This window comes from Thermobia domestica, chromosome 11, assembly GCF_964235325.1.
Source record: "Thermobia domestica chromosome 11, izTheDome1.hap1.1, whole genome shotgun sequence".
NCBI lineage: Eukaryota > Metazoa > Arthropoda > Insecta > Zygentoma > Lepismatidae > Thermobia > Thermobia domestica.
In genome coordinates this window covers 188,542,766-188,686,944 of record NC_137464.1, presented here as the reverse complement: position 1 = coordinate 188,686,944, position 144,179 = coordinate 188,542,766, and positions in this window count along the sequence as shown.

Sequence of the window (144,179 nt, the reverse complement as noted above, 5' to 3'; positions counted from 1 at the left end):
TCTCTATAATTCGAAGTTTAATTCATTCACTATATATAATTCGAAGTTTTATTCGTCCACTCTCTATAATTCGAAGTTTAATTTATTCACTATTTATAATTCGAAGTTTAATTCATTCACTCTCTATAATTCGAAGTTTAATTCATTCACTATCTATAATTCGAAGTTTTATTCGTTCCCTCTCTATAATTCGAAGTTTAATTCATTCACTATCTATAATTCGAAGTTTTATTCGTTCACTCTCTATAATTCGAAGTTGTGAAAGTTCCAAGGAAGAAAAAATAGTTATTGATCTTGAAATAAGTGGGAGAGTCTTTCATGTCTAAACAATTACGTAAGAGCTTAGAATTATAGATTCGAGTAATCGAGGTCACATCATGAAAAATTCGGCTTATAGAGGTAAACTTAGACTTGTAGAGGTTTGCAGGTACAAAAATTAGAGTTAGCAAATTTTTTAAGTAGGATTATGGAACCCTTAAAACTCAACTTATCAACTTCGTAATTTTTAAACATTCGACTTACAGAGGGTATTTTAACATTGAGTGTTATGGAGACTTCAAGGGAATGCGATGCTATAGAGAATCCTCAGTAGAATAACTTTACTGTGGATTTATCAGGTCGCATTAACAAATGGTATTTATGAAACTACATAAAAATTAGATCTACAGTTTAACGCGTGATCCGAATTATCCGTAATTTCACCGGAAATTAAATGATTTTTCCATTGTATCTTGGTGATGACCTGAGAACCATAGAAAATCATTCGTACTTCTGATAGTCCAATAACAAAGAATTTTTCTTCAATTGGGAGGAGTAAGAATGAGACCAACACACTGAAACAGCCACAAATACACACATATACTTTGATATACGCGTGTATACAATATTTTGCGTAAAACGACCATTATTATCAAATAAGTATAACTTAATTAACCACAGTAAATATATTATAATATTTAATATAAATGCATTTTGTACTATAGTGTTTGATTAGGTAAATTCTAACATAGTTTAACTAGTATGTCGAAGAGAGGAACCCTCTTTCAATATTCAGAAGTAGACAATTCCTCCCACCCCCTTGGTTCACCTTAGGACAGCCTTTTAACCCGGTATTATTTTGTCACTTATAGAAAAAAACCAAATATATAGTTGATATTATACATGTATTTTCAGTAGAATTAGCATGTTGAAATATACAAAAGAAATGATTTCCAAAACCTCTTATTTCTTTACTGAGAAGTATATGGGAGCTACCATCAAAGCAATGCGACTCTTCTTTTGTAATTCTCATCACCTTGTCATTCTCTAAACGTGACATGACAGCGAAATAGAAAATTGCATGACATGAATATTAACCCAAATTCAGATGTCAGAGTTACATCTCGTTTTTCTATAATAAACATGACTTCTTCCAGAGAGATATACACATTCGCACACACACAAAGGGGAAAAAAATGAACTTTGATCTCTGCACCACGCAAGAATAGCTATTTCAGAAGGGAGGCGAACTCACGTCGAGAACAAAATAACACTTGCAGCATTAACCAATGAATATTTTAGGCGTTTTCATAGTTGTCTCTACTCAAAAACCTCACATTGTACTGTACACTTGAGGTTTAATACGCTCTGGAAATTAACATAAAACACATGTATTACAAAGGCTTACTGAATTCAAGGTTCTCATTTGTCAGAAAAAGTACGCAAGGAAAGAGGATCATACTCATAAAGGACAGTATTTTATTATGTCAGAACGAAATGTAACTTAACTACAGATGGTGATCAGAAAAATGGAAACACCTGTAGTGGCGACACGTCAGATGTATGGGTTGGCAGTGGTGTCGTGGCACCCGCAGCGCCGGACCGCTGGTGGTGGTATGTTAGGTCGGTCTCCATACTACATCAGGCGCAGTGGAACAGCAGTGTCTAGTGGCTGCAGCAGACGGAGGTAGTGTAAAATGGGAGACCTCTCAGATTTTCAAAGAGGGCAAATTGTTGGTGCGCGCTTATGTGGAGTGAGTGTGACGGCAGTGGCTACTGTGTTAGGTATGTCGCGTGGGAATGTGTCGAAGGTGATGACGGCCTACACAACACACGGGAAAACCACATAGGGGAAGCGGAACAGTGAGCGGAAGAAAATCATGAGTGACAGGTCACGCCGGGTATTAAAGCGCATTGTCACGCAGAACCGTCGTGGCACTGCGGAGCAAGCGACGGAGGAACTCAATCAGCACCTCCGGCACCCTATTCCGACAATCACAGTCCGCCGCGAATTACATGACATGAACTTACGGGGTCGTGTTGCACGGGCCAAACCGCTCATCAGGGACCATAACGCTGGTGCCGCGACCATGCAACTTGGACCGTTGAGGACTGGAAACGTATGATATGGTCGGATGAGTCATCCTTCACCCTATTCCCAATTACGGGCCGTGTTTATGTGTGGAGAACGCCCAAAGAAGCTTATGATCTGCAGTGTCTCCGCCCAACTGTGAAACATGGCGGCGGCTCGGTGATGCTGTGGGCCGCCATATCATGGTTTTCTTTGGGTCCTGTGGTCACACTTAGCGGACGAATCACTGCCAACGATTATGTCGCAATTTTAGGAGACCACTTGCATCCTATTGGACGGATGTTGTTCCCGGACAATGACGCCATATTCCAGGATGACAATGCACCCATTCACACAGCTGGCGTTGTCGCAGCGTGGTTTGAGGAACATCGGAATGAAGTTCAACACCTCCCCTGGCCCGCCCAATCCCCAGATCTCAAGATAATTGAACATCTGTGGTCCGTCTTGGAAACACGACTCCGGCGACGATTTTCACCTCCATCCTTTCTCACAGAACTGGCCGATGCCCTGCACGAGGAAGAGTGTAAAATTCCACTTGCTACCATTCACGACCTCTATGCCTCCATCCCACGTCGCATCAGGGCTGTTCTGAAGGCGAAAGGTGGCCCGACACCATATTAATCTGGTAAGTAGCAATTTCGTTCAGGTGTTTCCATTTTTCTGATCACCATCTGTACATGGCTTAAGGAACCGTAAAGTTCACTGCGCTCAGATAAATTATCTACACATATGTTTGGATCCATCTTGGGAAAAGCCAACAGACTCCATATTACTATTACCTTTACTAATATCTTCTAAACTTCTTGATGGGTTTTATCCTCGGCGGAAATTCACGTGGTTCAGATAGCACATTAAGCTGTATGTCCACGCCTCATATAGCCTCGCTACTGGGCAATTTAGCCAAATTTTTGGTCTAAAGGAAAATATTTTCGAATGACATCCCTCTTACCACTCGATACATCTCGTATAGACCAAATTTCTCTTCAAATCAAGAACTTGACCTCAGTGTTGAATTCAGACATTTTCTCCCAGGGGAGAGGGAATATGAACTCCGCGGGGGAGAAGAGTTTTTCCGTATTTTTGCAAGAAAGCAGCATATTTAACAATTCCAGCACATTTAATATTGAGACTAATGGCGGATAAATATTAAATGTAAGATTATACTTTAAAAAACAGTCGTTTAATTTTATGTAAAAAACATTAAATAATTATAAAGACTGACAAAAATATTTTTAGACTAAACTTTAATTGATATTTACAGTAGTTATTTTTGTTATTATTTCCTGTTTATAGTAGTTACTGTTTGTTATTAATGTAGAAGTTTGGTAAAAGAAGACAAAATAAATATTTTAATTTTCCTAAAACAAACATACAGAGAAATATTTTAACAAAAAGTTTATTCTCACACTTCTGATTCTAAATCAAGCATATTCGCCTTGACTCCTTCGCTGCTCACACATCAATAACTTTGTTAACGAAAACTCCAGTAAGATTTTAGTCACCTTCAATAGCAATCTTTCACTGATATACCACTATTCTATTGATTAAATCTACATAAATCTCAAACCCAGAGGGGACAACTGTTCCTCTCTGATTTCTCTAAATGTCGCCCTCTGAATGTTACCCTCTAACTGACTTTGTTTACTTTAACATTCGTAAAACACACGTCTGTTATTTCCGATTTTGAGATTTAAGTCGCTCTATTTCAAATAATGCAAGAACTGTTAATTTTCAAGAACTGAAGTCTACTGACATTAGAAATCACATGGAATGATCGAAGGATCTTCCTTATCTTTCCTTTCCTAACTCAATCTGTGCTAGTGCTATCTACTAATACATAATATAGGGCGAGAGTATAGTACCTACTAAAATGCAAACCTTTCATCAACAGTTGAAAATTTCAGGTTGTGCTAAATTAGCTGATACCGTTAAGAAACACAGGTTTTATTGACTATTTGGTATTCTATCTTTCATGTTACAGTGTTTGATATTTATATAGAATGGGTCTGCGTCATTTATATGTATATTCAGAGATCGGATTTCGTCTGCGCGTGCGCGGAAAGGAAAGCAGGTAATTGGGTGAAGTAATTTCTACATTTTGTGATTGAAATCTTGAGTTTCTCCGGTGGTGAATGGATTTTCGTCGGGGGCAGATTCCCCCGCACTATCCCCTGAATGGTATAAGCATGAAACAAAGCTAGTGAATAAATGAAATTCGTTAATCTTAAACTTCCAATGTGAAGGGTGAAGTTGCAAGTATTTTTTTTTCATCATACCAGAAGTCGCGGAACAAAGGTGGGTGTCAAGTACTAAAATAAATTAAATTTGGTGAATATAATTTCTTTAATAATTACTAATAATTATGATAGAGAAACAGTGGTGGATCTTCATAGAAGTTACCTCGGTCAGTAGAGACAAAAAAATAAATTCAGTCACTAGAGAAGCCAGGGTAGGAAGCTTACGTACGGCACTAATTCTTATATTCACCTTTCTGAAGTTATGTGAAGGTTTCTACTCTTAGCCAATAAATTTAAATTTTATTAACATGATTTCCCTCAAGAGGCAACACTGAACTGGAATTATAGTTAAAGAGATATATACTAGGCATAATAATATACTGAGCAAGGCTGTGATAAAATGTATCAAAACACACAATCACGTAACAGTTTCGACACAATAACTGTGTCTTCATCAGACTTCCACTCCTTCTGGCTGTTTAGGAGTTGGTCACCTCTTATATACTCTCCGGAGATCAACTTTTAATTACGCTCCGCCCCTTCATTAACAAGTAACACTTGAGTGGTTTTCACTTTCACTTTTTAGCTGCAGACGTGTTGAATTAAAGGTTTACATTTTTCACTGGATACATTCTGCCTTTAATTATCCTTATTTTCTTATTAGTTTGTTCTCTTTCTTTCTTGTTCCTTTTCACTTTTTCTTCTGTAAGCAGAATCTTCTCCCATTCTTTATTTATCGAGAATCATGCATTCCAATGGATCACCTTGTCTCCTGCCTTCATAATCTCCCTAGCTTCTTAGCATTTTCTCACCAAAGTTCTCTTCTCTATTTCTATGACCTCTGCTCCTTCCTACCCTATTCTATGGTTTGTCTCTTTCTGATGTTTATGTATAACATTGTTATCCCTTTTCAATCTTACCTCATCCCTGTGCTGTTTTGTCCTTTCTTCCATCTTCTTCTTTGTTTCTCCTATGCAAATTTTGTTACACTCCGCGCATTCTACTCTATAAATTATCCCCTTTTCGTCTTTGTCCGCTATTGCTTTTCTCTTGGTTTTTCTGACCAGTTGAATTATTCTGCTTCCTCCTTTCCTCTACGTCCTTATTTCTGCTTTAAGAAGCATTCTCTTTATCTTCTCTGTTTCTATTCCAAACTAGACTTTCTATTCCAAACCATTGTTTGTTCTTATCTTGTCTCTCTCTTTCTTCCTCTCTCTTGTTTTGTTTCTTGTCACCCTATCCTCTTCGTTGTATCCATTTCTCCTTAGTTGTGTCTAGAACTTCTTTAAATCCCTTTTCCTATGTTTTTCATTTGTGTCTAGGTCTTTTATTCTTTCCACCATGCTTTTTATGAAATTCTTCTTTGTATCCTCATCCACATCACTTCGTTTGTGGCAATACACTCCTGATGCACACTCTTTTTGGTACCAGCATGTAATAAACTCCCCTCCTTCTGACTTCTTTACTTTCATATCTAAATAGTTTATCTCCTTATCTACTCCTATTTCATTCTCTAGTCTAATTCCTTTCTTTTCATCTTCCACGTCTCTTATGAATTTCTCCAGCTACCTTTTTGTTCCCTTCCATACTCCTAAACAGTCATCTACATAACGGCAAAAGAAAAGCAGGCTTTCTCCTCCTCTTTCTATCGTCTCCTTCTCTCATCGATTCATTATTATATCGGATAATACTGGACTCAAACAAGATCCTATATTAAGTCCATCCTTCATTTTAACAATCGTGTATATGATTATACAGTATCAATTTTCCCATAATGCCTTTAATCCTTTCCTTACCTTCCTACTGCCCCAGTTTTCTATTCTATTTTCACTGATTTCCTCTTCTATTATTCTCAATATTTCTTTTCTCTTATGGCTAGGGTATATACTCTTAACATCCAAGCTAAATAACACTGTGCTCTCATTTCTTCTTTCTAATGTATGTATCCTCCTCTTAACCTCTTGTGCATTCTCTACTTTCCTACTTTCCTGTTCTTCCCTCACTGCCTCGGCTATCCTCTTAAGCTTTTTCTCCAACAGTTATAACATATTATGCCTGCAGTTCAGCACTGGCCTCAACTTCGCAACTTCTTTGTGGATTTTTGGAAATCCTTTCATCATAGGCAACTTTCCTTCTTCTCTCACTAACTCCTTGAACCCTTTCTTTTTGCAGTCCTCTATAATCATTTTCTTTATCTCTTCTTCTTATCCTCTCTCCGCCACATCTTCGTATGTTTCACAGGAGATATTGAGATTACTGAAGAAGAGAAGCAGGTTTTAAGTCTAGGATATACATTCAGAGTACCCAAAGAAGAGGAGGATAAACAAGAAGCGGGTTATGGGATAGAAGAAGCACTTCAGGAAATAAAAGATGAAGAAGATAGGAACAGAATTCGGAGGAAGCTAGTAAATATAGTAAATAACTAATCAAGAAGACAAAAAGGCAATCTGAGTGACAAAGTGAAAATAGGAGTAGTTTTTTTTTTTTTTTACATATTTTCACAGCCTTGTTCAGTGTGTTATTGCGTATTAGTACAAATGGAAACAAGGCCTGATAGAATAGTTAGAAAATAGGGATGAAAAAGATAAGAACGAGAAAGGACATAGTAGTGGAAAAGGCAGACAAAGGGAGTGCTATAGTTGTGATGGATAAAGAACGGTATGAAGAAAAACTTGGAGATCTGAAAGATGAAACATAAGAAGATGTGGCGGATAGAGGACAAGAAGAAGAGATAAAGAAATTGATTATATAGGACTGCAAAAAGAAAAGGTTCAAGAAGTTAGTGAGAGAAGAAAGAAAGTTGCCCCGAGCCTTAAGAGAAAAGAAATATTGAGAATAATAGAAGAGGAAATCAGTGAAAATGGAGTAGAAAACTTTGACAGTAGGAAGGTAAGAAAAGGATTAGAGGCATCGTGGGAGATTGGATACTATATAATCAGATACATGATTGTTAAAATGAAGGATGGACTTAATATAGGATCTTGTTTGAGTCCAGTATTATCCGATATAATAATGAATCGATGAGAGAAGGAGACGATAGAAAGAGGAGGAGAAAGCCTGCTTCTCTTTTACCGTTATGTAGATGACTGTTTAGGAGTATGGGAGGGAACGAAAAGGTAGCTGGAGAAATTCATAAGAGACGTGGAAGATGAAAAGAAAGGGATTAGACTAGAGAATGAAATAGAAGTAGATAAGGAGATAAATTATTTAGATATGAAAATAAAGAAGTCAGAAGGAGGGGAGTTTATTACATGCTGGTACCAAAAATTGTTGGAATCGGAAGTGTATTGCCACAAACGAAGTGATGTGGATGAGGGTACAAAGAAGAATTTCATAAAAAGCATGGTGAAAAGAATAAGAGACCTAAGCACAAATGAAAAACATAGGAAAAGGAATTTAAAGAAGTTCTGGACACAACTAAGGAGAAATGGATACAACGAAGAGCATAGAGTGACAAGAAACAAAACAAGAGAGAGGAAGAAAGAGGAAGAAGACAAGAACAAACGATGGTGTGGAATAGAAAGTCTAGGCAAAGAAACAGAGAAGATAAAGAGAATGCTTCGAAAGCAGGAATAAGGACGTAGAGGAAAGGAGGAAGCAGAATAATTCAACTGGTCAGGAAAACCAAGAGAAAAGCAATAGCGGACAAAGGCGAAAAGGGGATTATATATATATATATATATATATATATATATATATATATATATATATATATATATATATATATATATATATATATATATATATATATAGAGAGAGAGAGAGAGAGAGAGAGAGAGAGAGAGAGAGAGAGAGAGAGAGAGTATAATGCGCGGAATGTAACAACATTTACATAGGAGAAACAAAGAAGAAGATGGAAGAAAGGACGAAACAGCACAAGGATGATGTAAGATTGAAAAAGGATAACAATGTGATGTATAAACATCAGAAAGAGACAAACCACAGAATAGGGTGGGAAGGAGCAGAGGTCATAGAAATAGAGAAGAGAACTTTGGTGAGAAAATGCTAAGAAGCTAGGGAGATTATGAAGGCAGGAGACAAGGGATCCATTGGAATGCAGGATTCTCGATACATAAAGAGTAGAAGAAGATTCTGCTTACAGAAGAAAAAGTGAAAAGGAACAAGAAAGAAAGAGAACAAACTAATAAGAAAATAAGGATAATTAAAGGCAGAATGTATCCAGTGAAAAATGTAAACCTTTAATTCAACACGTGTACAGCTAAAAAGTGAAAGTGAAAACCACACAAGTGTTACGTTATAATGAAGGGGCGGAGCGTAATTAAAAGGTGATCTCCGGAGAGTATGTAAGAGGTGACAAACTCCCAAACAGCCAGAAGGAGTGGAAGTCTGATGAAGATACAGTTATTGTGTCGAAACTGTTACGTGATTGTGTGTCTTGTTACATTTTATCACATAGCCTTGCTTAATGTATTATTGTGTTTTAGTACAAAATAGAAACGAGGCATGATAGAATAGTTATACTAGGCATGTTTTAAAGAGACATTACTTTCGCTCGTTTTGCTTTATTTTTCATTATATGAACTTTCAACCACTATCTCCTTCAAAGTAATCCCCTCTACTATTAATACACTGTTGACATTTTTTCTTCAATTTTGGAACACCTGCTGAAAATCAGTTTCTTCGATAGCGTACAGTACTTTTGTCGTCGAGTTTTCCTGACAAGGAACGGTCATGAACCTGTCATCTGGACATCCGAATCAAACTTACTCCATTCATAAATATAACAAAGATATGCTCATGCACATAAAAAAATAGGCTCCATGGACAACAGACTAAGTCCCTCTGGCCCATAAACCATGTTAATGTAAAGAAAATCGTAGATTCGCGGTGAAATAGCTATTGCATCAACACTGTTCATTGGAAAGTCACAGTTTATACTTCAGTCTCTTCAGCATGAAACAAGCTTTCTAGAGGTGCTATGAATTGTGTCGCATATCGTACTTGAACTGGGAAAATTGGGAGAAGGACGTGAAAGTTCCCTCCAGAAATTGCTCCCATGAACTTTAGATACCTATGGAGTGGCCCCGGGTAAAAACACACAATTCAAATGTATTTCGAAAAACAGTATACAGAATAACAAATATGTGTACCAAGTTTTGTGTTGATAGACAGAATAGGGAGGGCTTTTCCATCATATCTATTCCGTCTATCAATACAAACCTTGGTATTCTCGTTTCTTAACCTGTATAATATTTTTTAGAGTGTTTCGAAAAAATGCAAATGTTTGACTCCGATCAGAATTATCAAATGTAAACGAGAAAGAAAAAAAAACGAAAGCAAGTGTGTGGGCAGGTGGAACTCGATTTGCAGCCACCTGATCGTGGTGGGTTCTGGGAAGTTTTTCGGAGTGTATGTGCCGAAATGACCTAAGAGCAGCAAATGAAAGTTTTCATATTCATAATATCAATACAATTTCTTAGTCTAATTGATTACAACTTTTGACTACATAGGGACAATATCGCATGTCACTTTTCTCTTGTGTTTCATTTTCAAGTTTAGAATGCTTCTGTGTGAAAAAGAACAAAAGGTTATAGCTATGCAGCACAATTTTCTTCGTAGTGTCGTGCGGGATGAATAGCCGCAAATATAAAAATATTCAAGTCCCATGAGACAAAGGAAGGAATTGACTAAAACATCTAAATTCTCTGTGTAGACTACCACTAACATGAGGCAATTTTCCCGCAACCCGGCCAATAGAAATTCAAAACAAAAATAGCTGTGCAGCAGAATTTTCTTCGTAGTATTGTGCGGGTTGCATAGCAGCAGCTTTTAAAATATTCAAGTACAGTGCGCGAGAGATAGCATGAGCCATGAGAAGCGGGAGGTAGGAAGAACGCTATTCGCTGCGAGGGTGACAGTGGAGAGAGGAGGAAAATTTTTTGGTAGTGTTTCTAACCCATGCTGATACTAACCTCCAACATAAGTGAAAACAACACAGAACTATACACAAAGAACCACACTTCACTGAACACAAGAACACTGTGTCCGGTTCGGCTTCTTCATGGTCTCTGAAGACGCCCCCATCTGTGTCATAAATAACTACCCGGGGAGGGAGAGTACTAATAGGACCACTTTGTTTTACCAGCGAAAATGATAAACTGGGTTTACACTAACTGTAAGAATAAATAATTCTATCTTAAATTATCATTTTAGTGCATTTGGGAATGTTAATTTTTCTCTTCCTTGGTGTTGTGGTTTTCATGTTCAGCATTTTATACATTCAGTGTTTGAAGGTTATTATTAAAAGATTTATTTTCTATGATTTTGAAGGTACCATGATGAGTGAAAACGTGAGTAATTATTATATTTTATTATACAGCTTCTGCTGGGAAACTACTTCACAAAATTCACTTAAAATTTTGCAAAGAATACTTTAAAAATGGAGAAAGAAAAATAGTGTTTGGTTTAGAACTTTTGGAAGATAAGCTGGATTCGGTTACATTTTGTGACAATATCAGTTCGATAATAAACAGTTACAATGAAATATACTTACTGTGAGATTATCGTAAACATGAAGGTTGCCTTCGAAGACTGCATAGTTCCAATTTTCTTTTAGTGAGGCCTTTACAAAAGCAATGTTACAATGGAAAATTTGCACCACTATGGTTTGAAAGCTTGAATTACCTGATCTAGCCCCACCTGACTACCACCTCTTCCTAAATCTAATCTAAAGGGACAAAAATGTAGCAACATTTCTGAAGTGATTGTAGTTCTCAGCAGGCCCGTATCCAGGGAAGTCTAGAGGGGCCGCCCCCCTAAATTTTTGCTGGTCCCCTCTAAAGTTTTCACGTAGGCTTGCAAATGAAATATAATATGGTGATGAACTATAATATTGTTGGATCGGGCCCCCCTACCTTCATCCGCCCCCCCCTCCTAAATTTTGGGGCTGGCTACCGGCCTGGTTCTCATTGCTTGATTTGACACCCAACCAAATTGTGTTTTTGGAGGTATTAAATAAACTGCAGGACCAAAGCAAAAAATATACTGTAACAATTAAACAAGGAGTATGTTGAATAAATTCATCATGAAATTTAAACTTGTTTTTCTTAGAAAAGCTAAATACATTCTCAGTACCCTCTCGTGTACCAAAAGTGTAGTAAGTACATTAAAGTTCTTGCATTTAAAAGTTTCCATTTTTCTAATAAGAGGATAATAAGCAGTCAAGAAGAGAAAAAAAACACTTTTTGATTGGTTTACATAAGAGAATGCACTTCTAGAACGAAACTCATGCACGTTTTACTTAGAGATGGTTCTCGTTTGAATTGCAGTCACAGAATTCCTGTAGAAGAAAGCAAAGTGAAAATTATTCGTATCACGTTTCCTTGTGTTGCTTTTCTAAATTGACTTCTGAATAAAGGTTGTCAACGAAAAATACCACTTGTAACAGTATGGTACTTTCACTAGGGAATTCTTGAAGCACGTACAGATGGTTGGCTTCGATTTTTTAAAGTCATGATTTAAAGGCTTTATATGTTCATTTATTGATTTATATTTTTTTCTTGTTTGGGACTCTGTATTTCAAAGCATGTTCCTCTTAAAGTTAGTAACGAGTATAGTTATAACTAGAGACATTGAGAATATGAATTTTTATATTCATATTCTGGATATAGGACATTGGACATTGGGAACAAGGATTATCATGTCTTGTAATATGTTGAATCGAAATAACTAGGAACTTTGATAATATTTCTTCGTATTTCTTTATGTTCTATATATGTCTCATGCATTGGCTGATCATTGACTTCGTTAAGCCCAGTGACATTTGTTTCATCTTCAAAGTTAAGCGCAATTTCTCTCTCACATGTACTACAGTGGAAGGATACTTTGTTATTAGATCAACAGTGATAATCTGAAGCCAATCTCTTAATTATAGGATATATATATATATATATATATATATATATATATATATATATATATATATATATATATATATATATATATATATATATATATATATTGAGTTGAGTTGATTTTGAGTTTATCGTCCCGTTCAGCAGCGAGGCTATTGAGACGTGTACCTACTGATTAAAGTGGAATCCGAACGACATGAGTGTAACGGTGACGGTAACGATGGATGTTATTAGTGGTTTAAAAATGGAACAAGTTTTTAACAACCACCAGTTAGTCGGAATCTCTTTAGCAGGAGCGCAAGCTTCGAAAACAAAGTGTGTCTATAAATAGTGAACTTAAATTGATTAAGAATACCAATATCAATACTAGAACACTCTTGGATCGTAATCGAAAACTTACCATTCAAGGCTTCAATATAAATCTCCACACCGATGATAATCACGACGTTGTCAGTCATAGCGTAGGCTGTTCACTGAGATGACGTAAGCAACGTAGACTCAGAACTTTCAATATTTGCTTGACAAATATATGCATCAATGTATTGTTTGAGAAAATATGCTGTTAATGAATTTATATGTATTTATTTACAATATTTGTTCGTATAATACAAAATATACCAAAAATTGTATTAATATACACCACTGGTAACACTCATCACAAAGGATGATGTTTTGACATAAAAAGTCACTTCAATAATAATATGAGAATGTCATAGACTTTCGTTAGTGTTACCGTTCAGCACAAAACTGCATTAATATTAATTCACCTTTTAACTGATATTGACAAGTATTCAAACGAGACAAGATACATAGAACAATGAAACATACAAAAATACTGTATACAACAAAAGTAGACAGTTCTATTGGCTTTTGGTTCAAAAAATGCAAGTGCCTGTTTTCTTGGTGTATTTTTTGGGTGAAATGCTCTGGTCCTATGAGTTTATAAACGCTTGTCTCGTGTTACGAGCTCTAGTCCTAGTTGTTTCTGTCACCTCACGAAGTATTTTTGCTGCATCATCTTGTCCTGATGATCGAAGACTCATTTTGGGAGCAAAGACCAGCTCATATGTACATGCAGATGTGTATAAGTCTTCTTTTTTCCTCCGTTTGGTTCTGTCGCTAAATTCTTTGAAGTTCTTCGGTGATGACCACAAGGATTTAATCGACGTTCCGTCTGTCTCTGGACTGTAAACGTAAGTTTTCCATCAAGCCATTCTGTATGTAAACAATTTGGTCCAATGTCTTCACCAACGTGGGTTGGGTGATCACCAAGGTACAATTGCGTCAAAACCCAGGTCTGGACATACCGTGTGTGCTCCCTCTGACAATGTCTTCATTTCTCTTATTTTTTCATAAAGCTACGTCTCAGATTCATAATGAATTATAGCTCTCCTGCAAGTATAAAGTAACTATTAATTTCTGTGCCCTGTCACTACACACAAACACAAAGAAACATGGATATTACAAACTCGCACAAATTCGCACCTAAACTTAATGGAAACCAATTATCATGGATTAATCTTCAGACTATTTCAACAACTCGGCTGGGGAACGCTGGTCCCTACACTAAACCTCTACAGCTTTTTGGACCTTCTTACAAAACAAATAATATTTTGTCACATTAACGTACTTTGATCAAGAAAGTGTACATATGGAAGATACTACATAGCCACTTTGGACAGTTGCTGTGCTTGAGAGGTACTTGGTGCCACACACAACAAATGTTTCTTGTAACCACTTATTCTTAGATACCAAGCCATGAACTTGAATGACAAATACTCTATTTGGCAACTATTTCACAGACATGTTCACAATGGTTAACTTCCACCCTTTCTAACTTACACATTACATACTACTTGTGTTCGTTGTTTATATATAGTAAACTATGGGTATTTCGTAACTCATCCACTAAACCAGTGTCCTTCTAACGCAATTTTCAAAAATTGGGTTTTGGCCAGATTTTGCCCGTCCTGAACCACTGTGTGCCAGAAGGTTAGAATCAGAATGACTTGCTTCAGTTGGTTTCTTGTGAGAAGACATGAAGGTTTTCCTTAAAAAAAAAATAAATAAAAAATAATAAATAAATAAATAAATAAATAAATAAAAAATCCTTGCCTGGGAACACGTCTTTGCTCTTTTCCTCCCTTTAGACATCTTTTACTGATTCCGAAACAGCAAGCGGTCTATTGTTTCGATACGCACCAGATACGCTTGAGTCGGCGTATTCTGCGTGTTTTTATTGCTTTCACGTTAGCAGAGCATTGTGATTAGCCATCCACATTTAAATACATGGTCGGTGTATTCCATGTGTAAGAGCCATAAGCCATGCGCCATAAGAAAGCATTGCAAACGGATAGAGTAGCAGTGCACTAAAGAAAACTAAGATGAATGAGAAGGGTTTGTTATCTCCTGTCTCCCCTGTAATTCAGCTACCCTTTATACTGAAATAAAATACTTAACGTGGTGTTGCAAGAGTAAATAAATAAAAAAAAAAAATTAAATGAAATCTTTGAGTTTAATGTCCCACAATTATGCCGGATAGGCTAAAGCAGACGGTGATAATGAGAAATGAATGAAATGGTGGAATGAAGAAAGTGGGAGGAAACGGGAGAACCCCGAGGAAACTCACGCACACGGTGTTTGTCCACCACAAAGTACACTTGGCGGGAGCAGAGTTTGAACCCGGGACCCCATGCAACAGAGGTAAGCGCTCTACCACTTAGCCACCGCGGCCCCGCAAAATTAATGAGTCTGTCCGTCCAGTCATGCGGCGAACGTTCCAGCCAGTACCACATGGTCACGGAATCGGCTTCCTGCGCTTCTTTGGCATGGCAGTTTATTAGCCCCATGATCCTTTACTGACTCCAACACTGTTGTAAACATATTGCATTAATGCTTATCTAATACTACTTTATGTTCTTCGAGTTCTATTTTCATATGGGAAAATTATGTTCACAACCATCTACATGATTCAGTATTCCATCCCTTGTTAAATGGTTTTATGTATTCAGCGCATGACTTACAATATATACACGATTGATTCAATTACATTTGACTTGATTCAGGATATATTTTCGATTTTCTTGAAAAACTGCATACGAAAGAAATCTCAAGTAGTAATTACCTGTGGCCAACGGCGCCGACTTTCCGAAATTTATGTGGGTACATATCAATGGCGGGACGGATTAGCCTATATGTTTTAAGGGAAGTCTCGATATTTGATTGATTTTAGTTAAAATCTTTTATGAACACTGTCAGAAAGGGTTGTGATGTCATAAAGTGAAATACATCGGTACTATAAGGATAAGTTGGGGCTGCTCTAGCTCAGTCGGTAATACGGCTGACTTAAACGCAAGAGATACGAGTTCAACCCCGGGTCCAATCGAAATCTTGTGGGTGCAGAGATTATTTGTGTGGGTGCCGGGGCCCCGGAGCATCCACGTAGTCGGTGCGCATGCCTTTGACAACCCTACCATGCAAGTGAAGTCACTTGGAGAAAAAAAAAATAGTTTCCAACTTTGCCGCAGGCACAGATACATAAAACGAGATATATCAGCTGTATTTCATTAGGGTGCATGGCTATCGCAAAACAACAATTCTTTGGCTCGGGAGAGACAGGTTCGTTTCCCATTAGAAGCTCATGTGATTTGGATCCCACATCAAATTGTAGGTCCACGTCTCATATAGCCTTGGTGCTGAACGGGAGCCTAAACTACAAACCAATCATCAATCAGACAAAACAATTTTTGTGATTTAAAAAAAGTTTTTTCGATTATCTCGAAAACTGCGCTTTAGCGCTTACATTTACCCATATCATTTCCTTCAGCCCAATACGATCTATTGATTGGTAGACGTTTTATCATTCAATGAAATTATTGCAAATTAAATAATAATATTGTAGAAAATTTTCATTCTTACCTGTACATTCCTATTAAGTATCTTAGAAACCAGTGTAATAAAATATTGTTGTTTCTATAAACTTATCAACTCTTGTGGATAGAAAAGGCCACAATTAAGAGTGCAAATTTTGAAGAACATATCCGGAAATAAATTCTTTAGAGACGAAAACTATCAAGAAAATTATTAGGAAAGTGAAGTGTAAGCCTATACTATGCGCTACGAACGAAACCATAAAAAAGCAGGTTTTGTTTAAAGGTAACTTCCTTGGCTTTCTTGTTTCACATTTTAGATTATTTTACCAATGATAAATGCCTTTATACAATTTTTGAACATCTAAGACTATGATTCAATGTAATAACGTACTGCAGCTACCAAAACCTTATGATTTTTTTTCATTCTTTGTAAAAATGTAATATTCTCGATTTTGAGTGTATCTCAGGTTCGAATCCTTGATTGTTGAAATTTTCATGGTTTTTCGTATCTGTGACTGGTTTCTTCCAAAAATTACCTAATGTTAATTATTATTATTATTATTATTATTATTATTATTATTATTATTATTATTATTATTATTATTATTTCCAGTACAAGAGGTTTCAAGTATATTTTTGAAACTATACTATGTAATATAAGGCAGAATAATAAATAATAGAGTGGAACAAAGTGAATTTAGGCGTCCGTACGTTTCTCAAGCATAAACGAAATTTCAAGCCATTGGAAATGGAACACTTATGCAAAGAGATTCTCATCGCTCGGTCCTAAAACATCTCTAAATTTTAGATTTTTATCCAGGTTACATCGAAGGAGGAATTTGGTTAGTTTGCAACTTGTAGTACTCTCGAGAAACTACATACCAAAGGCTGAACGAAAAAAAGTGAAGAAACTGCGACCAAATGCTTTACACATATGAAAGGAATAGTGCTAGAGAAATGGATAATATGCCCACGGCTAGATTCGTCATTAAGTGGTTGTCGCTCAATTGTCAAATAGGCAATGTTGCAAAGTTTCGGGATGAAGGTCGGGCTGAAACCCTCGTTAAGACTTAAAGAGTCTAATTATTCTCTTCTTACACTCAAAAGCCTTCAGCCAATCACACGGGTCAAGTACATTACATTAAGTTCAGCAACTGGTCTCTGTCTATCCTTTTAGTTTTGAGTTCATTATATATACTTTAATTTTTGTCGGTTTTTTTTTTGCTTTTTTTTGTTTCCGTGCAAACTAACCGACTAAATACTCAATCATTATACGGATGTTATTTTATGCTTGAATACAAAATTAGTTTATTGTTTATGTACAAGTTTTCTTTTATTTCTATTTTACAGGAGCAAAGATTCCCCAAATATAGTCAGTCAGACGAAAGACTGAACTAAGAACAAACCGAATAGGTCAAAATAATTTATTTGACAGTTAAAGAAGAACCGCTAGGAACCACTGAAGAACATAAGACATTACATTATGTTTGATTGTCCTAGGTAAGAGCACATGTCTACTTAAACACGGGAATATTCCGAAAGTATTTTACAATTTTTTTTCTAGTTGTATTTATTTGAGATTTCCCTTATTTTACGGCTTGCGATTCGTAATCTTATAACCTCTTTTTATAATATGAATTCTCGTCCGAGCGAATTCCAACCAAAGAGTTAAAGAAACTGTTTACATTGGGCTTAAGTTTATTTGAAATTTTCAGATTGTCCTCCCAGAGCAAGAAATGTAACGTGGCACTTTATTATCACCAGAGAGAAATTTGATATTGCATCGTACTACAGTGGTAACTAACGAAAAATTCATGGGTTTAGTGAATTACAAAGAATTTTGCGCAACAAGTTTGTGTATTAATCATATACTTGAAGGAAATGTTTCAGGGTATCCTTATTCGGAAACGGATTCATTTGAAAATGTCATTTTAATAGATTCATTGTGCCAAAAATTGTTAATTAGTTCTGTCGTTTTTGGTTTCTAAATCATTGATTTATATGCGCGAATATTTTTGTTTTCTTTGAAATGAGCTGGAAGCTTACTAGTGTGACTTTAATTTAATCTTCAAATTTAGTTAATCATCTTTTGCTTCTTCAAAATGAATTTCCTTTACATGAAAATTCCATATTACTTAAATTACTTAAAACCCGGCCTTCGCCTGGTGGGAGTAAAGAAAACTAGGGAAAAGTTAGTCAAATCAATGACAGAGTGCCAACACCAAAGGAAGTCCGTGTTCAACGCTGAGCGACCAAAATGATGATCTCGTTTATTTGGGATCAGCGATGTGTATTACTACTTGTTTTCTAGGCAGAGAGTACCACAGTTACCAGGATATTCTATGCCTCACTGTTGCGTGCGTTGTGGGATTCTGTGCAATCCAAGGGCGTAGCATGCTGATAAAAGGAGTCTGCTTAATGAAAAACAACGCACCCGTTCACTCGAGGGTCAGACAGAAGCACAATTCTAGGAGTGAAATCCCTCATAGTTCGCGTTTTCTCTTGACAGTACACCATCTTCGTTCCATTTTTTCCCAACCATGTAGTCATTTCCTAGGGGCAAGTACTTCTGCGATGTTCGCACGCTGCTTTCTGAGGTGCAGTAATGGATATTGAATCTTCACCTTGCTTTACGTTCGGATCTATGACACAGCAACGGTGCAGAGTTACGAGTTGTATACACGACTCCAAAAGTGCATTACCACCTGCAATTCTCGTTTTCCTGCAATAGCAGGCAACCCAAAAGGCTCGGCGGTTGGGTTGGTTGTGAATTCGAAAGGCGCTGGACCAAACCTCAATTTTGTAATAAATATATCACTGTGGCAGACTGCAAATAAGGGAATAAAACAAATTGTTAAAAATGACAATAATATCAGGACGGATCAAAAATTACAAAATGATCTTACTTAAGCAGTTCAAAAAAGATGAATGGCAAAAGACACATATCAGAGGAAAACATTTCTCTCCTCACCTCCCAAAAAAAGAATCTCATAAAAAAGAAAAAGTTACATAAAGTTAAGTAAGTTTTAATATAAAAGCCCCACTCTATATTGTGAAAGTTGACACCCGAAAGGCAAGAACAACTGAACCAAAGTCAATAAAATTGTGCACAGATATTGTAGACGTAAAAGGAGGGAATACGAGTTTCGTATTTTCCTGGAAAAAACGGTTGGGTGGGGCACGGACCCCTCCAAACCTTTTATGACGAAATATCAAAACTGCTAGTAACAGTATGTCAGAAGTGTGTAAAAGACATGAATAATTGCAACGGAACATTTTTTTTTTGAAAATACGCAAAAACTAAAGGAATACGGCCTTTTTAAATTTTCTGCGGAAAAACGGAATTAGGGGCAAAAGCTCGCACCCAAAAGTTTGAAACTTGATGTTTGAAAGGCAAGAAGTGAACCGAAGTGAACGAAATTATGCGCGGATATTGCAAACGTAACATGAGGATACGAGTTTCGTATTTTCCTCGAAAAAACGGTTAGGTGGGGCACGGAACGTGGCACGGAAAATCAAATGTGCTGGTAACAGCATGTCAGATGTGTGTAAAAGACATGAAGAATTTAATCAAACTGCGTCTATGGACAATACGCAAAAAATAAAGGAAAACATTTATTTAAATTTTCTGTGAAAAAAACAGTTTTACGGGAAAAAAGCTCAAACCCAAAATTTTGAAAGTTGATGCCCGAAAGGCAAAAGGAAGTGAACCGAAGTGAATGAAATTGTGCACAGATATTGTAGATATAAAATGGGGGGATACGGTTTTAGTATTTTTCTGGAAGTAACGGTTCGGGGGGCACTAACCCCTCCAAACCTTTGATCACGAAATATCAAAAGTGCTAGTAACCGTATCTGAGATGTGTGTAAAGGACATGAAGAATTGCAACGAAACTTTATGTGTGGACAAAAAAATAAATGAATATTGTTTTTTTATTTTCCGCGGAAAAACGGTTTTAGAGGGAAAAATTCCCACACAAAATTTTGGAAGTTGACGCCCGAAAGGCAGAAGAAAAATTAAATCTTTGAGTTTTACGTCTCACGGTTATGCCGGTTAGGCAAAAGGAGACAGACGTTGATGATGAGTAATGAATGAAATGGTGGAATGAAGAAAGTGGGAGGAAACGGAGAACCCCTAGAAAACCCACGCACACGGTGTTTGTCCACCACAAAGTTCACTTGGCGGGGGCTGGGATCGAACCCGGGACCCCAAGCACCAGAGGTGAATGCTCTACCACTGAGCCACGGCGGCCCCTGAAAAGCAGAAGTAAACCGAAGTGAATAAAAAATTTCACAGATATTGAATACGTAAAATGAGGATACGAATGTCGTATTTCCCTGGAAAAAAAAAGCCGCGTGGGGCACGGACCCCTGCAAACATTTGACCACGAAAAATAAAAGGTCTTGTAACAATATGTCAAATGTGTGTATAGGACATGAAGAATTGCAACGAAACTTTGTGTATGAACAATAGGCAAAAAAAAATTAAAGAATACGTTTTCTTAATGTTCTGCAGGAAAACGGTTTTAGGGGGGCAAATGAACCCACCTCAAAAGTTTGAAATTTGACGCCGAAAAAGCAAGAAGAAGTGAACCGAAGTGAATGAAATTTTGCACACATATTGTGAAAATAAAATGTGGGAATTCTAGTTCCGTATTTCCTGAAAAAACTGTTAGGTGGGGCACGGACCACTCCAAACATTTGCTCAGGAAATATCAAAAGTGCTAGTAACAGTATATCAGATTTGTGTAAAGGACATGAAGAATTCCAAACTTTATGTACGGGCAATACGAAAAAAAAATGGAGAAGGGTTTTTCTGCGGAAAAACGGTTTTAGGGGCAAAAGCTCTCACACAAAATTATGAAAGTTGACGCCGGGAAGGCAAAAAGAAGTGAACCGAAGTGAATCAAATTGTGCACGGACATTGTAGACATAAAATGAGGGAATATGGGTTTGCTATTTTCCTGAAAAAAAAAAGGAGTGGGTGCGGCACGGACCCTCCCTAACGTTTGATCACAAAATATCAAAAGTGCTAGTATGTCAGATGTGTGTCAAGGACATGAAAAATTGCAACATAACTTTGTGTATGGACAATACGCAAAAAATAAACGAATACGGGTTTTTCTAAGTTCTGCGGGAAAACGGTTTTAGGGGGCAAAAGCTCCCACCCTAAATTTTGAAAGTTGAACTCGAAAGGCAAACAGAAGTGAATCGAAGTGAGTGCAAATGTGAACATATATTGTAGACATAAAATAAGGATACGGGTTTCATATTTTCCTGGAGAAAATAGTCGTGTGGGGCACGGACCCCTCCAAACCTTTGATCACAAAAAATTAAAATTCTAATAACAGGATGTAGAAAGTGTATAAGGGACATGAAGAATTGCGATGAAACTTTTTGTATGGATAATACGCCAGAAATAAAGCAATACGGGTTCTTTTATGTTCTGTTGAAAAATGGTATTAGGGGGCAAAAGCTCCCACACAAAATTTTGAAAATTGACTTCCGAAAGGCAAAAAGAAGTGAACCGAAGTGAATGAATTTCTACACAGATATTGTAGACGTAAAATGAGGGAATACGGTTTTCTATTTTCCTGGAAAACAGGGTTGGGTGCTGCATGGACCCCTCCAAACCTGTCATCACGACATATTAAAAGTACTACCAACAATATGTCAGATGTGTGCAAACAACTTGAAGAATTCCAACATAACTTTGTGTATTAACAATACGCAGAAAAATGAATACTTTTTTTTTGTTCTGCGGAAAAACTGTTTCAGGGGCAAAAGCCACCACCCGAAATTTTGAAAGTTGACGTCCGAAAGGCAAGAAGAAGTGAACCGAAGTGAATGAAATTGTGCACAGATATTGCAGACGTGAAATGAGGGTACGAGTTTCGTACTTTCCTGAGAAAAACTGTAGGGTGGTGCACAGACCCCTCCAAACCTTTGATCGCGAAAAATCAAAAGTAATAATAACAGTATGTCAGATGTGTGTAAAGGAAATAAAGAATTGCAACATAACTTTGTGTATGGACAATACGCAGAAAGTAAATGAATACGGTTTTTTTTATGTTCTGCGGGAAAACGGTTTTTGGGGGGCAAAACCTCCCAAACAAAATTTTGAATGTTGACTCCCGAAAGGCAAAAAGAAGTGAACCGAAGGGAGTGAATTTGTGCACAGATATTGTAGACATAAAGTGAGTGAATACGGGTTTCGTATTTTCCTTTAGAAATCGTTGGGTGGGGCACCGACCCCTCCAAAGCTTTGATCACAAAAAATGAAAAATGCTAGTAACAATATGTTAGATGTGTGTAAAAGATATGAAGAATTGCAACAAAACTTTCTGTGTGGACAAAAAAATAAAGAATATGTTTTTCTTTTTTGCGGAAAGACGGTTTTAGGGGCAAAAGAACCCAAAACCAAAATTTTGAAAGTTAACGCGCGAAAGGTAAGAGGAAGTGAACTGAAGTGAATGAAATTTGGACAGATATTGTAGACACAAAATTAGGGAATAAGTTTCCTTTTTTCCTCGAAAAAACGGCCAGGTGGAGTATGGACCCCTCCAAACCATTCATCACGAAATATCAAAATATCTAGTAACAGTATATCAGATGTGTGTAACGGACATGAAGAATTGCATCAAACTGCGTGTATGGGTTGAGTTGAGTTGAATTTAGTTTAGCGTCCCTTTCAGCAGCGAGGCTATATGAGACGTTGACCTACTGATTAACGTGGAATCCGAACCACATGAGCTCCCGCCGGGAATCGAACCCGGGTCTCCCACGCCAAAGGCGCGTACTCTAACCGCTTAGCCACGGATGAGCTCTGCGTGTATGGGCAATACGCAAAAAATAAACGAATACATTTTTTAATTTTGGTTAAAAACGGTTTTGGTTGGCAAAAGCCCCCGTCTACAATTTTGGAATTTGACCCCAAAAGACAAGAAGAAGTGGACCGAAGTGAATGAAATGTCCACTAATATTGTAGAGGTAAGGTGAGGGAATACGTGTTTCGTATTTTCCTGAAAGAAAAAAAATTGTGAGTGAACCGAGGCGTTGAGTTGCGGGAGAAGTGGACCGAAGCAAAAGCAATTGTATGTAGATATTGGATATGTAAAATATGGCCTCTCTTGTTTCACAAGTGTCGTGTCTCCATCCGATTTCTTCAAATTTGGCAGATCAAGTAACAGCAAACACAAACAGTATAGCGTATTTTATAGTATTTCAGGAGGCACCTTTAACCCTTGCAATGTTTTTTCAGCATAAAGAAAAACACGTGTCGATTTATTTCCAGTTTGCTATTGGTATGCCAAATTTGAAGCAAAACGGATAGGAACACTTGAGAAACACGAGAGCCCTTATTTTACATATAATGTCTACACACAATTTGATTTGCTTGGGTCCACTCCTTTCTGAGCTATTACGGTAATATTTCCTTTTTTTTTTGGATGGGACCTAGGCCCCAACACTGTTTTTCCGCAAAAATTAAAACACGTTTCATATACTGTTTTGCAAATAGTCCCTTTACGAAGTTTCGTTCCAATTCTCCATATTCTTTAGGAACTTTTGCGTATGCTTATTTGCACTCTTGATATTACGTAATCAATTGTTTAGAAGGTCCGTGCCTCACTCAACCGTTTTCCTAGGAAAATACGAAACCCAATTATCTCGTTTTTCGTCTACAATATCTGCGCACAATTTCATTTAATTCGGTGCACTTCTTCTTGCATTTTGGGCCTCAAATTTCAAAATTTGGGATGGGGGCTTTTGCCCCCTAAAACCGTTTTTCCGCAGAAAATAAAAGAAAAACCGTATTCGTTTATTTTTTGCGTATTGTCCCTACACAATGTGTCGTTCCAATTCGTCATGTCCTTCAAACACTTCTGTTATTAGCAGTTTTGATATTTCATGATCAAAGTTCTGGAGGCGTGTGTGTCCCACCTAAACGGTTTTCTTTTTTTTCTCAGGAAAATGAGAAAAACGTATTCCCTCATTTTATTTCGACAATATCTGTGCACAATTTCATTCAGTTCGGTTCACTTCCTCTGGCCTTCCGGGCCTTAACTTTCAAAATTTTGGGTGATAGCTTTTGCTCCCTGAAATCGTTTCTCAGCACAAAATAAAAAAAAACGTGTGCCTTTATTTTTTGGTATGTTGTTCATACACAAAGTTTCGTTGCAATTCTTTTTGTCCTTTACACACATTTGCCATATTGCTACTATCACTTTCGATATTTCGTGATTAAAGTTTTGGAGGGATCCGGTCCCCACCTAACCGTTTTTTCCAGGAAAATACGAAACACGTGTTCCCTCATTTTATATCTGCAATATGTGTGTAAAATTTCGTTTACTTCGGTTTCCTTGGTTTTTGCCTTTGGGGCGTCAACTTTCAAAATTATGGGTGGGGTCTCTTGCCCCTTAAAACCGTTTTCTCCGCAGAAAATAAGAAACACGTATTCGTTTATTTCATGTATAGTATCTACCTTCCAAATTTTATCAAGATCGGAGTGTTACACTTCAGAAGTGTTGCTTGTTAATAATAATATTTCTCTAAAATTTTATCAACAAATAGAGGGAATTAAAGCGAAAAATTGGGATCAATTGGAACTTCGGCTCCTACCAACATTGAAAGAAATGACAGCACAAGTATTTAGATGCAAGGTAGACATAAAATTTAGAACTGAGATTTAACTATATTTCTGTCATGATTTTAATGCAGACTTCGAAGTTCTTAAATGCTAATTAAGTCAGGATTTCACATCCAAATTAAGTTGCAACATAATAATTCTTGTTAGAAAACCCGAATCGGAAATGCGAATTTAAGATGAGCCGATACTTTAGATAGCATGGGAAAAACGTGAAGAGTGTAACCTAAGTGTGCTGCCAAGTGAGTTGCGAGGCGGTTTAATAAATTGGATGTCTTCTACTCGGCAGAGTCCACTTCAACCGTTTAATTTTGTTTTAAAACAAAACATTTTTGTCATGAGTTACATTTAGGGATGCGCACGAGACGAATCGAGACAGGATTTTCCTGACAAAATTCGAGTCGAGACATGGCACTTCCAATAGAGAAATATACATTTTTCGAGTCGAGACATCACTTTTACAGCACATTTTCGAGACGAGACAGCCACAAATCTTGTCTCGTGCGCATCCCTAGTTATATTAGCACACACTACATGAGTGACAATTTATATTATGATAGAATATACTATGAGCTTTAATAGAAAAAGTGTAGACACTCGATAATTATTTTATGTAGTAAGATTTCAATAGATTGAGTGCTTGATCGTGCCGTGTATGAAGTTATGAAATATGAATTGGTTTCAACAGGCGTGGATCCAAGAGGAATTTTATAGGGGATAGGGATACAGCCCCCCCCCATGACGCTCAGGTGTACACTGGATAGAGTGGGTTTCAATCCTACTTTATTTACACTGGGTAAAGTTGGAAACTATGGTTTAGTCCAGCGTTTCCCAACCTTTTTCAACTTGTGACACACTTCAGGGTAACTTGAATTCTCGCGGCACACATATTATTATTATTATTATTATTATTATTATTATTATTATTATTATTTGAAAATATAAAATACTGTAGTATTTTTTTCTGATTACTGACATCCTTCTCACAGAGAAGAAAGCTAGACCACTGTTTTTTCCCCGTGGTAAATCATTATGCTTATTTTTCATTTTAATTTAAAAATAGAAAACAATTACAATCAGAGATAGGGCTCAAGTTGTTAAAAATACACTTTTTTTTCGAAAACTGTATCCAACCTTTCATTAAGAAGGAGGATCACTAAATAACGAACGAACAAACGAATCTCTTTTACTTTTAAAACACAAATATAGGTAATTCGTATGCATGTTTACTTTGCCGGAAGGATTGAATAATATTTTAAAATTTCAAGTTACGAAATAGTCCGCAACAATAAAGAAGCAATAATGGTCATAACAATGATAACAAATACTTTTTTTCATAATTAGAAATGTATAGAAAAATGTTCTACAGAAAAGTAACACAGTATGAAACTTTAAATTTTAGATTCATAGTAGTAATTTGAAATACAAATATACCTTTTTCTGTATGTCTTGCAATTTGATTGCTATAGAATTAATAATTTTGTTCCGATTTCCTCGCGGCACACCAGCGACCCATTCGCGGCACACCACTGTGCCGCGGCACGCCGGTTGGGAAACGCTGGTTTAGTCCATCCCTTGATCATATTCTGGTTCTGCGGTGTTAATATCTGGTCAGAACTTGCTGTTCTAGAAGCCTTAAGTTCATACGCGATAAAATAGTATTTCCGCATTATGCACCTTTTTAAACTATTTTCAATATTTGTATGTATCTTCAGATAAACCCTCCGTGAAAAGTTTTATTTATTGGATACTGTATTTCTGACGATGCTTCCATTATCAAATAGTGTATGTAGTTTTATTTAACATAGAATTGCATACGACAAAACAGTAGAAAACATTCTCATTGTTTTAACTTTTCTTGAGTTGATTTTGAGCTTAACGTCCCTTTCAGCAGCGAAGCTATATAAAACGTGGACTTACTAATTAACGTCGAATCCGAATCACATGAACTCCCACCGGGAATCGAACCTGGGTCTTCCATGCGTTAACTTTACTTGAATTTGGACTCGAACGCTCTGCAGCGGATTTAAAACGGTGGACTTGCCACCCCTGAGTTTTTCAATGAATGTATATCTTAGTAATTATTTTAATTTTACTTTTGAAAAGGTGTAAGCATTTTGTTTTTTTTTTTAAAAATCCTTCAATTATACGTAGTCAGTGTTGAATACAGGTTTCATTTTTGTAAGTGGCAATAGTAACTTCCATGGTCCCCTCTCTTCTACCTCTAGACACAGAAATATTGTTTTTAGTAACGCCAAATTACGATTTTTATCAATAAAGAGTGGCTGTCCTACTAACTCTTGTTTCGATTTCCTGCTAAGCAAAGATAAAGTGAATCTGAAAAGGTAGGGGAACGGTAGGTAGCGGCATGACATCACGCCGTCCCCCATGCCTATCTTTGCCCATTGTAATTTCTTAGGAACTGGGGGGACGCCGTACACATTTTTGGGAGGTGGGGGACGGCGTCCCCTGCATTCCCAAGCACTTTTACCTTTGCTGCTAAGTATTAATTGCTGTAAGGACTAACGAAAAATATTATGTGGTAATTCTACTACTACTACTACTACTACTACTACTACTACTACTACTACTACTACTACTACTAATAATAATAATAATAATAATAATAATAATAATAATAAATGATCTGAATGATAAAGATATTTTTTTAACTTTCTAATACAATCTCTGTGGGCTTTCGCGAATCTGGATATATTGTTTTTATGAGGAATAAAGAGGCTTCAAACAACGACGATTTGTATAAAAGTCTTATCAGGTGTCTGACAGCTGACCTTGAGTCTGTTTTTGTTTTAACACAATGTTACAAGGCACAGAAGCGTGCGGGCATTTTGCTTTTTTTTTGCCTGAGTGTAGTTTCAGTACCAAAATCAAGACTTTCGTTCTGTCGTTGGCACGTGTCGAAGCAGCTTGTTTGCTGTGCGATGTTTTGCCTTCAGGCGATCGACTAGATCGAAGAGTCAAGAAAGAAAGAAATAAACAAAACGATATGCTTGTTTCATGGAGATATGCTTGCTTCTTGGCATTAGTGTTTGAAAACCAAAACTGTTCTGAGTATCCATTTTGTTATGTCCATAATAAGTATAAAGGGAAATGTTAATTCTCATATAGAGTAGGGGTAAAACTGAGGGGGAACGCGAGGGTAACGTTATATATATTAGGGATGGCCGGATCCGGATCTGGTCGGATTCGAAGATCCGGATCTCGGATCTGGGTCCGGATCTCGAATCTCGGATCTGGATTCGAAATTCGGATCTCAGATCTTGATTCTTATATAAACCCACATCCCACCCAAATTGTGATAACTTGAATATCAAAAATTCGCCGAAAGAAATTTCACGAAGTCCTGACAGTGAAGAAGAAAACAGAAAATTAAGAAGAATACTGGGAAGTCTATTTGTCTCCTTCAATCTACACTAAAGATTAAATGCTTGCCTAACTAAAAAATAATCTGATTTGATCCGGATGAGAGTTCGAATGTCGAATCTAGGTCCACCCGGTTGCAGGACCGAGATGAAATACATACATATTTATTTTGAAACCGGAGTACAAAACACGAATATTTAAAATTCCTCAATACACCTATTTCATTGACAGTTAAGAAAACATAAACAGTTAAGATAAGTATTGACTAGTTTTTACGTATATTTATCTTGCTCAGTCTGCTCAAAATATCAAATGTATAACTTACAATTAGATTTAATAATTACTTAATAAATCACAATATGAGCACCAAGAATAAACTATGAATTTTGGTGCCCCTTATCTAGATTTGAAATTTCGGATTCATACATAGAATCAGGCTGAAAGATAAATATTTGAGATCTGGAAACCGAAACAAGTGCTAGTACCAAGATCGTAGCCGTTTGTACCTAGGTAGTGCGAGCGGAAGGCACTTGCACTAAGTCCGGGTGTACTTTGGGGAACACGAGAAACTAAAAACAGATATATATTTTTTTTCAGGGGCAAGTCGCGCTTTAACATGACTTTTCATGAGTGTTGTGTTTAAATACGAAAACTGTAATAACAACTTGTTTGAAATAAATGCCATTTTTTAGCAATAAAGTTAGGTACTTTCACATTGAATAAAAATTAGCAAAGCATATTTCACTGATTAGAGTGCTGATTCTTATGAAAGCTTTCACACTGAACCGAAGATTTCCTCATGTGGGTATCGGATTGACACAATTCACCTTTCTGAAAGACGTGGTTTATCAGGAGGTCGGCCAAGATTCTTTTGGACTTAGCGTGTAGAATGCTTCTGGTCTCAATTATTCAAATATAGTAAGACTAACCGTATATAAAGTTGGTTCGAAATGATTTAAAATGAAGGGTGCGGTGGCTCCGTGGTAGAGCGTTCACCTCCGGTGATTGGGGTCCCTGGTTCGATCACAGCACGCGCCGTGTGGACTTTGTGGTGGACAAACATCGTGCTCGTGGGTATTCTCGGGGTTCTCCCGTTTCCTCCCACTTCCTTCATTCCACCATTTCACTCATTTCTCATTATCACCGTCTCCTTTAGCCTAACCGGCATAACCGCGGGACGTTAAACTTAAAGATTTCATTTCATTTCATGATTTAAAATATCACTAATTGACCTTAAGGGTATAATTGCGATTTAAATATTCGTAAATTAGAAGAGATGTAAAAAATAAGCGTTAAAATAAATCCGATAATTCCTAATGCAACCTAATAATAGCAATAAAACTCCTTATGTAACATTTTCAAAGCTAAGATTAACAGTTATGTTCTTGAAGAGGGTTTATGGCAACATAGATTATAAATCCAATTATCATAAATAGTACCTCTGACAGCCCCGCATTTCACATCACCATCGCCCTTCATCCTGACAATTCCGGACATCCGGGGCAATTCACTTACCCACAATGACTTTTCAGGCGTTCCAGTGACATCAATATCTCAGTTTGGGTTTGGGTTCATGCTTCAGTGAACCCTGACTATCACCATCAGCAGCTATTAGAGAATCAGAACTTATTTCTGTATTAGATAATGTGGGTAACTATAGCTTTTCGTCTATAGAAGACTGAAAGCCTGCCTTCGGTGCCCGTGGTCATGGGTTCAATTTCCGGAGAGGCACTCAACAATTTCGATGTTGACCCAGCATCGTGGGGGAGTTATCTTAAGTAAGAGGTAGCGGACTGCAGTCTAGAAAGCCGGCATAAGGACTTCGGGTGTCGATGCGTTGACTACACATCCCCACTTTGAACGTAACGCCGCTGGTAGGAACCAAAGGACTTTCGTGCCAAGAATTTAATTTGTTTTAATTATCATAAATGCCTTCTTTATTATTAAATTTTATCCAATATTTTCTTTTCAACTAGTTTGCGAAACTCGTAGCTAGCTACTTGTTTTCTTTTTAATTCATGTTCATAGTTAGAAGAACTAATCACTAAGGAAAAACAATCTTTTCAATAAAATTCGTCTCGCGTCTTTCGTAGCTCTAAGTTTAGTTATTTTTAGTTTTTTTTTTTAAAGTTGAAAGGCGGTTTATCATTTCCCCTCGCTTTCCCTATTTTTTTCCTAGTTTTACCTATATTTCTTTGCACGGACATTGCACCTATACCCACGTGCTTAGTGTGTTCGTTTACAAAAGCGGGCCATTTTCCTGCCACTATAGAAAGTAAGAGTGCACTGTATCAGAGAAATATTAATTGACGTATGTAAGTGAATATATCTGTGACGAAGTCATAATTACTCAGTTTTTGCATTGTACATAGTTTCCTCATCCTCATTAATCTCTTTACCCCCGCTTCCTGAATTCCAGTTCTAGTATTCTTTCTTGATAGCGGACTGATGTCTCATGTAGACTTATTAACTATAACATCAGCAATAAATAAAGTACGGTTTAATTTGCACTAATTTTAAAACATTACATTAATTAAATAATAATAATAATAATAATAATACGGAGCGAGCTCAGGCTACTTGTTATGATTCTTGCTTCGCAATTGGATAATACCGGATTCGAATTCGGAGACCAGCCATCCTGACTGAGGATATTCCAGGGTTGTTTCTCAGTTATACTGGGCAAATGCTAGGTTAGTACCTTGATCTAAGGCTCTGGAGACCTTCCTTCCATTCCTTTTCCAATGTTTTCATCTGTTGATTACTACAGTGTAAAGTAGCCTCTGAGAATGTATCTGGTAGCTTATAGTGAAAAAAACAATAACGACGTAATATATCTTCACGAAACGTGTGGGTTAATTTAACTACAGCCTTACAGTCCCAATATATAGCTAAAGTTTTAATATCAATTGCCTGACTTTTAAATACTATTTTCATATTGTTTCAGCTTTCAATTTTCTCATGTATGTTCCCACCGAGAATTGAACCTGAGATCACATGAACAAATGCGAATATGTTAAATATTTTTGAACACTTTAATATACAAAACACAAAACGCTCCAATGATACGACGCATGGATGTGTTTTGGTTACCTCCTGCAATGTATGTTTAAAGAAACATGGAGGGTGAAGAAAAAATAATAGAAATCTCTTTTATATTTACTCCTTCAACAAACGACCGACCTCAGAAGGGCAAGCCATAAGTTATGTAATAAAGTCATACAACGAACACAACCATATCGCTCTCCTGAAATTCTCACGCCAACCAGTCTATATTTTTTGTTGTATATACCTTCGAAGTGAAAGATATTCATTATTACATTTGTTGATGGTTGGATTCTAGTGAGTCAGAAACTACTATTAATAAAGAGTTTGTTTTGTCTAGTATTCCTGCGATTAAAAGGGCCTTATCTAAAAGATATTTCATTTGTATATGAGAAAAGGAGCTAAATATTATCAATGTGAAGCTAACATTAAGTTTCGAAGAGGAGCTAAACAGAAGAATTTGTTACCATTTACATCAGTTTTCAGACAGTTCACTATACTCTGAAATGGGAAGAAATCAAACTTGGAAACATTTTACTAAAGCGACTTCGACAGAAAGTGCAACATGTAAATATTGCAAGGTTAAAATAAAATAAAGAACAAAGGTAGCACAAACGTGTTACGGAAACATTTAAAAGCACAGCAACCTACTATATCAGTGAATCCGAAAAAAGTTTTAACGAATTTTAGATATTCAATTTTATAAGATCACAATTTCAGATGTAGGTTTGGATACGAATCAAGATCTGAGATTCGAATTTCGGATCCAGATCCGAGATCCGGACCCAGATCCGAGATCCGGATCTGAGATTCGGATCCGAGATCCGGATCCGGATCTCACTGGATCCGGGATATCCGGATCCGAAAATTTTTGGCCATCCCTAATATATATAATAACATAGCATATTTGTTTCCAAAATTTTATAAAAACTATTTATTTTATAGAGTTCAAAATTCGGCCAAATGTTTATTAGTATTAATATTGCATGTTCACTTTTACTTTTTCTTGCTAAGGTAATATTATAGCGCGCTAATTAAAAATTAATTTTCTTCCATTTAAAAGCTGTTTAAGATATTGGCTGCATTTTGCAACAGTGCAGAACAGCAGATAGGAATCTAACCTGGTAGATTTCTTTCTCTCTCTTCCCTCGCTAGGTCACGTGCGTGAACTTAGGATTGTCCGCGGAGAAAAAGAAACCGCAGATTGACAGCAAATAAGAACAAAGTCTGTTTTCTTTCTCTTCATAGATCATAAAGATTTCCTTGATTCTATGTAAACATCTCCGCGAATAATTACCTGTACAGGAATATTGCAGCTAACAACGTACGAAAGTTTCAGAAAATCTGTCTATGTTGTTTTCAAGTGTGGGGAGTCTGTTCAACTTATAAAATCAGTTTCGAAATGTAGAGCGTAGAACAAACTCACTTATTTTTTGCATCAACTGACAAAAGTTTACATACAGATCAAAGAGAAGTCTTAGTGCGTTTGCACACGGCAACGATAATATCGGTGGAAGCATCGATAATGTCGGCGGTGAAATCGACTTCAATGTACTCAAATCGTAGCTTACACACGCCACCGATATTATCGGCCGATCCTCCGACACGCAGATGCTGTCGGCCAAACCCCAGATAATGTCGGCGGTATCGCCGACACCGATTTTGTCGGTGGGAATGTTTTCTTATGATTGGATGCACATGTGGCCGATAATGTCGGCCGGCCAGTGGATTAGATGAAGAGAGTGAGTGACAAGGCGCTGTATATTTTTGTTTCGTTTCTTGTCTTTGGAATTTGTTGTTTCCATTTTTTTCTATTATAATTGTATAATAATATTATTATCTTGTCCTATAAACAACTTCGGAACAGCTTATTTTTTTTACAGTCTCTGTTTTGGAGTAGCTAATTCCCTTTATTAAATAAGTATAAAATGTGGAAAGTTTGAAGAGTACTGGTTTCCCTCTAAATAACTATTACCAAATAGAATATAGAAAATTTAGATAACCAAGTTCTTGATTATTTTCCACTAATTTTTAATTTTTGTTCTTTCTCTCTCTGTTCTCTCTCTCTCTCACACGCACTCTTTGATGGTATATTTTTTAATCTATTAATGCATTTAAATTTCAATACATTCTGGAAATTAATTTAAGCGTAATTTTCAAATTTTGATAGATTGTGAACATAAGCATATGGAAAAAATCCTGATTATTATTACTTCATTTTATTTTCATTAGAATTGTGTGCAGATCACTTTTCCCGGTTCCACTCAATAAGCAGTGGTTGAATACAATATTTTTTGACAAGTCAAAGTAGAATTATTATTTTGAAACGAAACCAACACAATCAAACACTCTTTCCCAAGCTCCAAGGACAAGTTACTCACTTGGCATTTTCTTGATTGTGATCTCAACAATAGGGATGTGACTTCATGCTTCACTTGTTACAGATTTTTTCTCTCACTTCCAAAACTATCCCAAATCTCCCATTTTAAAAAATAATGTGTAGAATGGCAATTGAAAACAAAGACCAAAGCTATGTATCCAAGTTTTCCCTCTCCTCTTTGTACCGGGATCGACCCCCTGATAGAGTTCTGCATTTTAGCTACAGTGACTGGATCAAAAGGTTGTGTATTATTGCATTCTTACCTTTCTAGTTTTCCTTAGATTTTTAGAGATGGCAGGAATTTTTCCATTCGATATTTTAACCGTTATTGAACTTGTGGAATGTATACTTTGCATATGGGATAAGATAACAGACTCTTTCAAGGACAGGATTGAAAAGCAAAAAGCACGGCGAGAAATTTATGCAAGCCTTGTCCAGGATTTTGAGTTCATGGACAAAAAGAAACGAGAAACGACAGGTATGTATGCAACAGCGCAAATCTGTCTTCAACATTAGGGGAAGGGGGACGGGTAAGATCGTTCCCATATTATATATATATATATATATATATATATATATATATATATATATATATATATATATATATATACATATATAGCGATGTTCAAAATATTTCTGTAGCCGAGAAACAATGCTGTAGAGGATCAGGGGAGCAGAATTGTCTTCAACATTGGGAGGCGAGCAGATTTGAGGCTTATTCTGAGTGGACATTAATTTCATCTCACTTTCCTTTCTAGTGATCGGACACAAATAATCAAATTTCTCTCCCAAAAAACACATTTCAAATCGGATTATTGGGGAGGACAACCTCCCCAGTTCCAAGATTGGAGGGGACATGTCCCCTTCATCTCCCCGGGATTTGCTCCAGTGTATGTATGGAGCAATGGAAAACAGAATTACTAATTCGAATTTTATCATTTAATCTACTATGACATTAATGTTAACTACATGGAAAACAAAATCATATATATACATGTGTTTTCATTGGGAAGGCCGATGGGGGCTGAATTTGAACGTAAACACTATCGGGGTTGTCACTATACATCTGAGCAATCCCGATAAATATGGATTCGACACAAATATTGGTCATTTTCTACTACTTTTACATGTCCCGGTAAACGCCCCCTGAGACCCCCTTGGTTCGAATTGTGAAAAAATCGCCTCTGGCCTCCAGCGCGAAAACTATGAATGTGACACTAAAATCTGCCATTTTCTACTACTTTTACATATTCCGATAAAAACCCCTATGATCCTCTGGTTCCAATTTTGAAAAAAAAAAAAACATGCCTCTGGCCAGCAGCCGATGGGGGCAGTATTTGGAAGTCAACGCCTGTGTGAGTATCACCATTCATCTCAGCGACAGTGAAAACTATTGATTTGAGACTAATATCGGTCATTTTCCATTATTTTTACATGTCTCGCAATTCTCCACCCCGGTGACTCCCGGCCCACATACAATGGTGGCTGAATTAGAAAATCGTCGCTAATGAAAGTATCACCATTGATCTCAGCGACCGCGAAAACTATGAAATCGACACTAATATCGGTCATTTTCTACTACTTTTACATGTCTGGGTTAACGCCCTCCTCAGACCCCCTGGTTCGAATTTAGTCAAAAACGCTTCACCTTGGTCTGGGACCTGAACCAAGGTATCCGTGTCCAAAATTTGGTAACTCTCGGCCAACTTGTCTGGTTTCCAGGCCGGACCCGGTTGGAAAAAAAAAAAACTCTTCGTCTTGATCTGTGGCCTAGACCAAGCTACCCGCGACCAAATTTTGAAAACTTTCGTCCACTCGTCTGGTCCACGGGCCGCACACAGATAGAGAGACAGACACTCAAGCAAACTCTATTTTATTTATATTAGAAAGGTCAGATCCACCGTTATTGTAATAGAGCGGTGCTTGAGTGATTGATCGTAGAAATTCAAAATCCAATGAGTGATAATTTCATAGCCTTGTTTTATTACAAGTTTAAACTCTTTAGTCAGTAGAGAAGAGGGCATGATTCATGGGTCAGAGTTGATGACAATGGGTTTCGGTGGGTCTTGGGTCACAGTGTGTGACAGTGGTTCATGGTGGGTGGTGGGACAGAGTGGGTCACGGTGGGTCATGGGTCACGATGGGTGGTGGGTCAGTTGGTCGTGGCTAAAGTTTTCATTGCCCCACACTCTCTCTGAACTACAGTGTTGAAAATTAATCAGTGAAAATCAATTGCAATTGATCAATCAATTGAAAGTAATTGCTGTGGAAATCAAAAATTGCAATTCAATTAATTGCTAATTAATTTCAATTGCAATTGAATGACTGAATTCAATTGCAATTACTTTCCACTGCAATTACTTTCAATCGATTGATTAATTGCAATTGATTCTCCTTTATTAATGGGCAACTGCAATTAACAATTAACCATTACTTCCGTTGTCAATTGCAATTAACAATTAAATTTACAGATTAATTTATTGTTAATTGTCAATTCAATTGAAATTTGCCCAACACTGCCACTCTTCTCTTCACTGTCCCGATCCGGCTCTTCAAACTTTTTTTCCTTCTATCGAAGCCAGTACTGCCTATTTGGGAAAAGTCTCAATGTAGAGTGGTAGTGGTAAAAACGATGCATATTCGCCGTTCTGTTGGAAGGGGGGCTGGTGGAATGTGCCGTAAAATTTTACGTTGCCCCCATAGGAAAAAATCTAGATTCGACACTACTAATATATATATATATATATAATTGAGAAACACTATGTTTGTGACTATAAATCTCCCGAACCGGCCCACTGATCTTAATCAAATTTGAAACATGGATGAGTTTTACGGCTGGGCTGGTTTTAGGCTATTCACTTTGATGGTACAACTTAGGGGGGGGTGTTAAAATAAATAAAATTTAATAATTCCTGAACCACTCGGCCAATCTTGATCAAATTTTCAACATAGATGAGACTCAGGCCTGGGATCGTGTTATTTAAATTTGACGAAGTAACGTGGGGGCGGAGAAGGAGGATATATATATATATATATATATATATATATATATATATATATATATATATATATATATATATATATATATATATAAATCAATTTATATAAGACTGAAAGCCACTATTTTTGTAACTTAATAACTCTTGAACTATATCTTGAATATCCGACCGATCGCAATCAAATTTTCAAGATGTATGAGGTTTGGATCTGGAAACATTTTTGTAATTTTACTTTAACGGTACATCCTAGGGGGGAGGGGGGAACGTATAAATAGAAACTAATAAAACCTAATAACTTTTGAACCACCCAACCAATCTCGATCTAATTTTCAACAAATATGAGGGTCGGGCCTTGGGTGTTTTTTTATCATTTCACTTTGACGAGCCAACGTAGGGGAGGGAGAGGGGGCAGATATATGTAAAAAAATAAAAATAAAAATGTCTGTCTCTGTGACTTCATCACTCTTGAACCACCCGACCGATCTAAATCAAATTTTCAATATACATGAGTATAGAGGCAGGGATTACTTTAGGCTATTTACTTTGACGTAACAACGTAGGGGAGGGCGAGAGGGAGAGAAATTTAAAAATGATCAAAAATGACCGATATTAATGTTGAATCCATAGTTTTCGGGCCCGATGAGACAAACAGTAACACTTCTGATGCTGTTTCAATCCAAGTTCAGCCCTAATAGTTGGGAAGGTGGAGGGTACAATGGAGGAGAGGGGGATAAACGTTTAAAAATGATCAAAACTGAGTAATATTAGTGTCGAATCAATAGTTTTAGGAGTAGCTGAGATTAACAGTGACAATTCTGATTTCGTGTGCCGCAGCACGGGGGCGGGGGAGCTATATATAATAATAATAATCGAAAATAACCAATATTAGTGCCTAATCCATAGTTTTCGGGATCATTCTGATGAACTGTAACATCTTCGATCCGGTTTAAATGCAAAATCAGCTCCGCCACTTGCGGGAAGGGGAGAAAGTGATATATAAAATGATCGATAATGGCCACTATCAGTGTCAAATTTATAGTTTTCTGGGTCGCTTAGATGAGCAGTGGTACTTTCGATCATGCTTAAATTCAAATTCAACCCCAGGGGCCGCGGTGGCTCACTGGTAGAGCGTTCACCTCTGGTGCTAGGGGTCTCGGGTTCAAACACTGCTCCCGCCAAGTGAACTTTGTGGTGGACAAACACCGTGTGCGTGGGTTTTCTCGGGGTTCTCCCGTTTCCTCTCACTTTCTTCATTCCACCATTTCATTCATTACTCATTATCACCGTCTCCTTTAGCCTAACCGGCATAACCGTGGGACGTAAAACTCAAAATTTCATTTCATTTCATTTCATTTTCAAATTCAACCCCACAACTTGGGGGAAAGGGAGGAAGAGATATTTAAAGATAATGGAAAATGACCGTTAATTAGTGCTGAATCCACATTTGTGGGGGGTCGCTGAGATGAACAGTGACACTTTCGTTGCCATGGCCCGCAACATAGGGGAGGAGGAAATATATATATAAATGACCGAAAATGACCATTATTGGTGTCGAATCCATGATTTTTGGGGTCGCCGAGATGATCAATGATCTTTCCGATGTTGTTTAAATCGATGCCATTAAAAACGAAAACAGCATATTTCACGGGTACTAAACACTTGAAATACGGAGTTGTGCTTTAAAATTTTCATTTTAACTTAGCAAAGCGGGTAATATATGCTAGTAATACTAATAAAGCTCAGGTGCTGTCCTTTCTCTATTTCAAAACCACCTATTTTTTAAATCTCTTTGCTATAATATCTATTACTGGAGCTATCAGTATATTTTTGTTTTTCGTCTTTATAGAACACCAAGGTTATAAAGGAAGGTCTTTTATATGTGGGTTCGGAACTTGAATCTGATAGGTCGTTCCCAACCATACTATCTTGCCTCCAGAAAAACTGGATTACAGGGCAGAGTCTAAAGCAAGAAATTCCTTTCTCTTTTGCTAAAAAAAACTTTAGTTCGCATACTAGTCATAGCACATGTTTAGAGGTTTTTCAACGAAATTGTATGAGACGAGACCTGCAAATGACACAATACTGAAAGTTGAGCTTACACCAGGAGTCGAATCTGGTATCATCCTAAAACAAAAAAAATCCTAATGGCCGACTACTTTAATGCTCATAAATCATTCTAATGTAAAACAATTTGGTGAGCCCGGCCCCCTAGACTCCCCGTGGATACGAGCCTGTGTGACCCCCGACCCTCGAACACAATTTTCTGGAAGAAAGCCTCTATTCTTCCTTTTGTCTGTCTAGTTTACTGAAAACATGAAAAGCAAACTAGATCACAGACCATAGAGTTGGAAATGATGGACATGTTGCATTGCAGACATATTTCGTACCGTTGATGATTTTGGGAGGTTTTCCAGGGACAAAATTCACCTCGGAGTTATATCTCCTATGGTGCTCAATATGAGTTGAGTTGATTTTGTCGTCCCTTTCAGCAGCGAGGCTATATAAGACGGGACCTGCTGATTAATTGACAAACCCGAACTACATGAGCTCTCACCGGAATCGAACCCGGGTCTCTCACGCCAAAGGCACGTACGCTAACCACTTAGCCACGAAGAAGCTCGGAGCTCATATTAGAAAAGAAGAAAGCACATTATGGGAATTTCAGTGCAGATAACTAAGTACGACGACTGTTAAAAGAATATTTTTCATCTTGAATATATTGTAATAATAGTCAATCTTATTCGATAATGTCATTTTTTAAAAAATAGCATTCTCTTTTCTGTAACTTACTACAGTATACAAGTTAAATTTCACACAGTGTGCAAAAGAGGGAAAAGGATTACAACGTACGATGGGCTTCGTTCGCTTCCTATCCGATGGACAAAACCTTTCTTGTAAAATTCAGCGTTTCAAAGAACCTGTGTGGTTGCTGATAGCTACACATAAATTGACAGAATTTTAGTACTGTCTGCCTGAAGCAAAGTCTTAACTTTAGTACTGAAGCTGCCTGAGGCAAAAAAGCAAGCACACCGCAGTCGTGGTGGCTTCTGTGCCTCGTAACATTGTGTTTAAAAAAACAGACACAAGACCACTTGTCAGTTCTTGCAACTGATAAGGCTTTTTTTATACAAATCATATTGTTGTTTGAAGCCTCTTTATTCCTTACAAAAACAATATAACCAGATTCATGGGAACCCACAGCAATTGTAATAAAAGTTGAAAAAATATCTGTATCATTCAGATACTTTATTATTATTATTATTATTATTATTATTATTATTATTATTATTATTATTATTATTATTACATAATATTTTTCGTTAGTCCTCACAGCAATTAATACTTAGCAGCAGGGGTTAAAGTGCGTGGGAACGCGGGGGACCCTATCCCCACCTCCAAAAAACTGTGTACGGCGTCCTCCCACTTCTAAGCAATTACAATGGGCAAAGATAGGCATGGGGGATGGCGTGACGTCATGCCGCTACCTACCGTACCCCTACATTTTCAGATGATTCCATCCCATCTAGCCTAATCCCACCTCGCCTAACGATTTATCAGCCACTTATATCTCCAAAATAAGAACGTCTACCATTTTAGGCGAGATGGGAATTTCTATCTTACTTAATCCCATCTCGCCTAAAATGGCGGTAGGATGCAAGGAGGGAATTTCTGTACTGAAGAGGGAATTCCTCTAATAGAATTTTAACCAGATATTTCAATCAATATTGGCAATCTCTGTCAATTACAATATAAATAATAAGTATTATACAAGAAGAAAGCATAGGGGGAAGGCGATTTAGTGAATTTAGTTCACTTTTGGTTTATTTTGGGAATATTGGAAATTGATTGGCAAAGAGAAGCTAATCAGAAACAGGATAGAAATATAGAGCGTGTTTCAAAACAACACTTACAACGTTTGAGAGCTCATTCCTGACACCATGATAAGACAACCTGGGTGCATAATGCTTCCTTTTGGCGCTATGACCAGCCAAAAACCAGTCGGAAAAATGCCCAAAACAGCCGTAACTCGAGAACAAAATGTCGGATCGAAGTCGGGGGAAAGGAAATGTATATTATTTTTAGTCATGGCTTCCATTAATGCACAACCCGATATGGTACAGAGGCAGCACAAAGGTCACCTCAAATAAATTGAAGAATTATGCGGATATTTTATGAAAGGGGGTTATAGCCCCACACGAGTTACTGACACATGCAAGGAGCATTAGAATATTAATTCTGTGACATTTGTGAAAAATCTGACGCTCACTGGCATTTCCGGAACAAAATTTTGAGTTTTTATAAAGGTACATCATTTAATGCTTCGTCTCCTGTGCCCCCCTAAGGCGGTGCGTTACCAAAATAGCATTCCATATTTCAAAAATGCGTACTCTTTTGCTACAATGACGCCAAATTTCACACTAATTAACAAAAACACCTTCTTCTCGTATGTCCCTACTAAGGATATTTCTGGTGATTTTCTTACTTTTGAAAGGGGGCTGTAGCCCCATTATCAGTCACTCTTACATGTAAGGAGCATTGTAGCATTAATTATGTGACATTCGTGATTAATCTGACGTTTACTGGCACTCCGAAAATAAATTTTGGGATTTGGTAACACATCACCCACCAGCTTTTTACGGCCCTTGCCCCCCGAATGTGGGCCTTCCCAAAATAATGTTTGAGACGGCTTTACTAGCTTTGTGAATGAGTGTTTTTGCATTTCGTAACAAATACAACTCATTTGCCCCAAAATCTTTACGAATAATTATTGGAGAAAACTGCTTCCAAAATTTAACATTGAACCTCCCATAAGGAAAATGAACTTCTGTGTTTACACTTCCAAAAGGGGGCTAAACATTAATTTTCTTCTATTTCCTTTAAAAATTCGAAAAATTCAGATATTTCTCAATAAGAGTGCCAAATTTTATATTAATGGTGTGAAAACTTCATCTTCTCCCAGTGCTGCAGAAAATTACACGAATTGTATAACAGTCTGTATATATATATATATATATATATATATATATATATATATATATATATATATATATATATATATATATATATATATATATATATATATATATATATTAATTCAAAATCACGTTTTCAGTCAAAAGAAAAAAAACATTTCATTTGTTTACCTTTGGAATACCAATATCTAATTTAAATGATCTAGACCCTCAAAAGTATTGTAATATTTATTTATTTATTTTGTATATTACTGTTACGCACACGCCTAAAATGCCATGATTGTTCTTTCATTTTAGTAGATATTTCTTTTAAAGTTATGTTTTTTAAGTAACATTCCGTATTTTGGAATGCAAAATATTGATGATAATGCTTCTACAATAACTTTGTTTTCCTTCTGTCGTATCTTCCTTTCTCACCTCGCAAAAGTCGATTTATGGTCAAAAATGGTTGGAAAATGAAAATAGGGATATTTCACCCTGTTTGACAAGTCTTGTTATAAAATACTGTACTTAGAAGGTAAATTCTGTACCACCAGACATGTCAACTCTGACGCGAAATCGTAGCAGTTATAGTAGTATTAACTGTGGTCGTAGTAGTAATAATAGAAGTAGTAGTAATATTAGTAGTATTACAGTACTTTGCAGTCTTGAATAAAGAAAAATGAAATGAAATCTCTTTGAGTTTTACGTCGCACGGTTATGCCGGTTAGGCTAAAGGAGACGGTGATTATGAGTAATGAATGAAATGGTGGAATGAAGAAAGTGGGAGGAAACGGGAGTACCCCGAGAAAACCCACGCACACGGTGTTTCTTGAATAAAGAGTCAGTTTCCCAAACACACTACGATTAACATAGGCTGACAGTGAGACCGTACGAACACGGCAAAGGCAGGGGTAGTGGAGGACATTTAAGGGAAAAAATGACAACATTAGTTTCCAATCCGTCCTTGAGTGCCCGGTTCCAACCCGGAAATACGTGCGCCCGGTTCGGCCCTATAGCATTTGTGTCCGGGCCGAACAGGACACGCCCAGCCCGTGCAGGGCTCTGATTCATATCCACTGCAAACGCTGTTTTTGTTCCATTTTGACTTTTATTTTAGTACTCAGACGAGAATTGTGTTCTATGTCTTACTTTTCTGCCTTCTTTCACATATGGAAAGATTCGTTTACGTATCTAAATGTTTCATTACGTATGGAGAGCTAAATGACAAACAGGCATGTGTTGATATTAATACAAAGTTTCGAAATATTGAATTATTAAGTATTTCAATCAATGTTGCTTTTTTATACAATTAATAACAAGTCTTATTATATTTAAAAGAAGAAAAACACATCTGCAAAATTTCTCCCGATTGCAAAGGTTGACTTCGAGGTTCGAACCTGGTTTACTTTTTCCCGAAGATACCCGAAGCTGGACTTAGAAATTTTTTTCCTTAAAATAGCAATAATGAATGCCCTCGACCTTTGAGACAACATGTACACCTTGTCTCAAAAAGGTTGAGCGCATTCTTTATTGCTGTTTCGAGGCAAAAATTTTCTAAGTCCAACTTCGGGTATCTTCGGGAAAAAGTAAACCAGGTTCGAACCTCGAAGCCAACCTTTGCAATCGGGAAAAATCTTGCAGATGTGTTTTTCTTCTTTTAAATATAATAAGACTTGTTACCAATTATATATAAAAAAGCAACATTGATTGAAATACTTAATGATACAATATTTCGAAACTGTATTAATGCCAGCACATGCTTGTTTGTCATTTTGCTCTCCATACTTAATGGAATATTTAGATACGTAAACGAATCTTTCCATTTGTAAAAGAATGGTGAAAGTTAAGACATAAAACATTATTCTCTCCTGAGTACTAAAATAAGAGTCAAAGTAGAACAAAAACAGCGTTTGCAGTGGATATGAATGTAATTATTATCTTAAATACCGTTATATATCGCTAGAAGTACTATTCGTGGAGCGCTTGTGTTAGCTCAGTGGTACGCCGTTGGATTTCAAATCGTAAGGTCGAGGGTTCGCTTCCGATCTGAGTCAATGTTTTTTTTTATGAAATTCTTTTTTCCGCAATGCATGAAAAATTATATAAAATAATTTCATTAAAATACGTCAGCTGTATATATATAACATACAATCATTGCAGAACAAAGTGATTATTATGTTTAAAATATAACAGGTGATCACAGTACGTTGGTATTCTATGATATATGTGAATGTTAAATACAAATTAAGAAAATAATATCATTGCAATGAATAAATTATGTAGTGTATTTATTTGGAGCTATTTGTCATCGGAAGTTACTTCTGAATTTTCTCATTACAGCAAGTGATTTACGCTTTCTGAAGGGTAAAGAGACCATTCAGGTATAAACATAAATTATTATACAAACTCCAATCTTCGTTACAGACACAAAACTCCCGATCCCCAAAACTATGTAAACAGGAAATTTACGAACACGAAGTCATGTCTAAGAGACTTATTTATACTCGAGAAAGAAAGCAGAATAGGATTTCTTTCCAAAGGATTTCAGTTCAATAATCTGCAAGGCTTTTGTATATGGATGTGGTCCCTTTCTCTCCGCCAATATATATAAAGTAAAAGCGATCGATATTAGTGTCGAATCCATAGTTCTCGTTGTTGCAGAAATTAATAATTACAACTCCGAAAGCGTTAAAGTCCAAATTTAACTCTCATCGTAAAGCTCCTTTGTGGTTAAGCGTATAGCGTACACGCTTTCGGTGTGGGAGACCCAGATTCGGCCCCCAGCGAGAGCTCATGTAGTTCGCGTTATTAGTAGGTCTACGTCTCATATAGCCTCACTGCTGACGGGACGTTAAACTCAAAATCAATTCAATTGGTTCAAAACCCATTATTATGGCGGGCGATAAAGGATGAAAAATAAAATGTCTCAAGTGATTGAGATTAGTGTGAAATCCATAGTTTGAGTTCGTGACACTGTTACAAACACAATATCATTTAATGCCACGTTTTGGTATGAGCGACTATGCCTCCTGGATTTTGAATTTACAGGAGCAACATCAAAAGCATTGCTCACACAGCTCTAAATGTTTTGATGTATGTATACGTGTATATTCCAGCGAAACTCCGGAATGTCTGGAGCAACTTTTACCTAACATGGGAGACATATTACTTTCAATCTAAGGAAAAAAATATTGTGGAATTCAGATACCTCAAGGGATTGAAGTTGGGAAGAGTGGCATGTAAAAATAGTGTAAAATGACTGATTGTAGAGTGTTATCCATTGTTTTCTCGGTCGTTGAGATGAGTAGTGAGGCACTCAATGGCATTATATCCAAATTCATCCTCATCTTTACAGGATGAGGGGCTTGGAGATATGATTAATAAAATGAAAACACATGAAAATTTTCATTCACAACATGAAAATTTTAGATGTCATGTTAGCAGTTATTACAGCAACATACTTCACACTACAACCTTTCCCTCACTCCTGTTGTTCGGCCATGTTGTTTTCAGGCGTTTACGTTTTTCTGAATATCTCAGCATTATTTGTTCTATCAAAATGAAAATTGCGGAATAAATCTCTATTTCAAATTTCCTTTAGAAATAAGAAGCTACTGAGTCATAATGTTATATGAATCACTTTTACTCTTCTAATAGAAACAAACCCTTGACCCCCAAGCGTTACCGGACCAAATGTTCTTTGGACGAAATGTGCTTTGAACTAAACATCCCTGGACGAAATGTCCTTTGGACCAATTGTATTTTAGACGAAATGTCATTTGGACGAATTGTCCTTTGGACCAAATGTCTTTGGATTAAATGTCTCTGGACGAAATGTTCTTTGGACGAAATATCTTTGGACTAAAAGGGTGGCCACCGGGTGGGCCAGTGTGAGTCACGGTGAGTGGTGTTTCGCAGTAGGTCACGTCCTTTTGACCCACGATCCACTGATCCACTCACAAATCTTGACCCATTTCACCCACTTACCAACCGACCCACTGACCCACTCCATCTTTGACTTTAACATGTCTTGTTTCATTTAAAAGACGAAACATACATCCACATAATTTTTTCATCGATTGCGAAGGTTGGCTTAATATCATAATTGTAATGGTAATTTGTTCTTAAGGTGAGAAATTGATATGATTAAAAAGCCCATCTAGACGTGGGTACAAATTACCTTCCAAAGTTATTAGAAACGCTTTCTCACCCCGAAAACTATGAATTCGACAAATATTTAACTAATTTTTGAGATTTTATTTTTAGCTCTCCCAGGCCATCATCCTGTGAAGATGGGGATGAATTTGGATGTAACCTCCATTTGGAGCATCACTATCCATCTCAACGACCGAGAAAATTATGGATAAAACACTAAGATCAGTCGTTTTACATTATTTTTACATGTCACACCTCCCAACTTCCATAACTTCATACTACTACAATATTTTCTTCTTTGATTGAAAGTAATATGTCCCCCAAGTTTGGTAAAGGTTGTCCCAGACATTCCAGAACTACGCTCTCCTTATTAGATGTGCTGGGGGATCTTACTCTTACTGGAAGTTGAACTTAAACTTAAAGGTCATCAGAACTGCTCCCAATGAACTTGGCGACCACGAAAGATATGGGTTGTATACTAACATTGGTTATTTTCAATCATTTCTACATGTCAAATTTCACAAACTCCTTCATTGTGTTAATGAGGGCTTAACTTACATGGCATCTGAAGTTCCAATCTTTACCTAAGAGACCCCCAAAATTATAGATTCGACACTAATGTAGGTCTTTTTTTATAATTTTGATGTCAGTCCCTTTCATTCCTCCTAGGACAGCAAACGGATACTGCCACTGCTAGGACTAAATTTGGTCTTAAATGGCATTAAAATTTCTACCAATTAATTCAGCGAACAGTGCTGCATTTAGAAGCTCGGCGTCCCTACGCACTTTTGCTCTCGGCGCCCCCAATAACTACACATTTCTCCGTCCCTTGATCCCTAACTTACAAATAAAACTTAATTCGAATATGCTTAATTAGTGAATTTATTGCAGTTAAATACCACTCACTAGATGCTACAGCTACAATTACGTAACAAAAAATAAATGGTAAACATGTTCTGAATTATTTTCAGATTTCTTACGCTATCATTAAATATATTAGAATAGTAAAAGAGGACTGCTCATGAAATAGTATATTTGCTCTCGATTTTTTTAACTTTTTCATACGAAAAAATTAAAATTTTAAACTTTGCACTCTTCAAATATGTTACGGGCCTAGTTGGACTAATGGGAAATGCGGCACTGAAAACTTACGCTTCGACTCTAATATTGGTTGATTTCGATATTTTTTGTCGCTATGTAACCACCCTGGGTGCTAATGGGAGCTTAATTGGACTTGAATTGAAAGTAGAACTGTTTACCTAAGCGACCACGAAACTATGGATTCGATACTAATATCGATCCTTTTCTAGCATTTTTGGTATATATCCCGACAGTACTCTTTTCCAGATTGTAAGAAATATGGTTAAAATTGCTCTAGTCATATCAGAATTATGTCGAAACACACACATACATCCACTTTCATATATATAAATACAGAGTGAGCGAGCGAGAAAGTGAGAGAGAGCGACCAAAGGCATCACCACTTCCACATTGCAAAAGCATATATCAGGTATTGAATTGAAAATCTATGTAAAGACCTTCTGCTGTGGCATGCTTCATAAGGACAATTCCAGTCTGCTCACGTGACCTTTGGGGTTCATGAATTTCTTGCGAGCGTTCCGACTTTGGATTCTCTGTTTATACCCTCTTTTTATGCCTCGGATAATTTTTCAAAAATATCAATGACATGCTGTAATACGAATGTTCAGAAGTAACCCCTATATGACAAATAGCTGCAAATAAATACGCTACATAATTTATTTATTGAGATGATATTATTTTCTTAATTTGTATTTAACATTCACATTTATCATAGAATACCAACGTACTGTGATCACCTGTTATATTTTAAACATAATAATCACTATGTTCTGCAATGATTATATGTTATATATATACAACTAACGTATTTTAATGTAATTATTTTATATAATTTTTCATGCATTGCAGAACATAGAATTTCATAAAAAAACATTGACTCAGATCGGAAGCGAACCCTCGACCTTACGATTTGAAATCCAGCGGCGTACCACTGAGCTAACACAAGCGCTCCACGAATAGTACTTCTAGCGATATATAACGGTATTTAAGATAATAATTACATTCATATCCACTGCAAACGCTGTTTTTGTTCTACTTTGACTCTTATTTTAGTACTCAGGAGAGAATAATGTTCTATGTGTTAACTTTCACCATTCTTTTACATATGGAAAGATTCGTTTACGTATCTAAATATTCCATTAAGTATGGAGAGCAAAATGACAAACAAGCATGTGCTGGCATTAATACAGTTTCGAAATATTGTATCATTAAGTATTTCAATCAATGTTGCTTTTTTATATATAATTGGTAACAAGTCTTATTATATTTAAAAGAAGAAAAACACATCTGCAAGATTTTTCCCGAGGTTGCAAAGGTTGGCTTCGAGGTTCGAACCTGGTTTACTTTTTCCCGAAGATACCCGAAGTTGGACTTAGAAAATTTTTGCCTCGAAACAGCAATAAAGAATGCGCTCAACCTTTTTGAGACAAGGTGTACCTTTCGGGAGTCAACTTTCAAAAGTTTGGTGTGGGTTCTTTTGCCCCATAAAACTGTTTTTCTGCAGAAAATAAAAAAGCATTCCTTTATTTTTTTTGCTTATTTGTCCATACAAAAAGTTTCGTTGGAATTCTTCGTGGCCTTTACACACATATGAAATACTGTTACCAGCATTTTTTATATTTCGTGATCAAAGGTTTGGAGGGATCCGAGCCCCCTAACCGTTTTTCTCAGGAAAATACGAAACCCGTTTGCCCTAAATTTAAACCTACAATATCTGTGCAATATTTGATTCAATTTGGTTCACTTCTTCGCGTCTTTCGGGCGTCAACTTTTAAAATTTTGGGTGGGTCTCTTGCCGCCTAAAACCGTTTTCCCGCAGATCATAAAAAACCCGTATTCCTTTATTTTTTGCGTGTTGTCCATACAAAAGGTTGTGTTGCAATTCTTCATGTTCTTTACACACATCTGACATACTAGTACTTTTCATATTTCGTGATCAAAGGTTTGGAGGGGTCGGCGCCCTACGCTTCCGTTTTCCCCAGGAAAATACGAAACTCGTATTCCATCATTTTATGTCTACAATATCTGTGCACAATTTAATTCACTTCGCCTCACTTCTTCTTGCCTTTCGGGCATCAACTTTCAAAACTTTGGGTGGGTTCTTTTGCCCCCTACAACTGTTTCTCCGCAGAAAATAAAAAAACGTATTCCTTTATTTTTTGCGTATTGTCCATACAGAAAGTTTCTTTGGAATTCTTGGTGGGCTTCACACACACCTGACAATCTGTTACTAGCACTCTTGATATTTCGTGATCAAAGGTTCAGAAGAGTCCGGGCACCAACTAACCGTTTTTTTAGGTAAATACGAAACTCGTATTCCCTCGTTTTATGTCTGCAATATTTGTGCAAAATTTCATTCACTTCTGTTTACTTTTTCTTACTTTTTGGCGTCAAATTTCAAAATTTTGGGATGGGGTCTTTTGCCCCATAAAACCGTTTTTCCGCAAAAATAAAAAAAAAAGTATTCCTTTGTTTTCAGTGCATTGTCCATACAAAAGTTTCGGTGCAATTCTTCATGTCCTATACACACATTTGACATACTGTTAGTAGCACTTTTGATTTTTCGTTATCAAACGTTTGGAGGGGTCGGCGCTCCACCCGACTGTTTTCTCTAGAAAAATACGAAACCCGTAACCTCATTTTCTGTCTGCAATATTTGTGCAAATTTCATTCACTTCGGCTCATTTCTTCTTTTCTTTCGGGTGTCAACTTCAAAATTTTGGGTGAGAGATTTTGACCCCTAAAACAGTTTTCCGCAGAAAATAAGAAACCAGTATTCATTTATTTTTTTATTTATTTTGCATACACAATGTTTCGTTGCAATTCTTCATGTCCTTTACACACATCTGACATACTGTTACTAGCGCTTTTGATATTTCGTGATCAAAGGTTTGGAGGGGTCGGTGCCTCACCCAACCTTTTTCTTCAGCAAAATACGAAACTCATATCCTCATTTTACGTCTGTAATATCTGTGCAGAATTTCATTTACCTCGGCTAATGTCTTTTTACCTTTCGGGCGTCAACTTTTAAAATTTTGGATGGGGTCTTTTGCCCCCCTAAAACCGTTTTTCGCAGAACATTAGAAACTCATATTCCTTCATTTTTTGCGTATTGTCCATACAAAAAGTTATGTTGCAATTCTTCGTGTCCTTTACACATATCTCAAATACTGTTAATAGTACTTTTGATATTTCGTGATCAAAATGTTTGAAGGAGTCCGTGCCTCACCCAACCTTTTTTCCCAGGAAAATACGAAACTCGTATTCCCTCGTTTTAAGCCTTCAATATCTGTGCAATATTTCACTCACTTCGGTTCACTTGTTCTGACCTTTCCAGCTTCAAATTTAAAATTTTGGGGTGGGTTGTTTTGCCCCATAAAACAGTCTTTCCGCAGAAAATAATAAACCCGTATTCCTTTATTTTTTGCGTATTGTCCATACAAAAAGATATGTTGCAATTCTTCATGTCCTTTACACACATCTCAGATACTGTTACTAGTACTTTTGATATTTGGTGATCAAAGGTTTGGAGGGGTTGGCGCACTACGGAACCGTTTTCCCCAGGACAATACGAAACCCGTATCCTCATTTTACGTCTGCAGTATCTGCACAATTTAATTCACTTCGGCTCACTTCTTCTTGCCTTTCGGGCTTCAACTTTCAAAAGTTTGGGTGGGGCTATAGCCTTTAAAACCATTTTCCCGCAGAACATAAAAAACCCGTATTCCTTTATTTTTTGCGTATTGTCGATACGAAATGTTTCTTTGGAATTCTTCATGTCCTTTACACACATCTGACATACTATTAATAGTACTTTCGATATTTCGTGATCAAAGGTTTGGAGGGGTCGGCACCCCACGCTTCCGTTTTCTCAAGGAAAATACGAAACCAATACTCCCCCATTTTATGTCTACAATATCTGTGCACAATTTCGTTCACTTCGGCTCAATTCTTCTTACCTTTCGGGCATCAACTTTCAAAATTTTGGGGTGGGTTCTTTTGCCCACAAAATAATTTTTCCGCATAAAATAAGAAACAAGTATTCATTTTCTTTTTGCGTATTCTCCATACACAATGTTTCGTTGCAATTCTTCATGTCCTTTACATACATCTGACATACTGTTACTAGCGCTTATGAAATTTCGTGATCAAAGATTCGGAGGAGTCCGTGCCACACTTAACCGTTTTTTTTTTTAGGTAAATGCGAAACCCGTATACCCTCATTTTATGTCTACAATATCTGCGCAAAATTTTATTCACTTCGGTTCACTTTTTCTTCCCTCTCGGTGCCAAATTTCAAAATTTTGGGGTGGGGCCTTTTGCCCCATAAAACCATTTTTCCGCAAAAATGAAAAACCCGTATTTTTTGTTTTCAGCGCATTTCCCATACAAAAAGTTTCGTTGAAAGTCTTCATTTCCTTTACACACATCTTACATACTATTAATATTATTTTTGATTTTTCGTTATCAAACGTTTGGGAGAGTCGGCGCCCCACCTAACTGTTTTCTCTAAGAAAATATAAAACCCTTATCCTCATTTTACGTCTGCAGTACTTGTGCAAATTTCATTCACTTCGGCTCATTTCTTCTTGTCTTTCGGGTGTCAACTTTCAAAATTTTAGGTGGGAGCCTTTGATCCCTAAAACAGTTTTTCCGCAGGAAATAAGAAACTCGTATTGATTTATTTTATGGTTATTTTCCATACAAAATGTTTCGTTGCAATTCTTCATTTCCTTTACACACACCTCACTGTTACTAGTACTTTTGATATTTCGTGATCAAAACTTTGGAAGGGTTCGTGCCCTTTCCAACAGTTTTTTCCAGGAAAATACGAAACCCGTATTCACTCATTTTACGTCTACAATATGTGTGCACAAGTTCATTCATCTCGATTCACTTGTCCTTGCGGGGGGCGCGGTGGCTCAGTGGTAGAGCGTTCACCTCCGGTGCTTGGGGTCCCTGGTTCGATCCCAGCTCGCGCCATGTGGACTTTGTGGCGGACAAACACCGTGCTCGTGGGTTTTCGCGGGGTTCTCCCGTTTCCTCCCACATTCTTCATTCCACCATTTCACTCATTTCTCATTATCACCGTCTCCATTAGCCTAACCGGCATAACCGTGGGACGTTGAACTTAAAGATTTCATTTCACTTGTCCTTGCTTTTCGTTCGTCAACTTTCAAAATTTTGGGTGGGTGCTTTTCCTCGTAAAACCATTTTTACGCAGAAAATAAAAAAAACAGTATTCGTATGTTTTTCGCATATTATCCATACATTAAATTTCGTTGCAATTCTTCATGTTCTTTAGACACATCTCACATACTGTTACTAGCACTTTTGATATTTCGTGATCAAATGTTTGGAGGGGTCCGTGCCTCACCGAACCTTTTTTTGCAGGAAAATACGAAACCCGTATTTCCTCATTTTAAACCTACGACATCTTTGCAATATTTCACTCACTTCGGTTCACTTCTTCATATCTTTCTCGCGTCAACTTTAAAATTTTGGGGTGGGTTCTTTTACCATTTAAAACTGTCTTTCAGCAGAAAATAATAATAAAAAACGTATTCCTTTATTTTCTGCGTATTGTCCATACAAAAAGTTTCGTTGTAATTCTTCATGTCCTTTACACCCATCTGACATTTGTTACTAGTACTTTTGATATTTCATGATCAAATGTTTGGAGGAGTCCGCGCCGTACCCAGCCGTTCTTTAAAGGAAAATAAGAAACCCGTATTCCCTCATTTTATGTTTATAATATCTGTGCAGAATTTCATTCAGTTCGGTTCACTTCTTCTGACCTTTCGGACGTCAAATTTCAAAATTTTTCGTGGGGGCTTTTGCCCCCTAAAACTGTTTTCCGCAGAACATTAAATCCTCGTATTCCTTTATTTTTTACGTGTTGTCCACAGAAAGAGTTTCGTTACAATTCTTCATGTCCTTTACACACATCTGGCATACTGTTACAAGCATTTTTGATATCTCGTGATCAAGGGTTTGGAGGGGGCCGTGCCCCATCTTACCGTTTTTTCAGGAAAATATGAAGCCTGTATTCCCACTTTTTACGTCTGCAATATCTGTGCACAATTTTATTCACTTGGGTTCAGTTATTCTTGCCTTTCGCGTGTCAATTTTCAAAATTTTGGGTGAGTCTTTTATTTTAAAACTTTACTTTATGTAACTTTTTCTTTTTTAAAATTCTTTTTTTTGGGGGGGAGAAGGAGAGAAATGTTTTTTCTGATATGTGTCTTTTGCCATTCATATTTTTTGAACTGCTTAAGTAAGATCATTTTGTAACTTTTGATGTCATCCAACTCCGTCACGATAATAAAATTGTCATTCTTAAGAATTTGTTTTATTTCCTTATTTTTCAGTTTGCCACACTGATATATTTTTAACAAAATTGAGGTTTGGTCCAACGTCTTTCGAATTCGGAACCAACCCAACCGCCGAGCTTTTTGGGTTGCCTGCTATTGCAGGAAAACGAGAATTGCAGGTGATAATGCACTTTTGGAGTCGTGTATACATTACCACATGACGTTCGTAGGTATGCAGGATGACACATGTAAAATTTCATCTCTCTACGATATGTGGAAGCGGGTAAGAATAAAACTTTCTCGCGCACTTCTCGTTAGCCGACAAATTTCAAAGAAACCACACATGTACAAATTACTCAGAAACTATTGATTTGCGAGCCCCGGTTCATATAGGTTAAAATGTTCCAAAGTACTTGTAGAATTCCCTTTTGCAAGGAATGCATCGAATTACCAGTCACCCCGTATAAAACAAATTTTAAATTTCAAGATGTAAAGCACACTTGAATAGATGTGAACAATAAATCAGTAAAATCAACGTATTAAAACTCCAGTTCGTTAAAAAATAATAATAATTATATGACCAAAGATGAAGACATATACATAGAGATATAACGTATTGAGCTGGAAAAAAAAAAAATGCGGCCCGCGGTAGCTCAGTGGTAGAGCGTTCACCTCTGGTGCTTGGGGTCCCGGGTTCGATCCCAGCCCCTGCCAAGTGAACTTTGTAGTGGACAAACACCGTGTGCGTGGGTTTTCTCGGGGTTCTCCCGTTTCCTCCCACTTTCTTCATTCCACCATTTCATTCATCACTCATCATCACTGTCTCCTTTAGCCTAACCGGCATAACCGTGGGACGTAAAACTTAAAGATTTCATTTCATTTTTCATTTTGAGCTGAACAAAATGAAACGCGTGAGTAGAAAAACTCTTACCTGGTTTTTCAAGAAACCAAAGAAACTTAAGCAAACTTAAAAACTAATGCTGTACGAGAACCATACCGGTTATAAAAGTTAAGATGACATTGAAATATGTCCCCGCTAAGTTTTTCATTATGATACTAGCAAAATGGCAGTACGTAAATAGTGTGATTAATGAGATATAAAAGAAAATGACCATTTGGCTAAAATAAGGTTCAAATATAAGATATACCTATATCAGCCAATTCATCACATCTAGCTAAACAAAATAACAAGCTTCAGGGTAAATTCTTATCTGTAGGTTTCCAGAAAATAGAAAAAACAACGAACTTTCATGGCACTAAACTGTACGAAGCCTCGTGAAAGTATCTGACTATAATACCAGAAAGCCAATAAACTTACCTGACGTTTTTACTTCGTCCTAATCTCCTTCAAACTAATTCCCTCCTACTTCCACACACCGAGTTTTGTAGCCTTTCTACTGCTGGAAACAGGACTGGAACTCCTAATCGGGAAGTGCTACGAGTATAGATATCGCGTTGCAAGTTGATGTAGATCATTTTTACTGTACGGAAAACTTCTGAATTTATGTTCATCAGGATAGTAGGACCCTAGTAAATATGTGGAGCCGTGGCTTCTTCGATGTTGATATTCTGCGATTGACACCAAAAAGAGCAAGAAGTGGTCTGGAAGCGACGAGGATATGGTAAAAGTTGTAAAATTCCTATAATAAAACCTTAATAATATTGCACACTCCGATCAATGAACCAGTTATGCTTGACCGTGTACGGGTTCGATTCTCGGTGGGAGCTCATGTGGTGCGGATTCCACGTTAATCAGTAGGTCCACGTCTCATATAACCTCACTGCTGAACGGGACGTTAAACTCAAAATCAACTTAACTTGACCGTATAATGTCAGGAGCAATATATTTTTTTTTCAATAAAGGAATTTGTTCGTCAGGATGTCGATGTCGTGGACTAGAAATTTATAGCACGATGTTATCCAAGTCAGTAAGTACGATTTATTTCAAGTTGAATATATAAATAAAAGACGAGAATATATAAATAAAAGAATTTACAAAACAATTGGTCCTTCATTGTCGAACTTCCTATATATTATCAATGTTACAAAGGCAGTGTCTGAACTCAAAATAAGGTGAGATATTGTTTGGTGCAATCCAAAGCAACAATATTTCATACAGTACCTTATTGATGATAACCCGTGCATGTAAGTATATGAAATTATATAGATTCGGAGAGCGTCATTAATCGATAGTATCATCTTTCAGCACAGGGAAATGTTGATTTAAATAATTGCTCAAACCAAATGTTTAGCTCTGTAGATGTTGGACAAAGTTGCAGAATGTTACGCAACTATTCTAATTGTTTGTTTCAACTTTTCAACCATTAAAATCTGGGAATTAGCATCCAGCAATAGATATTTTCTGTATTACACACCATTGAAATAAACAATTAATACATAAATAAACTTAAGAAATATTGAAATGGCGCTATAATGCCGGTTACTTTGCTATCTGCAATGATATACAGGGTTTGTCCGGAAAGTAATAGGACTGAGTCGATTTAAAAAAAAAAAAAAAATATTGAGCCAATCGTTACAATTCTTTAAAAACTTTCAAAATAGGCTCCTTCTGCGTCGATGCAGCGCTGCCAGCGCGATTTCCAAGCATTGAAGGCGTCACGGAAGTCATTCTCCGGAATAGCCTCGAGAGTCGCGGTGCAAGCTGCTTGGATCACCTCTGTCGTCTCAAAATGCTTGCCTTTCATCGGGCGTTTCAGGCAAGGAAACAAAAAGAAGTCCGGGGGGTTCACATCTGGGCTGTAGGGCGGCTGCGGAAGCGTTGGGATGCCGGCCTTGGTCAGGTAGCTGTTCACAAGAAAGGCGGTGTGAGCCGGGGCGTTGTCGTGGTGCAGCTTCCAGTCGGCTCCGATGTCTGGTCGGACCCGATTGACCATTCGTTTGAGTCTCTTGAGCACTTCCACGTAAAACTTGACGTTGACGGTTTGTTCAGGAGGAACAAATTCATGGTGGACGATGCCTTTGATGTCAAAAAGGACAATGAGCATCGTTTTCACTTTGGATTTGCTCATTCTTCCCTTTCTTGGGCGAGGAGACGCCGGCGTGTGCCACTTGGAAGATTGCCTCTTTGTCTCGGGATCATACTCAAAGATCCATGATTCGTCACCTGTGATTACGTTATTCAAAAATTGGGGGTCACTTTCACACATGTTCAAATTTTCTTGGCACAATTCCACTCGCCGCAATTTCTGGTCGTCAGTGAGCACTTTTGGGACAATCTTCGCGCGCATCTTGCGCATGTTCAAATGCTCCGTCACAATTTCATGAACCACAGTTTTTGGTAAATTTAACATCTGGGCAATTAAACGAATACTTAGTCGACGGTCTGAGTTCAAAACTTCGCGCACACGAGTCACATTGTCGGTGTTTGTCGAAGTCGAAGGTCTTCCAGCACGGTCTTCATCGGCGACCTCTTTCCGGCCCTCCGAAAAGGCCTTGTGCCACCGAAACACACCACTTCTTGCTAAAGCATCATCTGGGTAAGCCTGCTTGATCATATCAAACGTCTCTGTCGCAGAGTTACCGAGTTTAACACAGAATTTAATCGCGTACCTCTGCTCTAACGAACGCTGCATTTTCGGCTTGCATCACTCACAGAAACACGTCGCGCGAAAAAGTCTGTCCTGACTCTCCGTGTGCTCGGAGACAACTGACCAGCCGCTCGTTCGTTAGCTAGGAACGCCCTCTACCGGATCCAGTCGGTGCGCGCACGCTCCGAAGTACAGTCATGGCGGAATAAAATCAGTCGTATTACTTCCCGGACAAACCCTGTATGCAAACACATGAACAGAAAATTGGTTTCTGATGAATATTTGAATTTATTTTCTTAACTATATTATTTGCACATTAAACTGTTCATGGAAATCACTATTCTTTTTCTTCTCTCAATCTAAATCATGAAGTAAGAAGAAAAGTAAAAGATGAAGCTAGATCCAAATTTAGATCCGAAGAAACGATTAACTAGATCCCTACTTAAATTTGAAACTACCGTTTACAATAGAAGTGAAAACCATATCGCACAGACTATAATATAATGTGTCATAGCGTATCGCTACGAGATTGGAGTTGTTCACCATGTTAACATGTCCGCCATTTAGTGATCGACTTTATTAGATAGATAAAGGTATAATTTAATGTATAGAGAATTTTCAAAACATCAATTGGTACAAACTGGCATATGATAAAGACAACGGTTTACGCATATGTTCATATGAAAATAAAACATAGTGCTGTTCAATTATTATATAGGAACCATAGATAAATTTCCTTCTCATTAACACGTTGGCTACCAACGTCCCATATATGGGACACAACAGATTTTACGAGGGACTGATTCATAGACATAAACCGCCACTATAGACCGGTCATAAGAAAATTACCTTACCCAGAGACCATCTGCTAGAACGAGCCCGAGCGTCTCACATATGGGACGCTGGTCCTTTGTGAAAACCAATGCGTCCCAAATATAGTTTTTGTGTCGGTAGCGAACGTAACGAATAAACAACAAAGTCAAATAACACTGGCCGACGTCAGTTTAGTTACAGAAAAGAAAACCTCTGATTCTGACTAATTTGAGGATGCTGAATTCGAAATTGATAGCCGTTTTACTACATTAGCTCGTATTTTGACGTTATGCATTGTCGCCAATTTTGCCTTTTTGTAGGGAGGCTTCAGTTGTCATCGACGTAACCGGTCTGACAATGCTATTTGAGTAAGAAATAAATTAGATTTCACTCAGTTGGCGACAGATAGGACCCCCCTTGTTGTTGGCATATATATATATACGTATATATATATATATATATATATATATATATATATATATATATATATATATATATATATATATATATATATAACAATGAATACCGGGAGGACGGGCATGATTGAAATACTTGACACTTGTGTTCCTCCCCCTCCTTTGTAGGTTTGTTTTTAGACCACTGAAACCGGTTTAAAAAATAGGGTCTATATGGCAACAATGAGCGGCACAATGACGCGGGCGAAAAACGCTCCGGCTGCGCCGTTATTGCGTGGCTCGGTCTTGCTCTTATGCATTGCAGTAAGTAATCTCTCAAGTGTATAAGTATTTTGTCGGGAGAATTGACTTAGAATTTTTACGTCATTAACTTCAGTTTTATTTTACCGTATTTTTTAGAACTGTTTGCCTGTGTTTTCAGTATCTTTTAGTGATTTTATAGAATAAGTGGTTGTGCTGTTGCTCTAAGTTTCGCTTTCCTGTGCAAAATGTCAATTTCTTCCCTCAGAGAATGTAAAAACTCACCGGACAGATTTTGTTATATCTGTGGCGTATTTATGGTTAAGTCGCAGATTAGATCGATAAATGATGACGTTAGGAAAGCATATTATTTTTATTTTGGCTACAAGATCAGTGATGAAGATAAAATCTGAGCCCGTCATGTGTGTTGTTTGATGTGTTATGCGACTCTGACTGCCTGGCTTAAAGGAACCAAACGAAGGATGCCTTTTGCTGTTCCGATGATATGGAGAGAAAACCGGTATCATTATGTTGATTCCTATTTCTGTATGACGAATACAGCAGGAAGTAACAAGAAGAAACAACGTGCCATCAAATACCCAAACTTGCAATCCGCGATCAGACCAGTGCCCCATGGAGAAAATTTACCTGTACCTACTCCTCCGAAAGTTTGGGAAACTATCGATATTACAGCGCCTACAGGAAGCGATGAGGACACCAACTCAATATCTGCAGATGAAGATCCGAGAGACAGTTCCTTCCACGTAAAAGATTAGCCTCACTTCATCCTACAACATGAGTTGAATGATTTAGTGAGGGAGTTACAACTTTCGAAAGAGAAAGCTCAATTTTTGGGTGCTAGACTCAAAGAGTGGAATTTACTGGCTCTTAGGACTACTTACACTCACTACAGGGAAATGAACGAGTCCTTTTTAGAATACTAGAGAATGGAAGGTTCCCTTTGCGTATGCACGGACATCAATGATCTAATGAATGAATTAGAAATTCAACATGATCCATCCGATTGGCGTATTTTCATAGATTCGTCTAAGTACAGCCTGAAAGCAGTTTTACTTCATAATGGAAGTAAGCTGCCGTCTATTCCTATGACACACTCTGTATCGATGAAAGAGACTTACGAGAATCTCGCTTTCATTTTAAATCATAGTAACTACAAAGAATATGGTTGGCAAATTTGCTTCGATTTGAAAGTTATTGCAATATTACTTAGTCTGCAGGTGGATCTACAAAGTACTGTTGTCTTTCGTGTCTTTAGGACTCAAGAGCCACAGGGAAACATTTTTAACAAAAGAGTGGCCCCCAGAGAGACATTTAAGCCCAGTACTAACAGTGTCAAGTATGAGCCTCTGATCGATCTAGCCAAGATGCTGCTTCCACCTCTTCATATTAAGATGGACCTCATGAAGAATTTCGTAAAAGCTATGGATAAAGAAGGTGAAGGATTTAAGTATCTTAGACAATGTTTTCCAAAACTAAGTGATGGTAAATTAAAAGAAGGAGTTTTTCACAGGACCTGATATTCGCAAACTTACCCATGACGAATTGTTTGAACAGAGTTTAAAGGACAAATAGTTAAATGCCTGGCGTGCTTTTGTTCAAGTTGTAAAAGGTTTCTTGGGCAAAACAAAAGCTCAAAATTACGAGGCTCTGGTGCAGCAACTTCTGGTCGCCTATGAAGCTCTGGGATGTCGCATGTCTTTGAAAATCCACTTTCTGCACTCCCGCCTCAACTTCTTTCCAGAAACTCTTGCAGGTGTAAGCGACGAAATGGGAGAACGGTTTCACCAGGATATAAGAACGATGGAAACTCGATATCATGGACGTTGGGACCCTGCAATGATGGGGGACTATTGCTGGTCAGTGAAGAGAGAGGACCCAACATTGTATAAAAGAAAAGAGCAAAGCAGATGGTGTTACTTGCATCTCTAAATATTAGACTTTATAAATTACTCTATGTATGTAAATGCTAATAGGCCTACACTAACAGAATATATATAGTTTTGTAGTGCTAATACACAAATAGAATATATAGTTTTTAACTGGTTTGATTCAATAAATTAATTTTAAGAATTTTTAAAACTGAATGTCGTTCTTGACCAACTGTCGAAATGACGTTGATTCCCTTTCTGCACGCAAACAGCTCATTGGCCGGTACACTTCATGATAGATCATTTTCCCTATTATGGTAAATCTGGCCACTATGCGTTACACAAAATGCGAGCTAATGTAGTAAAATGAATATCATATTCATATTCAGGGACCTAAAATTAGTCAGAATCAGTGAGTTTTGTTTCTGTAACTTTTCAAAAGTTTAAAAACGTCGGCCTGTGTAATTATAAAAGAAACATTAAAATTCGAAAACGGAAGAGAAAACAATAAATTAAATGATCAAATGGCAAAGAACAACTTTAGAAAGTTCAAGAATGTTTAGGCTGTTACAATGGTTAGTATAGGCAATTTGTCGACGACATAGTAGACCTATAGTATTTCAGAGACATTGTTTTATTTCATGGGGACAGGCTGTCATCCCGTGCTGACATACAGGATATAATTGTTAATTTTCTCTTCGTAAGAGATGATTTTCTACAACCTAACCATGCTCCCCCACCGAACGTAACCGTCTGTTTATGTTGCGCTTTTTTTTATTATTATTATCGACGAGGGATATCCTGCCCAATCATTTCTTGTTCATTGCTTGCGTTACAGTGATGACAGTACGAGTTGTTAAACGTCATTATCACAGGAGATGAATCCTGCATCCGTTACGACCAGGGATCGAATTTTTATTATTAAAAACTTTGAAAATATGCAAGCATTGATGTCTTAAAATAATAGAATTCAATCAAAAGTATGTTGTAAAAAACCTAGCAACTTTACACTACTAAAGTACTTGAATTCAGTGGTCTAGAAAATATATTAAGTGATACCAGGTTCTCTCAGACGAAAGTCTTCCAACGAAAGTCGAGTATTTCCTACACTCGAAAAATACCGTTACTCTCAGTATTAAAAAAAATGAGGGGTATTATTAGCGCTACCCTCACACTACAATATTTTTTCGAATTGCTGTGCTCAAAGGTAATTATTTAAAAGGTAGGAAGTTGCAAATAATTTCGCTGTCAATACTCGCAAGAATATCTCTGATCAATAAATGAAACTCCCTTGAAATGTCACAAAAGCATATTTGTATAACATGTGCTCAAATGCAACATAAAGCTAAAAATATAGTTGAAATATAAATTTATATGATTGAGAAAAACATATTTTCGTGTTATAAAGCGTCAGAATGTGTTTGTATGTAATGAGGGCTATAAAACGATTCCAGGATAAAAGTATAACATATGATAGAAATCCAAGCCTTATTTATGACAATAAGCGAGAAAACTGTCACAGCTATGCACGCACACTCATTTCCCAAACAAACCCTCAAAAGTTAACTTGCTCAATGATTTTATGATACCAAGGACAACATTCAATATAAATGCATACTGCGAGATATTGAGCAGACAATGAATAACCATATAAATACAAGCGACGGAACATGTTGAGCCATCGGATGTTGCTTTACTGCATGACAATGCTCGCCTCATTCTGCTGCTTCAACCGAACAGCTGCTACCATACCTTCCATGGAATATGTGATTTTACTCTCCGTACAGTCCAAACTTGGCCTCAATTTACTTCCACTTTTCCTGAGAGTTGATGAAGTGCCTGGAGCACAGCACTTCGTAAGGATGGGAAGATTCGAGATACCACAAGGAGCTGGCTAACACGCGGGCGACACGTAGTTTTTCACATGGTGTACAGGTGGTGGTGTATCAGTGTGACGAATGGCTTAGTCTTCACGGTGACTATATTGAAGAGTAAATGGTATTCTGCTTATTTTTATATCAAAATAAAACCATTTTCATAAACTTGTCAATGTTTCAGTACTTATAGGTCTATATATTTTTGTATTTTAATGATTTTAGATTTCATTCGTAACTTATAATATTACTGCATATTTTTGAATGAGAGATTTTATTCGTAACTTATAATATTACTGCATATTTTTGAATGAGAGATTTTATTCGTAACTTACTACTGCATATTTTTTAAATCAGAGATATGTAATTTATTTATAATTATCATTATTATAGAATGATATTTTGGTGAAGACTGCTGAAACTAAGGACATTAATTTTAAATCCAAGTGAGCTGAGACAATATGCGAATGTTTATGTCAGTATAAAACGCTGTAAGGTAAGGTTTTTACTTTACACACAGTAGAACAGTAAAAGTTACTTTACGAATTTGAGGTACATTGTAGGTCAAGGTTAGACATATTGGGCCTTATGCAGATTCGTTCTGACGCGTGATTAGTGCCATACTAAAGAGTACGACTAACATATGTTTCCTGCAGTAATCAGACCTGTAGTACGACGCTAATTAGACGTCAAAACGACTCTGCATTAGGCCCATTAAGTTTAATGTCCACTTATATAATGATCTTCATGATAGCTTTCAAAAAAAAGTAGAGATACGTTTTTTAAGGCACAATTTCATATGATTTCATATGTTGAGTCTTCTGTATTTTATCATGTAGTACATCCTACAGTTGTATAATGTAGCATTTATTATCACTATTATTATTATTACTATATGTGGCATCATTATTTAGTTTTTAGTATAAGAAAATTAATTATTGCAGTACATACATTGAAATTAAGAATTTTTTCTAACTTGGTTCATATGAATTTTACGTAAATTTTCTTACTGTGAAAAGAAAGACAAGCACAAAACCAATATTTAAAAAAATATATACAGTCATTTAATTTGATATTTAAAACTTTCGTGGAATTTAACATTGTTTTTATTTTTCTTTCTTTCCTTTTCCATTTTATTTTCTGTCCTTGCCTTTCCTTTCCATTATTTTGTTTTTCTTTCCTTTTCTTTACTTCTGTTCCTCTCTTCATTTTTCTAATTTTTGTTTTATTTTCTCAGCCTTCTCTATTTTGTTTTCGTATTCAATCCTTTTTCCTTACTTTGTCTTTGGTTTTGTGTCATACTTTTTCCCTCTTACTCTCTCCGATATATTTGGTCGCCCCCCATTGTCTTACTTTTTTGTTTACACAAAATAAAGAAAGTACTGTTATAGACTAAATTCTTTCATTAATCATAAAAATAGATTAAACAATGTAGAAATTTCAGCATTAATAGAACAAAACTTGTTATTTCCAAGGGCTACATACTGTAAAATTAGATTGTTTCACCATGAGTATATGAATGATTTTATACGCAACAAACTATCAGTTTCAACAATCAATTATTTGGCCAATAGATGTCAATCATTGTATGAAATTTACTGATTTTGTAAATATTTTTTAATCACTCCGTTGATAGAGATTGAATTCACGGTAACTGATATTGACATATTAGTACATGTAAGGGTTATATCGACTATCACAGGATTTATTGATACTTTAATATTTATAAAAATCTATCTTTATCTTCTATTAGATATTACATAAAAAATAAGATAATTCCCTAACTTTCTAAAAACAAAACATGCTCCTGTTGAGATGCATTATGATGATCAATACAATATTAGACTTGCAAGCAATGAGCGGGTTTGGAAAGTTTTCGTCCTAATACGGAAGGGGGTCAGATAGTTAAGAACAATTTGAATAAGTGTTGGGTACAATTTAAAAACCATGGCAGAAATACTGCTTTTTTTGTTGGAGGTTGAGCAAAATGGGGAATAAACTCAGTAGGTGAAGTAGTCACAGATCAGGTATTTTTTCTAGAGGTATGAGTGGCAAATAGATACAATAAATTACACGGCAGCATTGGTGAATAGATTCCTTCATCTGGCACAATTAAGGAGCGAGTTGCTAACTTAAATAGAGGGAGAGCATCGAAAGATGACGTTTCTATACAGAACTGCAGCAACTTTCGACAACGTGCAAGACGAAGCTCTCAGGTAGAAGAATTGATCTGAAGAGGATTGCATGGATAGTAGAGATATCTTTGGAATGTGTTCTTCATATAGTCTGTAAGGAAATAGGAATCAGACAGTTGTACACAGTGGGTCCCAAATGGTTGAATATAGATGAGAAACGTAATCGTTTGACCCAGTTTGAACGTTGTAAATTCGTTTTTTAAAGCTGTACCAAAGATCGTAGCTCCACCACTACTATTCAAGAGCCAAAGAGCAGAGAAATTCAGTGGTGACACACGGGTTCACCAAGGTTCCACAGTTTGCAGCGGCATCATACACTAACTCGGAACAACAGAAATAGTATTTAAACAAGTGAATTTAAATTCCAACTGAAGTATCTTTAACATTCACTTTATCATATATTCTAATGCATATATCTTTCCCCTTCTACATTAGGCCGGGAATATTTCAAACTCCGCTCCTTTACTTTCCATTATTGTAGAATAGCTATGTCTGTCTCACTGTTTGTCAAAGTACTACAGCAGAAACAGTGAGAGCTGATGAGAACTATTATTTTGATATGGACTGTGTCTCTCAAGGATAGGTTTAATCTCCACCATTATCCTTGTATGGAACCAAAAATTGGTACAAATCTACGATTTCCTGTTTAGCAAATATCAATACTGAGAACAAATGGTAATAACGGTAAATAGTTATTTTTAATATTGATTCACTATCGGAAGAATAGATTCATCATCCGCTCCTATCTCTGTAGTAACATCGGAAGTTTTAGAAATTGCTACAACTTCTGTTTCTAAGTGTGATCCCAAAATAGTAAACATTAATATATAAGTTATATTTTCCCTAATGAATTCAGTGTTTTAAGAACAGATTCCATCCTTCTATTATTGATATCCCATAGTATTGGAAATTTAGGGTGGTTTCAGAATGTCAGACGCAACTTATTTAGTTTCCATTTTCTACTAACCATTCTACTCATAACTGTTCTGAATACTCAATAAATGCTTCTTCTTTAACATCATAATACCTAAACCTTCCCCATTTGTGGTTCGATTGCCGCATATTGAGAACTTTCTTTAGCACTGTTCTCATAATCTAATCTTCACATTCTCCTATCATTATACCTTTAAGCCTGGCGCTTCTCGTACACTGTCTTACGACACAATGTTTCAACAGGTTAGGCCCCTTCCTCAGTATAATTGTGTCCAGTATCATTATTTTCTTCCTTTCTGTTCATATCACTTGCTCATTAGTTATCCACTTAATCCAGATAACATTATCCATCGAAATTTCGTAAAAGTTTAGACGTTGTCTCTTTTCTTTTTGCTATCGTTCATAGTTATATCCTGTATAGAGTGCAAAACTTCCTGTACGTCTTTATCTTAGCCCTTCATTCCAGACACTACAAAACATATCTTTGATTTTACTTAAATGTTTCTTTCATTATTCCTAAAATTACATTCACTTCTTGATCCGTCAATAAATAATAGTACTTATGTATCGAAGAAATATCATGTATTTTTTCTTTCCTCTCATTTCACTTATATTATTTGATACGAACCATATCTTTCCAATTAGCGATATTTTTGCCTTTGTAACGTCTCTTTTAACCACATACTTTTCGCAGTTTCTCCTCAAATTTACTAACATCGGAATAATTTTCTGATCAGATACAATAAGAGAGCGTGTCGCCACGTTTGGCCTAATCCTCGTTTCGCCTAACCAATTATCTGACACTTTTATGACAGATAAATGATAAGATTTGTGTCCGCCATTTTAGGCGAAAAAAGGATCCTCGTTTGGCCTAATCCTCATTACGCCTAAAATGGCAGACAATAAAAAAAATCGTGGAAATTCAACTAGAGGGAAATTATATAAGAGAAAATTCCCTAGTATATAAATAATTAAGAAATGCAAAATATATAGATTAATATTATATTAACTATTTTCGAGGAGTTAGGATTACCAAAACTCCTTTATGTATTTACTAGGACCATGCATATATACGAATATATATGAGTAGGCGAATAGCAAAACCCGTTAAATTCACATTTTAAAATTTGTGACAAATCGAGAAAAACTGTTTAAACACGTCATAATTGTAAAATAACATTAGAAACTAGAGAATATTAAAAAAATAAGAATAATGTGAGTGTTGGTCTGTTGAAAGCTGTATAATCACACTAGTCTGTGAATTGCGTTATTGAAGAAAATAGTTAGATTTAACAGGTTTTGCGTATGTAAATGGAAATAACAGCTTTTGCATCTGGACGAGCGGTCATTTTTGTTGAGGCTCAAGATGCGAAACCTATCAAAAAGAAAGGGAGTCAGTTAGAAATCAGTTTTACGCCTACTAAAATATTGGGGGAGGTGTATTATCAACTATACATTGTACAAGATTGGCACAAATAAATATGGATACATAAATGCTACATTAATTTTGTTCTAAATTGAAAACAATGGATCCAAATGTGCAAAAAATTGAATTATGTAACCTCCTCTCCATCATCATCTACTAAATCGAAATCCATATCGTCATCGTCCTCTGGTGCATTACCATTTTCTCGGTTTTCTATTCCTCAAAAACCTCTTTGTAAAATGTGAGCTTTGAGCTGCTTTCAATCGTCAAACCCTTCGTAACTACAAGCGGAGTTAATTATACCTATCCGTACACAGTTCTAAACTGAATGACTATATTTTGAAAGAGTTTGTAACCTTTTATGGACTAACATAGGGTGATTCCAGCTCGCGCCATGTGGACTTTGTGGTGGACAAACACCGTGCTCGTGGGTTTTCTCGGGGTTCTCCCCTTTTCTCCCACTTTCTTCATTCCACCATTTCACTCATTTCTCATCACCACCGTCTCCTTTAGCCTAACCGTGGGACGTAAAACTAAAGATTTCATTTTCTTTTTTTTTTCAATTTTCAGTCCAAAAATAAAAAAAATAATGAAAGCACATACTTCAAATTCTGCCAAATAAAATTTCGAACGATTTACGAAGAGTTGCAATAAATATTCAGATTACTAAACTAATCCTATACAGTACGAAACCTGAAATTGTTTGAAATATGTAATTAACCGGGTTTGATTCTGCTTTTCTCAAGAGGTTATTTGCAGGTTTGGGATTTAACAGTTTATGAAACTGAATATGGAAGAGGGATTGAACTGGTTTTGCATCTGTTGCCATGATGGATTTAACAAGTTTTGGTAATTGGCACATATTTCAATCTCAATTTTCAACTAGTTAAAATGACTTTTTCTACTGAATACTATTTGGAAATAATAGAAGCGAGAAGAAGAACGAGAAGAAGAAGAAATAGACTTAATTTGCATATCTGTAAGAAAAGTGAATAAAGATACGAATTATTTGAGTCCACTTTGGCTCTGACCAATTTATACATAAATAAATACCAAAGATATTTCTGATTTCAATAAATGCCTTTCGTGGGATTTGTATGAACCCTCCTCTCCCCCCCAAAAAACTACAGCATTTTGATGTATTTTATCAATAGTAAACATTATTAAAACGAAACAATATTTAGAATTTTTCTTTGATTGAAATTGCATAACAAACTATAAAAAAAATCACAAAAGAAGCATTCATAAACTTATAAAAAAAAATACAAAAGTTGCTTTTGTAGTATAATCTTTCTGAGTAATGAATAGGAAATTTAGGTCTGAATATAATACGAATAATATACGGGAGTGAAACGTGATAACCCAGAAATGTGTGTTCATCAAGATTTTACTAACATTTTTCGTTTTTTGGTTTAAACCAGTTTTTTTTTTTTCAGCTGGTTTAAACCAGCAAACACTGGTGCGATGAGTCTCGATTTCAATCTCATCACGCCGATAGTGATCTATAATTTGGTGCCAGCCCAACGAAATCATGTCAGGTTGGAATTGTACAAGATAACGGAGACCATGTTGATTTATAGTGTTTTTCTGTAAACAATGTTTTGGACCTTCAGTACCTACTATTCACCTGTATTGTATCGAAGTACGAAGATCACAAGAGTCAACTATATCTTTATTTCTGTCATACGAGTGGAAATGGAGTGTACCAGCAGGACAACCACCCTCGAAACAGATCCCGGTTGGCCACCATCTGTTTGGAGGAGCATTCAACTTCTTCCTGCTGAAACAACCACCGATAAACCCGGATTTCAATCTCATTGTGCATCTCAGAGACTTATGCTATGGACATTCCCGGTAGTATGTGAAACGAGTGGAAATTCAACTCAAAAGTTGTAATTTCAAAAGTAATAATAAGAAATGATATATATTTTTCTTCTTTCTTTGTCAGTAACACATTGAGATGTTTGAATTATGGAATTATCCAAAGAGCAATTTGTCAGCGGAGCGATTTGTCACAAATCACTCATTGCGATCACAATTGTCCGTTGTTAAGTTATGAGCAAATTTAGGGATCTTTTGTCAGATCTAGCTCGAAATAGTTACAAATTTCATACAAATTGTAATTACAATAGAATCACAATCGGATCTCTTATAATGCATTAACAGTTTCAAAAAAGCGTTGAAACTGGAATGAAATCGTCTGAAAGATCAGCCAAACCTACAGTAAAATAACTTTTGCACCTACATAAGAAGAAACACACAAACTATATTTCCTTTAACGTACCGATTAGCAGTACCATTTGACAATATCAGATATTTGGAAACAAACTGCAAACTAAAAGTTACTTTTGAACAGCATTCACCTTTAAATGAAATTAATAACAGGTGTAACTTTTTGTGTTTCTCTCGTCTCAAATATAGTCACTATACACCCTGTGGGGGCATTAATATTCTCAAAATGGAACGGAAAAGTAACTGTACAGTACAATTGTCGAAACATTTTTCCGAAAGCAAATTGTCCTATTACAAATTAGTTATGGTAAAACTAATTTGTATTTCTCAGTTCTTCACATAGTAGGGAATATTTTTTGTTTCGAAAAATTTCCCTCCAGTTTTATCTTCGCGATATTTTTAAAGTCCACCATTTTAGGCAAAACGAGGATTAGGCCAAACGAGTATCCTTATTTCGCCTAAAATGGCGGACATAAACCTTATCTTTTATCTGTCATAAAAATGTCAGATAATTGGTTAGGCGAAACGAGGATTAGGCCAAACGATGCAAGGTCATAAGAGAGTCATGTCATCTCGAAACCTCCTTCACTTAACTCTTCTAATTTCTTTGGAAATACCGTTTCTATGAAGAATTTTTTCCACTGTCTCTTCTAGATTGATATATATACATATAGTTTTGTACTTCAGGAGTTTTTTTTTTTTTTTTTTTTTTTTAACAGTTTAGGTAACTTTCGTTTTCGGTTTGGAGTTTACTGTCCCGTCCCGTTCACCACTATATGAGAAGTAGGCTTAGTATAACGTGAGATTCTGACTACATGAATTCCCACCGGGAATCGAAACCGTATTTCTTGCGCCCTAAGATGCGAGCACTACGACATATAAAATTTAAAACACATTTCTGACCAGAACAAAATGAATTATTTAATAACTATAATTTAAAAGCGTATAGTAATTAAATAATTCATTTTGTTCTGGTCAGAAATGTGTTTTAAATGTTATTGTGATTATTGAGAAACATGGAGTTTATTTATTATAAAATTATATATATATATATATATATATATATATATATATATATATATATATATATATATATATATTACGTTATAATATTTAGATAATATCTTTTCAACAACTTAACTTTGTAGTGATGTCGTCGGTACTCTGGATTAAATTTGAATAAGTATGTCCCTTCAGAGTAAGGTCACACTTGAGACTGTCCTCACACAAAGTGTAGGTTCAATCACGGAAACGTAAAGAACACTTTAAACAGTGTTCTTATGTTTAAAATTTGTTGAATCCGTCCGATGATTCATCGGAAAACATGAATTCGGCAATACGAAAGGAAGAGACCAGTTTCAGATACCTATATAAATAGCCAATGAGAACAAGATGGGAGAATAACGGATTGGTCTGTTGAAGACTGTATAATGTGAATAGCGAAAACATTATAATCTTAATAATTAGGTTACAAGTATTCGCGAGTGATAGTATCTTGTTAATAAAGGAGCTTAATAATTACATTTGTTCTTAAATATAAAACGAATGAATTTCACAATTCCATCTACATCCTCCATGTTGAATTCATATAAAGGGATCACAAATATCTATTCTCTGAAGCAAACATGTTTCACATGCCGAAGTTCAGTTCCCTTTATGGTCAACGACCGAAAAGCAGCGTGAAACTACAGAAATGTTTCTTCCACTCAAACGTTTCGCATGTGAATGAGATGCCTGTAAGCATTGTATTAAAATATCCCTATATATTAAGATTCGTCTTTGAATATTAAAAGCTAAAACTAAACACGATGGGACGAAGGTCCAAGGACAACGACGGTTCCATACCATTCCTCCGCCTTGGCTTTTATTGGATCATACTTAGTGAATGCATATTGCATTCAGAGACTCAAGAGTGAGCTCCTTCGTGGCTAAGCGGTTAACGTACGCGCCTTTGGCGTGGGGGAACCGGGTTCGATTCCCGGCGTAAGCTCATGTGGTTAGGATTTCACGTTAATCAGTAGATCCACGTCTCATATAGCCTCGCTGCTGAAAGGGACGTTAAACTCAAAATCAATTCAACTCAATTCAGAGACTCAAGAACGTCTATGAACTAACTTCTGCGTTCAGCGGTTCGAAAGAAAGATGTGGTAATATTGTAATTTGATATTCCTTTCCCCACTTTAGTGTTGGATTCTCAAAATAAATATTGTTGTGTTCAATAATTTTGAAAACTGGCGACCAGTCATCCTGTGCAGCTTTAGCGTGATCATGGATCAGACAAACGCTTTTAGGATTAGTCAAAGATTTATTTTTCAATATAAAGGACCAGGGCCGCCCACAGGGGGGATGTATGGCGCAAGCTGCGCCATTGAGAAAAATTTTGGGGGGGATTTTACTCTACTTTCGAACTAGCAATTTTACTGTCAGAATAGCATTAAAACACGATTTTGAGAAGCTAATTTTCAAAAATTTTCCGGGGTGAACCCCCGAACCCCCTGCTTCGATACTCGATGAATGAAGTACCGTGCAAGTAGCCGTATGAAAGGAAAGGTTGGTTCATTTTAAGAGAGAAGGGCCGCCCACAGGAGGGATGAATGGCGCAAGTTGTGCCATCAAGAAAAAAAATGGGGGGAATAAAAAAATTGGGGAAGAATTTTACTCTAATGTCGAATAAGTAATTTTGCTGTCGTCAGAATAACATTGGAACACGATGCGATTTTTTTTTTTAATCTCGAGAATGAATCCCCCTAGTCCCTGCTTAGAAACTCTATGAATGAAGTACCGCGCAAGTTGCTATATGAAAGGATGGGCTGGTCGGTTTATCGCTTTGTAGATATATCTGGATCAGTCTAGATCAGTGGGTGAAGAAAGGATTCATTAGGCCTTACAGGTGTTCGTTGAATATGTCTGGTTTTCCATACCTAACAATATTATACCAGATACTTCTGTCATTACCAGCAACGAGTTGCTCAGCAGAGAGGATTATGAGTAAAGTAAAGATTGTAAAAAATATAAGAAGCAGCATGGGAGATGTATGGCTCTCCGACATGCTTGTCCTTTCTTCCGAAAAAGACATTTTAAGAATGCATTCCCAACAGCGATATTATAGACAAATTTGCTTTGTCGAGTGAGCAAAGAAAAAAATTATTACTCTATAAAGGACATCAAGGGTAGGTTAATGTCACCACCACGACCAGTAATAATTTAATCCAACAAAATCATTCCTGTAAAAAAAAAAAAAAAAAAAAAAGTATGAGCGGCCTTAAAAAGAAGTGAAATCACAAAAATGAGCGCCAAGTTTTGGTGAACAACAGTTACAAACACTCAAGGAATCACTTTCAAATTTAGATTTGAAACTTGCCTATGTTGTCTGTTGAAAATTATAAAGTAGTTTGACATAATTGTGAGCTAGTGGTAACCATACTATTGGTTTTGGGGAGGAGTGCGCCATCAGCTTTGGGGGGGATGGGCACCCCTGTAAAGGACTATAATTTCTGTGCATGATTTGCCTTGCTCTGCAATATTAGTTTGTCGACAATTACGTTTTATCCATGACATCACATCTTTTGCTTGCTGCATGTAGCCGTTATATATATTTCACAAGAAAAATTTTAAGTTATTACCAACCATACTTCTGTGAATATAGATTAAAAGATGATAATAATCTTACATAAAAAAAAAAACTTTTTAGAAATTTGGAATGCAAATAGCAGTAGACGACAGGTAGCTTGTACGAATCTACTTCTCTCTTTCTTAATTCATAGGCCTATACAAATTCGACACTACAAAATTAAATTGTTGAAAAGATTAATTAGTCATAAGGTCCTGTGCCAGAATCTCAGCAAAAAGAAAAGGCCTAATTTCTGAAAAGAAGAATCATATAAATATAATTGGCTCTTGTTGATATTATGACAGAGAATAAATATTTAAAATACTAAAAGAAACTGGTAAAGATATTGCAGAAGTGGAGACAACAATAAACGTATCCACTTCTGAAAAGGAATATTGTCACACGATTTATTCTCTCCAACTGAAACATGTGTTTATAGTGCTAAAGAAATTATTAAAGACGACTCTTTCAGTTAAAGTGAATACTAATTCTTCTGTCACCTGTCGGACATAAAATGAACATTTTAAGTTTATACTGCATACGTTATTTATTCAAAAGTCAATTTTGAAAGGTATTTCTTAATATTGCTTAATTGTTTAAAGTTTAATATTACCTTTTAGAATCAAGGCTACATGATGAAACCTGTTTAAAATGGGCACCGAACCACTATTCCAGTTTTTTACAGGGCAATAACTCCACTTGGAATCAAGCGCTCCGACTATATGAGCCCTCTGGGGCTTCAGCACACACAAGATTTTTATTTTGATAGAAACAAAAAATATATATTTCTAACTTCCAGTTATCAAAAAATAGATAATAAACAATTAAAACAGTGAGAGGGAAGTTAAAATTTCTAACCTTACATTATAATAACTTGTCTTTAACCTTATACCCTGGCTTGAACCCGTTTCTCTTTTAAGTCGGTCGTCTTACCGACTGAGCTAGGACAGCCCCAACTTATCCTTATATTTCCGGTATCAATCAAAAATATTGAGATTCCCCTAAAAATATATAACCTGTTACACTAGTGATATACACCCATATAAATTTTGGAAAGTCTGCGCCGTTGCTTGGAATCCAACTCGTGACCAAGGGCGCCGATCCTGGGGTCCCGAGGGGCCCGGGGCCCCCAAAGCTCACATGGGCCTCCCTGTATTTTTATGAATATGTATTTTTATATGTATTTTTCTTGTTACATGTATTGTTATATGGATGTTTTTTAGAAATGGAACCCCTTAAATTTACAGAGAAATCGGCGTCCTTGCTCGAGACTACACTGAGAAAAAATGTAGGTAGCGTACTTAAAAAGATATGTTACATGCGTAATTCCTGTAGTATTTTTACTTAACGTACAGCAGACGTCTAACTGAAAACGCATGTTTTATAATACTTTCTGCAAAAGTGTTCCATCTGTACGTACTTTCTGTATGAAACAATATAGGCGGCCAGAATCTCACATACAAATGGACATATACCATATAACATATAGCTGAGGAATGTAATATAAGTATATGAATGTGATATAGGGAAAACTGTTAGATGTCAGACATCCTGCAACGACATGATGTAACATCTAAGGGCAGTGCCTATGTAGCATACGGATAACGTATGCTCCATACTGATTTCTGTAGTAAGAAAGAGGATACCGTACATTTGTACAATATACCGCTGTCCGGGGAACGGAATTTTCTCAATGTAGGCTTAGATGGAGCATTTTGATCATGAGCCTGCAGTGGGGGCAAGAGATGGCAATTGCCTTCTCCGGATTTTCGACAGGGGTTCGGTTCTTAGATATATATATCAGTCAAAACATATTAGATTTGATTAATCACCCACTACAGTACTAAATGGATTTACTGTAGTCGATAAGGTAATACAATGTACGTCAATAATAATGGTTTTGCATGAAGTATTATGTTCATCAAAGTGCACTCCCGACTTCACTCGTATATCGTATTTTGCCTCCCCTTGGAAAGAAATTCTGCAGGCATTGCTGATTTCAATATTTCTATTTTATCTAGTTGCTGAGCGACAAAGATTCGCAGGACAAGAAATTCACTCATACAAATAATTTTGTTGTTCTTGTTGTTAGTTCTTTCTTGTTTTTACAAAGGTTATCAAAAAATCAGGCGAATTTTTGATTAACTGAAAAACGTGCAGAGACTAATATTTGAAACTGTACCATATTTGACCCATGGTTTCACACTAACATTCGAAATAGGAACTATTGCAGTCCAAACATGCATTCCAGCATGGTAACAAATCGTCAATGCCCTTTGCAAGTAAGTGTTGCTTCAGCTTCCCTAACCAGGTAACCGTCACCTGTTTTGCTTCTTCCAGAGTATCGAAATGCCACCAACGGAAGTGTTTCTTTAGGGATCCAAAGAAATGTTAATCGGAAAGGGCTAAATCCTAGCTATACGGAGGATGGTCAAAATTTTTTCAGTTCAAACTCATGATCTGTGTACGTGTCCATTGGGCTGCATGTCGTCGTGCGTTATCGTGCAGTAACAACACCCCCTCTCGTAGTGTCCCATTTCGTTTCTGACGTGTTGCTGCTTTCAGCCTGTCCATGGTTTGCCAGTACGTGTCCGCAGTAATGCTCGTACTCTTCGTCAGAAATTCACCATGAATAAAACCATGACGGTCCCAAAACACAGTAATCGTTGTTTAATGACAGGTGTAGTGATCTTGTATTTCTTGGCCAGCAGTGACGACGGACGTTTCCATTCTATGCTCTGGCGTTTTGATTCAGGTATCCATAGGGGTATGGGGGTTTCATCACCCGTTATGATGCAATGAAGGAATGAACTTCCCTTGTAGGCGTATCATGTGAGATGGATCATAGAAAGTGCCCATCTAAAGGTTTTTTTCAGTCCTCACTTAGATGTTTTGGCATCCAACATATACACATTTTCCTAAAGCCAGGTTGGTCATGGACGATACTACTCACTGAACCATATGAAATTTGCAATGATATGCAACCTGACTATTGTGTCTTCACGAATCATCGCATCTTCACACACATTCATGTCGGTTATAAACGTTGCTTCTTTGCCACTTCTGTCATCTGTGACAGTCCTTCTGGTTTACTACTTCTCTCAATATATGTCACGTTCCTCGTACAACTTCTGTATTCGTTGCACCACACATAAATTTGTTTCTGCAAATAATACTCTCTCCATAGACCTCTACCAATTCTCGATGAGTGTCAGATGGTTTCTTTCTTGGACCCATAGAAAGCTAATAATACGGCGTATTTCCTCGTTGGAGTAATGTCAAGTCGATGTACCATCTTCAATTTGCTCTTAGTACCAAACGGATGCCCATAGAAAGCTAGAAGTGTCACAGAAGGCTATAATTGCCGTAAGACTTTTCTGACCTTGGTATCTGCAAGATACAAAATAATTAATTAGTTACACAAAACACTCTTGGTCTTAGGCAAATCTTGACCTTATTATTTTTATATAGCCTTGTATTTTAACACTATACAGTGGATTCCAGGTGACAAACTCGTAAATCAAATCGTTCTAGTTACAGAAACATGGTACTGTATGTGTCTTGTACATTTCAAAGTGATTTCCTGTGGTGAAGAAATAGAATGAAAACATTATCCTTCTTAAAGATAACTACATATGAGCAACGATAAATTAAACAAAGTAGCATGCGGGCTAAAGCACAACAAGTGCAAAAGAAGAACAAAAATAGTTTCTAAACACAGAATTGATATATTCATATAATTGTAAATTGTAATTAGTTTGATTTTAGTTTAAGTTTTCGGGAAGTAACTTATACAGTTCATATGCTGTGAGGTTATTTTTAAAATCCTTAGGTAAGCGGATATGAAGATTTAATTCTTGAAATTGGAGAATCCTAACTCTGATGCATAACAGCTGATGCAATACAACATAGTAATATATTTCATGGAAACGACTGTGTTTCATTGTCAATGTTCTTTCTTTCCATTTAAATAAAAGTTTTCAATTTATTTGCTTGGCTTTCTAACATTTCTAATGTTAATTAATTGTCTATAATTTTGTGGGTGATTGTTGTAGTGTGGGTAGTGTAATTTTTAATATATGAGGTCATTTCAATATCTAAGGTGTCTGTTTCTTTCTTTTTTTTTTGGGGGGGGGGGGGGAGATGGAAGCAGGTAGAAATGTAAAAGTCATTTTAATAAACCCAGTTGTTCTTTGAATTGTGCTAACACGGGAAGGTCCCACAAATAGTCGCTAAAATCTGATTGCCACATGGCACATCTAATAGAGCTTTATAAGAAATGAAAATGAGATAAAATTTAAGGTGCTATGGACCAAGAGGATAGGAACTACGGGCTTCAAAATTTGAAAAAATGAAATGAAGTCTTTAAGTTTTACGTCCCACGGTTATGCCGATTAGACTAAAGGAGACGGTGATAATGAGAAATGAGTGAAATGTGAAATGAAGAAAGTGGGAGGAAACGGGAGAACTCCGGGAAAACCCACGAGCACGGTGTTTGTCCACCACAAAGGCCATACGGGGCGAGCTGGGATCAAACCATGGACCCCAAGCACCGAAGGTGAACGCTCTACCATTGAGCCACCGCGCCTCCGGCTTCAAAATTTGAATATCCAAAAAATTGTACCATGGAATTATATACATTTAAAGTAAATATCTTGGAAACCGTTAAAGCAATCAAAACAGAAGTTGCACTATATAATGAGAACAAAATGTCCTATCGAAAAAATCAGAAACAATGTTGCAATGGGTGAAACAGTGTTGCCAACTCAGCTTAAAATATTTTGTTAGAAATAGCACTATAAACAAATGTACACAGATTTAAAATGCATTATTATCATTAAACAGAACAGTGAAGTGTAGTGATACAGTGTTGCACACTATTGCAGTTACATGTGCAGAAAATATACAATGAAGAGGTCTGATATGTGGCAAAAGATGGTAATAAAGGAATCTGGATCTCATACTATGAATTTAGTTCAAATGCGTAAAACTGATAGTATAACATAGCAAAATGTCATAAAATATTGATGCATTTGAAAAGCGATATTGAATGATGCCATTTTTACGTCTTGTGTCAGCTCCGAAGCTATATAAGACGGGATCTGTAGTGTAAAGTGAGATCCGAACCATTATGAAAGAGAAAGATAAATGTGAGGTGAAACGTACAACTAAAACATGTCCGAGGCGGGATTGAAACCCGCGATCCCTAATACTGTATGTCGGTTTTCTAGCCTTCTAGACTACACGGCTATTCGGGCCGACTAAAAACGAAATGAGGTAGTAATAAAATACGATGTGAATATGGTAATATTACAGTGTACAAACATAATCGTATCGTATGTAGGAGAGGAAGTAAAAGAATATGTCACTTAACACGAAAGACATAAACAAAGAAAGTACTCTTCCAAATATTGGTAAGATAATCTGGAGAACCAGTTTACAGAAGTAGAAAACACGTGTTTCTTTCCTCGCGTGTATCATTTTGTTTTCGCGAGTTGTCTGCTTATTCACCAGGGCTAAGGAAGTATAATGCAAAACCCTCATTTTTTCTATGCATTCCCTTATTACCCTCTGTTGCCATATATCAGACTTCTCCATTATACAACACTGTACCACTATACTTCACTGTTATGTTTAGTGACAGCTAGCATGTATTACTCGCTTCGCTGGGTTGAAATAAATAATTTAAATGCACACTGATATTGCTCATTTTTGATCATTTTAATGTAGGGGTGCCCACAAGGGGGGGCTATGACGCAAACTGCGTCATTGAAATATTTGGGGAGGTTAAAAACCTATATAAATATGTTTGAGGGGTGTAAAAATTAATCGAAAAGATTTTTTTTCATGGAAGAACACCTATGGATAGACAATTGGGGGGGGGTGCGTCATGAACATAAGGGGGGGACCACTGTTTAATGTATGTCACTCCTCCTTATCTCCCAAGTGTTGGGACTGAAAATGGATTTAAACAACATCAGAAGTGTCACTGTTCATCTCGGCGACCGCAAGAACTATAGATTCAACACTAATACCGGTCATTTTTGACCATTTATATATATACACACATATGTATATTTCCCCCTCCTCCATGATGCGGGCCATTGCATCAGAAGTGTCACCGTTCATCTCAGTGACCCCCAAAAATGTTGATTCAGCATAAATATCGGTCATTTTCGACGATTTTTAAATATCTCTTCCTTCCCCTTCCCAAAGTTGCGGGTTTGAATTTGGATTTAAACGGGATCGAAAGTATCACTGTCCATCTAAGGGCACCAGAAAACTATAAATACGACACTGATCGTGGCCATTTTCTATCATTTTTATATATCTTTTTCTCCCCCTCTCCCAAGTGGTGGGGCTGATTTTGGATTTAAACCGGATCGGAAATGTCACTGTTCATCTGAATGCTCCCGAAAACTATGGATTAGACACTAATATTGGTCATTTTCGATCATTAGTATATATAGCTCTCTCTATCCCTCCTCCATGTTGTGGCGTACGGCATTAGAATTGTCACTGTTAATCTCAGTTACTCCTAAAACTATGGATTCAACAGTAATATTAGTCATTATCGATCATTTTTAGATGTTTATCCCCCTCTCCTACGTTGTACTATCCCCCTCCCCAACTATCAGGGCTGGACCTGGATTCAAACAGCATCAGAAATGTCACTGTTTCTCTCATCGACCCCGAAAACTATAGATTCAAGACTAATATCGGTCATTTTTGATTATTTTAAAATTTCTCTCCTCCTCTCCCAACCCCTAAGTTAAAGTGAATAGCATCGTTAAAGTGAATAGCTTAAAGTAATCCCTACCCCTAAACTCATGTATGTTGAAAATTTGATTGAGATCGGCCGGGTGGTTCAAGAGTGATGAAGCCACAAAGGCAGTCATTTTTATTTTATTTTATTTATTTTTTTACATATACGCCATTTGCCCCCTCTCCTACGTTGGCTCGTCAAAGTGAAACGACAAAAAACACAAAGGCCCGACTCTCATACATGTTGAAAATTTGATCGAGATTATTTATGTGATTCAAAAGTTATTAGGTTTTATTAGTTTTATTTATACGTCTCCCTCCCCTCCTCTTCCCCTAGGATCTACCGTTAAAGGAAATTACAAAAATGTTTCCAGAACCGAACCACATGTATCTTGAAAAATTTGATTGAGATCGATCGGATAGTTCAAGAGTTATTAAGTTACAAAAATAATCACTTTCAGTCTTATATATCTTCCCCTACTTCTCCTCCCCTACGTCAAATTTAAATCATAAAATCGATTCAATACCTGAACCCCATCTATGTTGAAATTTTGACCAAGATCGGTCGAGTGGTTCAAGAGTTATTAAGTTTTATTTATTTTTATATCCCCTCCCTCTCCCCCACCCTTAGTTCTACCATCAAAGTGAATATTCTAAAACCAGCCCAGCCTCGAACCGCATCCACGTTACAAATTTGATCGAGATCGGTCGGGCGGTTCAGGAGATTTGGAGTCACAAACATAGAGATTTTCAATTTTATGTGAGTTTAAAATCTGTGCACACTTGTATATGGTGCTATTTTATGCTGAGTTTGCAACACTGCCTCACCTATGCAACACTGTTTGCAATTTTCGATAGGGCATTTTGTTCTCATTATATTGTGCAACTTTTGTTTTGATTGCTTTAACGGTTTTCAAGATATTTACTTTAAACGTACATATTTCCATGATATAATTTTCTGGATACTCATATTTTGGAGTCTTATAGGTCCTATTCTTCTGGTTCATAGTACATTTTCATTTCTCATAATGTTCTATCAGATGTGCTATGTAGCAGTCAGATTTTAGCGAGAACTTGTGGGAACTTCCCGTGTAAGGAAAATTGCAGCGCAATGACTCTTACGTGATTCTTTAGACTGTCTTACGGCGGAATTGTATTAGCTTAGTTGGTAACTTATATGTTCGAAGAATACGTAGTGTAATAGTGTTCGTTTGCTTTACTTTATTAAGGGATGCATCAATGTTCACCACTAATTAAGAGAAAAAGCTGGGATAGGGTCATGAACTTGAACAATATGCGCCTCACTCAATTGATGAAGAATTAATTTTCGGCTTTATTCGACATACTAGAGAAATATTACAATAACACGTTATTCTTTAGAACGTAAATGTCGTCATTCTTAACATCCAGCATACTTTAGCTGAGATACAGTTTTCTGTGGACCGGGCGTGATGCACAGGCGTAAGCAGATGAGTAAACCGAACAGTGCTAATATTGAGGAATACCTTTAAATTATTGATTAAAAATTATTACCATGTAACTGCTTTGTAGAATTAAAACGTAGGACAATGAACTTTGAATCAGGAAGAGGTAGTAATTTAAATGAAACAAAAGAAGGATCCACCAAATTTAGAACGAACTCCACTTAACGACCTCTGAAGATACTTTGAAACGAATGAAATTGATCGATGTAGCGGATCAAAACAAATAACAAGCTGTGGTTAATACTTTTTACGACTTCCACAAATTCTTGGAAACCTTCGTGCAATTGGGAGCTCAAAGAAATGTTCACATAACAGTACTAAGAGCAGGTTTTCTTCAGACTTCGACCAAATTTATCATCTAAGATTGACCAAATCTACAGCCGTTACATAATTCAGTAACTTATCATTTTTGATACTAAGTTTAGACTTCCCCCGATGAAAGATTTTTAGTGGGATAGAACTCTTTGTCATATCTCCAGCATATTATTCTTACCAAGGGTGATGTTTTCAATGAAAAATATACGTCCAACATTCCAGTTGTACGCAAGTCTTTTTGGAAAGTGGGAATTAAGGAGAAAAAGTGAAGTACATGTAAGTAATGTTTAATGGTAGTAGCTTTCCTTACACAGAACGTACTGCTGAAAATACTTGTACTTGCTTCTACTACAGCGTAGGTTAAAGAAGCTTTTCAAAGCTGCAATTAGTTAAAGTGTATTTGAGAGAGAGAGAGAGAACAAGTGATAATATAATAAATGACCTTGGTGCTTGGACTGGAATTTAATGTTCCTTTCAGCAGCGAGACTATACTATGAAACATGGGATCCAAATCACATGAGCTATCACCGGAGATTGAACTTGAGTTGCATCAATGACTCGTACTGTAACCATCTTGTAGGATGATAGAAAATTCGGTAAAGAAAAGGTAATTATTTGCTTCCAATACTTGTGATATTTTGTAAATGGTAGTATTTTAAGTTTGAAAATAAAGAGCGATCATTCACTGGCGCTTCAGGTCAATTATATAACACATTGGCTAATAAGAAAGCTTAAATATTTACATTTGAATTTTTACATTCAAGACATTCCTTCATCTAGAAAATGAATCTCAATACGTCACCGTTTCTTAAATCGGACATTAAATCCTCTCCCTACAATTAACGTAACCAGAAAAACTTTTGGCAATTAAGCCGAAGAGAACCATCAGGTCACAAGTTCAGGAAGAAATGATTCGTGGACCGATATATACATAAATTTACAGTGAATGTATTTATAACTGTGATACGATAATCACCGTCGTCTCCAACTACAAAGATATTGATGAGTACAATCTTCCATTTTGACTATTACTTATGCATTAGCGAATAAGTCCGATTCATAACATCGATTAAATTTTTCATCAGAATAGCTTCTCAATAAATAGACATGTACTATTCAGAAACACCTTGAAACTTCAAGACAAGTTTTCACATGTAATCTTATCTAATATTTCCTTGTTTTATTTTCTTCTCAAATTACATTCATAACCTTTTCTATTATACAAGTTTTAACAATTTACTTTTATCAAAGCGAGCGTATCCCACTGCTTTCATATTATGAGTAATTAGCATAAATTATATCTGAGCTAGGAATGAGAACGTTGCAATATAGCCACTAGAGGATTCTGATAAATGAATTTATTTTACTTTTGATTCACAAGACTTGAATTTAGATATCACTAAAGATAACCGACCAATTAGTGGATATTAGAGCACACGATGTTCACAGCCAGGCAGGGATATGGAGAGGAGAGTTGAAGTACAATCTTTATGTAGTTACATTGCACACGTGTATTTAAATGAGAGCAACACGTAATCTTTGTCACTCAGTGACACTGAACATTTGTGTATTAGATTTTTGTTGTATTACTGTATAGTAGGGGCTTTCCGAAGGCTCATTAGGTGTGTGTATGTGTGTGTGTGGGGGGGTGTAGTGCATTAATGTGCCGAATGGATAAATATGATGTACCGAATAACGAGTGGCATTCATTAGTTTATCTTGCAATAGAAAGATCCCCAGAACCACCTTTCTGGAGTAGTATCTGTTTGCAGGTGTGGTTACGTAAAGAGTCTTGTACATTATTCGTTTATCAGTACACAGTTTGAGACCACAAAATGAGCTTTCAAATTGTATATATATACCAAATACATCTCATAAGACGCTATTATTTCACTTCTGCTTTATACATTCTTAACACAATAAATAATCGATAATGCTACTATAAAAAGAAAACACTGCATAGAAATTAATATTATAAAGAAAGAAGTACATTATGAAAGGCTCACCGGTAGGGATGCACGCGAGACGAGACGAGACGAGAAATTGAAAAGTCTCGTCTCGTCTCGCAGCCTCAAATGTTGGTCTCGTCTCGCGTCTCGTCTCGTCTCGCAAATGTGAAGTCTCGTCTCGCGTCTCGCATAAAATTTTGAGTCTCGTCTCGCGTCTCGCGCGAGACTTTCTCGCATGGTCTCGCAGTCTCGCATATATTCTGGGTTAAAATTTTGCAATGTTTTATTCTATGGCTGTTAATGAATGATGATGTGATATTCTGTCCGGAGGCAGATATTTGACCTAAAAGTCCCTTGGCAAGGTGAACCCATGGTGGTTTGCCATTGCTTTCCATGGGATGAATGTTCATAACAACCTAAGGAGACGGAACCTAGAGTTCAACATGGTATCCGAACTTGTGTCCACTCCGCTCCAAATTAAAAGAAAAGTTGTGCTGGAATTTGATTGCTGGACCATTAATTTTTGCATAGCATAATTTACAGCAAAACCAGCATAAATTGTTTACTGGATATAACATTGTTTTTCAGCGTAGAGTTCTCCAGCAATATTTTCCAGTATGCCATGCGGGCACATTTTTGCCCCCCAAAAAAAGTCTCCAATGTAATTAGGATATAAAGAATATGACGTTTCCGTATATGTTTTTCTGAACTCATTGAACCAAACCCGGATCCTTTTACTATATGTATTTTTTTAAAGCTAGCTAGCTATGGTGTAGCTAGCACCCATTGCGAGGGCTACACCCTCTATTTGGGAAAGAGATTTAACATTATTATGGCGAAAAAAAATGAATTTCTGTTGGGCAAAGAGACATTTATTAACTTTATTAAACACCCATAAGTTTTATTTATTTATTTATTTTTGTTGTACGTGAGGAGGTCCTGTTAGTAACAAGCGGGTTTACTGTGCATGATATGAAGGTGAGATATGGGCCGGTACGTGTGATGTGCTGAGGATACTGATGATGTTATAGTCCGGATGATTTGGAGGTACGGTATATTTCTATAATGCGAAAAGCAGTGAGAGAGGTGTAGACGTATGGTGATGGCTGTGAGTGTAGGGAGCGTCGCTGTAAACGGTTTCAAAAATTAAAGCGTGTTCACTGTCATACCGTTGAGTTATATATTTAATACGAAGATCTTCAATATGATAAAGAAGGTGAGGAAATGTGATGCGGCCGTACAATTCACGGGTTGGACTTGGTAATTTAATGCGGTAGGCTAGGTGGAGAGCATGTCGTTCCATTATTAACAGCTTTTCGTAATGTTTTGCGCTTGCTGATACCCATGAGGTAAAACCATATGTAAGAACAGGACGGAGGAAGACCTTGTAGGTGTTGATGAGCGTAGAAGAATTGAGACCCCACGTTGTACCTATGAGACATTTAAGTAAATTTAAACTATTTTTGGCTTTGCTTACAACGGTAGCGAGGTGTGGACGCCATGTAAGATGATGATCAAATGTTATACCCAAGTATTTCACTGTCTTTGAGTGCTATATGGCAGTACCATTGACGGTAAGGGCAAGACGAGCTGGGTTTCGATGAACTCGTGATCGACGTTTTGGTGGAATAAAGACTATGGCCTGAGTTTTGGTAGCGTTTATTGTTAAGCGCCACGTCCGACACCAATCGCTAAAGCGACGGATAGCTTCATTCATCGCATTGTTTATTTGAGAGATAATTTTCGTTAACGCCAGGAAAGCCGTTTCATCGGCGTACTGAAAAGTATGAATGTTTTGCGGTAAGGACGGCATGTCAGCGACATAAAGCAGATACAGCAGTGGGAACAAGGCAGAGCCTTGCGGAACGCCGCTATGAAGAAAAACAGGATAAGAGACACTGTCATTGATGTAGATGTAAGCCAGGCATTTGAAAGAAAATTAAGGATGAAGCGGATGTACGTGATAGGAAGACGGAAAGACAGAAGCTTGAATAAAAGTCCCAGGTGCCATACTTTATCAAATGCCTTTTCGCGATCGAATAAAACTAAACAGGCAGGCTTGGAAGAATTGTAATGATTAGTGATCATGTTGGTGAGGTGAAGTAACTGATCGTTAATACTATATCCTGGTCGGAAACCAGCTTGATGTAAAGGTAGCAAATTTTTCGCTGTTAAGTGAGTGTGAAGTCTTTTGATAAGGATGCGTTCCAATATTTTGCTGAAAGTCGGAATTAATTGTATGGGCCTGTAAGATGATACGGAATTTAGTGGTTTGTGTGACTTAGCAAACATGAGTGTTTTGGAAGTCTTCCACTGAGGGGGAAGATAACCTGTGCGGAGAATAAACGTAAATATAGTTGCTAAGAGGTGTAGTAAGGCGAGAGGCGTTTCTTTGACATGACGGTAAGTGATTGAGTCTAGACCAGGGACAGTATTGCGTTTGCGAGCCGTGACGGAGTTGATATCTGTTACAGTGATAGGCGTAGCAAGAGGATGGTCGGGCAAAACATGAGACCTGCTGGGTTGAAGTTCTGGTGAATTTATGTAAAGGTATGTGTGGGATGCCTGCGAGGAATGGCTGCTTCAGACGGCGTGAAAATATATTGTAGATAGGTTGCGAAGGCGTTTGCTTTTTCTTTATCTGTCTGAAGAGGATTTTCATTTTCTAGGAGAGGATAGGTCTGGCGACCACTAAGCATGTTGAAACGGTTCCAGTATCTGGATGGGTGTGCATCGTCTCCCAAATTATTACAAGCTTTTATCCATTGACGGAGTTTATATGCTTTAACACAATTGTGAACTGTGCGTTGAAATTGACGATGTAAATGCAATGACTCTAGATTTCCTGTACGTTTGTAATTTCTGTAGAGTGCTCGTGAACGTCTGATAAGTGGTAAATAATGGGGTGGGAGCGTCGGGTGATAACTATGGGATGTACTAGTCGGTATAAAACGGCTGGTAGCGTCATGGAGTGCTGTAGTTATTCTATCCAAAGAATTATGAAGATCTTCCTCCGTTTCTGATAGAGTTGAGTTTGCAAAAATGCTACCAAGGTAATTTCGATATCCTGGCTAGTCGGCTTTGTCGAAGCGCAATGTGGTAATCTGTATGTAAATTTCTTCGTCTTTATTTAACCGGATTTCAACCTTGTCTTTGCCTGCTTCTAGTCCGAGGAATGCTCTAACGTCACAATATCCAAAATTGACACGGATTGTTCCCTTAGAATAGGTTTTAACCTTCTTTTCAGAACGTTTAAACTCTCTAGCATTAAATTTGTGGAAGCAGCAGAGAAAATATAAAAATACGTTACTTGTGTAGGAGAACAGTGCTGCCATATATTGTCGCCTATCTCCCTTTACACCAGCCACCAAGGAATAATATTACTTGTGTGAACGGACTTGTGGATAACATATACTAATATACTAACCTAAATAACTGATATACAACATAATTATGTTATATACTAATAACAATTATATCAATGGCTCGCCGCAGGGAATAGTGATAATTAATTTTCAACACTTTAGACACTGTCAAGTATGCTATGCACTTACCTTAGTTTCCTTCTTCTGATTGTTATATCCTCCTTCCTGCAGCTACTCTTCTGATCTTTGTCGCTGTCGGGGTAGAGAATCGCGTACTCTTTCTTGTGAATATTTTGCAAGTGTTTCTTCACCGCGTTTTATTACGAGAATGCATTTTCAATTCTATCTTCTTAGGCTTACATAATTTACAAATAGCCAACTCAGCATTCGTCGCAATTTCAAAGTAATCCTGGAACTTACTTTTACGCCCTGCTGTTTCGGATGGATCAAGACTCGAACCTGCAGAAACAGTACCTGAATCCGTTTCACTTTCAACTGTATCCCCATTTGGCTCTTCTAAAATATCGTCGCCACTATCAAGATTTACACGTTTTGGTCGTTTCTTTGAAGGATGATTTTCCATTATAAAGATGATTTTATATCACCAAAAGCGCTTGTAGACAATAAAAGAACTCTTCACAACACAATACGACCCAATTCTTTTGGTTCGTTCGCGCTTATAGCAATGTTGCATTATCGCATTTTATCAACTTTCGCTTTCAACTTATATAGTGTTGCCAGATCTAGAAAATAAAATTACTGACAGATATAGGGCCATTCCTACTATCTCTCACCAAACCTATAGGGCCATACTACCAAACCAGTATTTGAATTAAACTTCCGAACTAGAGGGGGATGTTTTTGATAAATATATAGAAAAAAATACTTATTCCATGTAAAAATATTATGTTATTTCTGCGAGCCAGACCGGGGATACACTTTAACAAGAGGGGATTTCCCCGCCATCCCCCAACATTAATCGCTAGCAGTAATGTGAAAAAGACAGAAACAACAGAAATATCACATTTCGCAGCAATAGGGAGTCTTATTCGCTTTTCAGACCAAAAACAGAAGTTCAGGTATTCGTGCGCGCCCGCGTGTATGTGTTTGTGTCGCAAAATAAAGTCCTAAATCGATGCTGTAATAAATTTCCAATTTACAAAGCTTTTCTTTTTTAATGATGTTTAGAAACTAAAGAAGGCTTTAATTCTGAAAATCAACCTTGAATAATAATAAATCTAATAAAATGTCTATTGCCCCAGTCACTTTTTTGTTACTGGAGACATTAACGCTGAACTTAGAAAACTCAATAAATTGTAAAATCACTAAATATACAATTAAATGTAATTCATAAATGTTGCGAGACTGCGAGAAGTCTCGCGAGACTTCTCGTGCGAGACTTAACAGAGTCTCGTCTCGCGTCTCGTCTCGCATGGTTTAGTCTCGTCTCGCGTCTCGCATAAAATTTTGAGTCTCGTCTCGTGTCTCGTCTCGCATTTGCGAGACGAGACGCGAGACGAGACGAGACTTCTCGCGTCTCGCGTGCATCCCTACTCACCGGATAAATACCTTAGAGAATGTATTACAGTTTTAAAGTTTGTATCGAACTAAGGTTTTTGACGTTATTTTTATATCGACAGTAAAAATTCAGGAATGACAACTATTTTAAATTGACAGACAGGAGTGTGTGAACTTAACAATGTTCGAAAAATATGCATTTTCTTTTTCCAATTAAGATTTGGTTTCTCTACGATTGTACAAAATCAGCAAGGTCCTATCACATTACGAGCATGTTATAACGTTCTCGGGTTACGTAATACTTATAACAGAATTCATTATGGCGTAAAAAAAAATCAAAGTGCTTTTCCTCAAAATTAGTTTGTGAGAAGTGCACTTTACACACTCGCCAGCCAATGTACTATAAACTTTTGATTTGTAAAAATATCCTCTTTTTGCAGAGTATTGATTTTTCTATTCTTTATGTCTGTGGGGGTACGGTGGCTGAATGGTAGAGAGAGCTTACCTCTGATGCCTGGGGTAACTACTTCGATCTCTGGTCAAGTAAGTTTGTGATGGACAACATTGTGTCTGTTCGTTTTCTTGGGGTACTCCCGTTTTATCCAACTTTCTCATTTCACCAATTCCAGTGGCGTAGCTAGGTGGCAGGGGGGACATCTGTCCCCGGACGCAGGGTCGGGTTGCGCCAAATTGATATAACATCTAATTATCATTCCTATTAATTTCTGATTGGCACATAATCTGCTCTTAAACACATTACGTTGTTAAAAGCTGCTACACTTGTATGGAAAATGTAACAAAATGATAACTCGAGGTTTGTTGTCAAACCTGAATTGATATTTCTCAGCAACACAGTTGTTCCTCTCAACTTCCTATAAGAAATTATTGAAAAAATTTTCATAAGGATTATTGCATTGTTTTGGTATGAAATGATGTTACTTCATGAGAAAAAAATTTCAACAAAATCCAGGATCAACCTCCTACCTCTCACCAGAAATACAAAATAAGCTTTTGACTTCAACAGTTAGAGATGTAGACATAGACTTAAGAGAAAAAACTGTTGTGGTAAAGGAATCTTTCTTAGGGTTCATTCAAACACACAAAAAGGATGCAGCAAGTGTTACAGAAACAATCTTGCAAAAACTGGAAAAGGATAGGACACATTTCGAAGACTGCCGATCACAGTGTTATTACCAATGCATCAGTAATGTCTGGTTACAAATCAGGAGTGCAAGAAAGGCTTGGAACAATTAACCCAAAAGCTACATTTGTTAATGTAGCTGTTAGTCACGAAGTAGCAGGCATAACGTTTTTTGGTATTGTGCAAGCTATATATGTATATTTTTCAAGGTCCACTCTTCGATGGGATAGGCTGAAAAGTTATCTTGGTGTTGCAGTGAAGTGAGAGTCAGAAACTCGTTAGAGTGGCAGCGTGGAAGCTGTTAAACTCGATACATGATAAACTAGAGGAATTCGTAGAGCTTTGGAAAATATTGCAGAGGATCGGGACGAAAGTTCAGAAACATGAAGTGATGCAGCTGAGTTGATACATCGTATTTTAACATTTGAATTTTTGGTTCTTCTTCAGTTCTGATTATAGCATGATTATTAAAGTTCACACAGAAATGGGAAGCAGATTCATCAACTTGAGAAAATTGGACTCCAGTTTTGGCTTTCTTCTAAATGTGAAAGGACTAATGTGCACAACTAATGAAAATATGTTGAAAGAGAAATGTATTTCCATGGGAAGCTTTTATGATACAGGTTTGGAAATGTGCTATGAAATAGTAGATTGCCGAATGCTACTCTAAACAAGGGCTGATGTTCACATATCGATACCGGAAGATTTGCTTCGCTTCCTTGTGCAGTATGGGGATGATGTGTTTCCAAATCTAAGAGTTGGACTTCAGATATTATTGACTGTTGCAACATCAATTGTCAGTTGTGAAAGTCCTTTAGTAAGCTAAAGTTTATCCACTCCTACCTAAGATCCTCTATGGGACAGGAAAGACTGTCTGCCTTGGCTCTGGTCAGTGTGGAGGGGGATGTAACGGACAGCACAGATTTTGAGGGAGCAATTGATAAATTTGTAACAGCAAAGGCAAGGAAAATTCCCCTTTAAGTTACATTAGTTTCATGTAAGCACAAGTATTACATCAAACTATTTTTTTTTTTTTTTTAGTTTCTGTTAAATTATGTTCAAAGTATGTTCATATTCAAAGTATATGTTCAAAGTGTATTTAGTGTTTATTTTTCTGTTCGCTGTTTAATGTAATGTTTATGTCCGCAATGTTGTTTGAGTAACATTTAACTACAATATAAATCTAATTTAATTTTAATTTTTATTCTTCATTTATTCTTCTTTATTTTCACTCATGCCTATGTATTAATGTTCTTGGCTAACCCTGTACGTACCTTCAAGTTCCAAGTGTTTATGTGCTAAAACATATATATATATATATATATATATATATATATATATATATATATATATATATATATATATATATATATATATATATATATATATATATATATACACATGAGAGCGTGACTAGCAATAGCACACACATCATAGAAGTGGAAGCGAGGGACCCTAGTAACACTCAAGTTTGCATATACTGTACATTTCTGCAACGTATATTCCATATACATTGCAGAAATGAATATGCAAACTTTGTTTCTTTTTAAGGGTGGAGCAAAATCTGTCTTTGTCCCCGGGCGCTGAAAACCGTTGCTACGCCTCTGACCAATTCTTCCATGACCATTCACTTGCTTTAATCATCGTCTTCCTTAACCGGAAAGATATACCCGTGAGACGTTAAACTGAAGGATTTAATTTTCTCTTTGTGTCTGTGAGTGATCCACAGGATTGTGTAGTCTCAAGCTGCAAAATAACTATCATACATTCTATAACAAAACAGGAAATGATCTATCATATATATTATACAATAATACGATGTTTCGTGTTTAGAAAGCTTCAATGTTGTAATTTGTCTAACAACCAGTAGATGGAAGCGCAAGTATATAATGTGCTACCATCTCGAGTACATTTTCCCAACTTCGTTTATTGCAGTTGTTTGCCGTTTATAATCAGATCCAATGGATAAAGCAGAAGTGTGCAATGTCTTTCCATCTTATTGAAAATTGTTGAAATTGTCATTCACGAAGTTACAATTATTTCTTTTTTTTTTAGAGGTCAGTTTTTAAATTTCTGATAAAATAAACTCTCAAATTTAGCTCTGTCGTTCATTCTTTTTCTTTTCGTTTTCCATTTTTTTTTCTAGCAGCCTTTTCAACTTTTGCTCTTTCCACTTTGAGAATACCCATGAATGATTCTTTGCATATTTTTAATATACCATTACTTGTTCGGATGGTATAGTTGGTAGACCATTGTCGCTTCCTGATATTGGCATTCATTGATCCACTTTTGTTTCTTCGAAATACCGACTTTACTACAATGCTCCTTCTTTCTTTAACTGCACTACTAAGATCCCAAAATTTATCATGGAATGCTTGTATATCATTTTCTGATACCATATCTATCTTAAAAAAGCTATCCTCGCTTTTGTGGGTGTATATAATGTGATAATTATCCTTAGTTCTCATCCTATTCTCTGGAAACTGTTTTCGTTTCCTTGATTTATATTCAACTTCCATAGGTTGCTCAAAAGCTCCCAAATCACTGTTGTCCGACATTATGGCAACTCAAGCTTTCTAAAAATCGATTTTTTTTTCAAATTGGGTACGTAGCTTGAATACGCTACGTATGTATGACAACACACAAACAAACGAACTGATCTCTATCTTTGGCGGGTTTCGCAATGTCAACAAAGGAAACAAATGAACGCATAATAAAGCAATTGTGGGAAAGTTGCTGTTAGTATCAGTACTACCAGTCTATAAATAAAGATATTTTAAGTATGAATGAAATTAGTTAAAATTATTCATCATAAGTAAAACGTTATTTCCCTTAAATACGATTTTAGCATGTTTTGGAAATAGACATTAGAGTTCTCGACAAAAAATATTCTTTTTTAGCGTGTTTTGGAAATAAACTGGTATTAGTAGGTTTTGGAAATAAATAGTAAATGAAAATAGAGGTTTTTGGAAATAAACATTTATTTTACATGCTATTTTCATCAGTAAAAATATGTTTTGGGAGCAAAAAACTGTTGAAGGTCCAATCTAGAGCCAATGAAGAATAAAATGGCGTGCTTAACTAATTTTCGAAAAAAAAATGTCGTTTAGCAGGTTTTGGAAACAAGCTTCTCAATTCTACTAATAGGGTTGCTATTTCAGGACTACACATCCCTGTTAGTCTAGTGCTGCGATAATTCCAGGTAGTAGTCAAGCGGAAAATCCCCTTCAGGAGAAAATTCCAATCGTACTTAACGTGGGTTATCATTGTTTTCGCAGCACTACATTCACTAATTGTATTTTGAAATTCCTCCCCTCAGTGCAAATCTTCTGAAATCATTACTGGTTTAGCGGATAGTGTGTCTGCATATGGTAGTAGATTTTTGGTAGCTTAAATTCCAAATTTTACTCCAATGACTAAATCATTTTGTAGCTTATTGCTTTGTATTCCCGGCAGTATCTAAAGTGTAAGATATATATATATATATATATATATATATATATATATATATATATATATATATATATATATATATATATCAATAAGTTTTACGTCCCAGGATTATGCCTTCATGACTAAAGGAGACGGTGATTATGAGAAATGAATGAAATGGTGAAATGTAGAAAGTGGGAGGAAACGTGAGAAACCCGAGAAAACCCACACACATCATGTTTGTCTACCAAAGTTCACTTGGCGTGAGCTGGTATCGAACCAAAGACACCATGCACCAGAGGTCTATATCACTTTTTAAAAATGATTTACCAAATGTGCCTCAGCAACGTAATTACCTAATTACCATGTTTTACTCGTTTTTACTTCATTTATTCGTTTATCAAGTAACCAATAAGAACAAAGAGATGAAGAACCAAACATCGAGAACAATTAAAATTCCAAAGGCTCTCTCACCGGGAATTGAACCAGGAACCTCGTACTACTACTGAGTCACCGTGGTCCTCACATATTTAGATATACAGAGCATAAACACTTCGATGACACCAGTTCTAATTTCTTTGCGGAGGATAAAGGGGGCAGGGATTTTTGAGGGGAGCAACATTTTTTTGTAAACCAGAAAGGATAGTTACATTGTAAACTTCATTTTTTTAAAAATATTTCTTTAAAAAGAGGGGGAAACGTTTAACTGCATACTGGTCTTATACATCTCATACATTTTCAGATCATATTAAGACTGAATCCTGGTGTTAGCTTTACGGTTATTAAAAGACATTACACTATCCAGATTTTTATATTGTGAAGGAAAAACGAAGAAGCACTAAAATGTATGTCTATAGTTATTCAATACTCAAATACCTTGATTCTCTTCAATATTTCATAATAAGAACCTGCAAAAAACAAAATTATTCGAACTTGTTCTAATCATCCCTCATTAGATGGGGCTGAGTCCTTCAGCCTTCACTTGGCTGCAGCTACTTCCAATGCCCAACCTTTGTACTACTCATGGTCAACTCAATAAACCTTATTTTGCAGATAAGCAAGGATAAGCTTAGACTGCAGAGCTACTAACATCAGCATGTCTGTAAATTTTCAGTAATGCTAACAAGGCTATCATATAAATGGCATGACAATGGATAACAAATAAAACTCTTCACTAAACACATAGTATTTGAGTCCAATGTACTATTCAACCTCTTTCATCGACTTCAGAAAGGATATAAATTGTTAAAACATATCATATTGTTTAGTTAATTTTTTACTGATTTTTCAGCACTTGTATTTGTTCCTGTTTACAGCGAAAATATTCCTTTGTCTTGAAACTCCGGGTTTGGAAGCAGGAGAGATACTTATAATCATATATCAATACCGATTTCATAGGCGGCGAAGCTGACAAATTCGATTTTTGACCGTTTTATCCCAGTTTCCGACCACTGTGCGTATCCTCATACACCGTTAGCGAGTCAATCTTTGTCGATGTTCCACAGGGGTCGCCATATGGCACGGATGACTGCTTCTCTTGTGTCGTAATGCTTCCTGCGAAGTGGTTCCTTCACTTTTGAGGAAAGGTTGTAAGGCAGTCCATAAAACATTGTTGCACAAGGTGTTCACGTCCCATTTTAATCTTGATCCATGCACGTTGTTCGTCCTTCCTATTGTTATGACGTTTCTACTATTCTCTACTTTACGGCACTGATACTTTCGACTGAATAACACACAGTTGTTTCTACTCGCCACACTTCATCGCTTCACATTCTCTTATCAGCAAAGGGACTCTTGTAGTGCTGAGATACAGCCCTTTGACGCGACAACAATATTACCACTACTTTCATCCAACCTATGTATACCCTCGTAAACCTACCATTATATTTCGGATTTTGTTCCAACGTATGTTGCTCGTGATAATTTGCCGCATACGCTTTCTAACATGTCGAATTCCAAAGTATAAATAACTATTAGAAAACTATTTTGAAAGAACACACAAAAAAAATTATTTATTAATAATCGAAAGGAACAACACAAAAATAGAACGAAACGAGATAAAATGTATTTATTACTGTAGTGTTTGTGATTATACTATTTCAGTTATAGGTGCAAACTACAGTGTGAAGTGAAAATGAAAAAATGAAATCTTTGAGTTTTACGTCCCGCGATTATGCCGGTTAGGCTAAAGGAGACGATCATGATGAGTAATGAATAAAATGGGGGAATGAAAAAGGTGTGAGGAAAAGGAAGAACCGACAGAAAACCCACGCACCCGGTGTTTGTCCACCACTGGAGTTCACTGATTTCCTGTGAATCTGTGTTCAAACTTACTTATCATTGTATCCAATACATTGAAATAGATGTACTTCATGGCATTGTCGGTTTTTCCCACCAGTGTGAGGACCACACTTACTGGTAAAAGTTATGTCACAATCAGTGGCGACTCTTGAGGGAAGTCAAATTTGTGGAAGTTACAATTTTATTGTTACAAGGTGAAAGAAGATAAATTACTTAATGTTCAGATTCATGTAGACAACAGTAAGTACACTAGAGGAGTTTTAGCTTCTAGGTATAAACATGTAAAATTAACCCGTGAGACTTCTCTCAAGAGAAAGCATTACTCATTAGTCATAAATTATTCTATCACGTTTACACGAAAATAAGATCTAACTAAAAAAATAAGCCCTAGAATTATTTTTTCAGATTGCTTGCAATACAAGTTTTACTTCGAGAATAAGCCCAATCATTGTAACTGCAAGGCTAGAATTGAATTAGCTTATAGTGATTTATTTCTACTTTTTCTATCTGAAGTTACTAACTTTAAAAATTCCCGATAAACTTCTCAAAAAACATTTAAATTGCTCATTTCATTTACAGCAATCACGTTAATGCTCCCTAGTCGACAAGTACAGTATTACCAGATATACCACATTTCTGTGTATTGTACCATATCTCGGAGATTCAGTTCCCTGTTAATCCCTAATACATCTTTTGAGCAAACCCTTAATCGTATAAGACTCGGTGTTATTTTCGAGGGAATACAGCATGTCTCTTGCGTTGATCAATAACTTTAATTTTTCTACTAATTCTTTATACTTCCTGTTGTTTCCTATTTTGATCAACTCTTTGATGGTTTTAGACTTCCCACTGCCATCAATCTAAATTCTGCGATTGAAGACAAAGATAGTTATGCTTATTAATATCAGTTCCATTGTAAGGAATACTGTAGAAACTTTCCTTGTTGCTTCATTTGAGCCTGGGGCGGAAGCAGCTCCAATGCTCTGTCTTTAATATTCCCATCGAAGACATGATATATATATATATATATATATATATATATATATATATATATATATATATTTAAATAATTATTTTACTATACTAAGGAAATTGGCGTGTGTAGATTATATTTCTAAGCTAAAAATTGGTTGCTTCAGTTTCTTTAAGCTCCTGAAAGTAACTCATGTTATGGAGCAATGTTTGATATGAATTTGTATTGTTTGAATCAGGGGTAAAAGTGGATCTGAAAAGGTAAGGGGACGCATGACGCCATGCCGTCCCACCTGCCTATCTTTGCCCATTGTAATTGTTTTCAGAAAGTACGGCGTCTCTCCGCATTCCTTCTCACTTTTGCCCCTGGTTTGAATAGTAGAAGAGAAATTTTTAGCTTCCTCAGCAACACGCAATGAATTAATTACTACTATACGAGGCCTCTCGAAAATGTATCCGTTTTTCTTTGTTTTGAGAAACCTACATAGCGTAGATTGACCAGACTTTGCGTCATGGAAGAGGAGTCCACACTTTCTCCATTCTTTACCCAATTATTTGATTCTGAGAAGAAGGATGCGAAAAAGATATCTAGCGCACGTTCCACCGCCCAATCATCAGGGAAAGTCTTCTCTTGCAAGAAGTGGTCGACATTCCGAAAGAGACGGTAGTCGGTGGGAAAGATGTCAGGATAATATGGTGGATGAGAGTTTCATACTGGGACTTATATCTGGTCATCAACTTCCGATGGTCTAGTAACCTTCTTAATGATTTTAAAGGCGGGCTGGGAAGGGTTTAAGAAAATCTCTCTTGAACTAGCTAATAACTTGGATAAAATAAAAACTGGGCGTTAGGTTTTCACACATTAAAATCGTTTCTTTCAATTTTTGGAAACAAAAACTTTTGTATTACGAGCCAATTCTTGTAAATTACTTAAGGTGAAAGATAGTATAATGGCAATAAAGAGCCAAAGTCAAGTACACACTACAGTTTTAACCTAAGGTTTCCTTCACACTAGGATCTTGTGAACCACTCATATCAGCCGCTCATGTGAACGTGTAGTGTGAAGGCATTGTATACTTCTGAGTCGCTCAGAAGATCGTGATACAAAAATGACAGCCATACTAGAGCCAGAAGAAGCTGTAGCTTTGATCTTGGCGGTAAATTACAAGAAAAAGTAACATATAGAACTACTTTCATCCAACCTATGTATACCCTCGTAAACCTACCATTATATTTCGGATTTTGTTCCAACGTATGTTGCTCGTGATAATTTGCCGCATACGCTTTCTAACATGTCGAATTCCAAAGTATAAATAACTATTAGAAAACTATTTTGAAAGAACACAAAAAAATTTATTTATTAATAATCGAAAGGAACAACACAAAAATAGAACGAAACGAGATAAAATGTATTTATTACTGTAGTGTTTGTGATTATACTATTTCAGTTATAGGTGCAAACTACAGTGTGAAGTGAAAATGAAAAAAATGAAATCTTTGAGTTTTACGTCCCGCGATTATGCCGGTTAGGCTAAAGGAGACGATCATGGTGAGTAATGAATAAAATGGTGGAATGAAAAAGGTGTGAGGAAAAGGAAGAACCGACAGAAAACCCACGCACCCGGTGTTTGTCCACCACTGGAGTTCACTGATTTCCTGTGAATCTGTGTTCAAACTTACTTATCATTGTATCCAATACATTGAAATAGATGTACTTCATGGCATTGTCGGTTTTTCGCACCAGTGTGAGGACCACACTTACTGGTAAAAGTTATGCCACAATCAGTGGCGACTCTTGAGGAAAGTCAAATTTGTGGAAGTTACAATTTTATTGTTACAAGGTGAAAGAAGATAAATTACTTAATGTTCAGATTCATGTAGACAACAGTAAGTACACTAGAGGAGTTTTAGCTTCTAGGTATAAACATGTAAAATTAACCCGTGAGACTTCTCTCAAGAGAAAGCATTACTCATTAGTCATAAATTATTCTATCACGTTTACACGAAAATAAGATCTAACTAAAAAAATAAGCCCTAGAATTATTTTTTCAGATTGCTTGCAATACAAGTTTTACTTCGAGAATAAGCCCAATCATTGTAACTGCAAGGCTAGAATTGAATTAGCTTATAGTGATTTATTTCTACTTTTTCTATCTGAAGTTACTAACTTTAAAAATTCCCGATAAACTTCTCAAAAAACATTTAAATTGCTCATTTCATTTACAGCAATCACGTTAATGCTCCCTAGTCGACAAGTACAGTATTACCAGATATACCACATTTCTGTGTATTGTACCATATCTCGGAGATTCAGTTCCCTGTTAATCCCTAATACATCTTTTGAGCAAACCCTTAATCGTATAAGACTCGGTGTTATTTTCGAGGGAATACAGCATGTCTCTTGCGTTGATCAATAACTTTAATTTTTCTACTAATTCTTTATACTTCCTGTTGTTTCCTATTTTGATCAACTCTTTGATGGTTTTAGACTTCCCACTGCCATCAATCTAAATTCTGCGATTGAAGACAAAGATAGTTATGCTTATTAATATCAGTTCCATTGTAAGGAATACTGTAGAAACAGCTCCAATGCTCTGTCTTTAATATTCCCATCGAAGACATATATATATATATATATATATATATATATATATATATATATATATGTATATATATATATATATATATATATATATATATATATATATATATATATATATATATATATATATATATATATATATATATATATATATAATAATTATTTTACTATACTAAGGAAATTGGCGTGTGTAGATTATATTTCTAAGCTAAAAATTGGTTGCTTCAGTTTTCTTTAAGCTCCTGAAAGTAACTCATGTTATGGAGCAATGTTTGATATGAATTTGTATTGTTTGAATCAGGGGTAAAAGTGGATCTGAAAAGGTAAGGGGACGCATGACGCCATGCCGTCCCACCTGCCTATCTTTGCTCATTGTAATTGTTTTCAGAAAGTACGGCGTCTCTCCGCATTCCTTCTCACTTTTGCCCCTGGTTTGAATAGTAGAAGAGAAATTTTTAGCTTCCTCAGCAACACGCAATGAATTAATTACTACTATACGAGGCCTCTCGAAAATGTATCCGTTTTTCTTTGTTTTGAGAAACCTACATAGCGTAGATTGACCAGACTTTGCGTCATGGAAGAGGAGTCCACACTTTCTCCATTCTTTACCCAATTATTTGATTCCGAGAAGAAGGATGCGAAAAAGATATCTAGCGCACGTTCCACCGCCCAATCATCAGGGAAAGTCTTCTCTTACAAGAAGTGGTCGACATTCCGAAAGAGACGGTAGTCGGTGGGAAAGATGTCAGGATAATATGGTGGATGAGAGTTTCATACTGGAACTTATATCTGGTCATCAACTTCCGATGGTCTAGTAACCTTCTTAATGATTTTAAAGGCGGGCTGGGAAGGGTTTAAGAAAATCTCTCTTGAACTAGCTAATAACTTGGATAAAATAAAAACTGGGCGTTAGGTTTTCACACATTAAAATCGTTTCTTTCAATTTTTGGAAACAAAAACTTTTGTATTACGAGCCAATTCTTGTAAATTACTTAAGGTGAAAGATAGTATAATGGCAATAAAGAGCCAAAGTCAAGTACACACTACAGTTTTAACCTAAGGTTTCCTTCACACTAGGATCTTGTGAACCACTCATATCAGCCGCTCATGTGAACCTGTAGTGTGAAGGCATTGTATACTTCTGAGTCGCTCAGAAGATCGTAATACAAAAATGACAGCCATACTAGAGCCAGAAGAAGCTGTAGCTTTGATCTTGGCGGTAAATTGCAAGAAAAAGTAACATATAGAACAATGTGGAATCATTCTACAAATCGATCAAGACTGGAAATAATGTAAAATGAAAGAAAATTTTCCAACTACTTCAGGATGTTTATATCTTCGTTTGACATACAGTATAATAGTGTAAAGTGTGCATTTCATCAGAATAACACCAAAATGAGAAAATTTTCAACATCAAATATATGTACATTTTTCTCCATTCCAACTGAGTTCACGTTCATGTGTGAAGGGCTCTCGTAACACTGTTATTTTCTTCCTCGCCAGCAGCCCGCTCGAGCCAACTACTGGCGGGGTGATCTTCATAGCAGCTCAGAGGAGCGGCTCACTTGTACCGAAGTGCATTTCAGGTGCACCTCACGTGAGTGGCTTACAGGATCCTAGTGTGAAGGCTACCTAAAACTGAAATAGTAGAACCACAAACACTACAGTAGGTAAATAATTTTATCTTGCTCCGTCTATTTTTTTCTGTTGTTCCTTTCGATTGTTAATAAATACATTTTAATTGCGTTGTTTCAAAATACAAACTATATTTCTAATCAGTTATTTATACTTTGAAGCCAGGAACGTTGTCATTCCTTTTACTGGTATATCTAGAGAGTCTAGAGTTCATCATGAGACGAGACGAGACAAGATGAGACTTCTGGCTGTGTCGTCTCGTCTAGAAAAGATGTGCCCGTCTCGTCTCGTATCGAATGGTTCTGTCTTGTCTCGTGGCAACACCAGAAAGGCTGAGGCTGACAAAAAGAGCTGTTATACCAAGTGGTTAAAATTACAACTTTTAACCAAGTTTGGTTTGGTTAACAGAGCAGAACACACAACACGACTGCAATCTTCCAGCAACGACTGCTTAGTTTCGACTGAACCAGTAATTACTTCGATAGGAACATTTGTCAATACCGTCAGTACACTCGAAAGGCAAGATTTCCCCATTTATTCTATCCTTTTTGCAGAACCCCTGGCGCTACTTCTACAAATAAGGAGGCCTATGTAACTTTCCCATTTAAAAAATGGTTTAGCTTCGAACAACATTAAAAAAACAAAAAAAAAATATTGTCAAAACAGCATCTTTTCAAAACTCAGTATTGAGAAAGGCTGACACGTTTCTGTCTTGGTTCGGAACGAGAAAGACCATGAAACAATAGTTAGTTACTGATAAAATTGCTACTTCTACTTATACTTCTATAACAGAATTTTTATACGCAGATATTTCCACCAGCCCCGGGAATAAAATGCTCTGAAACACTGATCTCAATGAATGCTTTACATTGTATTTGAATCTGGAGCAATATCACAAAATAATTAAACTTGAATCGATTGAAAAATGGAAGTGAAAGCTGTTGGTAAGAATCATTTTTAAAAGTGCTTTAGGTATTCACTGTTCTTTGTAGGATCTGAAACATTGAATCATTTGGATCATTTGAAATAATAAAGGATGGTATACATTTCGAAGGCAAATAATTTATCCCGAGTTAAGAAATTTTTAAGCAAATTCAGAAACTGTGTTTTCATTTTTCGAGACACGAGACGAGACATTTCACAAAGCGTTTCGTTTTGTATCGTGTCTCGCTTCAAAGAATCCTGTCTCGTCTCGTTGCAATACTAAGAGAGTCTTAAGCATTCTCTTTCCAAGAAAATGAGCTAGAAACTTGAAAAGCACATTCAGTCAATTGATATCATAAAATAAACTATGGTCATAGCCACTGATGTGTAGAAGGTGACACAGGCGGAATTTGTTCTGATGGAACACTTGGCGAGTTGGAGCCGTGGAGCTCTATTATTTGGATTGGAAGCATTGGTTCAAAAATAAATATTTTACATTTAGCACACACACACACACACACACACACATATATATATATATATATATATATATTGTAGATACATATTAAAGGATTATAGGATTTTTATTAGGTGATTGGAATAATTATAATTGAAAGTCAAGTCTAAGTTAAGAAACTATGTGAAATTGTGATATGTTGGAATGGCACGTGTTATTGTTATTGTTTGTTATTGTCTGTTTGTTTACGTAATCAGTTACGCATGGTTGTGTTTTGATGTTCATGAAATACTGTCGAGACGCTAACTCGCAGTATGGTGTAAACAGAAATTAAGAAAATGAATGTAAACCTGAATTTCAGAAATATGAATCTTCTGTGAGGAATAAGTAAATAAATAAATAAATAAAAATAGTTTCGTAATGTTTATCTTCCGTATACGAGTAATTGAAAAATTTTAGTTTCTCAACAACGAGAGCCGTATATAGGTGATCCTGCGTCCCTGGCGGAACTTCCCTAGTTGCGGCCCAAAATTTCACACTGTACCCTCTTTCGGCTCTCTGCCCCACGGTAGTTTTAAGAATTTTTATCTATTATCTACTCCCTTGGAGTAACTGTTGCTCTGTATTTTCACGGGCTTGCAACCGTCAGAATGAATATCCTGGCTGCTTTCCCAGCTACCCATTCAACATGCAATAAGTACATGCAATAACAATCAAATCCCACTCAAACTACTCTACCCATCAAATATTTTAATATGGAAAGTTCTTTTACGCAACGTACTTCGTTTGTTTAAAATGGAATAGACCTAGAAACAATTTTTTTTAATGTTCTTCTGGAGATTACGTAGCGAGATCGCTCACATAAAAAATGACAGAATTAGTGCTCTGACAATCTGGTAGAAATACAACATGCCATATATACATTAGTGTGACTACATTGCTATTTATTCAAGAATTATTTTGCTTAGAGCTTTCTTACTCTCCACGGTACTCTTCAAGGGTATACAATTACTCTTCACGTATGTCGCTAAAAATATTCAGCTTGCAAATTTATTTCGAGAACTTCTCATACCCTAATAAATGTTTATTCTCTCAATTTGTACGTACAGCCGACAAACTTACAAAGAATCTCAACAGAGTTCAAATGTGAGGTGTCTGCTGTGAAACACATGTCAGTTATATGGTAGGGGCTTTTAGAGTGCAATTCTAGGAACGCTGTGGGCTTTTAGAGTGCAATTCTAGGAACGCTGTAGGGGGTCATCCCGCTCCACCTGAGACAAAAAAAAAAAAAAAAAAAATTGGCGGCACAACTAATTCACACTGGGTACAAAGCAGACGCAACAAAGTTCTGAATGAAAGTTTTTTTTTTTTTTTTACTATTCCATTTTCCGAACAATAACATTTACCGATGACCTGTTAGCCCCTCCACCAGAGCCACCATGAAAAAAAAAATCAATCGGAATTTGGCCAGCTCGTTTGATCACGAATAATTATCGTTTGATTCCAACGCATATTGACGTATTACACATGATTTGGCTAGGGGCTTGTTAGAACTTGATAATCGATATGTACCATTCAATAGATATTTCAACCGTAAATAGGTAAGCAAAGTTTGATTAGTTTCTGGTAGCAAGTATAGAAAATAAAGTTTACTGTTTATTTAAAATTGGTAGCCCCTAACAATGAAATTAGCAATAATATGTGAAATCGATATGTACCATCCAGTAGATATTCTAAACGTAAATAGTTACGCCAAGTGTAGTCAGTTTCTGGTACCAAGTATGGAACATAAAGTTGATTTTTTTTTAATGGAGGCCTCCAACAATGAAACTAACAACAATATGTGAAATCGACATGTACCATTCTCGAGATACCTGAATCGTAAATAAATATGTCAAATTTGGTCAGCTTCTGGTAAGAAGTATGGAAAATAAGTGAATCTTTTACTAAACAATGGTAGTGTCCGACAACGAACCTAACAACAATATGTGAAATCGACATGAACCATCGCATAGATATTTCAATCTTACACAGGTATGCAAAGTTTTGTCAGTTTCTGGTAGAAAGTATGACAGATAAAGTTGATTGTTTCTTTAAAAATGGAGGACTCTAACAATGAAACTAACAACAATAAGTGAAATCGACAAGTACCATTTCATAGATATCTCAATCGTAAAAGAGTGCGCTAAGTTTGGTTAGTTTGTGGTAGAAAATATTTCAGATAACATTGATTGTTTATTTAACAATGGAGAAATCCAACAAATGTTTATTTAACAATGGTGGCCTTAAGCGATGAAAATAACAATAATATGTGAAATCGACAAGTACCATTCCCTAGATATCTCAGTAGTAATCCGATGGGTGTGCCAAGTTGGTTAGTTTCTGGTACAAAGTATAGGAAATAAAGTTGATAGTTTATTTAACAATGGTGGCCTCCAATAATGAAACTAAAAACAATATGTGAAATCGACAGGTACCATTCCCTAGATATCTCTGTCGTAATCCGATGGGTGTGCCAAGTTTGGTCAGTTTGTGATAGAAAGTATGGCAGATAAACTTGATTGTTTATTTAACAATGGTGGCCATTAACAATGACACTTACAAAAAAATGTGTAATCAACACGTTTCATTCCTTAGATATTTCAATCTTAAATGGGTGTGCAAAGTTTGGTTAGTTTGTGGTAGACAGTATATAAGATAAAGTTGATTCTTTATTTAACAATGGAGAAATCCAACTATTGTTTATTTAACAATGGTGGCCTTAAGCGATGAAAATAACAATAATATGTGAAATCGATAAGTACCATTCCCTAGATATCTCAGTGGTAATCCGATGGGTGTGCCAAGTTGGTTAGTTTCTGGTACAAAGTATAGGAAATAAAGTTGATAGTTTATTTAACAATGGTGGCCTCCAACAATGAAACTAAAAACAATATGTGAAATCGACTGGTACCATTCCCTAGATATCTCTGTGGTAATCCGATGGGTGTGCCAAGTTTGGGCACTTTGTAGTTGAAAGTGTGGCAGATAAAGTTGATTGTTTATTTAACAATGTAGAAATCCAACGATTTTTTATTTAACAATGGTGGCCTTCAACAATGAAACTAACAACAATATGAGAAATCGACACATATCTTTCCCTAGATATTTCAATCTTAAAGGGGTGTGCAAGGTTTGGTCAGTTTCTGGTAGAAAGTAAGGCAGATAAAGTTGATTGTTTATTTAACAATGGTGGCCTCTAACAATGAAACTAACAACGATAAGTGAAATGGACACATTACCATTCCATAGATGTCTCAATCGCAAATGAGTATGCCAAGTTTGGTTAGTTTGTGGTTGAAAGTATGGCAGATAAAGTTGATTGTTTATTTAACAATGGAGAAATCCAACGATTGTTTGTTTAACAATGGTGGCCACGAGCAATGAAACTAACAATATGTGAAATCGACTGGTACCATTTCCTAGATATCTCTGTGGTAATCGAATGGGTGTGCCAAGTTGAGTAAGTTTGTGGTAGAAAGTGTGGCAGATAAAGCTGATTGTTTATTTAACAATGGTAGCCTTCAACAATGAAACTAACAACAATATGTGGAATCGACACGTACCATTCACTATATATTTCAATCTTAAATGGGTGTGCAAAGTTTGGTCAGTTTCTGGTAGAAAATACGGCAGATAAAGCTGATTGTTTACTTAACAATGGTGGTCTCTGACAGTGAAACTAACAATATCCGAAATCGACACATACCATTCCCTAGATTTTGTAACGTCCATTAACCAGATTATATCCGTTTTTGCTTAAATTTTGAATTATTCATTTTATTTTTGATTGTTTTAATTTTATTAGTTGTATTGTTAACATTGGCGACGGTGGCGCCATCTACCGTTTTAGACACATACTATTTGGATGTTAAAACTAACCTTAAGTTTGCTGTTTGTTCGGAAACTGCACCTATAGCACGACTCTCAGGTAGCACGTATTCAGTGGGTTTCTCAAACCTAACTATGTGAACTATGTGAATGTATTGGTTAATAGTGACATGTTGAAGAAGCAACCAGTCATTCTCCAACAAAACAGAAGATGCGAATTTGTCTACTACTCTAAAAGTATGCGTAAAAGAATAGCCATCAATTTTGAACTTTAACACAGCTAAGTTGTTAATGTGTTTCAAGTCCTTTACCCGAAATGGACAGATAATAGTACGTGTTTTGATATGTTTGGTGTTAAGATGACGAAACTCCCTAGTACAAATAGAAATTTGACTGCCAGAGTCCAATAGTGCCTTATACTCTTTCTGTCCGATATTAATTTGGTGCAATGCAGAATCCTATACCTAACAATAGGTGTAGTTATCGTGTGGGTCTTGAGAGCGGGTCTCTCTCTATTCCCTAAACTATTTTCTCTATTTAAAACATTACACTCATCGTTGCCATTAAATTGAGCTATGTTGCATACTAATGTTTTGTCTGGACAGTGTATATTATTATTCGCTTGAGACGTACCAGTGACGACGGCAGAGGGGGGCGAGTGCCCCTTAGTAGCTACTTCTGCCACCTAGACTGCCCTTCCCCCAGACTCCTACAATATTTAAACATTCTACATGTAGTATTTTATATCACTATCATAACCAATCTCATTGACTAATTGTAGTCTACTTTCCATGCATTTACTATGGAAGCTTTCTTCTTTGAGCGTCTGGGTATGCACGCATATTTCTGTTTTCTAATTTAGCGCCTTTTGAGGTAAATTTTAGTTATACTTCTTTCTTATGATTTTTAATTATTGTGCCTAGCGAATAATAGTAGATTTGGCCGACCTGTTTTCTTCTTATTGGATCAACTTCGATTGGAAACAAAAGAAAGTTACGTAACTTGTTTGTATTTATCCAGGTTTGAAGTTTTCAGTTTCATATTTTGTTTTATTTCAAGGTCTATACTTCTTTTTTCTGAAACATTATTCTCGGCTTTCAATATTCAGAGGATGTGCTTATAACAGTTTAGTTTGCAACTACCAGGGTTTAATTTTTTGAAGGGGATAAAAAGGGTTATGTTTTCCCTTCCTGCAAATGATAATAATAAATTTATGGAATTAAATTGGTTCCCAATAAAACGTATTGTCAGAGTGCTGATCTTTCGTTAGTAATTGGAATATACTAGTGCTCCCTTACTTATTTTGTTTGAAAGTACTGACGTGACGTCTACCATATTGACTAGGAACTGCTAAAAAATTCGTAGCCCAACCCAGAAAGAGTGCACGTGGAATGGTGAAGTTTTACTTCTTCTACACTTCCTCCGAGAGTGAATATACTACCTTGTGCAGTGCTCCAGTTTTTGCAGGAAAGTTAAAAAAATCTGAAGATTTCCTCGCACCACTGTTCGTGGCACTACCCCTATCAGATCTAAAATGGCGTCCTTTTGGGAAATAAGTACACGTAATAGTTAGACGCAGCTAAATCTGCGGAATAAGAATGATGATCTAGACATTAAAATCCTAGATTATGCAATGTCAGTTGTGTTCGCAGGGGCTTGATGGACAGGTGTATTCTCCTGAAGGAACAGAATTCCTTTCTTTTCATTTTCCGCGGCGTTGAATTTTGAATTTTTCTTTCAGTTTTGTAAGTATGTAGAGATTCTGGATTAAATATCTGACCGTTGCGGAGGTAGTCTATGAGTACGACTCTATAATTATCCCAGAAGAATGTTGCAAACAGTTTCTTAACCTACTTCTGTGTCTTGAACTTCTTGGGGCGATGGAGAAATGAGTGCCAATACTCCATTGACTGTTGTTTCGATTAGGATCATAGTAATACAACCATATTTCATCTATGGTTACTATTTGTGAGCGAAATTGATCAGCATTGCGGTCAAATTGGAAGAAGACTTCTCTTAATGCCGTCACACTTTTATTCTTCTGGCAGATTTTTTGGGAACACATTATTCCGAGAACTTTCGCATACCCAAGCCATTCTGAATTATGCTACCGACGAGTTCCAAAGAAATGCCCAGAATCTATGGCACAAGTTTTGCTGATAAGGTAAAAACTGAGAAAGCGAGGTGCAGCCAGACCTCAGACTATAATAAGTATATCGTGAGTTTACTATACACTTTAAAAATTATATAAATAATAGCTTAAATTATTTTTGTAACTCAAAAACTGGGGTGGCCTAGGGCCTTCGGCCCCAGGCTATATCCACCACTGGCTGAAATGCTGCAATTTTCAAGAATAATGTCACAAATTGCAGTCATGATTTCGGGAAGAGTCATTGCTTTTAATCATCCTGGATGTAAAGCATAATTTGTTGAGAAATCGCCACGTTTATACTCAGCCACTTACTTCTTCACCACTGTATATAACGGAGGAGAGTCCCGTGGTTTTTCACTGATTTCCTAATTAATTTACTTCGATGACTTTCCTTGGTGGAACAAAAATGTTATAACAGTTAGGATCTGGATGTTCGTGAAATTCGCTGTTTGGGCACACAATCACTTCAGAGGCCTGTGAAACAATAAGAATTTCATGTTTCATTTTTCTACCTATTACCTACACTACTTCTGGATTGGACTACGACATTTTCAGCAGCTGTGAATTCTCTCTCTTTCTATATATATATATATATATATATATATATATATATATATATAGAGAGAGAGAGAGAGAGAGAGATACGTATCATATAGTACTAAACAAATGTATTACTTGTAGCATACGCGAAAGTAATTCAATTTATGTTTAGGCTTCAAGTGTGTCATTGAAAAATATTTCATGCACAAACGTTACTTATTTGTTAGTTACAAATTTTACTTGAAATAAGTTTAATTTATAATCATATAGGTCTAATATGAAAACAGCAACGAAATACACAATGTAATGTAAAGTAAGTCAAACGTAATAAATATGTTATTTTTGATATGGCAAATAGCTGCCCCTCCGAAAATGTATCTGCCCCTCCTTTGCCCCCCTAAGAACTTAAAGCTGGCGTCGTCACTGAGACGTACTATAATTTTCGTTGTGCCCCTTCTGCTTGTTTTTGACAATAACAGAAGTATTTGTTTGATAGCTCATTCTGTCTGCTTATTATTATTTATGTCGCTCTTACATTCAGATGTACAAAAAGAAGAATGAGTTACGTGTCTGTTGATGAAGCAGAACAGAATCTACAGACTGTTGATTACTCCATTCTTTCCCAGCGGATAGATATCACGAACTTCTAAAATTGCAAGCCTTTCTTTTCTTTACTGTTGTTCATCGACAGGAATGAAACATGAGAATGCAGAATTTGTTCTTTAGACTTTGCTTCTAGGTAGATATTAAATAATGTAGGTGAGAGATAGCATCCCTGTCGAACTCCACTTCCAACCGCACTCTCCTTTGTCATTTCCTCCCCTATTGAAACACTCACTTGTTGGTTCATATATAAGTTTCTTATGAGTCTTCGTTCTTTCTATTCCAACTTTCTTTAGAACCTCTAACAGTACATATATATATCGGGTGTTGCAAAATAAGTGTTACAACTCTTGGGAGGTGATGACTCCTGCCACTGAGACAAGAAAAAAAGTTCTCTTGAACTTTCGGCTATCGGACATAGTTTCGGATCTACAAAGTGACGAAAGCGTGGGAAAATGACTTTCGGACGCCAATAGTTTTGAAACTATCCAACGTAAAGAGGGCGGGTAAAAGATTCACTGAAGAAGTCATACCTGCTGTATTGAATTTTGCATGTATCACAATCCTACCATGCATGCGCAAGGGATTCCCCAAAGGAACGTAGGGAGTCCCGGATAATCTGCCAAATGAAAATTGGTCTAAATGGATATGAATGATAGGGTTTCTACTAGGTAACAATAATTCGTTTGTATTAAGTCGATATTTGGAACAAATACAAAATGGCGGACACCTTCATGCCCGTTGTGTGTGGTTGCATAATCGCCAGGTAGGGATGCTGGCCAACAGTGACGTTCTGAGTTTTAAGTGTAGCGAATTCCTACTCAAATGTTCTAGAAAGACATCTGGAGTGTCGGTAGAGTACAACAGATGAAGCAGGGTGATTCACATGTGTGGAAACACGTAACGAAAAATACGCAGAAACGCAAATTTTCGCACGTAAAAATACTCATACTAAGTAAACGTAAGTTCAAAACGTTCCGATGCAATATGATGCGCACGGTTGCATACCAGTAAGGATGCAACAATTGAGGCCAAGTTGAAATTGTGCAAGGGGACTCACAAAGAAACTGGGTAAACTAAAGGAATGTCACTAGTGGGATCGCATGATCGATATTGAAATGTGGCCAATGTATGCGTTGACATCAACATGTAGCTAATGGACAAATGTCAAAATGTCCCACTACTGCTGGGACACCATCTCACGTGGTGGGTCAGTGGCAGAGCGTTCATCTCTGGTACTTGGGGTCCCGGGTTCAATCCCAGCCTCCGCCAAGCGAACTTTGTTGTTGACAAACACCGTGTGCGTGGGTTTTCTTGAGGTCCTCCTGTTTCCTCCCACTTTCTTCATTCCACCATTTCATTCATTTCTCATAATCACCGCCTGCTTTAGCCTAGGCGGCATAATCATGAGACGTAAAAAATATTTCATTTCCTTTTTCTCACCGTCTCACGTGCGAAAACTAGGAAAATAACGTTGTACATTCTGCTATTACATCTGGTGCACTTTTCAATAGAACGTAACAAGAACACGATTGTTTGTTCTAGTTACTCTTTGTTTGGGACAGTGTCCCACAGTCGACACATATGAAAATAAATCTCTTAATCCATGGTTCAAATTCTGATAGTGCGTGAAAATAACAAACTTGTATCATGTCCCACGTCTTCTGGAACATATGACGTAGTCGAAATATAGGAAAATACCTCCAGAAATTCGTATCTTACATACAGTGGACATGCCAACACAAAGACGAAAGTGAAACCAATTTGGCACATATAACACTACAGCTGGAACACTATACATATGGAAAATAAAACGACATGAGAAATAGGAAGAAACGTCTTAAAGCTCTGATTGTTTACAACTGTGCAGTAGGGGTAAGAAAATGAAACACACAAGCATGTCGGGAGGCTGTACAAGAGCACTTGCCAAACAAAATGGGTATTCCATAAAGAAATGAATACAGAGAAAGTGAGGCTCTCTGGAGCCTGAGGGCTAGAGCGCTCGCTTTCGCTCGCATGGTCGCAGTTTTCAATCCTACTGGGAGCCCACGGCTTCAGATTCAAGACCCGAGTAGTTATTTTCCTATTTTTCTCACGTGGGACGGTGTCCCAGCGCTAGCTACATGTCGATATCAACATACATATTGGCCACATTTCAATATCGATCATGCAATCCCACTAGTGACATTCCTTTAGTTTACCAGTTTCTTTGTGAGTCCCCTTGCACAATTTCAACTTGGCCTCAGTTGTTCATCCTTATTGGTATGCAACCGTACAAATCATATTGCATCGAATTGGTGGAATTTTATTGGTGAATTGGCAATGGCGTTCATGTTCTTGATGATATTCCTTACATTTCCGACGCTTTGAACTCATGTTTACTGAGTATTGGTGCATTTCTGGGCATTTTCCGTTAAGTGTTTCCACACATGTGAATCACCCTGCTTCATCTGTTGTGCTCTACCGACACTCCAGATGTCTTTCTAGAGCATTTGAGTACAAATTCGCTAAACTTAATACTCAGAACGTCACTGTTGGTCAGCATCCGTACCTGGCGACTATGCAACCACACACAACGGGCATGAAGGTGTCCGCCATTTTGTATTTGTTCCAGATATCGACTTAATACAAACGAATTATTGTTACCTAGTAGAAACCCTATCATTCATATCCATTTAGACCAATTTTCATTTGGCAGATTATCCGGGACTCCCTACGTTCCTTTGGGGAATCCCTTGCACATGCATGGTAGGATTGTGATACATGAAAAATTCAATACAGCAGGTATGACTTCTTCAGTGAATTTTTTACCCGCCCTCTTTACGTTGGATAGTTTCAGAACTATTGGCGTCCGAAAGTCACTTTCCCACGCTTTCGGCACCTTGTAAATTCCAAATTATGTCCGATAGCCGAAAGTTCAACAGAACTTTTTTTCTTGTCTCAGTGGCAGGAGTCACCTCCCAAGAGTTGTCATACTTATTTTGCAACATCCGATATATATATAAATGCTACAATAGCAATTAAAAGCGCTTTTTTTGCTATTTTGCTAGCCGTAGCTAGCACCCACCCAAAGGGTTACGCCCTTTATTTGGGATGTGAAGTTACTATTCACTATTGATTTGGGTGTATTGTAGAGGGGCAAGAAGGTTTTATATATTCTTTATTATAATTAGGTGCATTTAAGTACAGGTCATTATGGCCGTTAACTATAATCATCAGGAAAGGATAAGAATACTGGCTTTCAATTTATTATGACATTAGTGATAGCAAAGCAGTGATGCAGGTGAATCCATGAGGTGGACTTGACAACACACCACAATAGAAAGAGGATTAGAGAGATGAATGTAGGTTATCTTCTGTCCAGGGGCTACTCTGGACGCAATGAAGACGAGGGGGAGCCCTATTAGTATTAGGAGGTCACAGTGCAACATATGATGGAGTGATGTGTGGGGGTGGAGTAGCAACGAGAAAGTCTTCTAGAAGTAGTAAATCTGGACTATTGGGCGGAAGAACATGGTGATACAAAGTAAATAGCAGGGAGAGTGGAGAATGTCGGAGAATAACAGAGGGCTTACGAAGAGTGGCCTCGTGGTGCATTGCATCAAAGAGTAGTGAATGGTGGTTCTGGAATCGCTTCGTAACGTACCTCAGCCCGAGATCTTCAAGATGATAGAGTATGTGCCGAAAAGGCGTTCTCTCTTATAAGTCTCTGGTGGGGCTTGGTAATTTAATGCGAAACGCAAGGCGTAGGGAGTGGCGCTCAAGAATCTGGAGGCGGCGGTAATATGACTCAGGTGCGGAGAGCCAAGCTGTAAAACCATAAGTTAAAACGGGCCGTAGAAAAGCTTTGTATGCGTTTAAAAGAATGTGAGATTTGAAACCCCAGGTTGTCCCAGTGAGGCGACGGAGTAGGTTCAGGCGGTAGATAGCTTTGAGAATGATATGTTTGAGGTGAGCAGACTACTTGAGATGAGAGTCAAATGTAATACCGAGATACGTTACCGTAGGATTAGCGGCGAGGGGTGTACCGTCAATCGTGACGTGGAGGTTGGATGGATTTCGATGTACACGACTGCGTTTGCCTGGTGGCAGAAAGACTATTGCTTGGGTCTTGTTTGCATTAAGTGTGAGACGCCACGTTTCACACCACTGAAGGAAACCATTCATAGCCGCTTGAAGGATGCGGTTAATATGTTGAATGGTATTACCTATCGCTAAGAAAGCCGTATCATCTGCATATTGAAATATACTGACATGTGGAGGAAAGGCAGGATAGTCTGCAACATACAGTAAATAAAGCAGGGGCGAAAGGGCAGACCCTTGGGGAACACCAGAGTGGATAAACAGAGAGTGAGAGAGAGTATCATTAATGTAAACATAAGTGAGACGGCTAGAGAGAAAATGGTAGACGAAGCGAATATAGCAGAATGGAAGTCTGAAGGAAAATAGTTTGTATAGAAAGCCTAGATTCCAGACTTTATCAAAAGCCTTTTCTAAATCGAAAAGGATACAACGAAAACGTTGTATATAATATTAGCAATCTGTGCCAATTTATGAAAAGGGATCAGAGGCGAATTATTTGAGCAATATTATGTATAAAGAAAAGAAAGACACATAGAGATTTCGAGACACTATTTTGTAATCGTTAATTAAAAAAGAGAGTTGTTACTATAGCAACGTCGTAAATAAATGTACATGAACGTAGACATCTTGTCGAGTAAATAAGTGTGTGTATAAATGTGTAGACACCTTGTTGTATATGCAGAAAGTTGATTATGTACGCTTCTCATGGTTAAGTATTAAAAACCAGCTAAGAAAGTGTTAAAACGTTTGAATTATTTTGAAGATTACTAAATACGAACCAGGAGACACATTACAAATTGGTGCCTCACCACCAGGAGTTATATAAGAGTCGTTTTGAAGAATAGTAAAAACGGCAAGCTTTCAACGCGACCTTAGTGTTACCATATTGAGAAGTGGCAAAGTAATTCATCGAAATATGGCTATGAGTACAACAAGTAATAATATAACTGGTGATCAGAGTGTGTATTCAGAAATGAATCCTAGTGAAAATTTGACTGACATTTTAAGAGACTTAGCTCAACAAATAAGAAACCAGTCTGAGCAAATTAAGGATCAAGTACGAAAAGGTGATGAGTTAGCCCAACAAATGAGGAACCAGTCAGATCAAATCCAACACTTTGATGAAAAATTGGACCAGCAAATTCAGCACTTTGATGAAAAATTGGACCAGAAGTTAACCCAGTTAGCTAATGATTTTGATAAAAAATAGCGAAGTTGGAAAAATGCAATGAGAACAGATGGGATCTTGTTCAACGCCAATTAAATCAGATGAACCAACATGTAGTGGACAATTTTGAGGAGTACGGTGAGAAAATGGAAAAAGTAGTACAAAGGAGCACGGAAATTCAAGAGTCAATGGATGTTCTAGAATCAACGATTAATGTCCATGAAAATCACATCAAATTACTGCAAGTCGAAGTAAATTTCATCAAGGAGAGATGTATTCCCGAAACTCCATTTCAGGATAATGGATACACGAATCATCCTACATCTACAGGTTGGGTACCTGATCGTCCTCCTAGACCAACTTTGGAACTTGATGGATCTTCGAGTGGTGCAGAGAGTACGGAAAGAGAAGGAAGAGTGATCCAAACATCCAGACGCAAACACACCTCCAATAGAGGTATGAAGACGAACACAGGTAAACAGTTGCGATTCAGCGAAGTTAAGTCGCTTACAAAATTTAGTGGCGTGCCAGAAGATATACCCGCTGGGGCATTTCTCGAAAAATTTCAGGATGAATGTGAGCTCATGGGATTAGATGAGTCTCAGTTTTTAAAATTATTGCCGCATATCTTATTACCACCCTGCTTAACATGGTTTAAAGCTATTAGAGGTAGTCTTCGTACCAGGGTTGGCAAAAACCATGGTTTTTATTAAAAAAACCAAAAGACCCGGGTTTTTTGGTTTAAACCAGGTTTTTTGGTTTAAACCAGGTTTTTTGGTTTAAACCAGGTTTTTATGGTTTAAATGATTTGCTCTATATATTCATATCATATATGGACAGAAATAAGTTTGTTTCGCCTTGATGTTATTATGCAACAACCGAGTTATGCTGGAAGGGGTCACATAAGCTTAAAGCGGAATAAAAACCGCTTCTCGAGTTACATCCAAGAGAAATTGTCCTCCATTTGAACTCAGAACCAGGACTAATTGGCCACAAATGCGATACGTCTGCCGACTCACTCACGAAGGAATCCTGATAAAAAAAATACGTTGTACTGATCTTTACATGCTTCTTAATATAACTGCCAAGAGTCATTTCAGAAGGACAAAAAGATAAACAGTTGCACAAGTGAAACCATTACACAGAATTACATATGAACAATTTCAAAGTACTACGGAGTACTGAAGAACTAATTTAGTTCAAGTTAGTTAACAACGACTTTTATTGGTTCAAATTAAAGAAATACACCGACTTAATCTGCATATCAATAAGAAAAGTGAATAAAGATACGAATTATTTGAGTCCACTTTGACTCAAACTCATTTATACATAAATAGATACCAAAGATACTTATTTCACTAAATGCCTCTCGTGGGGTCTGTATGACCCCCCCCCACACACACAAAGTACGGCATTTTCGATGTATTTTATCAATAGTAAACATTGAAACGAAACAATATTTAGAATTTTTCTTCGATTGCAATTACATAACAATAATAACAACTACAAAAAAATCACAAAATAAACATTTATAAACTTGTAAAAAAAAGTTGCTTTTGTAGTATAATTTTTTGAGTAATGAATGGGGAATTTAGGTCTGAATATAATACGAATAATATACGGGAATGAAACGTGATAACCCACAAATGTGTGTTCATCAAGATTTTACAAACACTTACACTTTTACGAACATTTTTTTGTTCTATGGTTTAAACCAGTTGGTTTTTTTGAAAAAACCAGCTGGTTTAAACCTTGGTTTAAACCATGGTTTAAACCACCTTGGTTTAAACCATGGTTTAAACCACCTTGGTTTAAACCAGCCAACCCTGCTTCGTACATATTCAGATTTTAAGAATGCTCTCCTATCAAACTATGAAAATGATTTTATGATAGCGAATAGAGATGCCGTTCTGCGAACGAAGCATTTCAATCCAAAATTACACCGGAGTATTACTGAATTTGTAGTATCTACATATCATGAGTTAAGATCATTAAATCCAAACCATCCGGAATCTCGAATTATAGCTTCTATTAGAATCTTATTGCCATTTAGACTACAACAGTTGTTAATGTCAGCACAGTGCATTAACTTCAACCATTTAATTATGCTCATTCAGAGTTATGAGAGTCAGTCTGCAATACAGAATAACAATAAAATGCAGGATAGAGGTCAGGGTAATTATGCATGTAATCAGACACAATATGCTTCTGTTCGTAATGTAGAGATACAACCTGAAAATGATTCTAATGTCCGTAATTTTAATAATAGAATGAGTAGTTATAATGGTACCGGAAATCAAACGCAACCTAACCATAGAAATAGATCTAGGAATTTCAGAAATAACAACAGGAATTTCAGTAGGAGTAATAGTTACCGCCGATCTTCACAAAATCAATTTGCAGATGGCAGGAATTCTGTAAATAGGAGTCAAAACATGGTATCATCCTATGAAAGACAAGAACGTACACAAGATTGTGCCATACAATGTTGCTTAAATGAGCCCTTCGAACGTATAACTTGAACTGTTAAAAAGGCGTCCGACAGATTTGTATTAAAGTGACCTTTGCTTACGTCTATGGTTAATATGTTCTTCAGTCTATTTATTATTAAAATGTACGTTGAAAGCATATGTAATTATGAAATATCTTGTTAAATATGTAGAAAGCAAATCATTTACGGAATTTTGACGAAGGTAATTTATGGTAATTAACTGAAAATACTATTGATTTGTTCCTTATAGTTTTGTTGCAATTTCCTTTTATAGCATTAATTGAGGAAATGTTAATTCGTGTTTCATGATAAGAAATTATCTAAGAGCTTTATTGTAAGAAGCTATTCTTGTTTTCGTGTTTTTATTCTATTCGAATTTCATGCGAATATTATAAATATTTAAAAATGAAAGATCATAATTTTAATGTAAACGTATGAAGGTAATGACAGACTTATATACACTAAGATAAATGCAACTTATTATATGGAAAGAATAAGAATAATGAATATCGAATCTCTTAATTTTTCAGAGTTTATTAATGTATTAAATGATAATCTTCAATGTGTTTATATGTTCTAATTTTGTTGCCTTCTGACCCTGCTAATATTTAATATTATGAAGATCTTTGTTTGTAAATAATGTTGCTTGTATATGAAGGAATAGTTAATTTGTACCCTAGAAGGAAACTGTCAGTTAGATTTAATTTTTGAATAGCCTCATTCATGATTTGTAAATCGTCGTTATTAGTATTGAGATATATTGATAAATATAAGAATGTGTAATGTTATAATATATATAAATGGAAAAGTAAAATATTTGTATTAAAGTTGATATTAAATATACGAAGGCTATTCAAAAGGTAGGTCTTTCATGATATTTAACCCAGGGTTCTTTCCTTCATAGTAGAACTATTATGGAAGTCCCGCCCGAGCGACATCTACAACGATAACGTTGTATATAATATTAGCAATCTGTACCAATTTATAAAAAGGGATCAGAGGCGAATTATTTGAGCAATATTATGTATAAAGAAAAGAAAGACACATAGAGATTTCGAGACACTATTTTGTAATCGTTAATTAAAAAAGAGAGTTGTTACTATAGCAACGTCGTAAATAAATGTACATGTACGTAGGCATCTTGTCGAGTAAATAAGTGTGTGTATAAATGTGTAGACGTCTTGTTGTATATGCAGAAAGTTGATTATGTACGCTTCTCATGGTTAAGTATTAAAAACCAGCTAAGAAAGTGTTAAAACGTTTGAATTATTTTGAAGATTACTAAATACGAACCAGGAGACACCCTTACAAGGACGAGACAGGAAGGCTTGGATTGGTTAAACTTAGCAGTGATGAATGTGGTAAAGCGTAGCAGTTGATCATTAATGCTGTAATTTTAAAAGCACCTGAGCTTCAACCTATAACTTTGGCTTTCAAATAGTTCATTTACGGTTATGTGCGATTTCACGTTTAACAGAGACAAACATTTTGAGTATTTGTACTTTAAATAGTCTAAATTAGTTAACTATATCTTTTTCATAAAGTTTATGATATAAAATTATTGTTCAAAGCCTTTGTCTTTTAATAAGCATTCTCTAAAATCAATGCATGTGAATTGTGCTTCCATTTTCCGAGTTCTTTTAAACTATGTTTATATGTTGTGTGTCAATCCTTTCGACAATGAGATCTAGAAAACTACATGCTCTAGAAAAATGACGTTTTCACTGATCGATTGGACATTTTGCGTAGATTGTCCAGTTCTAATTGAATATTTAAAAAACATGGCCATTATTTTTTTGTTACATTTTTTAGGGTATGCTGCAAGCGTAGAAATTAAAAAAAAACAAACTAAAGAATCATATGCTATGCGTTATACATTCCAACACCACAATGTTGTATATTGGGGTTGTATATGTCTCAGGCGTTTTTTCCATGGAAAAAAAAAGTGAAAAAGGAAGGATAACCATTAGGGTGGAGCGAAAATATGAAAGAGAAAATTTTAATTTGGCAGACCCATAAAAAGTTTACTACTTGTCAATGAAACACCTCTGTAAAATTTGATAAAATTTCGTGAATAATTTTAGGGTGCTACCAGTCACTGAACTTTTGTCATTTAACCCTTTTAAATTATATCATTCCAAATGGAACGATGGCGTAGTATGTTTATTGTTGGCTTAAAAATGAACCAACAAAGCTTTTTACTTAGGTTTATTTTTGTTTCTTCAAACATGGAGGCATTGTAGAACACGTTTCTTACAGTTTTTCGTCTTTCTGCGTCGGGACATGGGGTGATTACGTCATAAGTTAAAAACAAATTGTTGTGCCTATTTTCATTATTTTCTTGCAGGCTTACTATTGCACTTAGAAGGTTGAAATGTTGCACTCACATTCTCTATACCCATTAGTATTTCTTCGATTTTTCCAGATCTCTGCGCTAACGCAGAGGGGTCCAGAGGGGCAAAAAGGTGAAAAAAGGATTTTTTATTTTAAAAAATAAATAAAGTGTTTGCAAAGGAACACACATTTCTTAATAACCAGAGATCTTCCAGGAAGATGGTCATTGGTTCCGTAGATAAAACTGAGGCAATGAAGTTAAGGAGAGCAGAAGAAAGGAAAAGAAAAGAGGCTTCAACGACTGAAAAGTATAAAATATCTATTGGTGTTCCAACAGTCAGTACTGATTATGTTGCCGATACTGGCGAACTGTTGTCATCTGAGGATGAGGTTGAGGATGACAGAGAGACATTTGAAACTGACATTTCAACATCAAAAGAAAAAGCTTCAAAAAACCAAATGAGATTACAACTTCCAACACTGGCGAGAGTTTCAGATCAGTATGGGGCATCTGATAGATGTGTTGCCGCAATTGCATCTGCAACTTTACAAGATTTTGGAATGGTTTCCAGGGAAGACACATCTCAAGTAATTGACAGAAGTACGGAAAGCACGACAAAAAACACAAGCTACACTTCGAGAAAAGAGAGAGGAACAAGGCACGCTGATAGGACTCTTCCATCCTATCCTCTTCGCCACTTATTTCAGTACCTTGATGGAGTCACACTGGGACCTCGTGAGTTCTCTGGACCGATTGGAAATATGCTGAAAGATTGTGAACATTTGCCTGTTAAAAGTTTCCAGAAAATCACTTGTAATTTACCAGAAATTTCTGCGGATGATCTAAGCACAGATCAAAAATACTTATACGAAATGTGCCATGCCATTTTCTCAGGAAATTACTCTGCTGATCTCGCCAATCGAAACCCTGGCAAGTTGTCACATTCAAGGTGGCTAACGATGGCTAACAGGGTACTGAGAGTGTATGAGGGAACTGAGAATCCATCATTTAATCTGATTGTTATGACTGAATACATTGTCAAAGTGTATGCTCCCCTTTGGTTTAAAATTAAAAACAAGTGGTCCCGTACGGATGGAGCTCAACACGTGTTTGAAACCATAGTGCTATAAGGTTCTTACTTTCACATCTCAGGATCCCGTGATACAACGAAACGCATATTTCGGCCACCCTGAAAACTTTTTATTAGGGATGTTAAAGGATCAAAGAAAGCACATTAGAGAACTTAGAAGTTCAAGCACTGCTGTCAAAGTGCGGCAGTTCACAATTCTAAAGTTGAACTTTGATGTGCAAGACTACACTGAAATTATTGACTGCCACAAGTTGAAGTCACAGAGCCCGCAATTTTGACAAATTTTACAAATGAAGAATTGCAGTCGCTAATCATCAGTCGGGAAATGCCAGTATTCAATTTCCTCAAATTTCCATGCCACACACAGGCCGTAGAAAGATGCGTAAAGTTAGTGAATGAAGCATCTTAGGCTGTAATTGGTTCAGAAGCAAAGGATGACTTCATACGTACGAAGATAAAGTCAAGATCCATTATGCCAGTCTTTAAAACCAAGAAGGACTACAGTGTTGCATAAAGTGTTAACGGGTCAGTGAGTGTAATAGGTTAAAGTCAAACTTGTAATGCAGTGTCTATGGATTTATCACACCGTTGGGGGAGTCTTGTCTTATGTTTCAGAAAGTTTTAATATATCATTACTTGCGTTTAACTATGTCTTAACTGTATCAATTAACATGCTAGAAGTAATCAACCAGAAGGAAACCACCATTTTGTATGAGCCTGCTGTATACCCGATTATTCGTGTAATATGACAGTAAGAAAACAGCTGGTAGCAACCTAAAGATATGTTCAGAATTTCAAAAAAATTGGAATATATGTTGTACAACATTAAAGGAAAACTTTAGTACCTATGCCATTAAAAATTTCTATTGAAATATTTTTTTCACTACTTTTCACTCCACCCTAATAACCATTTCTCGAGTCTGTAAGATAAATCTTTATTTTTTGAGTGTTTTGTCCAATGAACACCATATATAACTGACATTATAATTAATTGTATATGTAATGTATTTGCTTATTACATACTACATGCAAGAAGAAAGAAAACACTGGTCATACATGAATTAGAAACTCCAACCGGAAGTAGACTCAAATCTTGCAAACGGTGCGAGATATTGAGGAAAAATAATCGAAAAAATATCCCTTTTATGATACCCCTTGCCGATATTTTTAAAGATCAATACGTCTTTCACTTGCGTCTGTAAAGGGACATGTACATATGTTGTGAGGAATGAGAAGAAGATTTATGCTCATATGCGAATCATGCGCTGTGTAGAGAGAGCAGGTTCAGCTAGTATATAATTAAAATCCCAGTTTCAACATGCTGTTAAAAAGAACCACTTTTCGGAATCACTTAAAATTTGAACTGAATATACTTGAAGAAGGGGAAACAGTATGGTATAAGAAAAAAAAATCCGAAGTGTATTAGTAGACGGCGCTGTCAGCGGTATAAGGAAAGTGGATTCGGCCTCAAGTGTCAATTTGAATCGAAATAATACGGCTTTGGCATGAGTTGCACCTCAAACTAACTGTAACGTTCAATGTGCATAATTCTTTCGGTTTTGTGACAAAAAATTGACTTTCAAGTCATTCAACAATTGTGTCGTTGTTAGTGGAAAGTCCATCCAAAACGGTAAGGTCGATCCACATTGGATGGGAAAAATCGGAATTTAATTATCCTTGGCCAAAAATAGCATACAAAGCACGAAATGATTCGGTTTTGAATTGTTGTTGGGCCCGAAACCACTTGTAGCCGAATCCACTTTCGTTATGCTGCTTACAGCACCATCTATTCATACATTTTGATTTTGATTTTCACCCTCTCTCTCTCTCTCTCTCTCTCTCTCTCCCTCTCTCTCACTATATATACAACTCTATGGCCTATGGAACCCGTAGGTTCAATGGCGCGTTCACAAAAGCTCTCCACTGACTTCTATCCTTAGCTAACTGCATCCAGTTTCTACTTTGTATTCCTCTCTGCGAGATCCATCTTAATATTGTCCTCCCATCTGCGCCTAGGTCTTCCTAATGGCCGTTTTCCGATTTGTCTTCCAGTCAAGACATTGAAAGCTTCCTACTTTCTTCCATTCTAGCTACATGACCTGCCCACCTAAGCCTCCTAGACTTGACGACCCTAACAATGTTGGGTAAACCGTATAAATTATGTAGTTCTTCTTTATGAAGTTTCCGCCATTCCCCATTCCTGTTAGGTCCGAATATTCGTCTCAGGATCTTGTTCTCAAATACTTTCAGTCTATGTTCTTCCCTCAGAGTAAGTGACCATGTTTCGCAGCCATACAGAACAACAGGCATGATTATCGTTTTGTATATTTTAAGCTCAAATTCCTCGACAGAATTTGCGATGACAAGAGATTTTGATATATATATATATATATATATATATATATATATGTGTGTGTGTGTGTGTGTGTGTGTGTCTGTATTGTAATCTATATGCTACAATAATTGTCCTTAAGACGAAACAAGACGGAGCAAATTTCGTGACAGAATAAGAAACTGAACATACCTCTACGAAAGGAAACGTGAGCAGGTCAAAACTCCCACAGCCAAAACTCCCATACTCGAAAAATGTCAAAACACCCACACAAACGGTCATAACCCCCACACAAATGGACAAATCTCCCAAATCCACGAACAGTCATAACTCCCACAACCAAAACTCCCACACTCAGAAAATGTCAAAATGCCCACACAATCGGTCATAACTCCCACATAAATGGATAAATCTCCCAGATGAACGAACGGTCAAAACTTCCACAGGCAAAACTGCCACACATTTAAACGGTCATAGCCTCCAACGGTCATATCTCTCACACAAATGGACAAAATTCCCACACGTAGCGACGGTCACAATCCCCACATAAATGGACAAAAACCCCACACAAATGGACAAACCTCCCACACGCAGAAATTCTCACAACCGCCACACAAATGGACAAAACCCCCACACAATCTGACAAATCCCTCACACTTTGAAATGATCCTGGTTGCACGTCTTGTAAATTTCATATGCTGAAATAATTTAGAAAAATTCAAAAAACGCTTATGATCCAAAATGGAGAAGGTGATAAGTGGACAAATACCCTTGTACTTCTTTTCATTATTTTCAGCGTGTGAACTTAGATGTGCAACCATGATCATTTCAAAGTATGGAAGGTTTGTCCGATTGTGTGGGAGTTTTGTCCATTTGTGTGGCGGTTGTGACAATTTCTTCGTGTGGGAGTTTTGCTCATTTGTGTGGGAGTTTTGTCCATTTATGTGGGGATTGTGACCGTTGATATGCGTGGGTGTTTTGTCCGTTTGTGTGGGAGTTATGACCGATTGAGTGGGCGTTTTGTCATTTCTTTAGCGTGGGAGGTTTGGCTGTGGGAGGTTTGACCGTTCGTGCATTTGGGAGATTTGTCCATTAGTGTGGGAGTTATGACCGATTGTGTGGGCGTTTTGACATTTCTTCAGTGTGGGGGTTTTGGCTGTGGGGATTTTGACCTTTCCGGGAAGACATAGGCTCAACTCTTGTCTTGTGCGCAATTATACTATTATGTAGCCCAAATATATTGAAAGCCATTTAGAATGTTCACTTTTAAGGTTAGTTTCCTTCTAAATGAGGACCTATAAATAATTCCTCCCGAAATGAACTTCTGTTCCTGTAATCATTTCTTCTTGGATATACAGTTCAGTTGATTCTCAACCTTACTGTCATTCTCTGTCTCGCACACATATATACTTAAACAATGATGCAGAAATGATTTGGTGAGACAAAAGCTGTGAAATTACAAAACAAGGGGGCTTCGTATTGTTTGTTTTCTCTCATACAACGATGATATACATAAACTTTCCCACATGTTTTTATATAATTACCGTGTTTCCGTTGGATAATTCTCCGAATGTTTGATGTTAATTTAAAGTGGCTTTACAATTGACCAGATGGTAGATTTCTCATCAGCAGAGCACACCACGCAACGCGAAAACAGCAATGCTGTTTTTAGAAAATGCTATTAGTACCGTTAGCAACGCAATTGTCCCAGGAGAGCGGGATTTGGCCATGAGGCCTTGCACAAACCAAGTGAACTGGAAAATCGTATACGACAAGGCTTTTTCGCCCGCGCTGACGTTTAAATAACTGGGAAACACTGAGAAACCCTTGGGTAAATAGATATAAAAGCCCATTACAACAACAACTGAAGTGGCTTCCAGGAATCAGAGAGCTGCAAAGCATCTCGCTTGGATTTTCTGATATCGTTGCATCGCTGTTCCTCACTCTCCTTTCTCTCTCTCTCTCTCTCTCTCTCTCTCTCTCTATATATATATATATATATATATATATATATATATATATATATATATATATATATATATATATGAGGAGGGAGAGGAATATCTTCCATTTCGTTTGTTTATTTCACAGATGACTGACTTTTTGTTAAAACAAATAGTGAAATATATATTTTTCTTCTAGTTAAAAAAAATCAGCCTTTTTTTCTATATGATAGCACGACAAAAGATCTAATATGTACAATGATGTCAGGAGGAAATTTAGAGATTAGAAAACATTGTATTCCGGAAAATAGAGATTGGAAAAGCTGTACTTTGACTAGGAAAAAATGAAATATTTTAGTTTAACGTCCCACATTTATACCTTTTTTAGGCTAAGGTAGACTATGATTAAGGCAAATGAGTGATGATGTAAGAATTGGTGGAATGAGAAAGTGGAAGTTAACGAGAGTACCCATACGAAACCCACGGACATAATGTTGTCCATCACAAACTTATTGGGCCGGGTATCGAACAAGGGACTCCACACCAGAAGTAAGCGCTCTACCACTGAGTCGCCGTGCCTTCTTTGACCAGGAAAGCCTGATTATAATTATGTGGGAGTCCACTTTGAAAACTTTCAGTCAGTTAAGACAGCTAAAAATACTTATATTTTAACAATGATATACGTATATATAGCAAAATTGAGGGTTAATCTTGTGAATAACGCATTTGTTACGGCTTTCTAGTACAAGTAAGTCTAATTCATGAAGACCAAAAATAAGTAAATAAGTAAATTCCGGAAAATAGATTAGAGTAGTGATGGTCAAAAGGCCATCGTGAGTACATTCCATTCGGCTCGTGAATAAAAGTGAAAAATGTAAGAAGTAGGTCAGACCCTAATTGTTTTGGACATTTGAAACAGTAAAACAGGATACTCAGAACAGAACAAAGATTTAGCAAGTGAATGTACAGCAAATTTAAATTGAAAGGTGTAATGGAATTCTTCCTTCTACCAAAAGCCATATCTAAAAATTGTAATGTCTCCAATAGTCAATACTTAGTTAAACATCAACCACAAAATTAGTATATTCAGAATTTCTCCAACTTGTAGATGGTGATTATTGCCATGCTTTCCTCCACACATTTACATAGGTATATATTTATTTCTTGTGTGTCCCCGCTTCGCATTTGGCGCAAGCTACCATAAGTTCAATTTCCGGTGGTACAATCGGTCGAAAAGTTGTAACAGCTTTTTCATAAGAGCCATCTAAAATGAGTTTTTCTAGGGTTTTCCTTATCCATGTCAAGAAAATGCTAGGAAGTGCCTAACACACAGGTCCCAGATCGCTTTCTTCCTTCCCCAATTCATTCTTTCTTCATTTCTATCATGGAAAGTGTGCTTGCCCAGAAAGGTCATTCCTCATACATGATGAACTTAAGGTTGTGGATGCCGCCCGGATATGCCCAGAAATGTACATAAATAATAAATCTTTTTGTTGTTCTGTGTTGTTTTGTAGATTTCCGTACCTACTAGTATAGTGTGCGGAAAAACGTATCTATATCACCCTAAGGAATATACAAAGAACAGTTAATAAACAGTGCATTTTGGTATATACACAGTGTGCGGATATAAGTATCTGTGTCGCCCTAAGGAAAATACAAAGAACAATTAATTAACTGTGCATTTTGGTATATACACAATGTGCAGAAATATGTATCTGGATCACTCTGAGAAAAATAAAAACAATAGTTAATTAACAATACATTTTGGTATATACACAGTGTGCGGAAATAAGTATCTACATCACCCTAAAGAAAATACTAAGAACAGTTAATTAACAGTGCATTTTGGTATATACACTGTGTGCCGAAATAAGTATCTGTATCACCCTAAGGAAAATACAAAGAACAATAGTACAAACTGTTAATTAACAGTGCATTTTCCTATATTCATAGTACATAAGTGACAACTTCTTTCATACAAGAAATTGTAATTTATTGTTGGTAAGGAACGACATGCTCTTTAGCGACATACAAGCTCTTTCGATTTTTTCGAAAACTACACATGAAATTTCACTCTCAAGCATGTTATTTGTTAAACTCTATATGATCTATCGACTGACGTATCTATTATATTTGAACATTTTTCCTCGTTGAACGGTATCAGGTAGTCTAAAAACTATTGAGTTTCCAGCCACAAAGTGGTGTTCGTGTCCCAAATCTTAGGTTATATGAGTCCCAACAGGTCAGGCTTAAAGCCATTTGACACTAGTAATACCAACCAGTGAGAAACATTCCGTTTGTGAGGCTTTCTGACATTAATTTCCCGAAAAGTGATAAAGGAAACTTTCGTTGCGATTGCCAACATATATGGGATTTCCTCATATTTCATCGTTACCAGTAAAATTATTTATTCTCAGGGAGTAGACTAAATGCACACTAGTCTGAAGTAACTTTTAATAACTAAAGTAAAAAAAAATAATGAAGGAATAAAATACGAAATGATAGAAACCAACTTAAAAACTGATTAGAGAATAAAGTTTCTCCAATATCGTTACGATCATTAGAAAGTGTTCTTACAAAAGCATAATGCAAATATTAAATATTGGCAAAAATATACTTGCTTTCGTCCATATTTTCAATGTTATATTTCCATTAAGGAAAATACTTATTCAAAAATCATTTGATAAGTGTTGAGATCGAAAATTACCATTAAACTATTTTATTCATATATTGAAGAAATTGGGTGATATATAGTATCCTTCATATACATTTGTATTAAATTCTGTAATTAGTTTAACGTAGGAAATTCAAGATCAAAATGGGAATTTCTGTTTATCGAGATGGGATTTTGTAACGTTTCAGCTTGGCATTACTATTTGATACCTAACAGTAGAAGCTAAGGCAAAAAGTGTTGGAATTCCTATGATCAGATGTAACGTATTGCGCTGTGAAAGTGACTGGACTTTCACAATACTGCTACTTGTCTTACATTGTACACTTTTTCTAGATAAAAAGAAGCACAAACGCGGCGCAGGTCGATGAAGAAATTTGTGCTGTTTATGGGCAAAGTACGTTATTGAAAGCAACAACAGTAAAATGCTTCAATTGCTTTTGTTCTGGGAACGACGACTCCAAGCTGTTCCTCGCAGTAGGCGACCAATCACATCAAACGGGGATGATATTCTCGTCAAAGTCAAGCAAGATCGGCACGTAATTGGTCATGACATTGCCAAGGACCTAAACATCTATTACCAAACAGTGGTTTTGGAGAAAGCTGGGTACAAATGGAAGCTCGACGTACGGGTATTACATGATTCGACTCAAAAATATTACACGATCGAATTTCTATTTGCCAATCTGTACTGAAACGTATCAAGCTCGAACCATATCTGAAGGGATTGATGACCAGTGATGAAAAATGAATAGCGTACAACAACAATGTGCGAAAAATGTCGAGTCGAGGTGAAGCTCCATAGTTTTGGCCGCAGCCAATAAGCAAAACGACAGATTGGATCTGCACTTTCGACAGCTAGCAGGAGTGTACTTAGCAATTCAAAAGAAACGACCATAAGTCGCGAACAGAAAGCATGCCGTATATCACGCTTACAACGTCAGATCCCATACACTTTTAACGACCCAGCAGGAATTGAGAGAACTTAGCGGGAAAGTTTTAATACATCCGCCGTACAACCCCGATCTGATACCATCATATTATCATTGTTAATGTCTATGGTGTAAGGTTAATTTTAAAAGAGGTCTGTAAAAACAATTGTCATAATTTTTTTGACCAGAAACAACAGAAATTTGGGGACACAGCGTAAGACTGAAGCGGCATACGGTCGAAACTTAAGCTCAGAAACCTGTTTCGGTTCTATGTCGTTTGGGTCCTATGCCGCTGCCCTGAAATCATTTAACTTTAAATCATGCACTTTAAAAAATCATTTTTATTATCTGCCCTATATTCCTAAACTCCTGTCGGCTCTATACCTGTGCGGGTTATATGCATAGGCTGCATACGATCAAAATGGCATAGGACAGAAACAGCACAAGACCGACAAAGCATACAACCGAAACGGCATAGGACTAAAACGACATACACGTGTACGACCGAAACGGCGCACGATCATCGATACTGAGTAGGGTCGACTAAAGCAGATTTCTTTCTTAAGAAAGCAAGTAGAACTCTGGCAATTGATTTTAAATAGTCAATTGAGCGATAAAATAATCATAGTGTTAAATGGCAGTTGTTGCAAGATATAATTCCTTATGCTTGGTCAATAATATTTCATTCTCATATTTACGGATATTTATATCTTATTATTATGATTATGTATTTTCTTCACTCCTTATTTCAGGATGCGATTATTATTATTATTATTATTATTATTATTATTATTATTATTATTATTATTACGCCTATTATTCTCGTTTATCCTATAATAGGTATTTACAATTTGTTAATAATAGGACATGTCGCCTACACATTCTGGATGTTGTAAGCGTATACTTGGTTTCTAACTTCCTGAATACATACCAAACATACGTACGACATGTTTAATACTCATTACAGAGCATATTGCTACACATGGTGAAGGAGCTTTTTTCTCCGCGTGCTGCAGCAAACACACCTAAGACAAGACGTTTTAATTATTGTACTTTATCAGAAAGGACCTATCCGGATGCAATGATGTAAACAGACTTTGGGAAAGATGGCTGAAATTCATCTCAAATATAGAAGAGACTATGTAGACTCCATATTCCCAAAGCAAACTATCTTAAAATGGATGGAAAATAGTCAAAAAAAGCACGAAACATTAACATTAGTAGAGCGAACAATTATTACAAGTTGTATAAAGGCATTGAAGCAAGCTACCACATATGGTAGCAAGCTTCACCAAGTCCTTGATCAAAATCGGAGTGATATTGACTTATGCTTATGTCTGGAGAGTATCGAATTGTTTTTCTTTCCTGAGGTAAAGGCATTATTCCTAAATAAAAAAAATAATTTAACTAAATCAGATTAGTAATCATAATGTACGGGAGACATGTGGCAGCAGAAGGGAGAAAACGTGAGGCATAGGGGAGAAAACATTTTTTCTTGTCTAGGGTATCAAAATACCTTGCGCAGATCCTTATCAAAAGGCATTAAATAAAATATTTTTACGGTATACTCAAGCGCAAGCGCTAATGCACTTAGAAAAGGAGATATCTCAATAGCTCGATGCAAGACTAGTTTCGAACAGAATAAGTCACAATGACATCAATAACAACGAAGTATTACTATCTGTAGGATGGCATACCAGCAGCAATTGTATTGAAACTATTGTAAATAAAAAATAAAATGCCTATGCATGTAAATACCTTGCGTGTTTAATACATATGAAGAAAACATTACATCAAAAATTTTAATCAAATAAGATCCCTTAATTAATTATATTAAAAAATAAATACAAGGGGAAAATTGATTCTATGTCTTCTAAACGCTTATCGACTGTTACTATAATCAATTACTGTATATTTTAGAATATTCCTCTCCTTTAAGGTGAACCGCTCACAACAGGAAATTTATGAAGTATGTTGGCTCTTATTGACCAACTAACTACTTATAACTTGTTAGCTGATCAACCGGCAATTATTCGAATGATCCAACCAGACTTTTTAATTCTCCAGTGATCTATCTAATTGACTCTTCCCAGGAATTCCTCTCCCTAATTCAGGAAAGCATCAAAGATTCAGAAATACATTCTGTCCCTTTAATCAAATTATCCCTTCTCTGAATGTGATTAATGCAAGTGAGTGCGCATTATCCCGAAGTCTTTCCTGACTCTAATCAGACGATCGCTCCCTCAAAGTAGTTGATGTGTAAAGAAAAGTCTATTACGTAATGGAACTAGTACACTCAAACAGTGAACTTCAAGTATTAGATTACCCATCCATCCAACTTAATTTTCCTACATGTTGCTAACTAAATATGGCTTATATATATATATATATATATATATATATATATATATATATATATATATATATATATATATATATATATATATATATATATATATATATATATATATATATATAAGTTATGATATTTGATACTTGATGATCACAATAGCACTTTACATATAGGCCTAGTGTATATCGCATTTTACGTATGGATATTTCGCATCATAGCACTGAAGTATACTTACAGCATCGTCTGCAGCTTGGGTTCCAGGAAATCGTTCTACAACAACTGAAGCGAAGTTCTTCAAGTAATTCTTCAAACAATTAATATCCTCCAGACCAATCAGTAGCCTAATTTCATAAAGGAGCTGGAACGAAAAGAAGTAAATACAAATAAATATTAGTGGAGGAAAATGTCACTACGTAAAAATTATGGTATTTAAGAAATCAGTAAATTTTATTAGCTGTAGACCGCACAGCAGTTATCTAATTAAGAAAACACAAATTAGCCCAAAACCAGAATTTAAACGTGCAACGCTAACTTCATTCACCAACGAATATTATCTATATCAAACTCGTTAAATCGTAACTTAAAAAGATGAACTTGCTTAACAAATCACTTGAGCACAGAAAAGTGGCATTGCAAATTATGCACACGCATTAGCCAAAACAAGAAAATCACCTATCTTATCTGTGCTACATCCACCCTTTGGCAGCAAGACAGCAGAAACGCGGTTTGACATGGAAGCAATGATGCATTGGTAGGTGGTTGGAGGCATAGCGCACCACATCTGCACATAAAGGTCACTTATATATTTCGTGGGGAAGGGAAGAAGTCGATGAGATCGGATCTGATATTTAATGTTATTCCAAAGGTATTCAATTTAGCTAAGATCGGGTGAGATTGAGGGAGCATTGCAGCTATTGAAATTCACCGCTGTGCTCCTTGAACCACTGTAGAACACCATTAGTCATTATATATACATTAATTGTAAGAATAAGATTGTTTTACGTTAATGTTTTGTTCATTGTAAGATTATATACGAGTATACTCATAGTTTACAATATACGTCATTTTATGTTTCCTTCAATTAAGTTAGACAGCATAAAATTTATCTTACATGTGCACACTATTTTATCTGAGAATACTATTTTTATGTGAATACTATTTTTGTACTTTGACTTTCTTTTCTTGTAATAAATTTTAAAACGTACAGTCAAGTACATGACAAATATTTATAAAGTACGATTGTAGATACAAGAAACAAGAAAATACGAATAATAGCTCATTTTGATATATAAAAAAAAGAATGTTTTTAATGACATAAGGGCAGGACGTGAGTACTTATAATACTCCGGTCTATCCTGCTTTTATTTTAATCCAAACTCTCCTTCCATCACATTAGGTAATAGTCTACTGTAATTAGTATCCCAGGTCTACATTATAGGTATACCTAAACCTATTAGACTGAAAGCTTCTATTTACTTTAACCCATATTTCTGAAGTTTTAAGCTATTTACTTAGACTGCTGTAATTATTATTTTATTTCTAATTTACTAATCGACTTTTATACTGGAAGAAAAAGTAATCCCATTAATAGCTTAGGTCATATACTAAATCCTTATCAAATATTAGCACATTAAATACAATAATTACCTTAAGTGTGCTATCACAGACTGCAAAAGTAGTCTCAATAGTTTGCTGATCTATGGCTACTCACTCTTCTAAAGGTCTACAAAATTGATTATTAGTCACTTTTGACTGACCATACTGGCGTTTCCACACAATCAGTGCTTGTTGGCATACATTCATCACTACCCTTAATTGTCAAGTTGTCACTGTCCCTATCTGACGGAGCGTTATCTCTTATCTTCTACGATAATAAGGAACATACTGTAATACCTCAAATTACTTACCTAAACATGTTCCTCCATAAATTTTTATTCCAATATTTTGAGTGTGACACTCTGACATTCACCCTCTTGCCTTGTGTTAATGTACTAGTTGAATTCAGGTTTAAGCGCATTTACCTATTGTAGGTGAGCAGACTTACAAAGATCTTAGAATAGGTGTAGAGTTAAATTGCTATATAATTTCTCTTCTAATTCTAGTAAAACTTGAAAGTAGTGAACTAGCAAAAGTGATAGATGAATAATGACAATTAAGAATATCACGTGTACATAAAAAGATTAATTATGTTAGCTTGCTTATAAGAATTCATATTCTTTTCATATAGGATACTTTAACTTCCTACAGAATCGACACGTTTGGTTCGTACCAGAGATTATAAAACATTGCGGTGTGTTAATGACAAAATAATGTAAATAATACAGAAAATTAATAACAAATTTGGAACTTTAGAGATAAATTAATTTGTTTACTGAAGAACTCTATTCTGTTCTGCAAGTGATTTCAAACTACGGCTATGAATTACCCCCAGTCAGTGCTTTTTATTGTTCTACAGGGTGTCCAATATACAATGCAACCCGGAGTTTGGGATAGTAGAACTTTTGAACCTGAAGTGATACACGAATAATGGTTTATACCAAAATGAAGCCTTGTTCATGCATATATTATTAATCTAGGAAGCAACGATTGATGTACACTAGGAATCACACAGTGTTGCCAGATGTAACCGAAGGTTTAAATCTTTTTTTTTTTTTTTTTTTTTTTTGCAAAACATGTAAATTGACTCATAACTTATACGTATAGATGTTCTATCGTTAATTTTCCGTTTGTTTAGTTGGAGTAGAATTTTTCATTTTCATCGATAACTAATCAGATGAGGCTTCTGTAAGGGGGAACTAGGGAAATCGTAGTTTTCATAAATTAACACTCTGAATTGGGAACCCTGCTGATGTTTCAGTGCATCAGAAGGTGTGTTAAGGATCTGTCTACATTATGCAATTCCTGAAAACAACGAAAAACAAACTTTGAAATTATCATGATAACATTTTTATTTACATGCACCCTGCAACACTGCTATTCATTTCTATGGGGCTATTTAAAGCAAGAGGTATACAAGAACAATTCTCGAACTACTCAAGACTTGGAAACGAACACTTGCAGTGGCATTGAGAACATTAACTCTTCTAATCTTCGTAAAATTGCTGCCAACCTGGCGAAACGTGTGAACTAGTGTTTGAATCAAAATAGGGGTACTCCCAGCATTCACTGTAGAGCTGGTAACTCATTTCTGATAGCAGTGTTGCCAGGTGCATGTAAGTAAACGTTTTATGATGATAATTTCAAAGTTTCTTCTTCATTGTTTTCAGGAATTGCATAATGTAGACAGATTCTTAACACACCTTTTGATGCACTGAAACATCAGCAAAGTTGCCAATTCAGAGTGTTAATTTATGAAAACTACGATTTCCCTAGTTCCCCCTTACAGAGGAATCATCCGATTAGTTATCGGTGGAAATGAAAAATTATTTTTTCTGCTCCATAGTTTCCAAGCCACTCCAACTAAACGAACTGAAAATTAACGACAGAACATCCATACGTGAGTCAATTTACATGTTTTGAAAAAAATTGATTTAGTCCATAGGGTTACATCTGGCAACACTGTGTGATTCCTAGTATACTTCAATCGTTGCTTCCTAGATTAACAATATATGCATGAACAAGGCGTCATTTTGGTATAACCATAATTCGTGTATCATTTCAGGTTCAAAAGTTCTACTATCCCAAACTCCGGGTTACATTGTATATTGGACACCCTGTAGCATAGAGGTTCTCAAAAGTATTTACCTAGCGTCCATCTTCGTATACCTTGGGTATTTTACGCCTCGCTCTCTCCAGCTTGTTGCCCATACTATGACAGAGCTATGGGCTCTTCTGTGATATCCGATGCAGCGTTGAATTCTCAAGTTTTCAGCAATAATAATAATATTAATAATAATAATAATAATAATAAAATAATAATAATAATAATAATAATAATAATAATAATAATAATAATAATAATAATAATAATAATAATAATAATAAATATCGTCTCATCAACTTATATGCATTTCAAGCAAGACTCCTACATACCGTTGTGGTGCTATACTATTATTATTATTTTATCAGCATTGTTTTCAATAAAACCATAGCTCGTGTTTAGTTCAGATAGTTGAGTTGAGTTGAGTTGATTTTGAAATGAAATCTTTGAGTGTTACGTCCCACAGTTATGCCGGTGAGATTAAAGGAGACAGTGTGATGAGTAATGAATGAAATGGTGGAATGAAGAAACCGAGAGGAAACGGGAGGACCCCGAGGAAACCCACCCACACGGTGTTTGTCCACCAGAAATTTCACTTGACGGGGGCTGGGATTGAACCCGGGACCCCAAGCACCAGAGGTGAACGCTCCACCACTGAGCCACCGCGGCCCTCAGTTGATTTTGAGTTTAAGGTCCCGTTCAGCAGCGAGGCTATATGAGACGTGGGCCTACTGATTAACGCGGATTCCGAACCACATGAGCTCCCGCCGGGAATCGAACCCGGGATAGTTAAGATATGCAATATGAAGTGTAGGTGTCTCCTTATATAGGGATGCACGATGGCTCACTTGTAGAGCGCTTACCTCTGGGCCCCTATACACGGCTTCGATCCCCAACCAAGTAAGTTTGTGATGGACAACATCGTGATCGTAGATTTTTTCGGGGTCCTCCCGTTTCCTTCCACTTTCTCATTTCACCAATTCTTCCATCATCATTCATCTGCTTTAATCATTGTCTCTCTTAGCCTAAAATGGTGTAATCATGAGTCGTTAAACTCAAAGACTTTATTTCAGTTTCTCTTATATAAAGACTTTACTGTTGACAAAAGACGTGAGCATCAAATCAACAAATCAATTAAAAATAAAACTATTTGTTACCCTTAGAAGTAACATTGCCTCTGCATTCAATAACACAATTATTTACACTTCTTTGCTAAACCTTATAAAAGCACGAACTTTAAACGTTACATAAACTTTGACAATTAACGTCTGCACCAGACAGCGACAAAATTATAAAGGAATTTGCAACTGAAACTAATTATTACTTCCTCACTTTCTCTCTCTCTGTCGTACTTTCTATGTTTATACATGTTCTTTCTCTTATCGAAACTTGTAAGTTGTTGTTCCATGTAGGAAGTTAGTTATTCGTGGCTGCATTGGCTAAAAGCCAAGAGTAACATGACTCATCTAATGAAACTAAGGCAGTGCCTGGTATAAAACTTAATTACGCCACCGATTTTAGAGAAGTTTTTGCTCTATCTGTAAAGAAGGTGTCTAATTTCCCTAAGCTAGAAACTAAGATATTAACATACATGTACTATAAATCTGTGTCTAATTCAGAGACATAAAGCAACTGTTGAGGAAAGGAATCTAATTTATCCAACTCAGTAATTGTTTCACAGCTCTTGTTTTGTGTTTGTTCATCTTCGCTACTGATGTTCCATGACTAAACTTTCTGTTAAATATTTGTTTTCGTTATTTCAGCTGTGGGTACTGTAGCCACTGGTAATGAATATGTATCTGATTTTTTGCATTTAGTCTTTACGTCAAAGTAACCTGTACTAAAATAATTCTATTAATATATTATATATAATATCGTAACACATTGATTCAACTACCACTAAAATAGGTAAAATCATACAAATATTTAATTATAAGCCCGAAGTTGTTTAGAACAGTATATAAATACATACGTATTATTGCTGCTGGGTAAATTTATTTTAGAATCGTTCCCACTACGCCTCGTCGTTTTATTCTTTGTACTGAGAGATTAATTGAAACAAATTAGTGGTCTCTGTTCTGTTATTGGTAATGCAAACAAAAGGCAACTCCTGAGGCAGGTCACATCTGCATTAATAATGTGAATTTATGGTTTTTAACTAAGGAAAGAAAACTTAGTACTAATTATTGTATATAGCAATTAATACATTAGATAACTTTCCTTAGTTTGAAGCACTAAAACATTATTATTCAGTGATATAATGTACGAGTTCCCAATTTTAATCTAGATTATGTTTATATTTCAATTTGTTGTATATAAATTTAGTAATGTTCTTTGCATTGTATTATTGTGTTTATGCTGTATTTCTGTTTACATTATATTCAAAGTTTTTTCACTTGATATGTTCCATTCTTTGTCAAGCGTTAGTAACAGGCGCCAGGAAATCACTAAGTTTTCCTCGAAGAAAATGAAACCGGAATTTTTGTTAATCAAACCATATAAATTTGACGGTTAACCATGAAACTATTTAGAAAAAACCTTTAAACAAACGAAATGTGTCAAGAAACAAATTTCAAACTTTTTTCAAAGATAAATTTTCAAACAAAAAATTTTGCGCAGAAAAATTCAAAAGAATTTTTGTACTAGAAAATTTCAAACAAAAAAAAGCGCAATGAAACAAATTCAAGCAAAACGTTCTTGCATAAAAAATTTGCAAACAAAATATTTGTGCAAAGAAAAAAATTCCAAAATATATTGTGCAAAACATTTCAAACAAAAAATAGTGCAAGTAAAAAGTCAGATAAAAAAAGTGCAGAGGAAAATCTTGAAACAATCAAAATTTGTGCAAACAAAAAATTTCACATGAAAAATTTTGTGTATAGGAAACCCAAACGAAACATTTTGTGCAACAATTGTGTGTGGTTAACCATTTAACTTTCTTCAGAAGAAAATTAAATCGTTTAATTTATTGCTTAAACCTCATAAGTTTGACGATTAACTGTGAAACTATTTAAATATAGATGGATCCATTAAATAAGGACCCATTATTTAAACATACATGGAAGCACTTAATAAGGATTTATTCGTTAGGAATACTACAATATTAGTAAAACAAAACGTATGTTTGACAAGGGATATCTTGATAACTGGATGTGGGAATTTTTAAGAGTAAAAACCATTGTGTAAAGGAAATCTGTTTACATACTGCTACAAGATATAATTCAATAACTTATTGATGGTCTTTTTCATAGGAAAGAATTACAACTAATGCCTCTGCCATCGATAAACCTATGTACTAGCTAGGAAGGTTGCTGCAAGGAGTATCTCATTCAGTGGTAAGGTTATTCTTCCACCTTTATTTCGTGGGCACCACCATCATCGATAAAGGAAAACAAGAAGAAAGCCTGATAAAGATTTTTACGTCACTCTTTCAGTAATAGTTCCATGGACTATTTTTCAGAAAATATATTGTCTTCGTATATTACAAAATTATAAAATCGCATAGTTTCGTTAAAAATGAGAAGTCGCATTGGTGAAAATTCATTACTGACATATATTGAACATTATAAATCAACAGGAAGTACGGATCCATGTAAGACTGTGATGATCTGTAACGTTATTACAATGATTTATGTATGCTTCTTAATGCAATTATTTCACATCATAAAACAACAAATTATACCTTTCTTACTAATCAACAATGCGTGTTGAATAAGACATTCCTACAATCAAATCCAAATGTCTTTAAAGTTCTTACCAAGTGTTAATTTAATGCTGGAATTCAAATAAAAAAAATGACTTCAAAGATATGCCAAAAGGACAATATATAGCAGATGTACGTCTTGGTTTACCATCACAAATGTATGCCTATTGTGACATCACTGAATATGCCATCGTTGGGGACAATGGTTCTATAGATAGGTATTGTTAATTGTGAACCATATTTCTGGGAGTCAGTCCTGCTCATTTTGTCCTGGTGGAAAAATATATTTTGAACAAATAAAATCCAATACAAGGTAGAGCGCAGGCTATCGTATGCAATTCACTTCAGATTGATCCTGGGACGACTTGCAATTTCCTTCTTTAGAAAATCACACACCGTTCACTACTACACAAGTTCTTTTCTTTAAAGCTTTGTCTCAAATTTACCAATGTCAAAATTCTTCTCCACCAGTTCTGTGAGTACGTGCGCCTTGCATCTATCTCTGAGCTCACATATACTCGAGATGACATCATCATCAAATCAATAGATGAGTTCGCTTACAAAATTCTTAATCGGTGGAGCTATGAAGTATTTGGTGAAACAATTTCTATGACACAGTTAACCGGCAGAAAAGAAAAGCAATCACCACTTCCACGAAAATCACCTATACTGTCAGTAGCTATATTCGTCGACCCCTCGACCATTTATGACGAGGTTACAGAAGAGCTCAATCAGCAAGGTCATATTATTAGCAAATGCATACGTACTAAGAACAATAAGAGTTCAATTTACATTATATGTCCTTACTTCACTTGAAAAAAAAAAAAAAAAAAACATTGATGAATTTCTAACTTCAGGCACCTTCATCTTCAAACATAGACATCAGGTTGAGGTATCTCGCACACCCTCATCTCTACCATTTCGATGCAAAATGCCAGAAATATGATTTGTATCCGACATCCAAATGTCTAAATCAGCCAACATATGAGTTTTGTTGTGGGCCTCACTACACAAAGGTCTGCACAAATACACAACAACCCCCTAAATATAATATTTTCCCTGAGCAAAAGCCAATCTTCAGTTACAAATGCAAAGCCAGGTCACTAGCAGATGCGCCGCCTATCACCTCATATATCAACCGATCATGATCAAAAAACTTCTTGCATTTCTCACCGAAGCTCTGCAGAATATTTACCCCTTTCAACGACAATATGTACTCCAACAAATCCACTTGGAGCCCCACCCCCAAGGAAAAAATATTTTCGTGTCACCTTCAATGCTACATATTCTTGTCCATATGCTTACTTTCATGCTACTGCCTTACAACATACCTCTTAAAGCACTAATCACTACTTTTCTTATTTCTCAATATTTGATCGATTCAATCCCACACATATGAAAACACAGTGGCTCAGTGGTAGAGCGTTTATATCTTTTGCGAGAAGTTCCTGTTTCGATCCAAGTAAGTTTGTGGTGGTAACATCGTGTTAGTAAGTTTTCTCAGGGTTCTCCCGTTTCCTTCCACTTTATCATTCCACCAATTCGCCCATCATTATTAACTTGCTTTAATCATCGTCTCCCTTAACCCACAGGGTATAATCGTGGGACGTTAAACTTAGAGATTTCATTTCATTTTCAATCCCATACACTCCTCTTCGAATAGAAGAACATGTAAACGCATTTCTCACCATTTAAACTCCCAATCTCATCTGAAACTTTCCAAAGCTGCAAATTTGCTTACTTCACATTGCTCAAACATTACACTACAATGACTATGCGCCTTGAAAATGGCGAACGTTCTCCCACAATCGCTTGTAGTCAACATTTTCTACCACAACCAAATCTATCGGAATACGTCATCATTATTCTGTATTACAAAGAACTACATGCTACTTTGGCTACCATTTACATCCACCCTGATCATGCCACAGCTCTCCGATTTGTTCAATGCAACTAACTACATAATTACAGTAAATATTCGCACCCGAATGGTCCGCCAAAAGGAAAAATTTCTGAACTTCATTGCGACGAAAACAACCAGCATGTTGCATAATCTGTCTTATTTTTACAGCTACGATCTCCGATACTACCCCGGATGTTGTTATTACTTCTGCTAGTCTCTTCATCTGTTGCAGTCTCACAGTTCTAGATTCTTTTGGAAGTTATCATGTTCCCGTTAAACTATCACTCGCATCTTCATATCGTCCATCACCAATTACCTCTAGTCACGAGTACCATATTACGCTTCGACAAAACTGACTGGATGCGAGATCGCACTTATCTCAATAGCACTCTTGATCACCCAACTTTATCAGCGACGGAGGAAGACCTTTATAATTCTCTGGATATGATAACTTCAGCACTTAATGACGTGACCAGTCATTTTATACCGAGTAGTACGTTCCATGGTTTCAATCAACGTTACCACCCCACTAGTGGTTCCATGATTTACCACTTATTAGACGCTGACAAGCACTCTACATAGATTATAAACATACAGGAAATCCAGAATCACTGCACTTACATAATCAATTTGTGCGTACAGGTCACAATTACGTAAAAGTCTACAAACTCTGTCAGTGAATAAACGTTTGCAATAGTTTGACTAACACTGCACGTGCATCCGATATGGACACCCTTTCCATGTGCTCAGGAGTAGCAAGAATCACTCTTCTTATCCTCTCATAGACCATGATAAACCTATTCAGACGAATAAAGGAAAACCAGATGCCTTTGCAACTCACCTATAGTCTATCTTCACACAATCAGAAGCTGCCTTCCTCGGAGGTATCCCACATACCGCTTCAATATCAATTTACCAAAAATGTCACCGAACACGTGTCATACCCTGCTTGATTATCCTTCACTGAGCCTATCAGTATAATCGACACCAAATCTGTACAGCTCATAAACGTAACACTCCTTCTTGTTTGAATTCAGTCTCTTACCGTCATGTCATAAAAAGCAACTTTCGTCTTACTACGCTTTCTAGCTGCCATTTTTACATCTATTTTACGTATTTTCTTATTCAGTGGAAGACTACCAAAAGTCTCAGGTTTGCTAAACTTCACAAACTTTTCAATACAATATTGTCTTATCAACCTACCCACTTAACCTCACTTACAGCAATACTTTGGAACGCATCATACCAACCGACTTCACACTCACGAACAGCTAAAAATTGCTTCCTTTATATCAAGCCGTTCTGTCCCATGGTATAGTATTAACGATATCTTATTTGTCCTTACCAACATCATCATTAATCATTAAAACTTCAGAATTTTACTGTTTAGTTTTATTCGATATCGAAATACATTTAATAAAGTATGGTAGATGATACTTCTTTTCAAATTTTCCTTTTTCCGTCATCATATCACGTACGTTCGCTTCATCTATAATTTCCTTACCAACCAAATGACTTATGTCTACCCCTTTGGGGAACCCATAGTACAATTTGTAACATACGGGTGTTTCATGGTACATTGCGTTATAACTCTCCTATTTGAGCTTTTTCGTAGTTTTTTTTGTTTGTTTTTTGCTTTTCAAGTCCAGAGGCATTGTAGAAGACCTTACGTATGGTTTCACACCTTCCTGCGTCGAGACATAGGAGGTGATGACGTCATAATTCTAAAATATATATTTTCTTTTATTATTTTTTGGCGAGTCTTGTTCATTATTTTTTGGCGGGCTTATTTTTGCATGTAGAAGATTGAAATTTTGCACAAACATTCAGTCCACCGAGTAGTATTTACCAGATTTTTTTTCAAATTTCTACGTTAAAACAGGGGGGGTCCAGAGGGGCAAAAAGTTGAAAAAAGGGATATTTTTGCCAAAAAATCCCTTTCTTCGGGATTTTCCCGCCTTAGATACATGATGGAGACATGTGAATGGTACTGCCTGAAAGGCAGTTCTATTCTGTAGAGAATGATGTGTAAACCATGATCCTAGGGTAATTAAGGATGTCTCAGGGAATGTTTACAAAATATCCCTCTGTATACGGGAATATGGGACATTGTCGATATTTTTTGCGGGCTTATTTTTGCACCTAGAAGATTGAAATTGTACACAAACATTCAGTCCACCAAGGAGTATTTAACAGATTTTTTTCGTATTTCTGTGCTAAAACAGGGGGGTACAGAGGGGCTAAAAGTTGAAAAAGGGAAATTTTTACAAAAAATCCCTTTCACGGGATTTTCCCGCCTTAGATACATGATGGAGACAAGTGAATGGTACCGCCTTAAAGGTAGTTCTATTCTGAAGAGAATGATGTGCACACCATGATCCTAGGGTAATTAAGGATGTCTCAGGGAATGTTTACAAAATATCCCTCTGTATACGGGAATATGGGACATCGTCGGTATATATATTTTTTGACGGGCTTCCTTTTGCACCTGGAAAATTGGAATTGTGCATAAACATTCAGCCCACCTAGTAGTATTTATCAGCTTTTTTTCAGATCTGTACGTTAAAACAGGGGGGGTCCAGAGGGGCTAAAAGTTGAAAAAAAGGATATTTAAACCCCAAAATCCCTTTTTTCGGGATTTTCCCGCCTTAGATACGTGATGGAGACACGTGAATGGTACCGTCTGAAAGGCAGTTCTATTCTGAAGAGAATGATTGGCGGATTATAGTCTTAGAGTAAATAGAGATGTCTCAGGAAATTTTTTACCTGAGAGCATGGTGTTTTACGGTAATTTGGGGCATTGTGGGGATTCTTGATAAAATTTCTCCCGCCCTTAGTATTCAAGATAGATACTTGAAATTTTGCACACACATTCAGTATACCAGGTAGTATTTATCAGATTTTTTGAGATCTATACGTTTACACAGGGCCGTTCCAGAGGGGCCCAAAGTGTGAAAAAAAATTCCCTCGAAATTTTCCCTTTGACATCACTTTTCGCTCTCCTGGTGCATGGTATGAGCACGCAAGTGGTACCGTTTGAAAGCCAGCTCAATCTGAAGAGAATGTGGTATGAACCATGATCCTAGAATAAATAGTGGCGATGCAGTAGCTGCTTGACTGAAAGTTTAAAAAATACCCCAAAACCCGGAAGGGCTACATCAATTTCAGTATCTCCTATCCTATATTCCTTCATAGTGACGTCTCTCACGGCTCACCATTTTACATGGCATCTACTCCTCGCTACCATCGTAAGCAAGATCTGAAATAGGCTGGATTTCCTAAAATATCTCTCTGGCACAACAGCGGGCCTCCATTCCTTCATACACATAAATACGCATAAGATCTTCCTTCGTCTTGTTGTTACGAATAGTTTCACAGCATGTATAACAACAAACGCAAAACATTACGAAAAGTTGTTAATGTTAAGAAGACATGCCCCATATATAGCATTAAATTACCTAGTCCAACCAGTGAACTATACGACTGCATTATCTTTCCGTACCTTCTCTACCATCTAGAATGAGCACGGTGAGTCAGTGATAGAGTGCTTACTTCTGGTGAGTGTGATCCCTGGTTCGATCCCCAGCTAAGTAAGTTTGTGATGGACAACAACGTGCGAGTCTCATTCACACTGATTCTTCCATCATCATTCACTTGCATTAATTATCCCTTTCCTTTAGACTAAAGGCCATGGACGTGGGACGTTAAAATGAAAGATTTCATTTCATTTCTACCATCTAGAAGTTCTTCGTCCCAAATATAGTATATCAACTCGTACAATGACAGTGAACATGCTCTCTTCTTTGAAACAGTATATAGCGACGCTCACTCAAAATCATCGTCAAGCGCCTATGTTTCTTTCTCTTCTTTTGGCCTTATACAAATATAATTCCTCCAGACCATCCTGACTATGTCGTGCGGACTCCAAGCACGCCAAACATTACGACCTGTAACTCCCACCTTCATATCATGAACAGTAAACCCGCTTGTGTCTAACAGGACATCCTCATGTATTCCGTTATGTCGAGAGTCGCCCATAACGGAAGATAATAATCCAGCATTCATCTCACTAATCGTTGTATTTGTGTTGTGTCGTTTTTGCAGCACCTCATCCTCATTTCACTAATATTCGCCTGTTAAATAAAGTAAATAAATAAAAATAGATAAAGTTGTTATATGTTGCATGTATTTCTTCCATTTGTTTACGCTATTGCTGCTTTGTGCTCATACTCCTTCGTTATTTGATGCCGTCACTTCCAAACCATACATATTACTGCTGCGAATACTGTGCTCATTTTTTTAAAGCATACGATTAATGATTCTATTTGACTCCCCCTCGCGCAGCATGGAAAAAGGCAGTATTCAAATAAACAACCCGAAATCATTGTAAACAAAATACTAGAACTTATTTACATAATTCACCCAGATTCATTGAACAGGACACAAAACAGCATTTTTCCCTCTTAACGAATACTAACATCAACAAAATTATGTGGTTTAGAGTAAAAAAAAGCATGTAGTAACTGGATACAAATAGATAAATAAAAATTTCCTTGTATGTATTTACCTTGTTTTTTGTATCGGTGAGTTTAAAAACTCAGGTATTTTCCTTTTTAAGTTTGTGTATGATGTTTTGCATCCAGTTATGTTTCTCTTGTAGTTGTATCGAATGGAGACGTAAATGTCAGAAAACATGCTCCCGGTTACAAAGAAAATAAAACAATAGTATTATGCTTTACCATTTACATAATAATACTTATGTCCTTAAACCTTTTCACTGTTTTCAGTTGAAAATCATATACAATATTGTTTCTTTGGTGTTTGTTTTGTTTCTGAATCATTTACAACTAAATGTATGTGTTTCAGCGGCGTGCCGTCAAGGTGACTAGGGGACTAGGCTAGTCAATGCCATTTTAATTGAAGTATTTTGTGATAAATATATACCAAAGAAAACGAAAACATTA